Below are 138,077 nucleotides of genomic sequence, written 5' to 3' on the forward strand. Positions count from 1 at the left end.
CTCATCAAAAGCCTGTCTCCATAACCACGTCTTCACCTGTTTTCTAAAAGTCAGGATAGAAGGGGCGGTTCTGATCTCCGGTGGGAGAGAGTTTCAGAGTCGCGGGGCCACCACCGAGAAGGCCCTGTCCCTCATCCCCACCAGACGCGCTAGCGAGGCCGGTGGGACCGAGAGCAGGGACTCTCCAGACGGTCTTAATAATCTTGATGGTTCGTAGGGGAGAATACGTTCGGAGAGGTAAACAGGGCCGGAGTCGTTTAGGGCTTTATAGGTTAACACCAGCACTTTGAATTGTTCCCAGTGTCTCTGCCACAGTTTTTAAGGTTGGCTTTAAGCCCATCTTCCAATCTCTTTTCCTTTCCACCAACATTACATTTCTTGAGTTGGGAGTATAGTAACTGCTTTAGAAGGCGGTGATCTCTGGGCACTCGGACAATGTGACATTCTGTCGAACGCTTCAATGCTGGTGGTCTTTGCTTCTTCCAACACGCTGGCATTTCCCCGCCTGTCTTCCCAAGAGATGACAATTTACTACAAGAGAGGAGATTCCATCTGAACATGAGGAAGAACTTCCTGAGTATGAGAGCCATTCAACAGTGGAACTCTCTGCCTGGAGTGTGGTGGAGGCTCCTTCTTTGGAAGCTTTTAAACAGAGGGTGGATGGCCATCTGTCAGGGGTGATTTGAATGCAATATTCCTGCTTCTTGGCAGAATGGGGTTGGACTGGATGGCCCATGAGGTCTCTTCCAACTCTTTGATTCTAAGATGCACATAATGCATCTTAAGGCCCAACCAGACTGATGGGCTAAGCCTTGTAATGCCACATGTGGACACCAGAGGGCAATGCTCTCTATGTATTTTTCACTTTGACTTGGATCCAGAAGATGCAGGAAAAGAGTTGCCGAAGATGCAGGAAAAAGAATTCTGTTCCTGGTTTGAAAGTGTTATTTCCTGTTTAATTGTGCAGCCCTGATTTTGAAAGTAGTTGTCCTTCTCCAGAAACTTTGTTTTTGTAACTGTCACAAACTATATTGAATTAGTTGAGACTCGATGAGATATTCATTGAAAGACTATAGCAAAATGTTCTGCAAGATGTCCTGCAAGAATCAACCTTTCTCATGTTTTTATGATAGAACTAATTAGGAAATGATATTTGTCACCCAGGAACAAAAATTGTGTTACATGGTGTAATTCTTCCACTGTTTCCAGGGTCACTCCAGTTTCATCACTCATCTGGACTGGGCTTATGACAGCAGCTGTTTGGTGACCAATTCTGGCGACTATGAAATCTTGTACTGTGAGTAAACAACAACAACAACATCGTATTGTCGAAGGCTTCCATGGCTGGAATCACTGGGTTGTTGTAGGTTTTTCGGGCTATATGGCCATGTTCTAGAAGCATTCTCTCCTGACGTTTCGCCTAAATCTATGGCAAGCATCCTCAGAGGTTGAGACCTCACAGCCTCTGAGGATGCTTGCCACAGATGCAGGTGAAACGTCAGGAGAGAATGCTTCTAGAACATGGCCATATACCCCGAAAAACCTACAACCCAACAACAGCATCGCTGGATGGAAGGGTTATGGGAGTTGTAGTCCAAAAGGGTTCCTTTCCGTATGGTCTGGAAGTCCTAGTATTTTAGGGAAAGAGACCCAATTCCCAGGACTCCGTAGCATTGAACAGTCAAAAGTGGTATTAAATCACATTAACTCTATAGTGTAGATGAGCCCTTAAGAGACTGGAGGGGAATAATAATAATAATAATAATAATAATAATAATAATAGTTGTTTGTTTATTTATTTCTGTCCTGCTTTTCTTCTGAATCAGGACTCAAAGCGACAAACAACATGTAAACAAAACATACCATATATAAAAATAAACATAATGAGCAGATCAAAACATATCTGATAAAATTATAATAAGAACACCAATAAATAATAAATAATAATAATCCAGGATATATATCTCATTTGCTGTGACATACTGTGTTTTTGTGTCAGTAAGATAATAATAATAATAATAATAATAATAATAATAATCCAGGATATATATCTCTTTTGCTGTGACATGCTGTGTTTCTGTGTCAGTAAAATAATAATAATAATAATAATAATAATAATAATAATAATAATAATTGTATTGCTTACTTGCCTCTCTTGAATTGCAATTCAAAGCCTCAAACAACATGTAAACAAAACATCCTATACATAAAAATAAACATAGTCAGCAGATCAAAACATACCTGATAAAATTATAACAACAACAATAACCCAGCATATATATCTTGTTTGCTATGACATGCTGTGTTTCTCCGTCTGTAAAATAATAATAATAATAATAATAATAATAATAATAATAACTTTATTACTTACTCGCTTCTCCTGAATCGGAACTCAAAGCCTCAAACAACATGTAAACAAAACATACCATACGTAAAAATAAACATAATCAACAGATCAAAATATATCTGATAAAATTATAATAAGAACAACAATAAATAATAATAATAATAATAATAATAATAATAATAATAATCTAGGATATATAACTCATTTGCTGTGACATGCTGTGTTTTTGTGTCAGAATAATAATAATAATAATAATAATAATTTTATTACTTACTCGCTTCCCCTGAATCAGAACTCAAAGGGGCAAACAACATGTAAACAAAACACAACATACATAAAAATAAATGCAATCAACAGATCAAAATATATCTGATAAAATTATAACAACAACAATAACCCAGCATATATATCTTGTTTGCTATGACATGCTGTGTTTCTGTGTCAGTAAAATAATAATAATAATAACAACAACAATAATAATAATAATAATTATATTACTTACTTGCCTCTCCTGAATCAGAACTCAAAGGGGCAAACAACATGTAAACAAAACATACCATACATAAAAATAAACATAATCAACAAATCAAAACATATCTGATAAAATTACAACAACAACAACAATAACCCAGCATATATATCTCATTTGCTGTGACATGCTGTTTTTTTGTTTCAGTAAAATATTATTATTATTATTATTATTATTATTTACTCGCCTCTCCTCAGTCGAAACTCAAAGCCTCAAACAACATGTAAACAAAGCATCCCATACATAAAATAAACATAATCAACAGATCAAAACATATCTGATAAAATTATAATAAGAACAACAACAACAACAATAACCCAGCATATATATCTCGTTTGCTGTGACATACTGTGTTTTTGTGTCAGTAAGATAATAATAATAATAATAATAATAATAATAATAATAATAATAATAATTTTATTACTTACTCGCCTCTCCTGAATTGGAACTCAAACCCACAAACAATATGTAAACAAAACATACTATACATAAAAATAAACGTAGTCAACAGATCAAAACATATCTGATAAAATTATAATAAGAACAACAATAATAAATAATAATAATCCAGGATATATATCTCATTTGCTGTGACATACTGTGTTTTTGTGTTAGTAAAGTAATAATAATAATATTTATTATTATTATTATTATTATTATTATTACTATTATTATCCAGCATATATATCTCATTTGCTGTGACATACTGTGTTTTTGAGTTAGTAAAGTAACACTTACTTTTTATCACTTACTCGCCTCTCATAGCTTGAATCAGGTTGTAGAATAATACTTCTGGGAACATGGATGTGAAACCGTCGACATTGCATTCATTCATAAAGAGAAGCCGCTCTGCACATTCCTATCAATGGAATCGCATTAGCCTTTTCGGCTGCAGCTAACGGTGATGGCTTTCTTTTGGAAGCCAACCTTGGGAGGACTGAGACATTCCTAGAGAGAAAGTGTCAATCAAGTAAGGAAATCAACAAAAGCCAGGTGTATAGCCTACTGCCCTTGGGAATTGGATGGCGGTCGCCCATCCAATTCCTAACCAGGGCTGACCCTGCTTAGCATTCAAGATCAAATAGAACTGGATATCTTTGGGGTACCTGCTCACTATTAATGCACATTTTCTCTCTTTTTTGAATCTCCCCTTTGCCTAACAGGGGACCCTTCTACCTGCCGGCAGATCACCAGCGCCGAAGCCGTTCGCAACATGGAGTGGGCAACTGCCACTTGTGTCTTAGGCTTTGGGGTCTTTGGTGAGTCTCTTATGGCACAGAGTCTGGATGGCCATCTGTCAGGAGGGCTTTGACTGTGTCTTCCTACACAGAAGAAAGGGGTTGGACTGGATGGCTTTTAGGGATCCCTTCCAACTCCATTGCTAGGGATTTCGGGTGGAATCTTCTTCTCTGGAAGTTTAAACATGGCAGCTGGATTGCCATCTTTCGGGAAAGCTTGGATTGTATCTTCCTGTGTGGAAGAAGGGATTGGACTAGATGGCCTTTAGGGGTCCCATTCAACTCCAGTGAAATATTAACAACCTGAGATTCCAATACTTTCATTCTCTGGAGGTTTTTCAGTGGCAGCTGGATGGCCATCTGCCAGGAGGGCTTTGATGGTGTTGTTCTACATGGAAGAAAGGAGTTGGACTGGATGGCCTTTAGGAGTACCTTCCAACTCCACTGCTAGGGATTTCTGGTGGATTCTTCTTCTCTGGAGGTTCAAAAATGGCAGCTGGATGGCCATCTGTCGGGAAAACTTGGATTGTGTCTTCCTGCGTGGAAGAAGGGTTTGGACTGGATGGCCTTTAGGGGTCCAATTCGACTCCAATGAAATACTAACAACCTGAGAATCCAATACTTCCCTTCTCTGGAAGTTTTTTAATGGTGGCTGGATGGCTATCTGTTGGGAAAGCTTGGATTGTGTCTTCCTGTGTGGAAGAAGGGGTTGGCCTGGATGGCCTTTAGGGTTCCTATTCAACTCCAGTGAAATATTGACTTCCTGGATTTCAATATTTTCCTTTTCTGGAGGTTTTTCAGTGGCAGCTGGATGGCCATCTGCCAGGAGGGCTTTGATGGTGTTGTTCTACATGGAAGAAAGGAGTTGGACTGGATGGCCTTTAGGAGTACCTTCCAACTCCACTGCTAGGGATTTCAGGTGGAGTCTTCTTTTCTGGAGGGTTAAAAATGGCAGCTGGATGGCCATCTGTTGGGAAAGCTTAGATTGTGTCTTCTTGCGTGGAAGAAGGGTTTGGACTGGATGGCCTTTAGGGGTCCCATTCAATTCCAGTGAAGTATTTAGAACCTGAAATTGCAATACTTTCCTTCTCTGGAGGCTTTTTAATGGCGGCTGGATGCCCATCTGTCGGGAGGGCTTTGATTGGGCCTCCCCGACTGGATGGGAGTCCATTCAAGGACTCTCAGATTCCATGATTCGAACCATGCTGGCTCCTGTTTTCCGATGTCTCTCTTGCTTTCCAAGGTAATAATTACCTCCCGAAGCTCTTATCACAAACCCAACGTTTTGTCAACATTCACAAACCGTTGTGTTTTAACGAAAACACCCGCAGGTGGCAACGATATGGCCTTTGCAAGGCTTGGATGGAGTCATATTCTGGATTTAGTCTTACGTAGGAACCTTGAGGGCATCTAGAAGGTCCCCTCGTTTGCAGGGATGGGAGGAAAGAGATGAAGATGGAGCGCTGCATTGCCCCTTTGCAACTCTGTCCTTCCAGGGATCTGGCCGGAAGGCGCGGACGGCACGGACATCAATGCAGTCTGCCGTTCACACGACGGGAAGCTCTTGGCGTCGGCGGACGACTTCGGCAAAGTGCATTTGTTCTCCTATCCCTGCTGCCAGCCACGGGTGAGTTTTGGGCCTGAATCTCTCCTCCAAAGCTCCTTCTGCTTCCTGGGGGTTGGACTGGATGGCCTTTGGGGGTCCCTTTCCAACTCTAAAGGGATATATAAAGTCTCTTCCAGCTCTAGTTGTAGCAGAATCCCCATCTCTGGGGTTTTTTAAGCAGAAACTGGTTGGCCATCTGTCGGGAGGGTTTGGATGGCGTTTTCCTGCCTAACAGAAGGGTTGACTGGATGGCTTTGGGGGATCCCGCTCAACTCTAGTGAAAGATATACTTCTGATGGATGACCATCTGGTCAGAGAAGGGGATTCCAACAGACTTCTGTTGGAATCCCCTTCTCTGACCAGATGGTCATCTGTCAGGAGGGGTCAGATTATGACCAGATGGTCATCTGTCAGGAGGGGTCTTCCAGCTTGGCAAAAAGGGGTTGGGCTGGATGGCCTTTGGGGTCTCTTCCAACTTTAGGTTTCTATGATCCAACAAAGATTGTATGGCAATCTGTCGGGAGGGATTGGATTATGTCTTCTTGCCTGGCAAAAGGGGGTCGGACTAGATGGCTTTTGGGGTCTCTTCCAACTTTAGCATTCTATGATCCAACAAAGATTGTATGACCATCTGTCGGGAGGGATCAGATTGTGTCTTCTTGCCTGGCAAAAGGGGGTCAGACTAGATGGTTTTTGGGGTCTCTTCCAACTTTAGGTTTCTATGATCCAACAAAGATTGTATGGCCATCTGTCGGGAGGGATCGGATTGTGTCTTCCTGCCTGGCAGATTGGGGTGGGACTGGATGGCCCTTGGGATTCTGTGATCCAACAGAGGTTGGATGGCCATCTGTTGGGAGGGCTTGAATGGTGCTTTCCTACATGACAGAGCTGGACTGGATAGCCATTGAGGGTCCCTTCCAAATCTAATGGAATATAGACTGCCTGGGCACTCAATGGAGTCTCCTCCAGGGTTGGAGTAGATGACCTTTGGGGTTCCCTTCCAACCGTGTGGAATATAGACTAACTGGAGGTCCAGTGGAGTCCCCTTAGGGGTTGGGCTGGATGACCCTTGGGGTTCTCTTCCAACTGTAGTGGAATATAGACTGACTGGAGGTCCGGTGGAGTCTCCTTAGGGGTTGGACTGGATGACCTTTGGGGTTCCCTTCCAACTGTAGTGGAATATAGACTAACTGGAGGTCCAGTGGTGTCTCCTTAGGGGTTGGACTAGATGACCATTGGAGTTCCCTTCCAACTGTAGTGGAATATAGACTGACTCGAGATCCATTGGAGTCCCCTTAGGGGTTGGACTGAATGAGCTTTGGGGATCCCTTTCAACTATACTGGAATATAGATGGACTTGGGGGGTCCATTGGAGTTCACTTCGGATTTGGACTACATGACCTTTGGGGTTCCCTTCCAAGTATAGTGGAATATAGACTGACTCAAGGTCCATTGAAGTCCCCTTAGGGGTTGGACTGGATGACCTTTGGGTTCCCTTCCAACTGTAGTGGAATATGGACCGACTCAAGGTCTAGTGGAGTCTCCTTAGAGGTTGGACCGGATGGCCTTTGGGCTTCCTTTCCAACTATAGTGGAATATAGACTGTCTGGAGGTCCATTGGAGTCCCCTTAGGGGTTGGACTGGGTGACCTTTGGGGTTCCCTTCCAACGATAGTGGAATATAGACCTACTGGACGTCCAGTGATGTCTCCTTAGTGGTTGGACTGGATGACCTTTGGGGTTCCCTTCCAACTGTAGTGGAATATGGACTGACTGGAGCTCCATTGGAGTCTCCTTAGGGGTTGGGCTGGATGACCTTTGGGGTTCCCTTCCAACTCTAGTGGAATATAGACTGACTGGAGGTCCAGTGGAGTCTCCTTAGGGGGTGGACTGGATGACCTTTGGGGTTCCCTTCCAACTGTAGCGGAATAAGGACTTACTGGAGGTCCAGTGGAGTCTCCTTAGGGGTTGGACTGGATGACCTTTGGGGTTCCCTTCCAACTATAGAGGAATATGGACTGACTGGAGGTCCAGTGGAGTCTCCTTAGTGGGTGGACTGGATGACCTTTGGGGTTCCCTTCCAACTGTAGTGGAATATAGACTGACTGGAGGTCCATTGGAGTCTCCTTAGGGGTTGGACTGGGTGACCTTTGGGGTTCCCTTCCAATGATAGTGGAATATAGACCTACTGGACGTCCAGTGGAGTCTCCTTAGTGGGTGGACTGGATGACCTTTGGGGTTCCCTTCCAACTGTAGCGGAATATGGACTTACTGGAGGTCCAGTGGAGTCTCCTTAGGGGTTGGACTGGATGACCTTTGGAGGTCCCCTTCAACTCTTCTATCATTTGGTTTCCTTCCAGGCGCCCAGCTACACGTACAGCGGCCACAGCAGCCACGTCACCAACATTGCCTTCCTCCACGACGACAGCCTGCTCCTCTCCACCGGCGGGACGGACACCAGCATCCTCCAGTGGCGCCTCGGATAGAGAAAAAGGGGAAAGTGGGGGGGGGAGGGGAGCAGCGGTGCAATTGGGGGGCGTTGGGGGTCATTGGGGCAGATGGGGTTTGGGACCTATTAAACACATTTTTGGAGGTTTGTGGGATAGGGAAGGGGCACTCGTGGGCAGACGGAAAAGGAAAACGAGTCAGGTGGCGAAGCGAGAGAGGTATATTTTGCAGAGGTCTCTATATGAAGAGCGATCACAATATATATATTATCCAGATCTATCTCTATTAAAAAATATATCTATATTTAAAGGCGGAAGGTTGCACAGGCCGAGAATGTCGAGGAATAAGGCGGGTAGAACGAGGAACGGCAGCTGACCGGGAAATTGCGGGGAAGGGGCCTCCCTTTGCTCTCCTTGCCGTCGGGTAATTTATCTGTCCACATTTGCACTAAAATCCACGTAAACGGGTTCGAGACCCGATTTGGATGACAGTCAGGATCCATCTTTGGAATCCTTTTGATGGAGGTTGGAAGGACCTCTTCTGGGTGGGCTTTGGCAGTGCCTTCCTCCACTGAGGTTGGATGGGCCTCTTTTGGGAGGGCTTTGGCAGAGGGGCTGGTCTAGATGACCTTTGGAGAGCTCTTCTAGGAGTCTGGGATCTCCCTGAAAAGGAATGATCTGGAAGGAGAACTTCCAATTTTGGAATCCCTATCTACAGAGGTTGGATGGGCCTCTTCCTTGCATGGTGGAATGGGGCTGGTCTAGATGACCTTTGGAAAGCCCTTCTAGGAGTCTGGTATCTCCCTGAAAAGGAATGATCTGGAAGCAGAACATCTTCCAATTTTGGAATCCTATCCACAAAGGTTGGATGGGCCTCTTCCAGGAAGGCTTTGGCGGTGCCTTCCTTGCCTGGTGGAATGGGGCTGGTCTAGATGACCTTTGGAGAGCCCTTCTAGGAGTCTGGGATCTCCCTGAAAAGGAATGATCTGGAAGGAGAACATCTTCCAATTTTGGAATCCTATCTACAGAGGTTGGATGGGCTTCTTCCTTGCATGGTGGAATGGGGCTGGTCTAGATGACCTTTGGAGAGCCCTTCTAGGAGTCGGATCCTCCTGAAAACAAATCATCTGGAAGCAGAACATCTTCCAATTTTGGAATCCTATCTACAGAGATTGGATGGGCCTCTTCCAGGAGGCCTTTGGCGGTGCCTTCCTTGCATGGTGGAATGGGGCTGGTCTAGATGACCTTTGGAAAGTCTTTCTAGGAGCCTGGGATCTCCCTGAAAAGGAATATCTGGAAGCAGAACATCTTCAAATCTTGGAATCCTATCTACAGAGGTTGGATGGGCTTCTTCCTTGCATGGTGGAATGGGGCTGGTCTAGATGACCTTTGGAGAGCCCTTCTAGGAGTCTGGGATCTCCCTGAAAACAAATTATCTGGAAGCAGAACATCTTCAAATCTTGGAATCCTATCCATAGAGGTTGGATGGGCCTCTTCCAGGAAAGATTGGCAGTGCCTTCCTTGCATGGCGGAATGGGGCTGGTCTAGATGACCTTTGGAGAGTCCTTCTAGGAGTCTGGGATCTCCCTGAAAACAAATTATCTGGAAGCAGAACATCTTCAAATCTTGGAATCCTATCCATAGAGGTTGGATGGGCCTCTTCCAGGAAGGATTGGCAGTGCCTTCCTTGCATGGTGGAATGGGGCTGGTCTAGATTACCTTTGGAGAGCCCTTCTAGGAGTCTGGGATCTCCCTGAAAACAAATTATCTGGAAGCAGAACATCTTCAAATCTTGGAATCCTATCCATAGAAGTTGGATGGGCCTCTTCCAGGAAAGATTGGCAGTGCCTTCCTTGCATGGCGGAATGGGGCTGGTCTAGATGACCTTTGGAGAGTCCTTCTAGGAGCCTGGGATCTCCCTGAAAAGGAATGATCTGGAAGCAGAACATCTTCCAATCTTGGAATCCTATCCACAGAGGTTGGATGGGCCTCTTTTGGGAGGCCTTTGGCGGTGCCTTCCTTGCATGGTGGAATGGGGCTGGTCTAGATTACCTTTGGAGAGACCTTCTAGAAGTCTGGGATCATCCTGAAAAGGAATGATCTGGAAGCAGAACATGTTCCAATCTTGGAATCCTATCTACAGAGCTTGGTTGGGCCTCTTCCAGGAGGGCTTTGGCAGTGCCTTCCTTGCATGGTGGAATGGGCTGGTCTAGATGACCTTTGGAGAACACTTCTAGGAGTCTGGGATCTCCCTGACAAAGAATGATCTGGAAGCAGAACATCTTCCATCATTTTATATTCTTAGACATTTTCTCTCTCCAGGTTCGTTTTAATCCATGGGGCCCAAATTTCAGAACAGGGCTGGTCTAGATGACCTTTGGAGAGTCCTTCTAGAAGTCTGGGATCTCCCTGAAAAGGAATGATCTGGAAGCAGAACATCTTACATTATTTTATATTATTAGACATTTTCTCTCTCCAGGTTCATTTAATTCATGGGGCCCAAATTTTAGAATGAGGTTGGTCTAGACGACCTTTGGGGGCTCCCTTCCAAGATGTTATGATCCTTAGGGTGACTATCTTGGAAAGGAATATCTGGAAGCAGAACATCTTACACCATTTTGTATTATTAGACCTATGGATACATGGGTTTGTGCCTCCCCTTTCTCTGTTTGGATGCATTTTGATTAGTGGGGGCCGACTATTAGAACAGGGTTGGTCTAGATGACCTTCGGGGTCCCGTGTAGGATTCTATTATCCTTCAAGGCACTATCTTGGAAAGGAATATCTGGAAGGAGAACATCTTGCATCATTTTATATTATTAGACATTTTCTCTCTCCAGGTTCATTTTAATTCATGGGGACCAGATTTTAGAATGGGGTTGGTCTAGACGACCTTTGGGGGCTCCCTTCCAAGATGTTATGATCCTCAGAGTGACTATTTGAAAAGGAATATCTGGAAGCAGAACATCTTACACCATTGGTTTGTGCCTCCCTTTTCGCTGTCCAGGTGCATTTTGATTAGTGGGGGCCGACTATTAGAAGGGGGTTGGTCTAGATGACCTTCGGGGGTCCCGTGTAGGATTCTATTATCCTTCAAGGCACTATCTTGGAAAGGAATACCTGGAAGGAGAACATCTTGCATCATTTTATATTATTAGATATTTTCTCTCTCCAAGTTCGTTTTAATCCATGGGGCCTAAATTTTAGAATGAGGTTGGTCTAGATGACCTTTGGGGGCTCCCTTCCAAGATGTTATGATCCTCAGAGTGACTATTTGAAAAGGAATATCTGGAAGTAGAATATCTTGCATCGTTTTATATTATTAGACATTTTCTCTCTCCAAGTTCATTTTAATTCATGGGGACCAAATTTTAGAATGGGGTTGGTCTAGATGACCTTTTGGGGGTCCCATATAGGATTCTATTATCCTTCAAGGGACTACCTTGGAAAGGAATATCTGGAAGCAGAACATTTTACACCATTGGTTTGTGCCTCCCTTTTCTCTGTTTGGATGCATTTTGATTAGTGGGGACTGACTATTAGAACAGGGTTGGTCTAGATGACCTTTGGGGGTCCCGTGTAGGATTCTATTATCCTTCAAGGCACTATCTTGGAAAGGAATATCTGGAAGGAGAACATCTTGCATCATTTTATATTATTAGACATTTTCTCTCTCCAGGTCCATTTTAATTCATGGGGACCAAATTTTAGAATGGGGTTGGTCTAGATGACCTTTGGGGGATCCCTTCCAAGATGTTATGATCTTTAGAGTGACTATTTCAAAAAGGAATATCTGGAAGCAGAACATCTTACACTATTTTATATTATTAGTCATGAATATACGGGTTTGTGACTCCCTTTTCTCTCTCCGGATCCGTTTTGATTAGTGGAGGCCAAATTTTAGAATGAGGTTGGTCTAGATGACCTTTGGGGGTCCCGTATAGGATTCTGTTATCCTTCAAGGGACTATCTTGGAAAGGAATGCCTGGAAGGAGAACATCTTGCATCATTTTATATTATTAGATATTTTCTCTCTCCAGGTTCGTTTTAATTCATGGGGACCAAATTTTAGAATGGGGTTGGTCTAGATGACCTTTTGGGGGTCCCGTATAGGATTCTGTTATCCTTCAAGGGACTATCTTGGAAAGGAATGCCTGGAAGGAGAACATCTTGCATCATTTTATATTATTAGATATTTTCTCTCTCCAGGTTCGTTTTAATTCATGGGGACCAAATTTTAGAATGGGGTTGGTCTAGATGACCTTTTGGGGGTCCCGTATAGGATTCTATTATCCTTCAAGGGACTACCTTGGAAAGGAATATCTGGAAGCAGAACATCTTACACCATTTTGTATTATTAGACCTCTGGATACATGGTTTTGTGCTTCCCTTTTCTCTCCATATATCTGTTTTAATTCATGGGGGTCAAATTTTAGGATGGGGTTGGTCTAGGTGACCTTTGGAGAGCCCTTAGGAGTCTGGGATTATCCTGAAAAGGAATATCTGCAAGTAGAACATCTTACATCATTTTATATTATTAGACATTTTCTCTCTCCAGGTTCGTTTTAATTCTTGGGGACCAAATTTTAGGATGGGGTTGGTCTAGATGACCTTCAGGGGTCCCGTATATGATTCTATTACCCTTCAAGGGACTATCTTGGAAAGGAATATCTGGAAGGAGAACATCTTGCATCATTTTATATTATTAGATATTTTCTCTCTCCAGGTTCGTTTTAATTCATGGGGACCAAATTTTAGAATGGGGTTGGTGTAGATGACCTTTGGGGGCTCCCCTCCAAGATGTCATGATCCTTAGAGTGACTATCTTAGACAGGAATATCTGGAAGGAGAACATCTTGCATCGTTTTATATTATTAGACCTATGGATACATGAGTTTGTGACTCCCTTTTCTCTGTCTGGATGCATTTTGATTAGTGGGGGCCAACTATTAGAATGGGGTTGGTCTAGATGACCTTTGAGGGTCCCATATAGGATTCTATTATCCTTCAAGGGACTATCTTGGAAAGGAATACCTGGAAGGAGAACATCTTGCACCAGTAGACCTATGGATATACGTCTCGTCTCTCCATTTGAATCCATTGGTCCCCGATAGGATTGTGCAATGCGTAAGGAAAGAGACGCCATTCCCTTTTTGGATCTGACTGTCAATCAAATCACTGCCTGGATGGAAGGAGAGAAAGAGGGTACCCTCTCGTAGGATCCCCAAAATAGCCCTATGGGCTGTTATTCCACTGCCACGGAATCCTGGGATTTATAGTTTGGCTCTCTCGGGCGGTGAACGCGACGTGTTGTGAAACTCAGGCGGTTCAAGCGGAACGAAACTGGTATAACTGTGTAATGCGGAAGGGACTCAAGGTGGTGGGATTTCTAGGATGAGTCACACCGGGCGGAATTTTGCACTGGACGAAAAGGAATGGTTTTAGGGGGTGGGGACCTTTATGAGATTGTGACATTTTCAGGTGTTTTTGTGGTTGGGGGGGGGGGGTGATGTTGGGGAGGGGGCGGGAAGGACGCATGCTTGTCGTTTTTGTATTTTCCAAAGATGGTGCAACGAAAATAAACAATAAAAGACCTAACACACACATGCAGAGAGACATGCGTGCGCCTCCTGGTTTCCCTCCCCGTAAATGTCATTGCCAGGGGCAACTCCGGAGCCTTAAACAAACTTTGGACGGCTTGACTAAACAACACGGTTTTGCAAGGTGAAGCCTGGGAGATCTAGTGCGCAGGCAACGAGATCAGATGTGCTCGGAGCATCAAGTGGAGACCTTGAGCGCAACTACGCTGTCGAATTAACGCAGTTTGGCCCCACTTGAACTTCCCCAGCTTGATACTATGGGATCCTGGGAGTTGTAGTTTGACCAAGGGTGCGTCTGCGCTGTAGAACAAATGCACCTTGCTGCGGCTCGATGCTATGGGACTCCGGGAGTTGTAGTTTGCACTCTTTGATGAGATCAAACTACAAAGACCTTGGGAAACTATAGCTCCCAGGATTCAGTTGTAGTTCTTTCTCTTTTGGGGAGAAAGAACAAAACCTTGGGAAACTACAGCTCCCAGGATTCGCTCGTTGTCATTTGTACTTTTTGATGGAGAAAGACCAAGACCTTGAGAAACTACAGCTCCTGATATTCACTCGTCGTTATTTTTGACGGAGAAAGACCAAGACCTTGGGAAACTACAGTTCCCAATATTCACTTGTCATTATTTTTGACGGAGAAAGACCAAGACCTTGGGAAACTACAGCTCCTGAAATTCACTCGTTATTTTTGATGGAGAAAGACCAAGACCTTGGGAAACTACAGCTCCCAGGATTCACTCGTTATTTTTGACGGAGAAAGACCAAGACCTTGGGAAACTACAGCTCCTGATATTCACTCATCGTTATTTTTGACGGAGAAAGACCAAGACCTTGGGAAACTACAGTTCCCAATATTCATTTGTCATTATTTTTGACGGAGAAAGACCAAGACCTTGGGAAACTACAGCTCCTGAAATTCACTCGTTGTTATTTTTGATGGAGAAAGACCAAGACCTTGGGAAACTACAGCTCCCAGGATTCACTCGTTATTTTTGATGGAGAAAGACCAAGACCTTGGGAAACTACAGCTCCCAGGATTCAGTTGTAGTTCTTTCTCTTTTGGGGAGAAAGAACAAAACCTTGGGAAACTACAGCTCCCAGGATTCGCTCGTTGTCATTTGTACTTTTTGATGGAGAAAGACCAAGACCTTGAGAAACTACAGCTCCTGAAATTCACTCGTTATTTTTGATGGAGAAAGACCAAGACCTTGGGAAACTACAGCTCCCAGGATTCACTCGTTATTTTTGATGGAGAAAGACCAAGACCTTGGGAAACTACAGGTCCTGAAATTCACTCGTTATTTTTGACGGGGAAAAAACCAAGACCTTGGGAAACTACAGCTCCCAGTATTCACTTGTTATTTTTGACGGAGAAAGACCAAGACCTTGGGAAACTACACCTCCCGATATTCACTTGTCATTATTTTTGACAGAGAAAGACCAAGACCTTAGGAAGCTTCAGCTCCCGGGCTTCACTCGTTATTTTTGATGGAGAAAGACCAAGACCTTGGGAAACTACAGCTCCTGAGATTCACTCGTTATTTTTGATGGAGAAAGACCAAGACCTTGGGAAACTACAGCTCCCGATATTCACTTGTCATTATTTTTGATGGAGAAAGACCAAGACCTTGGGAAACTACAGCTCCTGAGATTCACTTGTCATTATTTTTGATGGAGAAAGACCAAGACCTTGGGAACCTACAGCTCCCAAGATTTGGTTGATGTCATTTGCACTCTGGATGAGAAAGACCAAGTCCTTGGGAAACTACAGCTCCCAGGATTCGGTCGTTGTCATTTGCACTCTTTGGATGAGAAAGACCTAGACCTTGAGAAGCTACAACTGCCAGGATTCAATAGCCATGATCCACGGCAAGTTGAAGCGGTGCCAAACTGCATTAATTCCACAGTGCAGATGCATCCTTCGTGTCAACCTCCAGCTCTTCACCTTGAGCTTTCTAGGAAAGTTTCCAAAAGTTTTACGGCTCCTAGAATGGCCCTGTTTTGTGTAATAACATCATTACAACCTTCAAGCAGAGCGAAAGGTAGACTGCTGGGCCAAGGCACAGAAAGGCTTTTCTTGCAAGGAGTCACCCTTTCCGCCTGTGAAAAACAAGAAGTAGGGGCTCTGAGGGGTCATGGGATAATGGGATCTGTAGTTCGGGACAAGAAGGGAGTGGGGAAGAAAGAAAAAGGAGGGAAGGAAAGAAGGAAGGGTAAGCCATGGGAGGAGGAAAAGAAGGGATCAATGAAAGGAAGGAAGAGAAAGGAAATAAAGAAAGAAAAATAAGGTAAAGAAAAGGACGGAGGAAGAAGAAGGAAAGAGCGAAGAAAAGGAAGGAAGGAAAGAAAGAGTAATAAGAGTAAGGAAACGAGAAAGAAGTGGGGAAGAAAGAAAAAGGGAAGGAAGGATAAGGCATGGGAGGAGGAAAAGAAGGGGTCAAGGAAAGGAAGGAAGAGAAAGGGAAGAAAGAAAAGGATGGAGGAAAAAGAAGGAAAGAGCGAAAAAAAGGGAAGGAAGGAAAGAAAGAGAAATAAGAGTAAGGAAACGAGAAAGAATTGGGGAAGAAAGAAAAAGGGAAGGAAGGATAAGGCATGGGAGGAGGGAAAGGGATCAAGGAAAGGACGGAAGAGAAAGGGAACAAAAGAAAAAGGAGGAGGAAGAAAGAAAGAGTGAAAAGCATAGGAGAAAGGGAAGGAAGGAAAAAAAGAAGAGTAAGAGAAAACGAGAAAAGAGTGGGGAAGGAAGGATAAGGCATGGGAGGAGGAAAAGGGATCAAGAAAAGGAAGAGGAGTGGGGAAGAAAGAAAAAGAAGGCAAAGAAATGGACGGAGGAAGAAGAAGGAAAGAGCGAAAAAAGGGAAGGAAGGAAAGAATGAGAAAGAAGAGTAAGGAAATGAGAAAGATGTGGGGAAGAAAAAAAGGGAAGGAAGGATAAGGCATGGGGGAGGAAAAGAAGGGATCAAGTAAAGGAAGGAAGAGAAAGGGAAGAAAGAAAAAGAAGGTAAAGAAAAGGAGGGAGGAAGAAGAAGGAAAGAGCGGAGGGGAAAGGAAGAAGAGGAAAGGAAGTAAAGAAGAGAGAGTAAGAGGAAACGAGAAAGGAGTGGGGAAGAAAGAAAAAGGGAAGGAAGGAAGGATAAGGCATGGGAGGAGGAAAAGAAGGGATCAAGGAAAGGAAGGAAGAGAAAGGGAAGAAAGAAAAGGATGGAGGAAAAAGAAGGAAAGAGCGAAAAAAAGGGAAGGAAGGAAAGAAAGAGAAATAAGAGTAAAGAAACGAGAAAGAAGTGGGGAAGAAAGAAAAAGGGAAGGAAGGATAAGGCATGAGAGGAGGAAAAGAAGGGATCAAGGAAAGGAAGAGAAAGGGAAGAAAGAAAAAGGGTAAAGAAGAGGGAGGAAGAAGAAGGAAAAAGCGAAAAGCATCGGAGAAAAAAGGGGGAAGGAAGGAAAGAAAGAAAAGAAAAAGAAAGAAGAGTAAGAGAAATGAGAAAGGAGTGGGGAAGAAAGAAAAAGGGAAGGAAGGGATGGAAGAGAAAGGGAACAAAAGAAAAAGAAGGGAGGAAGAAGAAGGGAGGAAGGAGAGAAAAACATGGGAGGAGGAAAAGAAGGGATGAAGGAAGGGAAGGAAAGAAACAAAAAGAAGGGTAAGAAAGGAAATTAGAAGGGAGTGGGGAAGAAAGAAAAAGGTGGGAAGGAAGGAAGGATAAGGCTTGAGAGGAAGGGAAAAAGGAAGAAAGAAGGGATCAAATAGAGGACAGAATTGAAAGGAAAGAAAGAATAGGAGAAGGGAGGGAAGAAGAAGGAAGGAAGGAAAAGGAAGTAGGGAAAAGTGTAGGAGGAGTAAAAGAAGGGATGAAGGAAGGGAAAAGGAAGGAAAAGAAGGGGGAAAGGAGAAGGGAGAGAAGGGGAGAAAGAAAAAAGGAAGGAAGGAAAAAGAAGGAATGGCATGGGAGGAGGAAAAGAAGGGATGAAGGAAGGGAAGGGAAGAAAGAAAAAGGAAGGGTAAGGAAGGAAATGAGAAGAGGGGGGGAAGGTGGGAAGGAGGGAAGGATAAGGCATGGGAGGAGGGGGGAAAGGAGGAAAGAAGGTATTAAATGACAGAATTGAAAGGGAAGGAAGAAAAGGAGAAGAGAGGGAAGAAGGAAAGAAGGGAAGAAAAGGAAGGAGGGAAAAGTATAGGAGGAGTAAAAGAAGGAATGAAGGAAGAGAAAAAGAGATCTCAGTGCGAACTGAACTGGTGATAAATCATAGAACTAGCAGTATAGTATGGGGTGAATCTAGGAAGGTAGATTGCGTCATGGAGGAGGGAGGGTGTTCCACTGGTCGGGGAGCCCCCATAGAAGTCGTGGTGGGGATGGGGAGATACGGGAAAAGGAGACCCCGAATTCGGCCTAGGGATCGTTCAAGAACATTAGTAACTCCAAATCGGTCTCCTGATATGGTGAATTGGTGTAACCAGGTTGGCGGTCCCCCCGGATTGAAGGTGGTGCTGTTGAACGCCAGATCTGTCAATGGCAAAACAGCTTTCATCCAGGATTTAATCCTGGATGAACGGGCAGATCTGGCGTGCATCACGGAGACCTGGCTGGACGAAGCTGGAGGTGTGAATTTAACCCAGCTTTGCCCGCCAGGGTTCTCCGTGCAGCACCAACCAAGATCCGGGGGGCGGGGAGGCGGGGTTGCAGTGGTCTATAGAGATTCTATTCTTCTGACCAGGGCTCCCATCCCACAGTCAACAAATTTTGAATGCGTCCACCTGAGGGTGGGTGACCGGGACAGATTAGGGATTCTGTTAGTGTACCGTCCACCTCGCTGCACTACAGACTCCCTGACTGAGCTAGCGGGGGTGATCTCGGACCTGGCATTGGAGTCCCAGCGGCTGCTTGTGCTGGGGGACTTCAATGTCCATGCCGAGACCACCCTATCGGGAGCGGCTCAGGACTTCATGTCTACCATGGCAACCATGGGGCTGTCCCAACAGGTATCTGGCCCCACCCACAGTGCTGGACACACATTGGACTTGGTTTTCTGTCAGGGATGGGAGGAAGGTGGCGGTGTTGAGGAGTTATCTATCTCTCCGTTGCCATGGACCGATCACCACCTGGTCAGCTTTAGATTAACTGCACCCCCTAACCTCTGCAGAGGTGGAGGACCCATTAAGTTGGTCCGCCCCAGGAGGCTTATGGATCCGGATGGATTCCTGACGGCTCTTGGGGATTTTCCCGCCGCCTCGGTTGGTGATCCTGTTGATGCCTTGGTCGCTCTCTGGAATGGGGAGATGACTAGGGCAATAAACACGATCGCTCCAGAACGTCCCCTCTCAAGTAGCCGAGCTAAACCAGCTCCTTGGTTTACTGAGGAGCTGGCAGCGTTGAAGCGAAAGAAGAGGGAACTAGAGAGCGTGTGGCGTTCGAATCCGAGCGAGCCAAATCGGTTTGTGTCCTTTTTAAGGGCATATGCCGCGGCAATAAAAGCCGCAAAGAAGACCTTCTTCGCGGCCACTATTGCGTCTGCAAAGAACCGTCCGGCTGAGCTGTTCCGAGTTGTCAGAGGCCTTTTAAAACCCACCATTCAGGATGGGTGCCCTGATGACTCGGCAGCTCGCCGTGAAGCCTTTGCTCAGTTCTTTGCAGACAAAGTCGCTTTGATCCGCTCTGGTCTGGACACCATATTAACGGCAGTCTCTGAGGATGTAACACGAGCACCTGCTTGTCCGGTTTTGATGGATTCATTTCAATTGGTTCAATCCGAGGATGTGGACAAGGTGCTTGGAGGAATGAGAGCTACCACATGCATCCTAGACCCCTGCCCATCCTGGCTTCTGAAGGAGGCCAGAGGGGGATTGGCCGAGTGGGTGAAGGTGGTGGTTAATGCCTCCCTTCGGGAAGGCATATTTCCAGCCAGCTTAAAGCAAGCTGTGATAAAACCGCTGTTGAAGAAACCATCACTGGACCCCACTCAATTCGTCAACTTTCGGCCTGTTTCCAATCTCCCCTTTTTGGGCAAAGTCCTGGAACGTGTGGTGGCCTCACAACTCCAGGCATTCTTGGTAGACACGGATTATCTGGATCCGGCACAGTCTGGCTTTAGGCCGGGGCATGGTACCGAGACAGCCTTGGTCGCCTTAGTGGATGATCTGCGCCGGGAGCTCGACAGGGGGAGTGTGTCCCTGTTGGTGCTGCTGGACCTCTCAGCGGCCTTCGATACCGTCGACCACGGTATCCTTCTGGGACGCCTCGCGGGAATGGGTCTTGGAGGTACTGTTCTGCAGTGGCTCCGCTCATTCCTCGAGGGTCGGTCTCAGAAGGTGTTACTGGGGGACTCCTGTTCAACCCCACAACCTTTGTCTTGTGGGGTTCCTCAGGGTTCAATATTGTCTCCCATGTTGTTTAACATCTACATGAAGCCGCTGGGTGAGATCATCCGGAGTTTCGGGGTGCGATGTCATCTGTACGCGGATGATGTCCAACTCTGTCACTCCTTTCCACCCGCTACTAAGGAGGCTGTCGAAGTCCTGAACCGGTGCTTGGCCGCTGTGACGGTCTGGATGGGTGCGAACAAATTGAAATTGAATCCAGACAAGACAGAGGTACTCCTGGTCAGTCGTAAGGCCGAACAGGGTATAGGGTTACAGCCTGTGTTGGATGGGGTCGCACTCCCCCTGAAGAAGCAGGTTCGCAGTTTGGGTGTGATCCTGGACTCATCGCTGAGCCTGGAGCCCCAGGTTTCGGCGGTGACCAGGGGAGCATTCGCACAGTTAAAACTCGTGCGCCAACTGCGCCCGTACCTTGGGAAGTCTGACTTGGCCACGGTAGTCCACGCTCTGGTTACATCCCGTTTGGACTACTGCAACGCTCTCTACGTGGGGTTGCCTTTGAAGACGGCTCGGAAGCTCCAACTAGTCCAACGGGCGGCAGTACTAACAGGAGCAGGGCGCAGGGAGCATACAACTCCTCTGCTGTACCAACTCCACTGGCTGCCGATTAGCTACCGAGCCCAATTCAAAGTGCTGGCATTGGCCTTTAAAGCCCTAAACGGTTCTGGCCCAACTTACCTATCCGAACGTATCTCGGCCTATCAGCCCGCCAGGACCCTTAGATCTTCGGGGGAGGCCCTGCTCTCCATCCCGCCTGCTTCACAGGTGCGGCTGGCGGGTACGAGAGACAGGGCCTTTTCTGTGGTGGCCCCGCGGCTATGGAACGCCCTGCCCTTGGAGGTAAGATCAGCCCCTTCATTGATGGCATTCCGAAGAACATTGAAGACCTGGATGTTCAAGCAGGCATTTGGATAACTCAATGCAAGAATGGTAATTGACTAAAGGACTGGCAATATGACGACGAATAGGATCACGTTTTAGTTAAGAGCTGAATTGGATTGGTATTGATGTATAAACTGTGTTTTTATGTTTTTATGCTTTTAATTGTATATTGTTAACTGTTATTTTATGCTGTAAACCGCGTTGAGTCGCCGGCTAGGCTGAGAAACGGCGGTATATAAGTATCTAAAATAAATAAATAAATAAATAAAAAGAAGAAAAGGAGAAGGGAGAGAAGGGGAGAAAGAAAAAAGGAGGGAAGGAAAAAGAAGGAATGGCATGGGAGGAGGAAAAGAAGGGATGAAGAAAGGGAAGGAAGGAAAGAAAAAAGAAGGGTAAGAAAGGAAATGAGAAGGGAATGGGGCAGAAAAAGGAAAGTAAGGAAAGGCATGGGAGGAGTGGAAAAAGGAAGAAAGAAGGGATCAAATAAAGGACAGAATTGAAAGGGAAGGAAGAAAAGAAAGAAAGAGAAAGAAAGAAAGAAAGAAAGAAAGAAAGAGAAAAGGAGAAGGGAGGGAAGAAGAAGGAAGAAAGGAAAAGGAAGGAGGGAAAATTATAGGAGGAGTAAAAGAAGGGATGAAGGAAGAGAAAAGGAAGGAAGAGAAGGGGAGGAAAAAAGGAAGGAAGGAAAAGGAAGAGGGAAAAGTATAGGAGGAGTAAAAGAAAGGATGAAGGAAGAGAAAAGGAAAGAAAGGGAAAGGAGAGGGGAGAGAAGGGGAGAAGAAGGGAAGGAAGGAAGGAAGGAAGGAAGGAAGGAAGGAAGGAAGGAAGGAAAAAGAAGGGGGAAGGCATGGGAAGAGGAAAAGGAAGGATGAAGGGAGGGGAGGAAAGAAAGAAAAAGAAGGGAAAGAAAGGAGAAGAGGGAGGGAAGGGGGAAGAAAGAAGGAAGGAACAAGAAGGGTGGAAAGGCATGGGAGGAGGAAAAGAAGGGATAGAGGGAGGAAAGGAAAAGAGAAGAGGGAGAGAAGGGGGAAGAAAGAAGGAAGGAAAGAACAAAAAGGGGGGAAAGGCATGGGAGGAGGAAAAGAAGGGATAGAGGGAGGAAAGGAAAAGAGAAGAGGGAGAGAAGGGGGAAGAAAGAAGGAAGGAAAGAACAAAAAGGGGGGAAAGGCATGGGAGGAGGAAAAGAAGGGATAGAGGGAGGAAAGGAAAAGAGAAGAGGGAGAGAAGGGGGAAGAAAGAAGGAAGGAAAGAACAAAAAGGGGGGAAAGGCATGGGAGGAGGAAAAGAAGGGATGGAGGGAGGAAAGGAAAAGAGAAGAGGGAGAGAAGGGGGAAGAAAGAAGGAAGGGAGGAAAGAACAAAAAGGGGGGAAAGGCATGGGAGGAGGAAAAGAAGGGATGGAGGGTGGGAAGGAAAAGAGAAGAGGGAGAGAAGGGGGAAGAAAGAAGGAAGGGAGGAAAGAACGAAAAGGGGGGAAAGGCATGGGAGGAGGAAAAGAAGGGATGGAGGGAGGAAAGGAAAAGAGAAGAGGGAGAGAAGGGGGAAGAAAGAAGGAAGGGAGGAAAGAACAAAAAGGGGGGAAAGGCATGGGAGGAGGAAAAGAAGGGATGGAGGGAGGAAAGGAAAAGAGAAGAGGGAGAGAAGGGGGAAGAAATAAGAAAGGAAAGAACAAGAAGGGTGGAAAGGCATGGGAGGAGGAAAAGAAGGGATGGAGGTAGGAAGAGAAGAGAAAGGGAAGGAAGAAAAGAAAGAAAAGAAAGAGGGAAGAAAAGGAAGGAAGGAAAAACAAGGGAGGAAAAAAGGAATGAAGGAAGGGAAGAGAAAGGGAAAGAAAGTAGGAAGACGAGAGAGGAAAGTGTATTTTCCTCCAATGTTTGGAATACCTGCATATACCTAGTGCGATAACTTGGGCCGAAGACTCAATCCAAAATCATGTATGTTTCATATATGTAAAGCGAAGTCCCGTTGTGCCCTCCACAAACCAACCCTTGGGGCCGAAGTTGAGTTACGTAAGGGTGCAAAAAGGATGCTGGCGGAGAGGTAAGGTAAGGCAGAACCGGAGACAGTCCTACTATTGTCCCGACGGCAAAGGAGGAGGCCGTGCCAAAGCCAGGATTAGTGACAGAAGGAAACAGGTTTTTCTGGCCAAGTTGCATCTCAACCACCATCATCCCCTTTATCACAAAAAAGGAGAAGCAGTCAAAACAAGGCTTCGTAGCTGGACCTGCAAACCAGTGCCATTTCCAGACTCTTGTTTGACGTGTGGTGACCTCAAGGATGCATCTGCATTGTCGTATTAATGCGTTTTCGCCCCACTTTTAACCCAATGCAATGGAATAACGAGAGTTGTGGCTCGGTGTGCCGTCGGTAGAGAAACCTAAAGACTTTGTATGACTAAATCTCATTGAGAAATTGCAGTTAAAGCGGTAGAATCTGTGTTAATTCTACAGTGTAGATCAGGCACGCGCAAACTTTGGCCCTCCGGGTGTTTTGGACTTCCAACTCCCACAATTCCTGTTAGGAATTGTGGGAGTTGGAAGTCCAAAACACCTGGAGGGCCAAAGTTTGCCCATGCCTGGTATAGATGCACCCTCTGGTACCATAAGCGCTATACTGGGATGGCACCCAAACAAGTTGGCGTCATCCTTTTTGGCTCCTAAAACCGTGGCTTAATCTATGACGGAATGGAAAGCCGAAGAGGCGTCCGCCTCGCTTGTCCTAGTTGCCAGAAGCGGAGAGGGATGAAATGGGATTTGGCCTCTATAACGAACCGCAGCGAGGCTCACCAAAATATAAAATACGCAGCGAAGAGTAGAAGAGAAGAGTACGATTTTAATTAATTAAATTATTTAGACAGGGAAATATATTTATATATAATCCTAAACGCTCTTGCTGCTCAGCCAAAATTATGAAGCTCACAAAAGGTAAGAGGGAGTATGGTTGCTGAACCAACTGTATATTTAAAAGTTAGGAACTGGGAACCACTCGAACTGAGAGACTTAAAATGATTCTTCAAAAGATTTCCGCTGCCACCATTTCAAAATTAATCAGGCTAAGGTAATATTGAGAGCTTCTTCTGTGTCACACACTGTGCCGCTATAGTTTCTTAAAGGCTGTTGTGAAGCTGACTTTAGTAATGCTTTGACCACAAAGGTATTCACACTGAGGCTGGTATAAGTTGATAAAAATAACAAGAAGGTTTATTGAAAAGGCTTGAATTATTCAGGTACAAATGATTAATGGCTTCCCGCTGAAATTGAACTGTAGAGGAGAGTCTACTGAACAAGCCAGTACCTGCCACATGCTTTGCTTAAGTCCCATTGACCGAAGGTCTGCGCAGGGTTCCATACTTTGCACTTTAACAACACAACCGTTCAACGCTAAGGCTTCCTGCCAAAACGAAACTGTAGAGGAGTCTACTGAACAAGCCAGTACCTGCCACATACATTGCTTAAGTCGCATTGACCAACCGTCTGCACAGGGTTCCATACTTCGCACTTTAACAACACAACCGTTCAATGCTAAGGCTTCCCGCTTAAACAGAACTGTAGAGGAGAATCTACTGAATAGGCCAGTACCTGCTGCATACCAGTACTACCATCTGTTGAGGAGTTACGAAGGAGGAGGCATTACTTTTCATTCAACCCTCGTAAAATGGCAAAACCAAGATTTACTTTGGATTAGTGGCTCAATGGTATGGAACCCTGGGAGTTATGGTTTGCAATGCACTGGCTCTCTTTGACGGAGAAACCTCAAGCCTTGGTCAAACTACAACTCTCAGGATCCCAGCTGCATTGATTCGACACTGTTGATGCATCCAGAGAAGGCCAAAGGCCTCATCTAACTACAACTCCCAGGATTCCATAACATTGAGGCATGGCAGATAAAGTGGCGTCAAACTGCAACCAATCTACAGTGTAGACGCACAATTACAACCCTGACGCTGGAGGCAAACTATAGATCTCTACACTGGAAGATCTTTAGCATAGCCCTGAATTTTCCCAGAATAGTCATTCACCTTTAACTTTGATTCAGAACAACTTGGACTTAACAATAACTTTATACATTTGCAATTTCCTCTTTGTCCCGTTTACTGCTTCCTGTTCTTCCTGGCAGTGACAAGTGAGCTTTTCCATTACAGGTCCAGCCAGTTCCTGTTCCCAACCGGAAGACCTTAAAACTACAATTTCCTGTTTGAATGTGTAAACATTCAAAACAGCATCAAAGCGGATCAAGGAATGGTTGCATCTACACTACAGAATTAATGCACTTTTGGTCACCACTTTAGCTCTCAGGGCTCAATGCAATGGGATCCTGGGAGTTGTAGTTTGGCACCAGCCCTCTAAGGCAGTGTGGGCTCAAGACCTTGGGAAACTACAATTCCCAGGATAGTATTAAGAGTTGTAGTTGTTGGGATGTATCGTTCACCTACAATCAAAGAGCATTCTGGACTCCACCAACGAGGAAATTGAACCAAACTTGGCACACAGAACTCCCATGACATTCCAGAAAATATTGGAAAGGTTTGGTGGGCATTGACCTTGAGTTTGGGAGTTGTAGTTCACCCACATCAATAGAGCACTGTGGACTCAAACAATGATGGATCCGGACCAAACTTAGCACGAATACTCAATATGACCAAATGTGAACAGTGGTGGAGTTTGGGGGAAATAGACATTGACATTTGGGAGTTGTAGTTGTTGGGATGTATAGTTCACCTACAATCAAGAAGCATTCTGGACGCCACCAACAATAGAATTGAACCAAACTTGGCATACAGAACTCCCATGACCAACAGAAAATATTGGAAGGGTTTGGTGGGCATTGACCTTGAATTTGGGAGTTGTAGTTCACCTATGTCCAGAGAGCACTGTGGACTTAAACAATGATGGATCCGGACCAAACTTAACACGAATACACAATATGACCAAATGTGAACAGTGGTGGAGTTTGGGGGAAATAGATGTTGACATTTGGGAGTTGTAGTTGTTGGGATGTATAGTTCACCTACAATCAAGGAGCATTCTGGACTCCACCAACAATGGAATTGAACCAAACTTGGCACACAGAACTCCCATGATCTACAAAAAATACTGGAAAGGTTTGGTGGGCATTGACCTTGTATTTGGGAGTTGTAGCTCACCTACATCCAGAGAGCACTGTGGACTCAAACAATGATGGATCTGGACCAAACTTGGCAGAAATACTCAATATGACCAAATGTGAACACTGGTGGAGTTTGGAGAAAATAGACCTTGACATTTGGGAGTTGTAGCTCCTGAGATTTATTGTTTACCTACAATCAAGGAGTATTCTGGACTCCACCAACAATGGAATTGGGCCAAATGTGGCACACAGAACTCTCATGACTAACACAAAATACTGGAAAGGTTTGGTGGTTATTGACCTTGAGTTTTGGAGTTGTAGTTGACCTACATCCAGAGAGCACTAGGGACTCAAACAATTATGGATCTGGACCAAACTTGGCACAAATATTCAATATGCCCAAATGTGAACACTGGTGGAGTTTGGGTGAAATAGACCTTGACATTTGGGAGTTGTAGTTGCTGGGATTTATAGTTCTCCTACAATCAAAGAGCACTCTGAACCCCACCCATATTTCTCTCCTGCAACTTCACTTTGGGTTTTTAGCTGGTGATGCCGGAGGAATGAAAGAGACGGCTTCCTAATCCTGTTTGGCTGCGACCGGCTTTGGCACCTTAATATTTTAATTCGATAGCAGCAAAGAAGCCTTACCTGGGAGCTATTTTTAAAGGCACGGTCACGGTTCCCGATCTAAGCCCTTCCAAGTCAGCATATTTTTCAAAAGCCAGATGTGCAAACCATGCAAAACATTTCTCCTCTGTTTTTTCCATTGTTGAAACCTATTGGCATTACAGTTTTTGTTATTGTGTGCCTACAAGTCATTCGTGACTAAGGACAGACTACAAACCTTGACTCTACACCAAGGTTTCTCAGCCTGGGGGTTGGGACCCTTTGGGGGTTGTCAGAGGGGTTGTCAAAGATCATCGGAATACACAGTATTTTCTGTTGGTCATGGGGGTCTCTGTGTGCAAAGTTTGGCCCAATTCTATCGTTGGTGGGATTCAGAATGCTCTTTGATTGTAGGTGAACTATAAATCCCAGCAACTACAACTCCCAAATGTCAAGGTCTATTTCCCCCAAACTCCATCTGTGTTCACATTTTGGCATATTGAGTTCTCATGCCAAGTTTGGTCCAGAGCCATCATTGTTTGAATCCACAGTGCTCTCTGGATGTAGGTGAACTACAACTCCCAAACTCAAGGCCAATGCCCACCAAACCCTTCCAGTATTTTCTGTTGGTCATGGGAGTTCTGTGTGCCATGTTTGGTCCAGTTTCATTGCTGGTGGAGTTCAGAATGCTCTTTGATTGTAGGTGAACTATACATCCCAACAGCTACAACTCTTAATAGTATCCTGGGAGTTGTAGTTCAGAATTCTCTTTGATTTTGGGTGAACTATAAATCCCAGTAACTACAACTCCCAAATGTCAAGGTCTATTTTCTCCAAACTCCACCAGTGTTCACATTTGGGCATATTGAGTATTCATGCCAAGTTTGGTCCAGATCCATCGTTGTTTGAGTCCACAGTGCTCTCTGGATGTGAGTGAACTACAACTCCCAAACTCAAGGTCAATGCCCACCAAACCCTTCCAGTATTTGTTGTTGGTCATGGGAGTTCTGTGTGCCAAATTTGGTTCAATTCCATTGTTGGTGGAGTTCTGAATGCTCTTTGATTGTGGGGGAACTATAAATCCCAGCAACGACAACTCCCAAATGGCAAGGTCTGTTTCCCACAAACTCCACCAGTGTTCACATTTGGGCATATTGAGTACTCATGCCAAATTTGGTCCAGAGCCATCATTGTTTGAGTCAGCAGTGCTCTCTGGATGTAGGTGAACTACAGCTCCCAAAACTCAAGGTCAATGCATTGCCCATCAAATCTTTCCAGAATTTTCTGATGGTCATGGGAGTTCTGTGTTCCAAGTTTGGTTCAATTCCATCATTGGTGGAGTTCAGAATGCTCTTTCATTGTGGGTGAACTCTAAATCCCAGCAACTACAATTCCCAAATGACAAACACAACCCCACCAGTATTCAGATTTGAACGTACCAGGTCTTTGTGCCAAATTTGGTCCAGTGATTGAAAATACATCCTGCATATCAGATATTTACATGACGATTCATCACACTAGCAAAATTCCAGTTATGAAGTAGCAATGAAAATAATATAATGGCTAGATGGTCATCTGTCAGGAGGGCTTGCATGGCAAAAGGGAGTGGACTGGATGGCCTTTGGGGGTCCCTTCTAATTCTAGCAAAATTGGGAGTCCAATGTTGGGCTGCGAAGGAAGGAAGAGGCCCATTTCGCTTCCAACAAACTCTCCGCAACTCTGAGCTGTCCATCCCTGGAGAGATGGCCGGAAGTCCTGCCGCACAAACCGGACGTCAATCCGGATTCCCATCATCCTCTCCCAGTTCCTGCCTCACTTAACCTCCTTCCCTTTGGCTTATTATACTCCAGGACTGAATCATCCCATTGGACCAATTTTGGCACAAATACTCAATATGCCCAAATTTGGTGAGGTTGGGGGGAGATTGATTTTGTCATTTGGGAATTATAGTTTCTGGGATTTATGGTTAACCTACAATCAGAACAGCATTCAGAGCTCTACCAACGATGGGATTGAACCAAACTTGGCACACAGTTCTCCCATGGCGTAGAGAAAATACTGGAAAAGCTTGGTGGGCATTGTCCTTAAGTTTGGGAGTTGTAGTTCACCTACATCCAGAGAGCTCTGTGGAATCAAAGAAGGATGGGTCGGGACCAAACATGGCATGGATACTTAATATGCCCAAATGTGAACACTGGTGGAGTTTGGGGAAAATAGACTTTGACATTTGGGAGTTGTGGTTGCTGGGATTTATAGTTCACCCACAATGAAAGAACATTCTGAACCCCACCAATGATGGAATTGAACCAAACTTGGCACACAGAACTCCCATGACTAACACAAAATACTGGAAACGTTTGGTGGGCATTGTCCTTGAGTTTGGGAGTTGTAGTTCACTTACATCCAGAGAGCACTGTGGACTCAAACAATGAGGGATCTGGACCAAACTTGCAACGAATACTCAATATGCCCAAATGCGAACACTGGTGGAGTTTGGGGGAGATAGACCTTGACATTTGGGAATTGTAGTTGCTGGGATTTATAGTTCACCTACAATCAAAGAGCTTTGCACCTTAATCACAACATCACCATGATGATGATGGGGGAAACCCCAATCCCAAGCTCCTGTGTCAGTTTCAAAAGAGCCAAAGGTTTTGTTTACAGAGCTAAAATTATATTTTACAAGTCTTGCCAAGCGTTCTGACCACATTGTCATAGATCAGACAAGGTGACCTCTTACGTTGCAAAGCGGAAATGCACTCTGCACATGCTCAGAGGAACCCTTTCGCTAGTCCCCAGCCCTTTGAAGAAGACGAGAAAGTACTTTGCACATGCTCAGAAGAACCCCTCCAGCCTGTGAAGGAGGGAGGGTGTTCTGCTCATGCTCAGAACTCTCTCCCCAGCTTTGAAAGGGAGAGAAAGCACTTTGCACATGTTCATAGGAACATACTCCCCAGCCTTGGAAAGAGGGCACTCTGTACATGCTCAGAGGAATCCTCTTTCTAATGTCCCCACCTTAAATACTCAGAGGAACAGCCTTCCCAGTCCTCAAGCCTTGGAAAATGATAACGCGCTTTACACACGCTCAGAGGAATCCTATATATACATTATCCTATATATTCCACTACATTATCCTGTGTGTGTGTTTGTGTGTGTGTGTGTATATCCTATATATTCCACATTATCCTATATGCATACACATATTATCCTATATATTATCCTATATATTCCACTACATTATCCTATATATATATATATATATATATATATATATATATATATATATAGGTAAAGGTAGTCCCCTGACATTCAGTCCAGTCATGTCTGACTCTGGGGTGTGGTGCTCATCTCCATTTCTAAGCCGAAGAGCCGGCGTTGTCCGTAGACACCTCCAAGGTCATGTGGCCGGCATGACTGCATGGAGCGCCGTTAACTTCCTGCTGGAGCGGTACCTATTGATCTACTCACATTTGCATGTTTTCGAACTGCTAGGTTGGCAGAAGCTAGGTCTGACAGCGGAAGCTCACGCCGCTCCCCGGAATCGAACCTGCGACCTTTCGATCAACAAGCTCAGCAGCTCAGTGCTTTAAGCCACTTATATACGCTATCCTATACATTGTCCTATATATCCCACTACATATCCTATATATACACTATCCTATACATTATCCTATATATCCTGTGTGTGTGTGTGTGTTGGTGGGCATTGTCCTTGAGTTTGGGAGTTGTAGTTCACCTACATGCAGAGAGCTCTGTGGACTCAAGCAAGGATGGATTGGGACCAAACATGGCATGAATGCACAATATGCCCCAATGTGAACACTGGTGGAGTTTGGGGAAAATAGACCTTGACATTTGGGAGTTGTAGTTGCTGGGATTTATAGTCCACCAACAATCAAAGAACCCAACCAACGATAGAATTGGGCTCAACTTACCACACAGGACCCCAACAACGAACAGAAAATGCTATGTTTTGAGATGGGTTTTGACGACACCTCTGACACCCCCTTGCGACCCCCCGAGGTGTCGCGACCCCCAGGCTGAGAAACGCTGCCGTAGAGTGAATGCAGTTTGAATGGCCATGGCTCAATGCTAGGATGCAATAGCATTGAGCCAGAGCAATTAAAGTGGTATCAAACTGCATTAATCCTACAGTATAGATCAGACATGGGCAAACTTCGTCCCTCCAGGTGTTTTGGACTTCGACTCCCACAATTCCTGTTAGGAATTGTGGGAGTCGAAGTCCAAAATACCTGGAGGGATGAAGTTTGCCCGTACCTGGCTACATCGACCATGTTATTACCCCAACCTTATTTTCCATCTTCATCGTTATGATACTTCATCTTGTTGATGGGAAGCTTCCCATGGGAGTGGAAATCATCTATTGGACAGATAGCAAGCTACTGAACCTCAGCAGACTGAAAACTAAGGTCACAACAGCATCTGGGTTGTTGTAGGTTTTTTCGGGCTATGTGGCCATGGTCTAGAGGCATTCTCTCCTGACGTTTCGCCTGCATCTATGGCAAGCATCCTCAGAGGTTGTGAGGTCTGTTGGAACTGGGAAAATTGGGTTTATATATCTGTGGAATGAGCAGGGTGGGACAAAGGACTCTTGTCTGCTGGAGCTAGGTGTGGATGTTTCAGCTGACCACCTTGATTAGCATATAATACCTGACATCCGCCGGGAAGTAGCAGGAAATAGTGAAAGGACCAAGGCAGAGACATCTCCAGCTCATCCCCTGTTTGGGTATCAGCCAGCACGTCAACGACTGAAATTTAGAAATAGTTTCCTAAGAGACACTTGCTGGAACACCTCAGCAAGCGAGAGTCCAAAAGTGGCAGGCTCAAACCCAGAACCTCAACCAATGGCTGACACCCAATGAGAGACTCCCCCCTGGGCACACAGAGGACTGGGCAACTTGGAAGGCGCTGAACAGACTGCGCTCTGGCACCACGACATGCGGAGCCAACCTTCAGAAATGGGGCCACAAAGTGGAATCCATGACATGTGAGTGTGGAGAAGAGCAAACCACTGACCACCTGCTGCAATGCACCCTGAGCCCTGCCACATGATGCACAAGGGAGGACCTTCTTGCGGCAACACCAGAGGCACTCCAAGGGGCCAGATACTGGTCAAAGGACATCTAATCAACTACCAAACTCACAATTTTTGTATTTTGTCTGGGTTTTTGTTTTCTTTTTTTGCTTTGTTCTGTTAGAAATGTAATATAGTCGACTGGTTGCACTGACACGATAAATAAATAAATAAATTAGCATATAATGGCCTGACAGTGCCTGGAGCTAACTTTTGTTGAGAGGTGATTAGAAGTCCTTGTTTGTTTCCTCTCTGTTGTTGTGCTGTTGCAATTTTTGAGGTTTTTTTTAATACTGGTAGCCAGATTGTGTTCATTTTCATGGTCTCCTCCTTTTTGTGGAAATTGTCCACCTGCTTCTTGTGGATTTCAGTGGCTTCTCTGTGTAGCCTGACATGGTGGTTGTGAGAGTGGTCCAGCATTTCTGTGTTCTCAAATAATATGCTGTGTCCAGGCTGGTTCCTCAGGTGCTCTGCTATGGCTGACTTCTCTGGCTGAAGGAGTCTGCAGTGCCTTTCATGTTCCTTGATTCGTGTTTGGGCAATGCTGCTGCGTTTGGTGGTCCCTCTGTAGACTTCTTGTCCACAGCTGCATGGTACACGGTAGACTCCTGCAGAGGTGAGAGGATCCCTCTTGTCCTTTGCTGAATGGAGCATTGGTTGGATTTTCTTGGTGGGTCTGTGGATAGTTTGTATGTTGTGTTTCCTCATCAGCTTCCCTCTGCGGTCAGTGGTTCCCTTGATGTCTGGCAAGAACACTTTCCCTCTGGGTGGATCTTCATCTTGACTCTCGTGGCTTGTTCTTGGTTGTCTTGGAGCTCTTCTGATGTCTGAGGTGGAGTCTCCCTTGGCCTGGAGAGCCCAGTTGAGGTGGTCACGTTCATCTTGGAGGAGGTGGGCTTCCCAGATTCTTTTTGCACGCTCTGCCAAGGCTTTGATGGGGCTTCTTTCTTGACTTGGGTGATGGTTGGAGTTTTGATGTAGATATTAGGGCTGGGTAACCACGGAAAAATTTGTTTCTAAACTCGATTCGCTTCCAGGGGGCGCTAGCATTTCCAAATTCTAAATACTTCCGAAATTTTGAGATTTCAAAATTTCGTTATTTACGAAATTTCGTTAATTTCGAATCGATTCGTTAATGGGATTGTGGCTCAGCACCGGGATTGTGGCTCAGCTGGCTGAGTGTCAGCTGTATTAAGATCACTCTGACCAAAAGGTCATGAGTTCGAGGCCAGCCCGGGCTGGAGTGGGTGTCCAGCCATTGTGTAGCCCATTGTCGACCTTTGCAACCCGAAAGACAGTTGCATCTGTCAAGTAGGAAAATAAGGTACCACCTTAAAGTGTGGGAGGCTGAATTTAACTAATTTATGAGGCCATAAAGAAAGAAGACTCCGGGGAATGTGGAATGCGGAAGAACTTCATCGGTGTCGTTGATGGACGATGAAAAGCAGCAGCTCCCCTGGCGGCCAGAAAAAAGTTAAATAGCCTTGGTGTATTTGTCTGTATTTGTTGTCTGTCAAACTGGCATTGAATGTTTGCCATATATGTGTTTACTGTAATCCGCCCTGAGTCCCCTGCGGGGTGAGAAGGGCGGAATATAAGAACGGTAAATAAATAAATAAATAAATAATGGCGGACGCGATTGCGCAATATGCTGAAAAAACCTCCAAATGGGACAGGGGGAACTTCTGAAGCTTCCCTCTCCCTCTGTTGTTGACTGTTGGTGTGATAAAACAAACAACAACTATATTATATTATATTATATTATATTATATTATATTATATTATATTATATTATATTATATTATATAATAATATATAATATAATATATATAATATATATATTATATATTATTATATTATATTTTTATTATATTATTATATTATATATTATTATATTATTATATTATATTATATATATTATATTATATATAATATAATAATATATAATATAATAATATTATAATAATATAATATATAATAATATAATATATATAATATATATAATATATATTATATATATTATATTATATATTATTATATTATATTATTATTATATTATTATATTATATTATTGTATATTACATTATTATAATATATTGTATTACATATTATATATTATTATATTACAAAAATAATTACAAAATAATTCCGAAAATTGGAAAAATTGTTTCGATTCTTAATTACTCCTCACACTATTCCAAAATGGCTCAATATCGGATCGTAAGCTAATTTAAATACGAATTAATAACGAATTACGAAATTAACGAACGAAACCGCCCAGCCCTAGTAGATATCTATCTGTGTGTGGGGGTTTTCTGTAAACGGATTGCATTTCTACTCAACTGTGTGGTGTTTAAAGTCAGAGGGCTTTTCCTGGTCTGGAATGCAACGCTCTCTGCTGGCTCCTGCACAGCTTAAGCCTAGAAATGTAACTGTTGCCAAGATTCCCAGGCTCAGCTAGTGTCTCCCTAACAATTGATAAAACAGGAACAAAAATCGTGTTACATGGTGCAATGTAACTCAATGCAGTTAAACTACATTATAAAAGTCTACCATTCAGGTAGGCTGTTAGGAATTGTCGGAATTGAAGTCCAAAACACTTGGAGGGCCTGAGTTTGCCCATTCCTTGCTTAAAGAAATATAAGCCCGTATATCTCTTGGCAGAAGGATGCATTTCCCATTTTGACATTTCCAGACTTGATTGTGTGTGTGTATGTGTAGTTATATATGTGTATGGATATGTGTGTGTATGTGTATTTTTATATATGTTTATGTGTATATGTACGTGTATTTCTGTATGTATATGTATCTTTGTCTATGTGTATTTGTCTATGTTTATGTATATGTGTGTCTATGTGTATTTATAAATGTGTATGTATACATGTGTATATGTATATGTCTGTGTGTATATATGTGTATATATGTATATACGTCTGTCTATGTATTTGTATATGTGTATATATATATGTATGTACATGTGAATATATATGTGTGTATACATTTATATATGTGTATCTTTACATGTGTATGTATATGTCTATGTGTATTTCTGTATGTGTATATGTGTATGTGTCTATATGTGTGTATGTATATATGCCTATGGCTATTGTGTATTTGTATATGTGTACATGTGCATGTATATATGTGTGTATATATGTATATTTATATATGTGTATGGATATGTGTGTGATTAGCTGTATTTATATATGTGTATGTATATATGTGTATGTGTATATGTGTATATATGTGTGTATGTATATATGTCTATGGCTATTATGTATTTTATGTGTACATGTGCATGTATATATGTGTGTGGAATCAGGGATAGAGCAAGATAGAAGGGGAAATGTGAGTTTCTGTGCCAAAAAAAAGGGGGGGGGGGCTTGATACTTATTTTGGAGTGCTTTCAAGTGCCTCCTTCCTTCCCTGCTGGACAGAGGCTTTTGGGGCGTTCACCGACCGATAGGTCAGGCTCAGCTCTTGTGCAGTCTGGAGATAAGAAGCTCTTTCTTATCACAACAGGAGGCTTTTATCCCGAGGCTGCAGGCCGGCCCGTCCTACGCATTTGGGGCCGGATTCGGGGGGCATCTTCACTTTGGCGCCATGCACGCAAAGTTCGAACCAAAGTAAAATTTTGGTACATCTACAATGGTGCATGAATGTGGTTTTGCGCCACTTGTGCTGCCAAGGCTCATCGCTGGGATTTGTAGTTTACCATGCAAAACTACAAGTCCCAAGATCCCATAGTACTGAGCCATGGTTGCTAAAGTGGCCCCAAACTGCATTCATTCTTCAGTGTAGATGCACCCAAAGTATAGAAATAAGAGTAAAATTTTGGTGCATCTGTATTGCTGAATGAACACAGTTTTGCACCCTTTGTGTTGCCAAGGCTCGTTGCTAGGCTTTGGGTGCATCTACACTGTTGAATGAATGTGGTTTTGCACCACTTGCATTGCCAAGGCTCCTGCTGGGATTTGTAGTTTGGCAGAGATACCGTTTATATTTAATATTGTTTTAGTGTTTGCATGTTTGTATGTTTTAAATTGTACTCTTGAGTTCCCTTTGGGAGAGATAACGCAGAGTATAAATAAATATAATAATAATATATACATACACATACACACATATCCATACACATATATAAATACACATAGACACACACGTATAGACGTACACATATGCAAATACACATAGACATGTACACATACACACATATATACACATACAGAAATACACATATACACATACACATGTATACATACACACATATAAACACATAATCATACACATATCCATACACAGATATAAATCTACATAGACACACACATATATACATGCACATATATACATATACAAATACACAATAGCCATAGACATATATACATACACACATATATACGCATACACATATACACATACAGAAATACACATATACATATATGCATACACATGTATAAATACAGATAATCACACACATATCCATACACATATATAAATACATGCACATATATACATATACAAATACACAATAGCCATAGACAAATATACATACACACATATAGACACATACACATATACACATACAGAAATACACATAGACATAGATATATACACATATATATAAATACATATATACATATATATAAATGCACATACACACATATATACATTCACATGTACACATATATACATACACATATACAAATACACATAGACAAACATATATACATACACATACCTATATACATATACACATACACATGTATACATACACATATATAAATACACATAGACGCACACATATATACATACACATAGACAAATACACATATAGATATATACACATACAGAAATACACATACACATATACACATACACATGTATACATAAACATATATAAATACACATGCAAACACATATCCATACACATATATAACTACACATAGACACACACACATATACATACACATGTACATATATATACATACCCATATACAAATAAACCTAGACATATACAAATACACACATATATACACCATCACATATACACATACAGAAGTACACATAAACATATACATATAACAATAACTTCAGTGACTCATATATATGCCTATGTTTCTATGTGCATATGCATATGTATAGGTGTATAGGTGTATCTATGAGTATTTATATATGTGTATGTATATATAATACTCATAGATACACCTATACATAAGCATATGCACATGCACATAGAAACATAGACATATATATGAGTCACTGAAGATATTGTTATTATTATAATAATATAATAATATTGTTATTGTTATTGTTATTAACTTATTGTTAATAAGTTATTGTTATTATTATAATAATATAATATAAATATAATAATAATATATTTATTTATACCCTGCTTGATCTCCCCAAAGGGGACTCAAAGCGGGCAGTTAAAAGCGGTGCCAAACTGCATTAATTCCACAATGTAGACGTACGTTGGGATCGAATGGAAACCGAGATCGATCCATATTAATGTCAATCCCCATTGATTTGAATGGGCCCATTCGCTACGCTTCACCGCTCCTGCAAGGAATCAATATTTTACTTTGCAGGATATATTTTATTTAAAAGAGGGGAAAGCTCATTTCTGGCTCTTCATATGATTAGAACAATATTGAGACGAAAAATATTATTCGGCCGAGAAAAGGACCTCGTCTTTGGAGAAAAGGAAACAGAAACGTCCAGTGTTGACCCGGGAAGTTTGGAAAAATTCCCTTTTTTCAGAAAAGGTCCAAACAAGGGACTTTTCCAAGAAATACTTTCTTTTGAGGCGGGACATTCAGCCCCTCGTTCCCAAGGAAAAGATGTATTTGGTTTAAAAAAATTATATTTCCGGCCGAGAACAATTCCTTATTGTTGAGGAGCTTCGTTTATAGATCCTGCCAGGATGAGCCAAGGCTTAATGTGACCTTAATGGGTTTTGGTTTGGCAAAGATTAGACCAGAGAGGCCTTTGTTACCTTCTGAGGCTGAGAGAGTGTGACTCACCCAAAGTAATGAATTTGCATTGATCCCTAACCCATCTAAAACACGGACATGTGCCTTTCATCTCAAGAACAGACAAGCATCCCGAGCTCTGAGGATTATTACCTGGGGAGGAATCCCACGGGAGCATTGCAGCGCACCCAAATCTTCGGGAGTCACTCTGGACCGTGATCTTACCTACAAGAAGCACTGCCTGAACATCAAGCAAAAAGTGGGCGCTAGAAACAATATCATACGAAAGCTGACTGGCACAACCTGGGGATCACAACCAGACACAGTGAAGGCATCTGCCCTTGCGCTATGCTACTCTGCTGCTGAGTACGCATGCCCAGCGTGGAAGATATCACGCTAAAACAGTGGATGTGGCTCTTAATGAGACATGCCGCATTATCACGGGGTGTCTGCGCCCTACACCACTGGAGAAATTGCACTGTTTAGCCGGTATTGCACCACCTGACATCTGCCGGGAAGTAGCAGCCAATAGTGAAAGGACCAAGGCAGAGACATCCCCAGCTCATCCCCTGTTTGGGTATCAGCCAGCACGTCAACGACTTAAATCTAGAAATAGTTTTCTAAGATCTACAGAGACACTCGCTGGAACACCCCAGCAAGCAAGAGTCCAAAAGTAGCAGGCTCAAACCCAGCACCTCAATCCGTGGGTGATACCAGGTGAGAGACTCCCTCCTGGGCACACAGAAGACGGGGCGACTTGGAAGGCGCTGAACAGACTGCGCTCTGGCACCACGAGATGCAGAGCCAACCTTCAGAAATGGGGCTACAGGGTGGAATCCTCGACATGCGAGTGTGGAGAAGAGGAAACCACTGACCACCTGCTGCAATGCAACCTGAGCCCTGCCACATGCACAAGGGAGGACCTTCTTGCGGCAACACCAGAGGCACTCCAAGGGGCCAGATACTGGTCAAAGGACATTTAATCAACTACCAAGTTTGCAAAATTTGTGGTTTTTTAATCTGTTTGTTTGTTTTGTTCTGTTAGAAATGTAATACAATGTTCTGGTTGCGGATGACACGATAAATAAATGAATTTGCATGGCTGGGATTTGAACCCGAGTCTTCTGGAAAGCAACATTCACGCCATTACACCAGGTTGGCCCCTGAATGGTTTTTAACCCTGAGTCTCGGCCCCTTTAAATATAATCTAATTACATTTATTGACCCAAGTCGGTTTAATTCTAATTTAATTAATTTAATTAATTAAATTTAGTTCTTAATTAATTTAATTCTAGCCTGGCAGCAAAACCAATGGCAAAGGTTAACCAGGCAGGCAGCTGTAATGTATGCAAATGTATGTATATTAACATGCGTATATTAATGAGCACATATTAGTAGATGGGTTTGTATATCTGTGGCTTAAAAATATTCTCTCCAAATTCCTGGATTATACAAATAATAATAATAATAATAATAATAATAATAATAATAATATAACAAAATAGATAAGTAATAATAGTAATACAATAAAATAGATAATTAATAATAATAATAACAAAATAGGTAAGTAATAATAGTCATACAATAAAATAGATAATCAATAACAATAGAACAAAATAGATAAGTAGTAAGAGTCATACAATAAAATAGATAATCAATAATAATAGAACAAAATAGATAAGTAATAATAGTCATACAATAAAATAGATAATCAATAATAATAGAACAAAATAGATAAGTAATAATAGTCATACAATAAAATGGATAATCAATAATAATAATAATAATATAAAATAGATAAGTAATAATAGTCATACAATAAAATGGATAATCAATAATAATAATAGAACAAAATAGATAAGTAATAAGAGTCATGCAATAAAATAGATAATCAATAATAATAATAATGTAACAAAATAGATAAGTAATAATAGTCATACAATAAAATGGATAATCAATAATAATAATATAACAAAATAGATAAGTAATAAGAGTCATACAATATAATAGATAATCAATAATAATAATAATATAACAAAATAGTGAAGTAATAATAGTCATACAATAAAATAGATAATAATAATATAACAAAATAGATAAATAAAAATAGAAATACAATAAAGTGGATAATCAATAATAATATAACAAAATAGATAAATAATAGTCATATAATAAAATAGATAATCAATAATAATAATATAACAAAATAGATAAGTAAAAATAGACGTACAATTAAATAGATATTCAATAATAATAATAATTGAACAAAATAGATAAGTAATAATAGTCTTACAATAAAATAGATAATCAATAATAATATAACAAAATAGATAAGTAATAATAGTCATATAATAAAACAGATAATCATTAATAATAATAATATAAAATAGATAAGTAATAATGGTCATATAATAAAATAGATAATCAATAATAATAATATAACAAAATAGATAAGTAATAATAGTCATACAATAAAATAGATAATCAATAATAATAATATAACAAAATAGATAAGTAATAAGAGTCATGCAATAAAATAGATAATCAATAATAATAATAATATAACAAAATAGTGAAGTAATAATAGTCATACAATAAAATAGATAATAATAATATAACAAAATAGATAAATAAAAATAGAAATACAATAAAGTGGATAATCAATAATAATATAACAAAATAGATAAATAATAGTCATTTAATAAAATAGATAATCAATAATAATAATATAACAAAATAGATAAGTAAAAATAGACGTACAATTAAATAGATATTCAATAATAATAATAATTGAACAAAATAGATAAGTAATAATAGTCTTACAATAAAATAGATAATCAATAATAATATAACAAAATAGATAAGTAATAATAGTCATATAATAAAATAGATAATCAATAATAATAATATAACAAAATAGATAAGTAATAAGTCATACAATCAAATAGATAATCAATAATCAATAATAATAATGTAACAAAATAGATAATAGTCATATAATAAAACAGATAATAAATAATAATAATAATATAACAAAGCAGATAAGTAATAATAATCATACAATAAAATAGATAATCAATGATAATAATATAACAAAATAGATAAGTAGTAATAGTCATACAATAAAATAGATAATAATAATAATAATAATAATAATAATAATGAAATAATAATTGATTTTTATAATAAAGAAAAAATAATTGATTTTTTTCGTGTCAGGAGCGATTTGAGAAACTGTAAGGTTAACCAGGCAGGCAGTTGTAATGTATGCAAATATATGTATATTAACATGCGTATATTAATGAGCATATATTAGTAGTTGGATTTGTATATCTGTGGCTTAAAAATATTCTCTCCAAATTCCTGGATTTTGGCATCATATACAAATAATAATAATAATATAACAAAATAGATAAGTAATTATATTCATACAATAAAATAGATAATCAATAATAATAATAATAATAAAGATATAATTGTGGTTTTTTTTGTGTCAGGAGCAATTTGAGAAACTGCAAGTCGCTTGTGTTGTGAGAGAATTGGCTGTCTGCAAGGATATTGCCCATGCGTAGTATGTATGTCTGTATGTATGTATAGGGTAATGTGGAATATATAGGATATATACGCGCACACATAGGATAATGTAGTGGAATATATAGGATAATGTATATATAGGATAAGGTAGTGGAATATATAGGATAATGTATAAGATAATGTATATGTGTGTGTATATATAGGATAATGTAGTAGAATATATAGGGTATGTGTGTGTGTATATATATATATATATGATAATGTAGTGGAATATTTAGGATAATATATAGGATAATATATGTGTGTATGTATAGGATAATGTGGAATATATTGGATATATACACACACATAGGATAATACAGTGGGATATATAGGATAATGTATATATAGATAATGTAGTGGAATATATAGAACAATGTATAAGATAATGTATATATAGGATAATGTAGTAGAATATATATATATATATATATATATATATGATAACATAGTAGAATATATATATATATGTGATAATGTGTGCGTATAGGATAATATGGAATATATAGGCTATATATATACACACAGGATAATGTAGTGGGATATATAGAATAATGTATATATAGGATAATGTATTGGAATATATAGGATAATGTATAGGATAATGTATATATAGGATAATGTAGTAGAATATATATATGGGATAATGTAGTGTAATATATAGTATAATATGTAGGATAATATGTGTATGTGTGTATAGGACAATGTGGAACACACACTCACAGGATAATGTAGTGGAATATATAGGATAATGTTTATATAGGATAATGTAGTGGAATATATAGGACAATGTACAGGATAATGTATATATGGGATAATGTAGTGGAATATATAGGATAATATATAATATATGTGTGTGTATATATAGGATAATGTGGAATATATAGGATATATATATATATACACACACACAAGATGATGTAGTGGAACATATAGGATGTTTATATAGGATAATGTAGTGGAATATATAGGACAATGTACAGGATAATGTATATATGGGATAATGTAGTGGAATATATAGGAATAATATATAATATATGTGTGCATATATATAGGATAATGTGGAATATATAGGATATATATATATATATACACACACACAAGATGATGTAGTGGAATATATAGGATGTTTATATAGGATAATGTAGTGGAATATATAGGACAATGTACAGGATAATGTATATATGGGATAATGTAGTGGAATATATAGGATAATATATAATATATGTGTGTGTATATATAGGATAATGTGGAATATATAGGATATATATATATACACACACACACACACACAAGATGATGTAGTGGAACATATAGGATAATGTATATAGGATAATGTAGTAGTGTGTATGTGTGTGTGTATATATATATATATATATGGGATAATGTAGTGTAATATATAGGATAATATGTGTGTGTATATAGGATAATGTGGGATATATAGGATATAGATATATTGTATATATACACACAGGGTGATGTAGTGGAATATATAGGATAATGTATATACAGGGCAATGTAGTGGAAATGCATCCTTTTAATATCAAATGGCAAAACGAAGGTTTACTTTTGGGGATTTGTTTCTCTTTTAAACTGAATGTTGTCAAGCCATGGATGGATGATGGAATCCGTAGATTCAGAGGGCCAAACCTCCCCATCATCAGCATCATCATCTACATATAATGAGTCTGGCATATCCGCGGATTCGGGGGTCCAACGGGGAATGCTGGGACCCCCCAACTGGGTCTGAGAAAGGCTGCTGCTTGCTGATCCCTTTCCTTCTCTCCGGGAGCGAAGGGGTTAATGGGACTCCTCCGCCCAAAGGAGGGATCCAGGCGAAGGAAGGCAGAAAGAGAGAGAGAGAGAAGGAGAAAGAGAGGAAGAGAGGAAGAGAGAGAGAGAGAGAGAGAGACCGGGCGCAGACCCAGCCTGGGCTGAGACAGTGAGCACCCCACCGGCTCTCTGCCAGGAGACCCAGCAGCCAAATCCGTGAGTAGGGTCTGGGGAGGGGGTGGTGGTCCTCTGAACATGTGCAAAGTGCCTTCTCATCTCCCAAGGGCTGTGGGCAGGGAAGGGGTTCCTCTGAGCATGGGCAGAGTGCTTCCTCTCCTTTCAAAGTTAGGGAAAGGGTTGCTCTGAGCATGTGCAGAGTGCTTTCTCCTCTTCCAAGAGCTGAGAACTGGGAAATGGGGTTCCTCTGGGCATGGGCAGAGTGCTATATATGCTTCGTGGCTGGAAGAGCTCCTCTGAGCATGGGCAGAGTGCTTTCTTGCCTTTGAGACTGGGGGATTGTAAAGGGGATTCCTCTGAGCATGGGCAGAGTGCTTTCTCATTTGGAAGGCTTTCCCTGAGCATGTGCAGAGTGCTTGCTCTCCTTTCAAAGTTAGGGAGGGGGTTCCTCTGAGCATGTGCAGAGTGCTTCCTCTCCTTTGAGACTAGGGGATTGCAATGGGGATTCCTCTGAGCATGGGCAGAGTGCTTTCTTGTCTTCCAAGGGTTGAGGACTGGGAAGGCTGTTGCTCTGAGTATGTGCAGAGTGCATCACCTTCTTCGTGGCTGGAATGCTTTCTCTGAGCATGGGCAGAGTGCTTTCTCGTCTTCCAAGGGTTAAGGACTGGAAAGGCTGTTCCTCTGAGCATGTGCAGAGTGCATCACCTTCTTCGTGGCTGGAAAGTTGTCCCTGAGCATGTGCAGAGTGCTTTCAAAGTTAAGGAGAGAGTTCCTCTGAGCATGTGCAGAGTACATTACCTTCTTCGTGGCTGGAAGGCTTTCCCTGAGCATGTGCAGAGTGCTTTCTCTCCTTTCAGAGTTAGGGAGAGGGTTCCTCTGAGCATGGGCAGAGTGCTTTCTCGTGTTCGAAAGGTTGAGGACTGGGAAGGCTGTTCCTCTGAGCATGTGCAGAGTGCACCACCTTCGTGGCTGGAAAGTTGTCCCTGAGCATGTGCAGAGTGCTTTCAAAGTTAGGGAGAGAGTTCCGCTGAGCATGTGCAGAGTACATTACCTTCTTCGTGGCTGGAAGGCTTTCCCTGAGCATGTGCAGAGTGCTTTCTTTCCTTTCAAAGTTAGGGAGGGGGTTCCTCTGAGCATGTGCAGAGTGCTTTCTCACCGTTGAGACTGGGGGATTGCAATGGGGATTCCTCTGAGCATGGGCAGAGTGCTTTCTCGTCTTCAAAAGGTTGAGGACTGGGAAGGCTGTTCCTCTGAGCATGTGCAGAGTGCATCGCCTTCTTTGTGGCTGGAAGATTTTCCCAAAACATGTGCAGAGTGCTTTATCTCCTTTCAAAGTTAGGGAGGGGGTTCCTCTGGGCATGTGCAGAGCGCTATATATGCTTCATGGCAGGAAGGGTTCCTCTGAGCATGGGCAGAGAGCTTTCTCGCCTTTGAGACTGGGGGATTGTAAAGGGGATTCCTCTGAGCATGGGCAGAGTGCTTTCTCATCTTCAAAAGGTTGAGGACTGGGAAGGCTGTTCCTCTGAGAATGTGCAGAGTGCATCACCTTCTTTGTGGCTGGAAGACTTTCCCAGAACATGTGCAGTTCTTTTTCTCCTTTCAGAGTTAGGGAGAGGGTTGCTCTGAGCATGTGCAGAGTGGTTTCTCCTCTTCCAAGGGCTGAGAACTGGGAAGGGGTTCCTCTGGGCATGTGCAGAGTGCTATATATGCTTCATGGCTGGAAGGGTTCCTCTGAGCATGGGCAGAGTGCTTTATCTCCTTTCAAAGTTAGGGAGGGGGTTCCTCTGGGCATGTGCAGAGCGCTATATATGCTTCATGGCAGGAAGGGTTCCTCTGAGCATGGGCAGAGAGCTTTCTCGCCTTTGAGACTGGGGGATTGTAAAGGGGATTCCTCTGAGCATGGGCAGAGTGCTTTCTCATCTTCAAAAGGTTGAGGACTGGGAAGGCTGTTCCTCTGAGAATGTGCAGAGTGCATCACCTTCTTTGTGGCTGGAAGACTTTCCCAGAACATGTGCAGTTCTTTTTCTCCTTTCAGAGTTAGGGAGAGGGTTGCTCTGAGCATGTGCAGAGTGGTTTCTCCTCTTCCAAGGGCTGAGAACTGGGAAGGGGTTCCTCTGGGCATGTGCAGAGTGCTATATATGCTTCATGGCTGGAAGGGTTCCTCTGAGCATGGGCAGAGTGCTTTATCTCCTTTCAAAGTTAGGGAGGGGGTTCCTCTGAGCATGTAAAGAGTGCTTTCTCGCCTTTCAAAGTTAGGAAAAGCTTCCCCTGAACATGCGCAAAGTGTTTTCTCGTCTTCCAAGGGCTGAGAACTGGGAAAGAGGGTTCTTCTGAGCATGTGCAGAGTGCTATATATGCTTCATGGCTGGAAGGGTTCCTCTGAGCACAGGCAGAGTGCTTTCTCTCCTTTCAAAGTTAGGGAGAGGGTTGCTCTGAACATGTGCAGAGTACATTACCTTCTTCATGGCTGGAAGGCTTTCCTTGAGCACGTGCAGAGTGCTTTATCTCCTTTCAAAGTTAGGGAGGGGGTTCCTCTGAGCATGTAAAGAGTGCTTTCTCGCCTTTCAAAGTTAGGAAAAGCTTCCCCTGAACATGCGCAAAGTGGTTTCTCCTCTTCCAAGGGCTGAGAACTGGGAAGGGGGTTCCTCTGGGCATGTGCAGAGTGCTCTCTCTCTCTCTCTCTCTATATATATATATATATATATGCTTCATGGCTAGAAAGGTTCCTCTGAGCATGGGCAGAGTCCTTCCTCTTCTTTTGAGACAGGGGGACTGTAAAGGGGATTCCTCTGAGCATGGGCAGAGTGCTTTCTCTGCTTTCAAAGCTAGGGAGAGGGTTTTTTTGAACATGTGAAGAGTGATTTCCCTCCTTTGAGACTGCGGGGTTGTAAAGGGGATTCCTCTGAGCATGGGCAGAGTGCTTTCTCATCTTCCAAGGGTGTGGGCAGGGAAAGGGTTCCTCTGAGCATGGGCAGAGTGCTTTTTCTTCAGGACTCAGAAGGGCCGGGTAAAGAGTTCCTCTGGACATGAGCAGAGTGTGTTCTTTCCTTTCAAAACTGGGGAAAGGATTCCTCTGAACATGTGCAAAGCGCTTTCGCATCTTCCAAAGGTTGAGGATGGGGAAGACTCTTCCTCTGGGCATGTGCAGAGTGCATTTTTTTATTCGTGCTGGAAGGCTTCTCCTGAGCATGTGCAGAGTGCTTTCTCCCTTTTCAAAGTTAGGGAGAGGGTTCTTCTGAGCATGCGCAGCGTGCTTTCTCTTCTTTGAGACTGGGGGTTTGTAAAGGGGATTCCTCTGAGCATGTGCAGAGTGCTTTCCCTCCTTTCAAAGCTAGGGAAAATGTTACCCTGAGCACGTGCAAAGTGCTTTCTCTCCTTTCAAAGCTATGGAAAGGATAATGTGGAATATATAGGATATATATATATAGATAGATATATACACACACACACACACACACACATACAGGATAATGTAGTGGTATATATAGAGGATAATGTATATATATGATAATATAGTGGAATATATAGGATAATGTATAGGATAATGTATATATGGGATAACGTAGTAAAATATATAGGATATATATATCGGATAATGTAGTGGAATATTTAGGATAATATATAGGATATGTGTGTATATAGGATAATGTGGAATATATAGGATATATATACACACACACGGGATAATGTAGTGGGATATATAGGACAATGTATAGGATAGTGTATATATAGGATAATGTACTGGAATATATATATATGGGATAATGTAGTGGAATATATGGGATAATATATAGGATGTGTGTGTATATAGGATAATGTGGAATATATAGGATATATATATACACACACACAGGATAATGCAGTGGGATATATAGGGCAATGTATAGGATAATGTATATATAGGATAATGTAGTGAAATATATAGGATAATATGTGTGCGCATATAGGATAATGTGGAATATATAGGATAAATATATATATATACACACACAGGATAATGTAGTAGGATATATAGGACAATGTATAGGATAGCGTATATATAGGATAATGTAGTGGGATAATGTAATGGAATATATAGGATAATATATAGGATAATATGTGTGTGCATATAGGATAATGTGGAATATATAGGATATATATACACACACACACAGGATAATGTAGTGGAATATATAGGATAATGTATATATAGGATTCCTCTGAGCGTGTGTAAAGCGCGTTATCATTTTCCAAGGCTTGAGGACTGGGAAGGCTGTTCCCTTGAGTATTTAAGGTGGGGACATTAGAAAGAGGATTCCTCTGAGCATGTACAGAGTGCCCTCTTTCCAAGGTTGGGGAGTATGTTCCTATGAACATGTGCAAAGTGCTTTCTCTCCCTTTCAAAGCTGGGGAGAGGGTTCTTCTGAGCATGGGCAGAACTCTTTCCCTCCTTCACAGGCTGGAGGGGTTCCTCTGAGCATGTGCAAAGTACTTTCTCGTCTTCTCCAAAGGGCTGGGGACTAGAGAAAGGGTTCCTCTGAGCATGTGCAGAGTGCATTTCCGCTTTGCAACGTAAGAGGTCACCTTGTCTGATCTATGACAATGTGGTCAGAACGCTTGGAAAGACTTGTAAAAATATAATTTTAGCTCTGTAAACAAAACCTTTGGCTCTTTTGAAACTAACACAGGAGCTTGGGATTGGGGTTTCCCCATCATCATCATCATGATGTTGTGATTAAGGTGCAAAGCTGTTTGATTGTAGGTGAACTATATATCCCAGCAACTACAACTCCCAAATGTTGAGGTCTATTTTCCCCAAACAATACTAGTGTTCGCATTTGGGCACACTGAGTATTCGTTCCAAGTTTGGTCCAGATCTATCATTGTTTGAGTCCACAGTGCTCTCTGGATGTAGGTGAACTACAACTCCCAAACTCAAGATCAATGCTCACTAAACCCTTCCAGTATTTTCAGTTGGTTTTGGGAGTTCTGTGTGCCAACTTTGGTTCAATTCCATCCTTGGTGGAGTTCAGAATACTCTTTGATTGTGGGTGAACTATAAATCCCAGCAACTACAACTCCCAAATGTCAAGGTCTATTTTCCCCAAACTCCACCAGTATTCACATTTGGGCATATTGAATATTCTTGCCAAGTTTGGTCCAGATCCATCACTGTTTGTGTCCACAGTGCTCTCTGGATGTAAGTGAACTACAACTCCCACACTCAAGGTCAATGCAATCAAACCCTCCCAGTATTTTCCGTTGGTCCTGGGAATTCTCTGTGCCAAATTCGGTTCAATTCCATCTTTGAAGGAATTCAGAATGCTGATTGTGGTTGAACTATAAATCCCAGCAACTACAACTTCCAAATGTTGAGGTCTATTTCCCCCAAACTCCACCGGTTTTCACATTTGGGCATATTGAGTATTCATGCCAAGTTTCGTCCATATCCTTTATTATTTGAGTCCACTGTGCTCTCTGGATATAGGTGAACTACAACTTCCAAATTGAAGCTCAATGCGCACCAAACCCTTCCAGTATTTTCCGTTCATCATGGGAGTTCTGTGTGCCAACTTTGGTTCAATTCCATCGTTGGTAGAGTTCAGGATACTTTTTGATTGTGGGTGATCTATAAATCCCAGCAACTACAACTTCCAAATGTCGAGGTCTATTTTCCCCAAATAACACCAGTGTTCCCATTTAGGCATATTGAGTATTGGTGCCAAGTTTGGTCCAGATCCATCATTGCTTGAGTCCACAGTACTCTCTGGATGTAGGTGAACTACAACTCCTAAACTCAAGGTCAATGCTATCAAACCCTCACAGTATTTTCCGTTGGTCCTGGGAATTCTCTGTGCCAAATTCGGTTCAATTCCATCTTTGAAGGAATTCAGAATGCTGATTGTGGTTGAACTATAAATCCCAGCAACTACAACTTCCAAATGTCGAGGTCTATTTCCCCCAAACTCCACCGGTTTTCACATTTGGGCATATTGAGTATTTATGCCAAGTTTCGTCCATATCCTTTATTATTTGAGTCCACTGTGCTCTCTGGATGTAGGTGAACTACAACTTCCAAATTGAAGCTCAATGCACACCAAACCCTTCCAGTATTTTCCGTTCATCATGGGAGTTCTGTGTGCCAACTTTGGTTCAATTCCATCGTTGGTAGAGTTCAGGATACTTTTTGATTGTGGGTGAACTATAAATCCCAGCAACTACAACTCCCAAATGTCGAGGTCTATTTTCCCCAAATAACACCAGTGTTCCCATTTAGGCATATTGAGTATTGGTGCCAAGTTTGGTCCAGATCCATCATTGCTTGAGTCCCCAGTGCTCTCTGGATGTAGGTGAACTACAACTCCCAAACTCAAGGTCAATGCACACCAAACCCTTCCAGTATTTTCTGCTCATCATGGGAGTTCTGTGTGCCAACTTTGGTTCAATTCCATCATTGGTGGAGTTCAGAATACTCTTTGATTGTGGGTGAACTATGAATCCCAGCAACTACAACTCTCAAAACACAAAACCAATCCCTGCCCTAAGGTTTTAATCGTGGTGGTAGGAGGAGAAAATGATAAACATTAAGGCCTTAATTGGACGCCCTTCAATCTATCCAAATGATTATTATCCTATTGCTATTAATTACTATTATTATTTGCAAGAGAAGGAAATGCCGAGGAAGGTTGGGAAAGCGACCTTGATTCGGACGCAATTTCCTCACTTAATGCACTTTAATGCTTTCTTAAGTGGACTCCTGTCTGCAAGAACGAGACCTGGGCCATTTTGCATGGTTTGCACCCCAGAAAGGAATGGAGCCCCATTGTTGTCGTTGTTGTTGTTTTATTTACATGTCCATAACAACACAGCACACATTATTATTATTATTGTAGTACTAGTATCTGTAGTATTTACATGTGCATAATGACACAGCACGCATTCACATTATTATTGTTGTATTTATATGTACATAACATCACAACACACATGCACGTTATTGTTGTTGTTGATTTACATGTGCGTAATAACACAGCACACATTCTCATTATTGTTGTTGTATTTATATGTACATGACATCACAGCACACATTCATATTATTATTGTTGTATGTATATGTACATAACATCACAGCACACATGCACTTTATTGTTGTTGTTGTGTTTACATGTACATAATAACACAGCACACATGCACATTGTTGTTGTTGTATTTACATGTGCATTATAACAGCACACGTTCACATTATTATTGTTGTATTTATATGTACATGACATCACAACACACATGCACATTATTGTTATTGTTGTTGTGTTTACATGTACATAATAACACAGCACACATTCACATTATTGTTGTTGTATTTATATGTACATAACATCACAGCGCACATGCACATTATTGTTATTGTTGTTGTGTTTACATGTGCATAAGAACACAGCACACATTCATATTATTATTACTGTTGTATTTACACAGTAATAATATTCACATTATTATACTGTTGTATGACATCACAGCACACATTCACATTATTATTGTTGTTGTGTTTACATGTACATAATAACACAGTACATATGCACATTGCTGTTGTTGTATTTACATGTGCATAATAACACAGCACACATTCACATTATTATTGTTGTTGTATTAAATGTACATAACATCACAGCACACATGCACATTATTGTTATTGTTGTTGTCGTGTTTACATGTACATAATAACACAGCACATATGCACATTGTTGTAAAATTTACATGTGCATAATAACACAGCACACATGCACATTATTATTGTTGTTGTATTTATATGTAAATAATATCACAGCACATGCACATTATTGTTATTGTTGTTGTGTTTACACGTACATAATAACACAACACATATACAAGTTGTTGTATTTACATGTGCATTATAACACAGCACACATTCACATTATTATTGTTGTATTTATATGTACATAATATCACAACACATGCACATTATTGTTATTGTTGTTGTGTTTACACGTACATAACACAGCACATATGCACATTGTTGTAGTTGTTGTATTTACACGTGCATAACAACACAGTACACACGCACATTATTATTATTATTATTATTCCCTGCTTTTCTCTCTTCATTGAGACCCAAAGTAGCTCACAACCTTACCAATAATATGTGCATAACAACACCGCACACATGCACATTGTTGTTGTTTTTGTATTATTTACATGTGCATAACAACACAGCAGACATGCACATTATTGTTGTTATTGTTGTATTTACATGTGTATGATAACACAGCTCACATGCTCATTATTGCTGTGTTGCATCACATGCACATTGTTGTAGTAGTAGTATTTACATGTGCATGATGACACAGTACACATGCACATTGTTGTTGTTGTTTTGTATTATTTACATGTGCATAAAACACAGCAGACATGCACACTATTGTTGTTATTGTTGTATTTACATGTGTATGATAACACAGCTCACATGCACATTATTATTGTTATTGTTGTATTTACATGTGTATGATAACACAGCTCACATGCTCATTATTGCTGTGTTGCATCACATGCACATTGTTGTAGTAGTAGTATTTACATGTGCATGATGACACAGTACACATGCACATTGTTGTTGTTGTTTTGTATTATTTACATGTGCATAAAACACAGCAGACATGCACACTATTGTTGTTGTTATTGTTGTATTTACATGTGTATGATAACACAGCTCACATGCACATTATTATTGTTATTGTTGTATTTACATGTGTATGATAACACAGCTCACATGCTCATTATTGCTGTGTTGCATCACATGCACATTGTTGTAGTAGTAGTATTTACATGTGCATGATGACACAGTACACATGCACATTGTTGTTGTTGTTTTGTATTATTTACATGTGCATAAAACACAGCAGACATGCACACTATTGTTGTTGTTATTGTTGTATTTACATGTGTATGATAACACAGCTCACATGCACATTATTATTGTTATTGTTGTATTTACATGTGTATGATAACACAGCTCACATGCTCATTATTGCTGTGTTGCATCACATGCACATTGTTGTAGTAGTAGTATTTACATGTGCATGATGACACAGTACACATGCACATTGTTGTTGTTGTTTTGTATTATTTACATGTGCATAACAACACAGCAGACATGCACACTATTGTTGTTGTTATTGTTGTATTTACATGTGTATGATAACACAGCTCACATGCACATTATTGTTGTTGTTGCATCATATGCACATTGTTGTAGTAGTAGTGTTTACATGTGCATAATGACACACTATACATGCACATTGTTGTTGTGTTTACATGTGCATAACAACACAGTACACGTGCAAATTATTATTATTATTATTACTACTATTACTATTACTATTCCCTGCTTTTCTCTCGTCATCGAAACCCAAAGTGGCTCATGACCTTACTAATAACCCAATTGCATCAAATATAAATATTTAAATAGAATTAAATGTGCAATGACAGAATCATAGAATCATAGAATCAAAGAGTTGGAAGAGACCTCGTGGGCCATCCAGTCCAACCCCATTCGGCCAAGAAGCAGGAATATTGCATTCAAATCACCCCTGACAGATGGCCATCCAGCCTCTGCTTAAAAGCTTCCAAAGAAGGAGCCTCCACCACACTCCAGGGCAGAGAGTTCCACTGCTGAACGGCTCTCACAGTCAGGAAATTCTTCCTTATGTTCAGGTGGAATCTCCTCTCTTGTAGTTTGAAGCCATTGTTCCGCATCCTAGTCTCCAAGGAAGCAGAAAACAAGTTCGCTCCCTCCTCCCTGTGGCTTCCTCTCACATATTTATACATGGCTATCATATCTCCTCTCAGCCTTCTCTTCTTCAGGCTAAACATGCCCAGCTCCTTAAGCCGCTCCTCATAGGGCTTGAAGTCAGCTAAAATCCACTTTAAAAGGAGTATGTACAAAAGGATTGAAAGTGGGCACAGCAAAAGCCAAACTTCAACTCGCAGGATCCTCTAGCATTGCGGCATGGCAGACAAAAGCGGTTTCAAACTGCATTCATTCAACAGTGTGGATGCGCTCAAAGATATCTCGATATATAGGGGAAAGCATGGGGTTCAAACGAGGTGAGGGAGAAGAGAGGGAGGAAGAGAGGCAGACAACAAAAGCATTACGTGCATCCCGTAATATTCCTCCACTTTGGTACAAAATTGAGCAAGGAATCAACAGAAATTTGGGGCGAAAAGGTTCAAGTCTATTACAAGCAATTTGCAAAGCTTTGCTGAATTGGAATAGAATATTATTTCCCCCATTTTGGTGTCTATTGCGTACATTGGAGGCTGGGAGGGAAAAAATCAGGATATTTTCTTGTTACGGTGCATCAAAATGCGAAAGAATGACATTTCTGGTTTGAAAATGGCCATAGACCAGGGATGGGCAAACTTTCTTAATTTGGGGCCCACGTGCTAGCACTCTCTCCTGGAAAGAAGAGAAGGAGGAAGGAAAAAATGGAAGGAAGAATGAAAGGGAGGAAGGGAAGGATGGAAGGAGAAAGAGGGAGAGAGGGAAGGAGGGAGGAAAAGAGGGAAGGAAAGACCAAAGTGGAAGAAGGAAGGATAACAGGTTGGAAAGGAAGGATGGAAGAAAGAAAGGGAAGAAGGAAAGAGAGAAGGGAGGGAGGGAGGGAGGAAGAGAAGGATGGAAGGAAGGTAGGAAGGGAAGGATAAAGCGAAGAGAGAAGGAAGGAATGACAAAAGGGAAGGGAGGGAGGGAGGAGAAAGAGGGAGAGAGAGAGGAAAGAGGGAAGGAAGGAAGAGTGGTAGGGAAGGATGGAAGAAAAAAGAGGGAGGGAAGGAGGAAGGAAAGAGAAGGAAGGAAAGACAAACGGGAAGGAAGGAAAGACAAAAGGGTGGAAGGGAAGGAGGAAGGAAAAAGAGAAGGAAGGAAGAAAGGGAGGAAGAGAAGGATGGATGGTAGTGTTAGGAAGGGAAGGATAAAGGAAAGGGAAAAGGAAGGAAACACAAAAGGGAAGGAAAGAAGGAAGGAAGGAAGGAAGGAAGGAAGGAAGGAAGGAAGGAAGGAGAAAGAGAGGGGGGAGGAAAGAGGGAAGGAAGGCTGAAATGATGGAAGGTGAAAGAGGGAGGGAAGGGAGGGAAGGAAGGAGAGAGAGAAGGAAGAAAAAACAAAAAGAAAGAAAGACAAAAGGGTGGAAGGGAAGGAGGAAGGAAAAGGAGAAGGCAGGAAGAAAGGGAGGAAGAGAAAGATGGATGGTAGTGTTAGGAAGGGAAGGATAAAGGAAAGGGAGGAGACACAAAAGGGTAGGAAGGAAGGAGAAAGAGGGAGAGAGGAAGGAAAGAGGGAAGGAAGGAAGGATGAAATGATGGAAGGAGAAAGAGGGAGGGAAGGAAGGAAAGAGAGAAGGAAGAAAAACAAAAAGGAAGGAAAGAAAGACAAAAGGGTGGAAGGGAAGGAGGAAGGAAAAAGAGAAGGCAGGAAGAAAGGGAGGAAGAGAAGGATGGATGGTAGTGTTAAGAAGGGAAGGTACAGGAAAGGGAGAAGGAAAGAAATAAAAAGGGAAGGAGAAGGAGAGAGAGAGGAAGGAGAGAATGACAGATGAAAGGGTGGAAGGGAAGGATGGAAAGAGAAAGAGGGAGGGAAGGAGGAAGGAAAGAGAGAAGGAAGGAAAGACAAAAGGATGGAAGGGTAGAAGGAAGGAAAAAGAGAAGGAAAGAAGAAAGGTGGAAGAGAAAGATGGATGGAAGAGAAGGATAAAAGAAAGAGAGAAGAAAAGAAAGACAAAAGTAAAGAAGGAAGGAAGGTGAAGGAGAGAGGGAGGAAAGAGGGAAGGAAGGATGGAAGGAGAAAGTGGGAGGGAAGTAGGAAGGAAAAAGAGAAGGCAGGAAGAAAGGGAGGAAGAGAAGGATGGATGGAAGGAAGGGAAGGATAAAGGAAAGAGAGAAGGAAAGAAAGACAAAAGTGAATGAAGGAGGGAAGGCGAAAGAGGGAGAGAGGGAAGAAAGAGGGAAGGAAGGATGGAAGGAGAAAGGGGGAGGGAAGAGAGAAGGAAGGCAAGAGAAAAGGAAGGGAATGGGGGGAGGGAGAAAGTCATTGGGAAGGAGGAAGAAAAGACAAAAGAGAGGGATGGAGGGAAGAAGGAAAAAGAAGAGAGGGAGGAAAAGGGGAAGGAAGGGAGGAAGAGAAGGATGGAAGGAAGGGAAGGATAAAGGAAAGAGAGAAGAAAGGAAAGACAAAAGGGAAAGAAGGAAGGAAGGTGAAAGAGGGAGAGAGGGAGGAAAGGGAAGGATGGAAGGAGAAAGAGGGAGGAAAGACAGGGAGGGAAGAGAGAAGGAAGGCAAGAGAAAAGGAAGGGAAGGAGGAAAGGATGGAAGGGAATGGAGGGAGGGAGAAAGAGAGAAGGAAGGAGAAAGGAAAGAAAGAAGGAAGGAAAGACAAGAGGGAGGGAAGGAGAAAGAGGGAGAGAGCGAAGGAAGGAAAAACGAAAGGGTGGAAGGGAAGAAAGGAGGGAGAAAGAGGGAGGTAAGGAAGGGAGGGAGGGAGGGAGGAAGGAAGGAAGGAAGGAAGGAAGGAAGGAAGGAAGGAAGGAAAGAGAAGAATAGGATGGCGAGAGAGAGGAGGGCCTGAGAAAAAGAGTCCAAGGGGCCACATCCTGGATTTGCCCCATTCTTCCGTAGATGCTCCCCACCCCCAGCAGCTTCCTGTTTGCGCCTAAAATACTGTTTCCTAAAATGTATTTATTTCGTGATTGTGTTGTGTTTTGCTTTACCGGCCTCCGGCACAGGAATAACCGAATCCCGGTCATCAAAGAGCCGATAATGCAATTGGAACCCAGTAATGAAATCAAGCTAAATGCGATTTGAGAGTTGCCGAACGCATGCCAGCAGTTGGACCACGCTCTCCATTTCCAGACTTGGTTTGGAATGGGAAATATATATATATATATTCCATTTGCAGGTTTGATTTAGCCATGCCTGGATGATGGGAGTTGTAGAGTTGTAGCGTTCCCCAATGCAAATGGCTCTGAGATGAGACCTTTCCGCATTACGCAGTTGTTGCACAATGATTCCACTTTAACTGCACCCTATGGAATATTTGGAGCTGTAGGTCTGCATCGTCTTTCTCTTTCTCTGCCCAAGAGGGCAAACTACAAATCCCATCATTGCATAGCATTGAATCATGGTGGCAGACTGGTCTCAAACTACATTAATTCTACAGTGTAAGATGCAATTTCAGTCTTGGACGGAATCCAGCACCAATTCCCTAAAATTAAGTGTATAGAATAGATAGAATAAATTGTTGTTGTTGTTGTTGTTGTTGTTATCCTGGTTTACCCCTCCCAAAGGAGACTTTATTGTCGAAAGCCAACAAAACACCCATCGTTCCGCATGAAAGCGGGTGGATAAGATACATGAGATCTGATAATTTTGGATGATTTCTCCCAAAAATCTCTGGCCTCAACGGGGACTAGTATTATATCTAATTTGTGTGCCAAATTTGGTCCAGATCCATCTTTGGTGGAGTTCAGAGTGCTCTTTGATTGCAGGTGAACTATACATCCCAGTACCTACAACTCCAAAATGTCCAGGCCAATTCTCCCCCAAACCCACCAGTATTCAATTTTGGGTATATCAGGCATGCATGCCAAGTTTGGCCCAGATCCATCCTTGTTCGGGTTCGTAGTGCGCTCTGGATGTAGGTGAACTACAACTCCCCCAAATCAAGGTGAATTTCCCCCAAAGACCTCCAGTATTTTTTTTCTCTGGGGGCTCTGTGTGCCAAGTTTGGTCCAATTCCCACTTTGGGTGCTCTTTGATTGCAGGTGAACTATACATCCCAGCAACTACAACTCCAAAATGTCCAGGCCAATCTACAAATATATAAACCATAAAAGAGGATTAAATATCACTGGGATTTTTTTTTTAAAAATAGTTAAAATCCCTAAAAGAATATTATATACACTATACTGTATATCAATGTCGATCCAGCCTTGGATGCAAGGAACAGGTGGAACGAGCAGGATTTGGCCAGGTGTGATGGCTAAAGGAAGACAGAAATGAAAGGACTGGAACTGAACTGAAGATCCAAAAGGAGAGGAATTAAATTCTTGGAATAATAATAATAATAATAATAATAATAATAATAATAATAATAATGGCAATCAAGAACTAACACTGATGGACATCAATAGTAGAAAACTGCTTCAAGTGCAAAAGGCAAAGAGGGAATACCGTAAAAACACAATCCGGAGCAGAAGAGAAAACTGGCCAAAGAAGGCTTTCTCTCAATGGACAGTTCCTGGGAGAAATTTGAGAGCCAAATTGACAAGGAAAAAACATGGCTGTGGCTCACAAATGGGACTCTGAAAAAGGAGACAAAGGAAATGTCTGATTCTGGCAGCTCAAGAACAAGCCATTCGAACCAAGGCCATCCGAGCCAGAATGGAAAAGTCAACAACAGATCCCAAGTGTTGACTCTCCAAGGAAGCAGGTGAAACAATAGAATCATAGAATCAAAGAGTTGGAAGAGACCTCCTGGGCCATCCAGTCCAACCCCCTGCCAAGAAGCAGGAATATTGCATTCAAATCACCCCTGACAGATGGCCATCCAGCCTCTGTTTAAAAGCTTCCAAAGAAGGAGCCTCCACCACACTCCGGGGCAGAGAGTTCCACTGCTGAACGGCTCTCACAGTCAGGAAGTTCTTCCTAATGTTCAGATGGAATCTCCTCTCTTGTAGTTTGAAGCCATTGTTCCATTGCATCCTAGTCTCCAGGGAAGCAGAAAACAGGCTTGCTCCCTCCTCCCTGTGACTTCCTCTCACATATTTATACATGGCTATCATGTGTCCTCTCAACCTTCTCTTCTTCAGGCTAAACATGCCCAGCTCCTTAAGCCACTCCTCATAGGGTTTGTTCTCCAGACCTTTTATCATTTTAGTCACCCTCCTCTGGACACATTCCAGCTTGTCAATATCTCTCTTGAATTGTGGTGCCCAGAATTGGACACAATATTCCAGGTGTGGTCTCACCAAAGCGGAATAGAGCATGGGGAGCATGAGTTCCCTGCATCTAGACACTAGGCTCCTCTTGATGCAGGACAAAATCCCATTGGCTTTTTTTTGCCGCCACATCACTTTCCTGGCTCATGTTTAACTTGCTGTCCACGAGGACTCCAAGATCTTTTCACACGTATTGCTCTCAAGCGAGGCGTCCCCCATTTTGTATCTTTGCATTTCCCATCCTCAGCTGCTGCAAGAAGATTGTGGTCAGACTCCAAGCAGAGGCACAACACCCTTGCTCAGGTGATTCATTGGAACTTGTGCCACAAACACCATCTGCCTGCGATAAAGAACTGGTGGGATCACAAGCCGGAAAAAGTTACAGAAAATGAACATGTTAAACTCCTCTGGGACTTCCGGATTTGGACAGACAGAGTTTGGGAGCACAACACTCCTGACCTCACAATTGTGTTAAAAAGCAAAATATGGATAGTTGATGTTGCCATCCCAGGTGACAGCAGAATTGCAGAGAAACAACTGGAAAAGTTGGACATGATATGAGGATGTAAGGATCGAACTGCAAAGACACCGGCACAAGCCAGTCAAGGTGGTCCCAGTGGTGATCGGCACACTGGGCACAGTGCCTAAAGACCTTGGCCTGCACTTAAACACAATCAGTGCTGACAAGATTACCACCTGCCAGCTGCAGAAGGCCACCTTACTGGGATCTGCACACATTATTCACCGATACATGACAGTCCTAGACACTTGGGAAGTGTCCAATGTGTGATCCAATGCAACAGCCAGCAGAGTGATCTTAGAATCATAGAATCAAAGAGTTGGAAGAGACCTCCTGGGCCAGCTAGTCTAACCCCATTCTGCCAAGAAGCAGGAAAATTGCATGCAAAGCACCCTCTATAGATGGCCATCCAGCCTCTGTTTAAAAGCTTCCAAAGAAGGAGTCTCCACCACACTCCAAGGCAGAGAGTTCCACTGCTGAACAGCTCTCACAGTCAAGAAGTTCTTCCTCATGTTCAGATGGAATCTCCTTTCTTGTAGATTGTATTCCTGTTTGCTGTGGACTCATCTTGTTGTGATAATAATAATAATAATAATAATAATAATAATAATAATAATAATAATATCTGATTCAGCATCATACTGGAGGTCAGGAAACGTCAAATTTAGACCAGAAATGGTTCTCAATGCAGGCAGTGGTGCGTGAAGAAGTTATTCAAAGTCGTTTTCAGGGAGCAAGTTTGGGCAGGAGCAACGGCCAAGGTGTCCAAGCAAAACATTTATTGGAAGCGGAAGTGACACCAAGGGACTTTTCCCAAAAGCAAAGGGCAAGTTGCCAAATGCCAGAATGCTTGGACCTTTCCTCTACATCTTGCCGAACCATGAAGATCCAAACCTGGGTGCATCTACACTGCGGAATGAATGCTCAATGCAACAGATCCTGGGAGTTGCAGTTCTACAAAGGTCTCGAGCCTTCCCTGCCAATGAGTGAAAAACTACAACTCCCAGGATCCCATAGCATTAAGTCCATGGCTGTTCAAGTAACTACGTCTGCCCTATCTCCCAAGATCTGATCCAAGACGATCTGCTTTGAACTGTATTATATGAGTCTACACCAGGCATGAGCAAAGAGAAAGTTTCCCAGTAATGGCAGGAAGGAAAGGAGGAAGGAAAGAGGAAGGAAGAGAAGGAAGGAGGAAAGAGGGGAGGAAGGAATGACGAAATGGAGGAAAGGAAGGATGGAAGGAGAAAGAGAAGGAAGGAGGAAAGAGGGAAGGAAGGAATGATGATATGGAGGAAAGGAAGGATGGAAGGAGAAAAAGGGAGAGAAAGAAGAAGGGAGGAAAGAGGGAAGGAAGAAATGATGACATGAAGGAAAGGATGGAAGGAGAAAGTTGTAGAAAGAAGGAAGGAGGAAAGAATGAAGGAATGAATGACGAAATGGAGGAAAGGAAGGATGGAAGGAGAAAGAGGGAGTAAGAGAAGGAAGGAGGAAAGAGGGAAGGAGGGAAAGAGAAAAGGAAAGGAAGGAAGGATGGAAGGAGAAAGAGGGAGAAAGAGAAGGAAGGAGGAAAGAGGGAAGGAAGGAAAGACAAAAGGAAAGGAAGAAAGGATGAAAGGGAAGAAAGGAAGGTGAAAGAGGGAGAGAGGGAGGAAAAAGAGAAAGGAGGAAGGATGAAAGGGAGGAAGGGGAGGATGGAAGGAGAAAGAGGGAGAGGGTGGAAAGAGAAGGAAGAAGAGGAAGGATAGAAGGAGAGAGGGAGGAAAGAGAAGGAAGGAAGGACGAAAGAAAGAAAAGAAGGGAAGGAGAGAAAGAGAAAGATGGAGAGAGGGTGGAAAGAGAAGGAAGGAAGGATGAAAGGGAGGAAGGATAGAAAGAGAGAGGGGGGGAAGAAAGAGAAGAAAGGAAGGGTACAAGGGAGGAAGGGAAGGAGAGAAAGAAGGAGAGAGGGAAGGAAGGAGGAAAGAGGGAAGGAAGGAAAGACAAAAGGGAAGGAAGGATGAAAGGGTGGAAGGAAGGATAGATGGAAGGAAGGGAAGGATTAAGGAAAGAGAGAAGGAAGGAAAGACAAAAAGGAAGGAAGGGTGGAAGAAAAGGAAGGCAGGAGGGAGAAAGAGGGAGGGAAGGAGGAGGGAAGGAAAGAGAAGGAAGAAGAAAGGGACAAAAGGGTGGAAGGGAAAGAGAAAGAGAGAGGGAATGTGGAAGGAAAGAGAAAAGAAAGCAAGGATAACAATGGTGAGAGAGATGGGCCTGAGAAAAAAGTCCAAGGGACCGCATCCGGCCCACGGCCCTGGCTTTGCCCATGCCTGGTCTACACTAACACATAATCTGGGATAAGCATCAGATCATCTGGGATCAGATCCTGGGATTATAGTGTGGTGTAGATCCAAACGTAGAGTCATGCTGCAAGTCATGTTATGATGAAGATATCCAGATGTTCTACAATGGAAAGAATGTTGCTTATAGAGTTGGGGGGAAATATACTGACATATGTATATATCCACGCAGTCTTGTAAAGAAGGCCTGCTTTATAGCATTTTAAATGACTGTTTTAAAGTTGTTTTAATTCTATTTTAATATGTATGTTGCAATGTTTTGTAATGTTGTGAGCCACCTTGCACCTATCTCAGCCAAGAGATAAAAGAGGGAAGTGCTTAAATACAACAACAACAACAACACAATAATAAAAGTAATAATAATAGTAATACTGTGTAACAAAATTTGGAAAATGCTCTGTGCCTGGTTTGAAAGTGTTGTATCTGCTTAATTACGCGGAAGGAAGAAGGTAGGTAAAAAGGAAGGGAAGAGAGAGAAGGGGGAAGAAAGAAGAAGAGAGGGAAGCAGGGGAGAAAGAAAGAAAGAAAAGAGAGAGAGAGAGAAAAGAAGAAAGGGAAGGAGGGAGAATTGGGAGAAAGGAAGGCAGGCAGGCAGGCAGGCAGGCAGGCAGGCAGGGAGGGAGGGAGGAAGGAAGGAAGGAAGGAAGGAAGGAAGGAAGGAAGGAAGGAAGGAAGAAGGCGGGGGAAAGAAAAAGCAACCAAGAAAGGGAGGTAGGAAAAAAAGAGGGAAAGAAGGAGGGAAGGAAAAGAGAAGGAAGTAGAAAAGGGAGGGAGGGAGGGAAGGAAGGAGAGGGAAGGAAAGAAAAAAGGGAATAAGGGAAGGAGGAAAAAGAGGGAAGAAAAGGGGAGGGGAAGAAGGAAGGGAGGAAGGTAGGAAGGTAAAAGAGGGAAGGAGGAAGGAAGAAAAGGAAAGAAGGAAAAAGAGGGAAAGAAGGAAGGAAGGAAGGAAGGAAAAGAAAGAAAAGAGAGAGAGAAAAAAGGGAAAAAGGAGAGGGGAGGAAAGAAAGAAGAGAAGAAGGGAAGGAGGATAAAGAGGGTAAGAGAGAGAGGAAAAGGGAAGGGAGGAAGGTAGGAAGGCAAAAGAGGGAAGGAAGAAAAGGAAAGCAGGAAAAAGAGGGAAAAAAGGAGGGAAGGAAAAGAGAAGTAGAAAAGGGAAGGAAGGAGAGGGAAGGAAAGAAAGAAAAAGGAAAGGAGGAAAAAAAGGGGGAAAGGGAGAGGAAGAGGGAAGGAAGGGAGGTAGGAAGGTAAAAGAGGGAAGGAGGAAGGAAGAAAAGGGAGGCAGGAAAAAGAGAGGGAAAGAAGAAGGGAAAAAGAAGGAAGTAGAAAAGGGAGGGAGGGAAGGAAAGAAGATGTGGAGGAAATGGAAGAAAAGGAGAGGGGAAGAAGGAAAGAAGAAAGGTAAAAGAGGGAAGGAGGAAGGAAGAAAGGGGAGGCAGGAAAAAGAGGGGGAAAGGAGGGGAGGGAAAAAGAAGGAAGTAGAAAAGAGAGGGCAGGGCGGAAGGAAGGAAAAAGAAGGAAGCAGGGAGAGAGAAAAGAAAGGAAGGAAGGAAACAGACAGGGGAGGAATTCAGAAAGTGTAGCGAAGTGGTTTGAACCTCAAATTGTGTTTTGGACTCCAACCGGCTGTTAGAAATCGTGGGAGTGGAAGTCCAAAACACCTGGAGTGCTGAAGTTGGCCCGTGCCTGTTCTTTACTGTAGAAGGAATGCAACCTGACGCCACTTTCATTGCTGCTCTGGCTTCATGGGAGGTATAGTTTTGCACCATTTTGGGGGGGAAAGAGGGCAATGAATTCAGAACGCGGCGATGATCCTTGGAAGCCTTGCAAGGCCCTTTGCTGGAAGAAGCCACAATCCCTGGCTAGCTTTATGTCTGGGCTTTGCATCTCCTGGGTGTGTTTGGGTGTGTCTGGCAACCACCTGCCCCGTTAATCCAAGGCCTGAGTAAATAACCACGTCTAGGGCTTGGTGCAGGTCTGGGCTTGAGAGCCGTGTCCAAGCCCCTCTTTACTGAACGGCCTCCATCCCACAGAAAGAAAGAAAGCAAGCAAGCCAAGAGGGGATCTGACTGAAAACTGGCCTGGTTCTATTTCAGCAATTGGACATCTTTCCGTGCTTTGAAGTATTGCCTCTGAACATGTGCCGAGTGTCACCCTCCTCGTGCATTCATTCCATCCATATACACTGCTGGGATAGTTGGGGGAAAGGCCAAAGGATGCACAATGTTTGCATAGTTTTATGTGAAGCTGCTTTGAGTCCCCTTTGGGGAGATAAACTGTATAAATACACAACAACAACAACAATAGGGTTGTTGTATTTTTTTTTCCGGGCTATATGGCCATCTAGAGGCACTCTCTCCTATACATGGCCATATAGCCCGAAAAAACTTACAACAACCCAGTGATTCTGGCCATGAAAGCCTTCGACAATACAAACAACAACACAATTTTGTTCCTGGGTTATAAATATCATTTTCTAATTTGTTCATGGGGAAGTTTAGTAAAGTGTCAAAACTTCGGGTTGCTGTAAGCTTTTCGGCCTGTCAAAACTTGGTTTTTTGCAGCACATTTTGCTATAGTTTTGCAATGAATATCTCAACCAACACAACATAGTTTGTAGCAGCCACAAAAACAAAGTGTCTGGAGTAGAACAACTACTTTCAAAGTAAGGACTGCACAATTCAATAGAAATAACACTTTCAAACCAGGGACAGATTTTTTCCCCCAAATTGTGTTACATTGTGATATATGCACTAAAGAAGAAAAAGTCTGTGAAAATGAATGGCCCCAAATTCTGCATTACATGGGCAAATTATTGTTATTATTACTGTTGTTATTATTGTTGTTGTTGTTGTTGTTGTTATTATTATTTGATGCACAACAAGGTTAGTACACAGCAAACAAGATCACTATGATGGCTTTTTTATTCGTAAGTCGGCGAATAATGGGTACAGCTGACATGTGGTAATTTTGTTGGCGCTGATTGTTTTTAAGTGCAGGCCAAGGTCTTTAGGCACTGCACCCAGTGTACCCATCACCACTGGGACCCCCTTGACTAGTTTGTTCCAGAGTTTTGCAGTTCGATCTTTAAATTCTCATATCATATCCGCTTGTTGTTGTTGTTGTTGTTATTTGATGCACAACATTAGTACACAGCAAACAAGATCACTCTGCTGGCTTTTGTATTGGATCTCACATGTCGGATGCTTCCCAAGTGTGATGTATCGGCAAATAAAATGTGCACATCCGAGTAGGGTGGCCTTTTGCAGCTGACAGATGGTAATTTTGTCAGCACTGATTGTCTTTAAGTGCAGGCCAAGGTCTTTAGGCACTGCACCCAGTGTACCCATCACCACTGGGACCCCCTTGACTAGTTTGTTCCAGAGTCTTTGCAGTTTGATCTTTAAATCCTCATATCTTGTCCACTTTTTGTTGTTGTTATTTGATGCACAACAAGGTTAGTACACAGCAAACAATGTCACTCTGTAGGCTTTTTATTGGATCTCACATGTCAGACACTTCCCAAGTGTTTAGGACTGTGTGATGTATCTGCAAATAACGTGCACATCCAAGTAGGGTGGCCTTTTGCAGCTGACAGTTGGTAATTTTTTCAGTGCGGATTGTTTTTAAGTGCAGGCCAATGTTTTTAGGCACTACACCCAGTGTGCCCATCACCACTGGGACCACCTTGTCTGGCTACTCCTTCTTCTTCTTCTTCTTTGATGCACAACAAGATTAGTACACAGCAAACAAGATTCCTATGTTGGCTTTTGTATTTGATCATACGCCGAACACTTCCCAAGTGTCTACGAATGTGTGATGTATGTATTATTATTACTTGATACACAACAAGATGAGTCCACAGCAAACAAGGTCACTCTGCTGGCTGTTGTATTGGATCACACGTCGGACACTTCCCAAGTGTCTAGGACTGTGTAATGTATCGGCAAATAATGCGTGCAGATCCCAGTAGGGTGGCCTTTTGCAGCTGACAAGTGGTCATTTTGTCAGCACCGGTTGTTTTTAAGTGCAGGCCAAGGTCTTTAGGCTCTGCACCCAGTGTGCTGATCACCACCTTTACTGGTTTATTATTATTACTATTATTATTATTATTATTATTATTATTACAATTTATACCCCACGTTATCTCCCCCTAAAGGGACTCAAAACGGCTTAACGTAAAAACCATTAGCACACAATTTAAAATATGCAACTATACAAACATCGAAGCAGAATTAAATATAAACAATATTTTATAATCATAATTCAAGTGTAGTCAGTGCATATCCAGAGCATAAAATGCACCACTCCATCTGTCCATCCATCTACTTGGCAGGTCATTATGGTCACTTTCTTGCCTAGCCAACAACAACAACCACCACAACCACAACCACAACAACATGATGTAAAAACATTTGTAAAATGTTCTGTTCCTGGTTTGAAAGTGTTGTTTCCTGTTTTATTGTGCGGTCCTCACTTTAAAAGCAGTTGTTCTACTCCACAAACTTCATTTTTGTGTTGAATAGTTTGTGCCACATTGAAAAACCATCGCAAAATGTGCTATTGCAGGATTGTATCACATAAACAAACTTTGTGCAGTTCAATAAACTTTCCCCAAGTTTTTTTTATGATTGAACCAATTAGGAAATGACCTTTAAGGCCCAGGAACAAAAAATGTGTTACATAGTACCACAACAACAACAACAACAAGAAGAAGTTGTGGGAGATGCAACCCAAAAGCAATCCTAAAGTGCAGATGTATTCCCAGCAGCTTCTTCTAGCTCAGGCATGGGCAAACTTTGGCCCTCCAGGTGTTTTGGACTCCAACTCCCACAATTCCTAACAGCCTACCGGCTGTTAGGAATTGTGGGAGTTGGAGTCCAAAACACTTGGAGGGCCAAAGTTTGCCCATACCTGTCCTAACTTGAGCATCCTTCATCCATAAGGATGCTTGGCTGCACATATTTTCTTATCTTGTTGGAGTGCATGGCATCCATCTGAACCTAATCTGATGTCTGCGCACAACACACCCCATTACCTGGATGTTAGTGGAAAATTTTGGGCTCTTGTAACCCAATCTGCGCCTGCTGCACAACAGCTGGCTTGCAAAACTCTGCACCTAAGCTAGAAAGTGTGTTACTTCTGGGATATAAATAGGTTGCGGGCGGGATAATGAAATTGAGGGATGGAGCACAGGTGCGTCCCTGGGGAGAAAAGGCGCAAAAGGACCCGGAAATTCAGGGAAGGAGGTGAGCGCCACCACCGTATGCTTAGCCGTGTTCTCATAATCCTTTGCTCTCTGTGACAACAATGTTCAGAAGGTTAGGTTAGATAGACAAGGGCCCCTTCCACACTGCCATATAATCCAGATTATCCAAGCAGATGACCCACATTATCTGCTTTGAACTGGATTATGTGGCTGTGTAGACAAGGGCCCCTTCCACACTGCCATATAATCCAGATTATCCAAGCAGATGACCCACATTATCTGCTTTGAACTGGATTATGTGGCTGTGTAGACAAGGGCCCCTTCCACACTGCCATATAATCCAGATTATCCAAGCAGATGACCCACATTATCTGCTTTGAACTGGATTATATGGCAGTACAGACTAGGGCCCCTTCTACACTCCTTCCATGGCTCCATGTGATGGGACCTTAGGAGTTGTAGTTTTACTAAGGATGCAGTTGTATACCCATGGCTCAATGCTATGAGATCCTGGGAGTAGTAGTTTTATGAAGGCCACATCCACACTGTCAGATGAATGCAGTTTGATACCCATGGCTCAATGGTATGGGATCCTGGGGAGTTGTAGTTTGACTGTCAGGTGAATGCAGTTGGATACCAATGGCTCGATGGCATGAGATCCTGAGAGTTGTAGTTTGACTAAGGGTGCATCTACACTGTCAGATGAATGCAATTTGTTACCCATGGTTTGGGATCCCAAGAGTTGTAGTTTGACTAAGGGTGCATCTACACTGTCAGATGAATGCAGTTTGATACCCATGGCTCAATAGTATGGGATCCCGGGAGTTGTAGTTTGACTGTCAGATGAATGCAGTTTGATACCCATGGCTCAATAGTATGGGATCCCGGGAGTTGTAGTTTGACTGTCAGATGAATGCAGTTTGATACCCATGGCTCAATAGTATGGGATCCCAGGAGTTGTAGTTTGACTGTCAGATGAATGCAGTTTAATACCCATGGCTCAATAGTATGGGATCCCAGGAGTTGTAGTTTGACTGTCAGATGAATGCAGTTTGATACCCATGGCTCAATAGTATGGGATCCTGGGAGTTGTAGTTTGACTGTCAGATGAATGCAGTTTAATACCCATGGCTCAATAGTATGGGATCCCAGGAGTTGTAGTTTGACTGTCAGATGAATGCAGTTTAATACCCATGGCTCAATAGTATGGGATCCCAGGAGTTGTAGTTTGACTGTCAGATGAATGCAGTTTGATACCCATGGCTCAATAGTATGGGATCCTGGGAGTTGTAGTTTGACTGTCAGATGAATGCAGTTTAATACCCATGGCTCAATAGTATGGGATCCCGGGAGTTGTAGTTTGACTGTCAGATGAATGCAGTTTGATACCCATGGCTCAATAGTATGGGATCCCAGGAGTTGTAGTTTGACTGTCAGATGAATGCAGTTTGATACCCATGGCTCAATAGTATGGGATCCTGGGAGTTGTAGTTTGACTGTCAGATGAATGCAGTTTAATACCCATGGCTCTATGCTATGGAACCCTGGGAGTTGTAATTTGACTAAGGTTGCATCTACACTGTCAGATGAATGCAATTTGTTACCCATGGTTTGGAATCCCGAGAGTTGTAGTTTGACTAAGGGTGCATCTACACTGTCAGATGAATGCCGTTTGATACCCATGGCTCAAAATATGGTGGGAGCCTGGGAGTTTTAGTTTGACTAAGGGTGCATCTACACTGTCAGATGAATGAAGTTTGATACCCATGGCTCAATGGCATGGGTTCCTGGGAGTTATAGTTTGGCTAAGGGTGCATCTGCATTGTCAGATGAATGCAGTTGGACACCATTTCCATGGCTCCATGTGATGGAACCCTGGGAGTTGTAGTTCCCCTAGCTCTTTAGCATTCTCCGCTAGCATAACACCAAATTACAGATCTTAGGGCTCCATAACATTAAGCCACAGCAGTTGAAGTGGTGCCAAAGTGCATTAATTCTCCAGTGTACGCAAGGAACACATGCCAGGTGCTGTTCTCCAACCTGTGTTCTTCGGAGCAGGTGGGCACCATACTCTCGGCTAGCTTGATCTCATTTTGGCCGGTAATAAGGAAAGAAGCCAATGTCCTTGCAAATGGGGGGGGGGGGGGGGGAAGGGAAGGGAAGGTAGCGTAATGGAAGGACGCGGCTCCTTTTTGCACCCGCTCCATCTCTTTTTCTCGTTCCATCTCCAGGTCCTAAAGATCTCCTCTTTGAGGGACCTCATCTCTCATTTAATTGCATCGACTCAATGCTATGCCACCCTGGGATTTGTAGTTTGGTGAGGCATTGGCCTACAAGGAAGGAGATTCCACCTGAACATGAGGAAGAACTTCCTGACTGTGAGAGCCGTTCAGCAGTGGAACTCTCTGCCCTGGAGTGTGGTGGAGGCTCCTTCTTTGGAGGCTTTTAAACAGAGGCTGGATGACCATCTGTCAGGGGTGCTTTGAATCAGATTTTCCTGCTTCTTGGCAGAATGGGGTTGGACTGGATGGCCCATGAGGTCTCTTCCAATTCTAGGATTCTATGAGGGTCAACCTTCCTAATGCCGCGACCCCTGAGTACAGTTCCTCATGTTGTGGTGACCCCCAACCATAACATTATTTTTGTTGCTACTTCACAACTGTAATTTTGCTACTGTTAGGAATCGTAATGTAAATATCTGATATGCAGAATGTATGTTCATTCACTGGACCAAATTAGGCACAAATACCTGATACAGCCAAATTTAAATACTGGTGGGGTTCGGGGGATTGATTTTGTCATTTGGGAGTTGTAGTTGCAGGGATTTATAGTTCCCCTACAGTTAAAGAGCATTTCGGACCCCACCAAGGATGGAATTGAACCAAACTTGGTACACAGAACTCCCATGACCAACAGAAAATACTGGAAGGGTTTGATGGGCATTGAGCTTGAGTTTGGGAGTTGTAGTTCGCCTACATCCAGAGAGCACAGTGGACTCAAACCATGATGGATGGGAACCAAACTTGGCACGGATACTCAATATGTCCAAATGTGAACACTGGTGGAGTTTGGGGAAAATAGACCTTAACATTTGAGAGTTGTAGTTGCTGGGATTTGTAGTTCCGCGTACAATCAAAGAGCATTCTGAACTTCACCAAAAATGGAATTGAACCAAATTTGGCAAACAAAACTCCCATGATCAACAACAAATACTGGCAGGGTTCGATGGACATTGACCTTGAGTTTGGGAGTTGTAGTTCACCAATATCCAGAGAGCACTGTGGACTCAAACACTTTATGTACTTACGTACTTACTTAGGTGATCCCTTGTAGCTCGAGGATGATGGTCTTCCAGATGTGGTGTCCTGGTGGTGGATCCGTAGGTGACTGTGGAGCCCTATTCTTGATCCGCATGTTCTCCGGCAGTGAGGACATTGGTTTCTGGTGTGAGAGAATTGGCTGCCTGCAAGGATGTTTCCCAGGATGTTTAGATGTTTTGTATTTGTATGTATACATTGAATTTCTATGTGTTTGGATACTTTTGCATCACTGCAATGAGTGGATACTGGTCTTTCTAGACTGCTATCAAACTGCAAGTCTCTTCTGGTGTGAGAGAATTGGCTGTCTGCAAGGACGTTGCCCAGTGGACATTGCACGGATGTTTAGATGTTTTCTATTTGTATGTATACATTGACTTTCTATGTGTTTAGATACTTTTTGCATCACTGCAATGAGTATTGACTAGTCTTTCTAGCGTGGTATCAAACTGCAAGTTGCTTCTGGTGTGAGAGAATTTACTGTCTGCAAGGACATTGCCCAGGGGACATTGCCTGGATGTTTAAATGTTTTGTATATGTATGTATACATTGAATTTCTATGTGTTTAGATACTTTTGCGTCACTGCAACGAGTGGATACTGGTCTTTCTAGACTGCTATCAAACTGCAAGTTGCTTCTGGTGTGAGAGAATTGGCTGTCTGCAAGGACGTTGCCCAGGGGACATTGCCTGGATGTTTAGATGTTTTGTATTTGTATGTATACATTGAATTTCTATGTGTTGGGATACTTTTGCTTCACTGCAATGAGTGGATACTGGTCTTTCTAGAGTGCTAACAAACTGCAAGTTGCATCTGGTGTGAGAGAATTGGCTGTCTGCAAGGACGTTGCTCAGAGGACATTCGAATTCTGCAGCACTGCTGGTCACAGCTGTCCTCCAGTTAGAGCACTCAAGGGTCAGGGTCTCCCAGTTCTCGGTGTCTATGCCAGAGTTGAGATGTTTTGTATTTGTATTTGTATATATACATTGAATTTCTATGTGTTAGGATACTTTTGCATCACTGCAATGAGTGGATGGATACTGGTCTTTCCAGTCATCGAGTGCTATCAGACTGAGTTAATTCCTCAGTGTAGATGCACCCTTCACCTTGGGTCTCCGGTGCACATTTTGATGTGCATTCAGGTGCAACACTTAATGTCTTGCAAACATCCTGAGCTTTCCTATATTTTGCTTTTTCTTGTGCATGAAAATCAGGCCACATTGCTTTATTGCGCATTGTGTCTTTGGCCCACATTGGCCGGGTTATACAGTAACGACGTCCTTCCCTTTTGTTTGAGGCTGGAAATCCCTAACAACACCAGGACAATTATTAACACCTTTACTATGCAAGCCGGGCCAGGAATATGAATATACACACATGGATATAGAATAGAGAATCTAATGGTGTAACATTAGAAAACGTTGACCCTTTCTGCTCCCTTGGCAGCCACCTCTACACAAAAGTCAACATTGACACTAAAATACAACACCGCCTGAGCTCTGCAAGTGCAGCATTTTTCTGAATGAAGCAGAGAGTGTTTGAAGACCGGGACATCCGTAGGGAGACCAAGGTGTTTGCTTATAAAGCTATTGTCCTCCCAATCCTACTATATACCTGCGAGACATGGACTGTCTACAGACATCACATGCAACTCCTGGAACGATTCCATCAGCGCTGCCTCTGGAAAATCCTGCAAATCTCTTGGGAAGACAAGCTGACAAATGTCAGCGTGCTGGAAGAAGCAAAGACCACCAGCACTGAAGCGATGGTCCATCAACTCCACTGGACCGGCTACATTGTCCAGATGCCCGACCACCGTCTCCCAAAGCAGTTGCTCTACTCTGAACTCAAGAACAGAAAATGAAATGTTGGAGGGCAGGAAAAGAGATTGAAAGACGGGCTCAAAGCCTATCTTAAAAACTCTGGCATAGACACTGGGAAGCCCTGGCCCTTGAGCGCTCCAGCTGGATGTCAGCTGTGACCAGCAGTGCTGCAGAATTTGAAGAGGCACGAATGGAGGGCGAAAGAGAGAAGCGTGCCAAGAGGAAGGCGCATCAAGCCAACCGACCAGGACCGCCTTCCACCTGGAAACCGATGCCCTCACTGCGGGAGAAGATGTGGGTCAAGAAGAGGGCTCGATAGTCCCCTACGGACTCATAGAATCATAGAATCAAAGAGTTGGAAGAGACCTCCTGGGCCATCATCCAGTCCAACCCCATTCTGCCAAGAAGCAGGAATATTGCATTCAAATCACCCCTGACAGATGGCCATCCAGCCTCTGCTTAAAAGCTTCCAAAGAAGGAGCCTCCACCACACTCCTGGGCAGAGAGTTCCACTGCTGAACAGCTCTCACAGTCAGGAAGTTCTTCCTAATGTTCAGATGGAATCTCCTCTCTTGTAGTTTGAAGCCATTCTTCCATTGCGTCCTAGTCTCCAAGGAAGCAGAAAACAAGCTTGCTCCCTCCTCCCTGTGGCTTCCTCTCACATATTTATACATGGCTCTCATATCTCCTCTCAGCCTTCTCTTCTTCAGGCTAAACATGCCCAGTTCCCTAAGCCGCTCCTCATAGGGCTTGTTCTCCAGACCCTTGATCATTTTAGTCGCCCTCCTCTGGACACATTCCAGCTTGTCAATATCTCTCTTATACTGATTCTGGAAGACTATCCTACTCGGCCAACGAGGGATTGCCTAAGTAAGTAAGTAAATAAATAAATAAGTAAGCCTTATAAACAAGCCTCTTGGTCTCCCTACGGATGTCCCGGTCCTCAAACACTCTCTGCTTCATTTGGAAAAATGCTGCACTTGCAGATCTCTGGCAGTGTTGCATTTCAGTGTCAGTGTTGACTTTGGTGGAGAGATGGCTGCCAAGGGAACAGAATTGGTAAACATTTTCTAATGTTACACCATTAAGCTGTATCTCTGGCATTGGAGAGGGATTGGCTGGTGAGTGCTGGAAGAACACTTTGGTTTTCTCAATGTTCAATGACAGGCCGAGCTTTGTCCACCTGTCTTGCCAAGAGATTTGCAGGATACTTTGGAGGCAGCGCTTATGGAATCGTTCCAGGAGTTGTGTATGACGTCTGTAGACATGTTTCGTAGGTGTACTAGCTGTCTCCTGCCACGCGTTGCTGTGGCCCAGTCTGTTGACATGGAAAACAAAGTATTTAGAAAGTGTTGGTTTCTAATCTATGTAATGTCTTTCTGCTTGTGGGTAAACAGTATTTCTTGCTGTTTCTTTGTCAGTGTTGATGTGGAGAGTGTCTGGTTTGCCTACTCTGGAACATGCAAGATATCATTGTCCTTCTTCAGCGGTCCCTTTCAAATCTATGTGTGTTTGAATCATATTTATCTCTCTATATCTATGGCTGGATGACTCTCTGTCAGGAGGGCTTTGATTACGTCTTCTTGCCCTGGTGAAGGGAGTTGGACTGGATGGCCTTGAATATTTTCTGTTGGTCGTGGGGGTTCTGTGTGGGAAGTTTGCCCCAATTCTGTCATTTGTGGGGTTCAGAACACTCTTTGATTGTAGGTGAACTATAAATCCCAGTAACTACAAATCCCAAATGTTAAAGTCTATTTCCCCCCAAACTCCATCTGTGTTCACATTTGGCCATATTGAGTGTTTGTGCCAAGTTTGGTCCAGATCCATCATTGTTTGAGTCCACACTGCTCTCTGGATGTAGGTGAGCTACAACTCCCAAACTCAAGGTCAATGCCCACCAAACCCTTCCAATATTTTCTGTTGGTCAAGGGAGTTCTGTGTGTGCCAAGTCTGGTTCAGTTCCATCGTTGGTGGAGTTCAGAATGCTCTTTGATTGTAGGTGAACTATAAATCCCAGCAACTACAACTCCCAAATGACAAAATCATCATTTTTGAGTGATGGTCACTCCTTGTGTTGTGAGACGTCTTGTTGACAAATTTGGTGTGATTTCGTTCATTGGTTCTTTTGTTTTTAAGGTACTCATGATGCACAGAGCATTTTTATATAGAGAGATAGCAGGGTTGATGTCATGGTCCTCAAACACTCTCTGCTTCATTCGGAAGAATTCCAATGTTACACCATTCAGCTGTATCTCTGACATTGGAGAGGGATTGGCTGGTGATTGTTGGAAGAGCACTTTGGTTTTCTCGATGTTCAATGACAGGCCGAGCTTCTTGTATGCTTCTGCGAAGAAGTTTAGAGTGGCTTGTAGGTCTTCTTCTGAATGTGCACAGATGGCGTTGTCATCAGCATACTGGAGTTCTATAACAGATGTTGTTGTAACCTTGGTTTTGGCTTTCAGTCTTTAAACTACTGTGTCTCAATGTTGTCCGGTTGCGGGACTTGACTTTCTATACCAAATAGGATTGGTGCCTCAGCAAACTACAAATCTCAAGGTAACCGCTTTGCCCCGTCTTCCCCCTTTCCTCCTCCCCAGATCCTTGGGGCAATTATGTCTCATTTCTTCCCACAACCATGCGCCACGTTCTCTTCCTCGCTTCACGTCTCTAAATAATGAGGGCAATCTGAACATCTTCCCTAAATCATCTGACATCTTCCAGCCTCAAATGGCAGTGTTGATTTTTTCCGAGCATTCTCTTATGTAAATTCGTACCATGTCTTACAGCGATGCATTGTCCTTCCAAATCTCTAGCTGCATCTACAACAGGCATGGGCAAACTTTGGCCTTCCTCCAGGTGTTTTGGACTCCAACTCCCACAATTCCTAACAGCCGGTAGGCTGTTAGGAATTGTGGGAGTTGGAGTCCAAAACACCTGGAGGAAGGCCAAAGTTTGCCCATGCCTGGCATGGGGTCATGCATGGTTGGGGTTTGGTGGTCCATGCCTGGTGGTCCTGCCCCCTTTGTGGGTGTCCTGCTCATGCCTGATCTTCACTGTAGAATGAAGGCAGTTTGACACCAGTTTAAATCCCTTTAAACTCTTAAATTATGGCCCGCAAGCCAGATACGGCCCATCAAAGTCAGATACTTGGCCCTTGCTCGAAACTTTTAGACTCGCCACTAATGCCATCATGCATGCCTAGGTTGGAAGAAAGGAAGAAGTTGTGTAAAAAGGAAGGAAAGAGAGAGAATGGAGAAGAAAGAAAAAGAGAAGGAAGTAGGCGAGAAAGAAAGAAAGAAAGGAAAAAGGGAAGGAAGAAAGGGAAGGGGAGAGAGAGATGGGGAGAAAGGAGGAAGGAAGGAAGGAAGGAAGGAGGAAGGAAAAAGAGAGGAAGGGAGCAATTGAGGAGGGGGAAAGAAAGAAAAAGCAACAAAGAAAGAGAGGTGGGAAAAAGAGAGGGAAAGAATGAGGAAGGGAGAAAAGGAAGGAGGGAGGGAGGAAGGAAGGAATGAAGGAAGGAAAAAGAGGGAACAAAGTTGGAAGGAAAGGAAGGAAGTGAGGGAGGGAGGGAGGAAAAAGAGAGGACAAGAAGGAGGGAGGGAGAAAAGGAAGGGAGGAAGGTTGGAAGGGAAGGAGGGAGGGAAGGAGGAAGGAGTGAAGGGAAGGGAAGGAGGAAGTGAGGGAGGGGGGAAGAAAGGAAAAAGAAGGAACAAAGTTGGAAGGAAGGAAGTGAGGGAGGGAGGAAAAAGAGAGGACAAGAAGGAGGGAGGGAGAAAAGGAAGGGAGGAAGGTTCGAAGGGAAGGAGGGAGGGAGGGAGGAAGGAGTGAAGGGAAGGAGGAAGTGAGGGAGGGGGAAAGAAAGGAAAAAGAAGGAACAAAGTTGGAAGGAAGGAAGGAGGGAAGGGAAAGAGGAAGGAAGGAAGGAAGGAAGGAAGGAAGGAAGGAAGGAAAAAGAGAGAACAAAGTTGGAAGAAAAGGAAGGAAGGAAGTGAGAGGGGAGGGAGGAAAAAGAGAGGACAAGAAGGGAGAGGGAGAAAGGGAAGGAAGAAAGGAAGGAGGGAAGGGAAAGAGGAAAGAAGGAGGGAAGGAAGGAAGGAAAAAGAGAGAACAAAGTTGGAAGAAAAGGAAGGAAGGAAGTGAGTGAGGGAGGAAAAAGAGAGGATAAGAAGGAGGGAGGGCGAAAAGGAAGGACGGAAGGAGTGAAGGGAAGGAGGGAGGGAGGAAGAAAGGAAAATGAAGGAACAAAGTTGGAAGGAAGGTAGGAAGGAAAAAGAGAGGGAAAGAGGGAGGGAGGGAGAAAAGGAAGGAAAAGAAAAGGAAGAAGAGAGGGAGGGAGGGAGGGAGGGAGGGAAAGAAGGAAAAAGAAAGAAGGCAGGAGGAGAGAGAAAAGGAAGAAAAAAGATGGAAGGGAGGAAGGAGGGAGAAAAGGAAGGAAGAAAAGTAGGTAAGAAACAGAGAGGGGCGGAATTCAGAAAGTGAAGTGGTGGCTCTGAACCCATTGGGTGCCCACTCTCAGACTCAGCGGAAGACAAGGGCCAGTCCCCTTGGATTGAACCTTGCCAAGAAAACCCAGTGAGAGGGTTACCTTTGGGTCACCTGAAATTACTTGAAATCACACAACAACAACAACAACAACCCATAGTCCAGTCTGAGGGACCCTGAATTAGCCTCTGTTTCAAAGGTTTGAGGAGCCCTGCTTGATCCCTCCCATCTGGATCCCGTTTCCGAGCTGGCGGGAGTCTTTCCCTGCTTTGTTCGTTGCCCTTTCCAACCTAGCGGGAGAATTGTGTTCGGATGGGAAGGGGGTCCCCGTGACCTTCATTCCCAGCCAAAGGGATTAAGGACCCGAAAAGGTCAGCATTAAAATTTCAGGAGGGCTTTTGGGGGGAAGGGGTTCCGCACTTTGAGAATTTTTAATTACAGAATTAACACTCGATGGGTTATTATAATTCAGCGTTGCAGTGGTTTGGGCATTGGACTACAAATGTGCCCAGGGCTGCAGAATGAATGCGGCGTGATCCCACTTGCAACCGTCAGGACTCCATGCAATGGGATGCTGGAAACCAAACCACCTAATTTAAGCCTTCTAAGGCACCCATGACATCATGTCTGATGCACCTGGACTTCAGAGTCTTATCTTGGAACCTCTGAGAATATCTAGTTTTCTAACTATTCACTCTCTGCGTTCTCTGGTCTGGTCTATTCTCCCTGGAAAACTCCCCATCTTCCCACGACCTTTTCTCAAGGGAACTGGAACTTTCACTTTCCCTCTGTTGCCTGGGAATGCGCAAAAGAATCCCAAACATCAGCCTCGTCTGCCTGCAATTCTCTCAGATCACTCACAGACTCCTCAGTTTGAAAACCATCATCCCCCTCATCCTCTGAACATTCAGAAAAATCCTCTAATGCTTGCCAGACTACAACAGGTATAAATAAGTGTTATTATTACTTACTTACTTACCCCAGTGGTACAGTGGGTTAAACCCCTGTGCCTGCAGGACTGAAGACTGACAGGTCGCAGGTTCGAATCCAGGGAGAGGCGGATGAGCTCCCTCTATCAGCTCCAGCTCCTCATGTGGGGATATGAGAGAAGCCTCCCACAAGGATGATAAAAACATCAAATCATCCGGGCGTCCCCTATGCAACATCCTTGCAGACAGCCAATTCTCTCACACCAGAAGTGACTTGCAGTTTCTCAAGTCACTCCTGACATGACAAAAAAAACTTACTTACTTACTTAGGTGATCCCTTGTAGTCCGAGGATGATGGTCCTCCAAGTTCAGTGTCCTAGCGGTGGGTTCGTAGGTGACTGTGGAGCCCTATTCTTGATCTGCATCTTCTCCCACAGTGAGGGCATTGGTTTCCAGGTGGAAGGTGGTCCCGGTCGGGGTTGGCTTGACGCGCCTTCCTCTTAGCACATATCTCTCTTTCGCCCTCCATTCATGCCTCTTCAAATTCTACAGCACTGCTGGTCACAGCTGACCACCAACTGGAGCGCTCAAGGGCCAGGGCTTCCCAGTTCTCAGTGTCTATGCCAGAATTTTTAAGGTTGGCTTTGAGCCCATCTTTAAATCTCTTTTCCTGCCCATCAACATTCCGTTTTCTGTTCTTGAGTTCGGAGTAGAGCAACTGCTTTGGGAGACGGTGGTCAGGCATCCGGACAACGTGGCCAGTCCAGCGGAGTTGATGGCGGAGGACCATCGCTTCAGTGCTGGTGGTCTTTGCTTCTTCCAGCACGCTGACATTTGTCCACTTGTCTTCCCAAGAGATTTGCAGGATTTTTCGGAGGCAGCGCTGATGGAATCATTCTAGGAGTTGCATGTGACATCTGTACACAGTCCATGTTTCACAGGCATATAACAGGGTTGGGAGGACAATGGTTTTATAAACAAGCATCCCTACGGATGTCCCGGTCCTCAAACACTCTCTGCTTCATTCAGAAAAATGCTGCATTCGCAGAGCTCAGACGATGTTGTATTTCAGTGTTAATGTTGACTTTTCTTGTGGTTGCCAAGGGAGTGGAAACGGTCAACATTTCCTAATGTGACACCATTAAGCTGTATTTCTGGCATTGGCTGGTGACTCCTGGAAGAGCACTTTGGTTTTCTTGATGTTCAATGACAGGCCAAGCTGCTCGTATGCTTCTGCAAAGGTGTTTAGAGTGGCTTGTAGGTCTTCTTCTGAATGTGCACAGATGACGTTGTCATCAGCATACTGGAGTTCTATAACAGATGTTGTTGCAACCTTAGTTTTGGCTTCCAGTCTGCTGAGGTTGAATAGCTTGCCATCTGTCCGATAGATTATTTCCACTCCGCTGGGAAGCTTCCCATCAACAAGATGAAATATCATAGCGATGAAGATGTTATTATATATACACACAAAACACATATACACAGACTGGGCCACAGCAATGCATGGCAGGGGACAGGTAGTGTGTGTGTATGTATATACCACATATATATGTATGCACATACATACGTATACACATACACACACTGTACATGGTTCTCAGTGGGATGACACCAACACAGGACCGAGAAAATGAAAATTATATTCTTAACACCGGCCATAAACAATAAGCACAATCAGGGAATAAGAGAAGATAAGGCTCCGTTATCCAATCAAAGTGTCGGCTCAGATTTTTTTTATTATGTCTTCTCAAGTAATAAAACAATAAAAAAATGTTTGTATTATCGAATTGGATCAAACATCCTCGAGATCTCCAAAGTCACACTCTGCCTCCTTCCTTTGGAGATGGAAAGGGTGCATCCGCACCGTCTGACTAATGCAGTTCAATTGCCGTAGCTCAAGGCTTGGGAGTTGTTGTTTACATCCGATGCAAAGCTTTCCAGCCCAGGTAATAGCCACTACCTTCTATTTCCCTTTTAGAGAGTACTAGCCAACCCCTGCCACGCGTTGCTGTGGCCCAGTCTGTTGATCTGGAAAATAAAGTAATGAGAAAGTGTTGGTTTCTAATATTTGTAATGTCTTTCTGTTTGTGGCTAAACAGTATTTCTTGCTGTTTCTTTGTCAGTGTTGATGTGGAGAGTGTCTGGTTTGCCCACCCTGGACCAGGCAACATATCATTGTCCTTCTTTAGGGGTCCCTTTCAAATCTATGATACTATATCTCTCTGTGTGAGAAAATCATCTCTCTCTCTCTCTCTCTCTCTCTCTCTCTCTATCTCTATCTCTATCTCTATCTATGGCTGGATGGCTCTCTGTCAGGAGGGCTTTGATTACGTTTTCTTGCCCTGATGAAAGGAGTTGGATTGGATGGCCTTAAGTATTTGCTGTTGGTCATGGGGGTTCAGTGTGGGAAGTTTGCCCCAATTCTGTCATTCGTGGGGTTCAGAATGCTCTTTGATTGTAGGTGAACTATGAATCCCAATAACTACAACTCCCAAATGTCAAGGTCTATTTCCCCCAAACTCCATCTGTGTTCATATTTGGGCGTATTGAGTATTTGTGCCAAGTTTGGTCCAGATTCACCATTGTTTGAGTCCACAGTGCTCTCTGGATGTAGGTGAACTACAACTCCCAAATTCAAGGTCAATGCCCACCAAATCCTTCCAATATTTTTCTATTGGTCCTGGGAGTTCTGTGTGCCAAGTTTGGTTCAATTCCATCATTGGTGGAGTTCAGAATGCTCTTTGATTGTAGGCGAACTATAAATCCCAGCAACTACAACTCCCAAATGACAAAGTCATAATTTTTTGAGTGATGGTCATTCCTTGTGTTGTGAGACGTTTTGTTGCCAAATTTGGTGTGATTTCGTTCATTGGTTGTTTTGTTTTTAAGGTACTCGTTATGCACAGAGCATTTATAGATAGATAGATAGATAGATAGATAGATAGATAGATAGATAGGTTAGCAGTTCGAAAACATGCAAATGTGAGTAGATGAATAGGTACTGTTCCGGCAGGAAGGTAACGGCGCTCCATGCAGTCATGCTGGCCACATGACCTTGGAGGTGTCTACGGACAACGCTGGCTCTTCGGCTTAGAAATGGAGATGAGCACCACACCCCAGAGTCAGGCATGACTGGACTTAATGTCAGGGGACTACCTTTACCTTTAGATAGATAGATAGATAGATAGATAGATAGATAGATAGTTTGCATGCAGATGAATGTCGGAGAGCATGGAAACTAGAGCTCTCCCCCAAGTTCAGCAAAAAAATGAAAAAGAGAAAGCAAGAAGATGATGATGATAATGACAAATTAGAAGGAAGATTCCCAGGCAAAGCAAGGGAAGAAAACATGTCTTCGTCTGCAGGTTTTACGATGCGGCCGAGGTGTTGCAGAGACGTAATGAGGTTGTAATGTCCTGGGTGTGACACAGATCTCAGGTTGCACTAAAAGGCTTTTCTAGGAGAAGGACCAGGAGGAAACCATGAAAATGAACAAAATCTGGCTACCAGTATTAAAAAACACAAAAATTACAACAGCAAAACTACAGAGAGTAAACGATCAGGCACATCAAATCACCTCTCAACAAAAGATTCCCCCAGGCACTTCCAAGCCATTAAATGCTAATCAAGGTGGTCAGTTGAAACATTCACACCTAGCTGCAGCAGACAAGAGTCCTTTGTCCCACCCTGGTCATTCCACAGATATATAAACCCATTTTCCTACTTCTAACAGACCTCACTACCTCTGAGGATGCTTGCCATAGATGCAGGCGAAACGTCAGGAGAGAATGCCTCTAGAACATGGCCATATAGCCCGGAAAAACCTACAACAACCCAGTGATTTCAGCCATAAAAGCCTTCAACAATACATCAGAAAACAGTATTTTCTTTTGGTCGTGGGGGTCCTGTGTGGGAAGTTTGGCCCAATTCTATTGTTGACGGGGTTCAGAATGCTGTTTGATTGTGGGTGAACTATAAATCCCAGCAAATACAACTCCCAAATGTCAAGGTCTATTTTCCCCAAACTCCAAGAGTTCACACTTGAGCATATTGAGTATCCATGCCAAGTTTGGTCCAGATCCATCATTGTTTGAGTCTGCAGTGCTCTCTGGATGTAGGTGAACTACAACTCCCAAACTCAAGGTCAATACCCACCAAACCCTTCCAGTATTTTCTGTGTCCCATGTTTGGTTCAATTCCATTGTTGATGGGGTTCAGAATGCTCTTTGATTGTAGGTGAACTATAAATCCAAGCAGTCACAACTCCCAAATGACAAAAGGTGTTTGTTTACAAAGCTATTGTCCTCCCAACCCTGCTATTCGCTTGCCTAACGTGGACTGTCTACAGACGTCACTCTCAACTCCTGGAACGATTCCATCAGCCCTGCCTCTGGAAAATCCTGGAAATCTCTTGGGAAGACAGGTGGACACATGTCAGCATGCTGGAAGAAGCAAAGACCACCAGAACTGAAGCGATGGTCTTCCGCTATCAACTCTGCTGGACCGGCCACATTGTCCAGATGCCCGATCACGGTCTCCCAAAGCAGTTACTCTACTCTGAACTCAAGAATGGAAAATGTAACGTTGGTGGACAGGAAAAGAGATGGAAAGATGGGCTTGAAGACAATCTTAAAAACAGACACCGAGAACTGGGAAGCCCTGGCCCTTGAGTGGTCCAGCTGGAGGTCAGCTGTGACCAGCAGTGCTGTAGAATTTAAAGCGGCACAAATGGAGGGCAAAAGAGAAAAATGTGCCAAGGGGAAGGTGCATCAAGTGGAACTCTCTGCCCTGGAGTGTGGTGGAGGCTCCTTCTTTGGAAGCTTTTCAACAGAGGCTGGATGGCCATCTGTCTGGTGTGATTTGAATGCAATATTCCTGTTTCTTGGCAGAATGGGGTTGGACTGGATGGCCCAGGAGGTCTCTTCCAACTCTTTGATTCTATGATTCTATGAAGCCAACCCTGACTGGGACCACCTTCTACCTGGAAACCGATGCCCTCACTGCGGGAGAAGATGTGGGTCAAGAACAGGGCTCCACAGTCATCTATGGACCCACCACCAGGACACTGAACTTGGAGGTCAATCTTACTAGGATGACGAGGGATCGCCTAACACACAGAAAGGTGGAAAGGAGGAATAGAAAGATTGCATTGCATTGGATGCGTGGAGTGTAGTGGAATCTCCTTCCTAGGAAGTGTCAAACAGAGGTTGGAGGGCCATCTGTTGGGGTGGCTTTGATTGTGCTTTTCTGGCATGGCAGTGGGTTGGACTAGATGGCTCATGTGGTCTCTTCCAACTCTATGATTCTGTGATTAAATAAAGGGAGCCAGGTAGAGGCGGCCCTAGTTAATTTTCAATGGTAAGCAAACAGAGAGAGAGCCCCTCCGTCTGGAGGTATCTCCCACCTCCGCTCCCTCCTTTGTTTTTGCATTCAGAACTCCACCAATGATGAAATTGAACCAAATATGGCATACAGAACTCCCACGATGAACAGAAAATATATATCAATGATTGGTTGGCACACCCTCCCCCCCCCCCAACCAATCATTGATATATATTTTCTGTTTGTCGTGGGAGTTCTGTGTGCCATATTTGGTTCAATTCCATCATTGGTGGAGTTCAGAATGCTCTTTGATTGTAGGTGAACTATACATCCCAGTAGCTACACTTGCCGCACTTGCTCCATTGGGTCCGGAGGCGTGCCTGAAGACCCCGGCATGTGCACCAAAAGTCACCTCTTCTCCTGACTTTCTCCTCAGCCATTGGGACCAAGAGAGAGAGAGAGAGAGAGAGGTGGAGATGCCCACCTTTCCTGAAGGTAGGCGCAAAAACAAAGGAGGGAGCGGAGGTGGGAGATACCTCCAGCCGGAGGGGCTCTCTCTCTCTCTCTTGGTCCCAATGGCTGAAGAGAAAGTCAGGAGAAGAGGTGACTTTTGGTGCGCACGCTGGGGTCTTCAGACACGCCTCCAGACCCAAAGCGGGCCAGGCGCGGCGGCTCCGCCCCTTGGCCCACCTGTGGATTGGGGAGAAGAGAGGAGAGGAGGCAGGTAGAGCGCTGGGGGATCGGGAAAGGGAGCCGGTCATGGGGAAGGGATCGAACGCGGAGAACGATTGAGCGCCGGCTCTGCTCGCGCACCTGGTGGCCAGGTGGAGGAGGAACGAGAGGGGCTAGGCGAGGCTCAAGGGCCCGGCCCCTTTGGGAAGAGGAGGCAAGAAAGCCAAGGCTCCCCCCGGACTGCTAGGGCTGTTGTGAGCTGAGGGGGCGCTCCACAAGTGGCGGTCGAGGGGAATTTACAGAGGCGCATCTGCACCCTTGGCAAAAAAAAAAGTGTTCTGCGACCGCTTACTTCGCGTAATGGATGAGCCGCCCTTGGAGCCAGGGATGCTGCCTTGGCTTTGCAAGCCTTGCGAATAACCTAAGATGTGCTTCCTTCGTGGAGTCACCTGAGGTCAAAGCAGGCTTGAAGTCCATCGCAAGGACAGCGTGCAAACAGCATGCAAACACAAACCGGTTTCCTTTCCAGGACTAATAAGCTGCAAGTCAGAGGCCAGTCATTTATCATGGGAGCCGTGACACGCAAGTGTTTGCGCTCTTGCGCTTTTGCATTCATGGACCACGGATCATTTGTTTGTCTGCGGACCTGTCACAAGCCCGGCTTTGCAGAGTGCTTTTTGGCCACGGTCCCGATCTTTAGAGCGCTCTGGTTGCTCTACGTATCCCCTCCGATTGCATTTTACACACAAAACCTCTCCGAAAAAAGTCACTGCTTCCCAGAACTATTAGGCGGAGAGGTCGAAGTTTAAGGATGTTTTGGCTGCCGGCCGGGATAAGAAGTCAGCTTTCGTTTAATTCCTGGCCAAGGCATGGCTCCAAGTAGCGGATCTTGATGGGAAAGCGGACCAAACAGGGAAGATTTGAGGACTACAAATCCCAGACCTCCCCCCTGCCCCAAAATCAGGGGATTCTAGGAATTGTACTTTATAAAAAGTTACTTTTTTCCAAATTCTAGAAAGACAGTTTCCTTTCAAACATAAGACACAGAATATAAGAGCAAAATATAAAAGGATTCCTATCAGGCCTTAAAGATCAGGATACATTTGTTTTGACGTAAGTTTGGCGAAAATAAAACCCTTGGAGAATATATATATATATATATATATATATATATATATATATGGTAAAGGTTTTCCCCTGACATTAAGTCCAGTCGTGTACAACTCTGGAGAGTGTTCATTTCCATTTCTAAGCCGAGGAGCTGGCGTTGTCCATAGACACCTCCAAGGTCATGTGGCCTGCATGACTGCATGGAGTGTCGTTACCTTCCCGCCTGAGCGGTACCTATTGATCTACTCACATTTCCATGTTTTCGAACTGCTAGGTTGGCAGAAGCTGGGGTGATAGCTCACACTGCTCCCCGGATTCGAATCTGTGACCTTTCAGTCACCAAGTTTAGCAGCTCAGTGGTTTGACTAACTGCGCCACCAGGGGCTCCATACACACACACACACACATACATATACATATACATACACACACACACACACACATACAGCTCAATGGGTTGACTAACTGCGCCACCAGGGGCTAGCTATATATATATATATATATATATATATATATATATATATATATATATACACACACACACACACACACACACACACATACATACAGCTCAATGGTTTGACTAACTGCACCACTAGGGGCTCCATATGTGTGTGTGTGTGTGTGTATACATACATACATACATACACATACACACACACACACATACAGTTCAGTAGTTTGACAAACTGCGCCACCAGGGGCTCCATATATGTATATACACACACACATATATACACACACATACATACACACATATATATACATATACATACACACACACACACACATACAGCTCAATGGGTTGACTAACTGCGCCACCAGGGGCTAGCTATATATATATATATATATATATATATATATATATATATATATACACACACACACACACACACACATACATACAGCTCAATGGTTTGACTAACTGCACCACTAGGGGCTCCATATGTGTGTGTGTGTGTGTGTATACATACATACATACATACATACACATACACACACACACACATACAGTTCAGTAGTTTGACAAACTGCGCCACCAGGGGCTCCATATATGTATATACACACACACATATATACACACACATACATACACACATATATATACATATACATACATACACACACACACACACACATACAGCTCAATGGTTTGACTAACTGTGCCACCAGGGACTCCATATATATATATATATATATATATATATATATATATATAGGTATAGGTATAGGTATAGGTATAGGTATAGGTATATGTATATGTATATGTATGTATATGTATACACACACGCGCACGCACACACACATATACATACATACACACACACATTTGAAGCCACTTTGATCTTGTGAAATATTCCTAAATCTTCTTCTTATGAGCGTGATATCCAGCATGACCCCCATATCCACTATCGCTGGTTTTGCTTATCCACGTCTGCCAAACTATGTCATCTCTCAGCATTTTCTAGATCCTGCAGTCCAACTCCATACTATTCCTGGGTCAGAATCCTTCCTTCCAATATGGTTTGCTATTTTCCATGATTTTACGTATCAATACCAAAATGCCATAAATGTATCCGTCACAGATAAAGGGTCCGGATTGTACTTTGCTTCCTTCCAGCACTGCATTTTGCATTTTGCACTTTGTATTCTCAAATCAGCACATTTCTGTGCACACTTGGTTCAATCGATTCTGCTTCCCTCCATCAACCAAATTGGGTTTGTATGGATTCCCAATTACGTGCTATTTCAGCCGCGTCTTTCTCCGGAACGCTCCTCGTAAATGGTGCCGCCGCTCGAGGCGAAGTGCGCGCCTTCCCATAGTAAACCAAGAAGGCTGCTTTGATCAAGTCTCAAGGAAGGCAGACGGGATGTCTTCTCATCTTCAGCCAGAGGAATTGCATTGGGCTTTCAAGGTGTCCCGAACCTCAAGGCTGTTCCTTATCGTTCCAGGTGGATCCACCACCAGTGCCAACCAGTTGCCTCACCAACGCTTTTGGCACTTCGATGCTGTTGCCACATTTTCCTGGCATTGCCTTCAGAGCCATTGCCATTAATTGCTCTTCTTTGCATGTCTGATGAGCTTGTTCCGGCTCAGACTTCTCCATTAGATCTCCAGCATTTCACAATTGCAAACTAGGAGATGCATAGCCAAAAAGGCAAGGGGCGGGCGGGTAATAAATATATTATTATTATTATTATTATTATTATTATTATTATTATTATTGCTGCTGCAATGGTATTATTATTATTATTATTATTATTATTACAGTCAAAGCTAGGTAATCTTGCTTCAGTGGGTTGTTGTAGGTTTTTTCGAGCTATATGGTCATGTTCTAGAGGCATTCTCTCCTGACGTTTTGCCTGCATTTATGGCAAGCATCCTTAGAGGGGGGTTAACCCACTGCGCCACCGGAGGCTCATAATAATAATAATAATAATAATAATAATAATAATAATAATGGAGCCCCCGGTGGCGCAGTGGGTTAAGCCACTGAGTTGCTGAGCTTGTTGATAGAAAAGTCGCAGGTTCGGCTCCGGGGGGCGGCGTGAGCTTCTGCTGTCAGCCCCAGCTTTTGCCAACCTAGCAGTTTGAAAACATGGAAATGTGAGTAGATCAATAGGTACCGCTCCGGTGGGAAGGTAACGGCGCTCCATGCAGTCATGCTGGCCACGTGACCTTGGAGGTGTCTATGAACAACGCCGGCTCTTCAGCTTAGAAATGGAGACGAGCACCAACCCCCAGAGTCGGGGAGACGGTAGTGGGGTATAAATAAAGTTATTATTATTATTATTATTATTATTATTATTATTATTATTTTACTAGCTGTCCCCTGCCGTGCGTTGCTGTGGCCCAGTCTGGTGATCTTGAAAATAAAGTAATGAGAAAGTGTTGGTTTCTAATATATGTAATGTCTTTCTGCTTGTGAGTAAACAGTATTTCTTGTTGTTTTTTTGTCAGTAGAAATTGTCTGGTTTGCCTACTCTGGAACATGCAACATATTATTGTCCTTGTTTAGGGGTCCCTTTCAAATATATCATACTATATATGTGTGTATGTGTGAATCATATCTATCTATATCTCTGGTTGGATGGCTCTTTGTCAGGAGGGCTTTGTTTGCATTTTCTTGCCCTGATGAAAGGAGTTGGACTGGATGGCCTTAAGTATTTTCTGTTGGTCATGGGGGTTCTGGGTAGGAATTTTAGCCCAGTTCCATCATTGGTGGAGTTAAGAATGCTCTTTGATTGTAGGTGAACTATAAATCCCAGTAACTACAACTCCCAGATATCAAGGTCTCTTTCCCCCAAACTCAATCTGTGTTCATATTTGGGCATATGGAATATTCGCGCCAAATTTGGTCCATATCCATCATTGTTTCAGTCCACAGTGCTCTCTGGATGTAGGTGAACTACAACTCCCAAATTCAAGGTCAATGCCAACCAAACCCTTCTGGTGTTTTCTGTTGGTCATGGGAGTCCTTTGAGCTACGTTTGGCCCAATTTCATCATTGGTGGAGTTTAGAATGCTCTTTGATTGTAGGTGAACTATAAATCCTAGCAACTACAACTCCCAAATGACAAAATCAATTTTTAGGAGTGAAGGACATACATTGGGTTGTTAGGTGTCTTGTGTCCAAATTTGGTGTCAATTTGTCCAGTGGTTTTTGAGTTATGCTAATCCCACAAACGAACATTTTTATTTATATAGATGATGATGATGATGATGATGATTATTATTATTATTATTATTAGCCATATTTATACCCTGCCCTTCTCACTTCAAAGGGGACTTTCTACTTTCTCCATTAATTTTCAACAATTGAAGCAAGTTGAGGAAAAAAGGTGGAAGGTGGAGCAAGAAACTGGGACACTTTAAAAGTAGCTGGAAAAATGGGAAGGCAGAGGATTAATCCAGATTGTCCCAGCTAAATTGGGATAGTTGGAATCTCTGCAGAACTGGGAGGAACATGGAAAATTGCTTCTCTATTGCCTTTCTCCCATTGGTCACGGGTTTTCCAGATCTTATCTGTTCCGGATATGAACTGGATGGTGCGGATCGAGCATGACATCTTGTGCACACAATGTACAAACCCAAGAGTCTTCCTCCCAGAGGCTCCAGGCAAGATTGGGAATGGGTGTGTGTGTGTGGACCATGCTGTAATTTTATAAGCATACGGGCTGGAAACTTTGCCCTTCAAAGACAACAAAGTGCTAGGTTTCACACCCAGTGCCACAACCCATGTTTTTCTGGTTGGAGAAGGGCTCCTCCTGCACAACGCTTCCTTCAACGCAGTGGATAGGGCACAAAAGAAGACAGGAAAGAAGGGAAAGGGGGAAGAAGGTGGCCAGTATCTTCCTAAAGTACTTAGAGATGCAGTGGTAGGCTTCCTCAAAATCAGTGGTTCTCAACCTTCCAAATGCCACGACCCCTGAATACAGTCCCTCATGTTGTGGTGACCCCCAACCATAACATTATTGGGTTGTTGTAGGTTTTTTCGGGCTATATGGCCATGGTCTAGAGGCATTCTCTCGTGACGTTTCGCCTGCATCTATGACAAGCATCCTCAGAGGTAGTGAGGATGCTTGCCATAGCTCACCTCACTATCTCTGAGGATGCTTGCCATAGATGCAGGCGAAATGTCAGGAGAGAATGCCTCTAGACCATGGCCATATAGCCAAAAAAAACCTACAACAACCCAGTGATTCCGGCCATGAAAGCCTTCGACATAACATTATTTTTGTCGCTACTTCATGGCTGTAGATTTGCTACTGTTATGAATCATAATGTAAATATCTGGTGATGTTTGGGGGGGGGGGGCAGATTGGTTTTGTAATTTGATAGTTATAGTTTCTGGGATTTATAGTTCACCTACAGTCAAAGAGCATTCTGAACTCCACCAACGATGGAAAGGAACCAAACTCTGCACACAGGACTCCCATGACCAACAGAAAATACTGGAAGGGTTTGGTGGGCATTGACCTTGAGTTTTGGAGTTGTAGTTCACCTACATCCAGAGAGCACTGAGGACTCAAACAATAATAGATCTGGACCAAACCTGGCATGAATACGTAATATGACTAAATGTGAACACTGGTGGAGTTTGGGGAAAATAGATCCTGACATTTGGGTGTTGTATTTGCTGGGATTTATAGTTCACCAACAATCAAAAAGCATTCTGAACTCCACTAATGATGGAATTGAACCAAACTTGACACACAGAACTCCCTTGACGAACAGAAAATACAGGAAGGGTTTAGTGGGCATTGACCTTGAGTTTTGGAGTTGTAGCTCACCTACATCCAGAAAGCACTGTGGACTCTAATAATGATGGATCTGGACCAAACTTGGCACGAATACTCAGTATGTTCAAATATGAACACTAATAGAGTTTGGGGGAAATAGACCTTGACATTTGAGAGTTGTAGTTGCTGGGATTTATAGTTCACCAACAATCAAAGAGCATTCTGAACTCCACCAATGATGGAAAGGAACCAAACTCGGCACACAGAACTCCCATGACCAACAGAAAATACAGGAAGGGTTTGGTGGGCATTGACCTCAAGTTTTGGAGTTGTAGTTCACCTACAACCAGAGAGCACTGTGGACTCAAACAATGATAGATCTGGACCAAACTTGGCACGAATACTCAATATGTTCAAATATGAACACTAATGGAGTTTGGGGGAAATAGACCTTGACATTTGAGAGTTGTATTTGCTGGGATTTATAGTTCACTTACAATCAAAGCACATTCTGAACCCCACCAATGAGAGATATGGGCCAAACTTCCCACACAGAAAATACTATTTTCTGATGGTCTTTGGTGACCCCTCTGACACCCCTCACAACCCCCAGAGGAGTCCCGACCCCCAGGTTGAGAAACACTGCTCTAAATCCCAGCCCTCCTGAAACTACACAAAGAAGGGGAGGAAATCACTCCAAATGCTCAATGTGCTGTAATGCTTATCTCTCCAGCTCACCGCATGTTTCCTCTTCTCTTTTCAGGTCTGAAAAGGCAGGATGTTCCACTGTATGACATCTTTGGTGTCCACGAAGCCAATCAGAAAGTCTGTTCTAAGAGACACCTTAGATGCTGCCCACGTGGAAGCCAACTTGTAGACATTGATGAGATGGAAGCCAACTTCTAGACATTGATGAGATGGAAGCCAACTTCTAGATCCTGGCTAGTTGGAAACCAACTTCTAGACATTGACCAGATGGAAGCCAACTTCTAGACATTGACCAGATGAAAGCCACCTTCTACACATTGACCAGATGGAAGCCATCTTCTACACATTGACCAGGTGCAAGCCAACTTCTACACATTGACCAGGTGCAAGCCACCTTCTAGACGTTGATGAGATGGAAGCCACCTTCTAGATGTTGTTGAGATGGAAGTCAACTTCTAGATCTTGACCATTTGGAAGCCAACTTTGACTGGATGGAAGCTAGCTTCTAGGCACTAGACCAGGTGGAAGCCGTCTTTAAGACACAGCTGATGGAGATCTTGCTGCGTGCCAGAGACTTCCCCATGATGGGCTATGTGGTCCTGTGGACGTATCACCCGCGGCCCCACAGACTTCCGTGTTGAGTTGGGATCTGGTGCCCCCTCCCTGTTGGCTCCATCCTTCTTCCACCCGAGGATGTGCAACGCAACCCTGGCCAGCTGGAGCTGCCAGGTGGACTCGAAGGTGGACCACCTCTTCCCACCAACGCTCTACATCATCGTCATCGCCATGGGCCTGCCCACCAACTGCATGGCGCTCTGGGCTGCCTACCTGCAGGTCCGGCAGAAGAACGAGCTGGGCGTCTACCTGATGAACCTCTCCATTGCAGACTTGCTCTACATTGCCACCTTGCCCCTCTGGATCGACTACTTCCTCCACTATGACAACTGGATCCATGGGCAGGAGTCCTGCAAGCTCTTTGGCTTTGTCTTCTACACCAACATCTACATCAGCATCGCCTTCCTGTGTTGCATCTCCGTGGATCGCTACCTGGCCGTGGCGCACCCTTTACGCTTCGCCAAGTTCCGGCGGGTCAAGACGGCCGTGGTCATCAGCCTGGTGGTGTGGGCCATCGAGATTGGAGCCAACTCGGCCCCTCTCTTCCACGACGAGCTCTTCCACGACCGCTACAACCACACCTTCTGCTTTGAGAAGTACCCCATGGAGGAGTGGGTGGCCTGGATGAACCTCTACCGGGTCTTCCTGGGCTTCCTCTTCCCATGGGTCCTGATGCTCTTCTCCTATCGGGGGATCCTGCGGGCCGTGCGGGGCAACGTCTCCACCGAGAAGCAGGAGAAGGCCAAGATCAAGCGCCTCTCGCTCAGCCTGATCGCCATCCTGCTCTTCTGCTTCGCCCCGTACCACGTCATCCTCCTCTCCCGCAGCGCCGTCTACCTGAGCAAGCCCTGCGACTGCGGCTTCGAGGAGAAGGTCTTTGTGGCCTACCACGCTGCCCTGGCCTTCACCAGCCTCAATTGTGTGGCCGACCCCATCCTCTACTGCTTCGCCAACGAAGGGGCCCGCGGGGATGTGGTCAAGGCCCTGGCCACCTTGGTCCGCTTCCTGGCCAGCTCCAAGCCCCAGGAGATGGCCAGCGCCTCCCTCACCTTGGACACCCCACTCTCCTCCAAGAAGAACAGCTTCGCCCGGCAACCCTCCGCCCTACAGCTGCCCTTGGAGTCGCTTGATGCGATGGGGAACAGGGAGGAGGAACTCCAGATGAAGATCTTGACTTTGAACTTGTGAAGGAGCCCTTGGCTTTACGTTCCCGGACAATGCACCATTCCACGGGCGGCCCCGCCGGGACAGACAGCCCGTAAATATAGTGTTGAAAAAAAAGTAAAGTTATTATATTATTAATATTACAACAACTTGAGGAATAAAATTCCTGTGTGTCAGTATGTTTCCACTGTAGAAGAATCCTAATACAATATGGTCCCCATCACTGTGGTTTTATTTATTGACACCTGACAAAGTTTATCCTTTTCTAGGCATTCTTCTCCAGCGCTATTCTTGGGCCGGAGGTCCTTCATTGCAATAGCTCTGACAGTGTTCCCTCACTTATACGTTCCAGGATCAGCCGCGATAAGTAAATATCCGCGAAGTAGGGATGCTTACAGTATATAAATATAAATGGATGTCCACCATCTGTCCTTCCTCTGTGTCACGTTGCCAGGGCTCTGCCTTATTCAGGCAGAGATGAACCAAACAAATACCCAGTTTGTATCTAGCAGTTTAATGAAAATATCACCTACATAAAGATTACATTCAGCCACAGAATATGAAACAAAAACACAAACAGTGTACATACATACATGTATGTCCCCCATCCTCCGTCCCTCTGTGTCACGTTGCCAGGGCTCTGCCTTATTCAGGCAGAGATGAACTAAACAAATACCCAGTTTGTATCAAGCAGTTTAATGAAAACAGCACTTACATAAAGATTACACTCAGCCACAGAATATGAAACAAAACCAGCAAACAGTATACATACATAAATGTATATCTCCCATCCATCCTCCCTCTGTGTCACGTTGCCAGGGCTCTGCCATATTCAGGCAGAGATGAACCAAACAAATATTCAGTTTGTATCAAGCAGTTTAATGAAAACAGCACTTACATAAAGATTACACTCAGCCACAGAATATGAAACAAAACCAGCAAACAGTATACATACATAAATGTATATCTCCCATCCATCCTCCCTCTGTGTCACGTTGCCAGGGCTCTGCCATATTCAGGCAGAGATGAACCAAACAAATATTCAGTTTGTATCAAGCAGTTTAATGAAAACAGCACTTACATAAAGATTACACTCAGCCACAGAATATGAAACAAAAACAGCAAACAGTATACATACATAAATGTATATCCCTCATCCGCCTTCCCTTTGAGTCACGTTGCCAGGGCTCTGCCATATTCAGGTAGAGATGAACCAAGCAAATACCCAGTTTGTATCAAGCAGTTTAATTAAAACAGCACTTACTTTCTGGCTGTTTTCATAGTTCAAAACATAAAACATAAAGATTGCACTCGGCCACAGAATATGAAACAAAAATAGCAAATAGTATGCATACATAAGTGTATGTCCCTCATCCGCCCTCCCTCTGTGTCACGTTGCCAGGGCTCTGCCTTATTCAGGTAGAGACGAACCAAACAAATACCCAGTTTGTATCAAGCAGTTTAATGAAAACAGCACTTACTTTCTGGCCGTTTTAATAGTCCAAAATATAAAACATAAAGATTGCACTCAGCCACAGAATATGAAACAAAAACAGCAAACAGTATACATACATAAGTGTATGTCCCCCATCCGCCCTCCCTCTGTGTCACGTTGCCAGGGCTCTACTTTATTCAGACAGAGATGAACCAAACAAATACCCAGTTTGTATCAAGCAGTTTAATGAAAACATCACTTACATAAAGATTACACTCAGCCACAGAATATGAAACAAAAACACAAACAGTGTACATACATAAATGTATGTCCCCCATCCTTCCTCCCTCTGTGTCACGTTGCCAGGGCTCTGCCTTATTCAGGTAGAGAGGAACCAAACAAATACCCAGTTTGTATCAAGCAGTTTAATGTTTCCACTGTAGAAGAATCCTAATACAATATGGTCCCCATATTTGTGGTTTTATTTATTGACATTTGACGAAGTTTCTCCTTTTCTAGGCATTCTTCTCCAGCGCTATTCTTAGGCCGGAGGTCCTTAATTGCAATAGCTCTGACAGTGTTCCCTCACTTATTGCGGGGGTTACGTTCCAGGACCACCCACGATAAGTAAATATCTGCGAAGTAGGGACGCTTACAGTATATGTACAGTATACATACATAAATGTATGTCCCCCATCTGTCCTTCCTCTGTGTCATGTTGCCAGGGCTCTGCCTTATTCAGGCAGAGATGAACCAAACAAATACCCAGTTTGTATCAAGCAGTTTAATGAAAATATCACTTACATAAAGATTACACTCAGCCACAGAATATGAAACAAAACCAGCAAACAGTATACATACATAAATGTATATCTCCCATCCATCCTCCCTCTGTGTCACGTTGCCAGGGCTCTGCCATATTCAGGCAGAGATGAACCAAACAAATATTCAGTTTGTATCAAGCAGTTTAATGAAAACAGCACTTACATAAAGATTACACTCAGCCACAGAATATGAAACAAAAACAGCAAACAGTATACATACATAAATGTATATCCCTCATCCGCCTTCCCTTTGAGTCACGTTGCCAGGGCTCTGCCATATTCAGGTAGAGATGAACCAAGCAAATACCCAGTTTGTATCAAGCAGTTTAATTAAAACAGCACTTACTTTCTGGCTGTTTTCATAGTTCAAAACATAAAACATAAAGATTGCACTCGGCCACAGAATATGAAACAAAAATAGCAAATAGTATGCATACATAAGTGTATGTCCCTCATCCGCCCTCCCTCTGTGTCACGTTGCCAGGGCTCTGCCTTATTCAGGTAGAGACGAACCAAACAAATACCCAGTTTGTATCAAGCAGTTTAATGAAAACAGCACTTACTTTCTGGCTGTTTTAATAGTCCAAAATATAAAACATAAAGATTGCACTCAGCCACAGAATATGAAACAAAAACAGCAAACAGTATACATACATAAGTGTATGTCCCCCATCCGCCCTCCCTCTGTGTCACGTTGCCAGGGCTCTACTTTATTCAGGCAGAGATGAACCAAACAAATACCCAGTTTGTATCAAGCAGTTTAATGAAAACATCACTTACATAAAGATTACACTCAGCCACAGAATATGAAACAAAAACACAAACAGTGTACATACATAAATGTATGTCCCCCATCCTCCCTCCCTCTGTGTCACGTTGCTAGGGCTCTGCCTTATTCAGGTAGAGAGGAACCAAACAAATACCCAGTTTGTATCAAGCAGTTTAATGTTTCCACTGTAGAAGAATCCTAATACAATATGGTCCCCATATTTGTGGTTTTATTTATTGACATTTGACGAAGTTTCTCCTTTTCTAGGCATTCTTCTCCAGCGCTATTCTTAGGCCGGAGGTCCTTAATTGCAATAGCTCTGACAGTGTTCCCTCGCTTATTGCGGGGGTTACGTTCCAGGACCACCCACGATAAGTAAATATCTGCGAAGTAGGGACGCTTACAGTATATGTACAGTATACATACATAAATGTATGTCCCCCATCTGTCCTTCCTCTGTGTCATGTTGCCAGGGCTCTGCCTTATTCAGGCAGAGATGAACCAAACAAATACCCAGTTTGTATCAAGCAGTTTAATGAAAATATCACTTACATAAAGATTACACTCAGCCACAGAATATGAAACAAAAACAGCAAACAGTATACATACATAAATGTATGTCCCCCATCCGTCCTTCCTCTGTGTCACGTTGCCAGGGCTCTGCCTTATTCAGGCAGAGATGAACCAAACAAATACCCAGTGTGTATCAAGCAGTTTAATGAAAACAGCACTTACTTTCTGGCCGTTTTAATAGTCCAAAACATAAAACATAAAGATTGCACTCAGCCACAGAATATGAAACAAAAACAGCAAACAGTATACATACATACATAAATGGATGTCCCCCATCCGTCCTCCCTCTGTGTCACGTTGCCAGGGCTCTGCCTTATTCAGGCAGAGATGAACCAAACAAATGCCCAGTTTGTATCAAGCAGTTTAATTAAAACAGCACTTACTTTCTGGTTGTTTTAGTAGTCCAAAATATAAAACATAAAGATTGCACTCAGCCACAGAATAGGAAACAAAAACAGCAAACAGTATACATACATACATAAATGTATGTCCCCCATCTGCCCTCCCTCTGTGTCACGTTGCCAGGGCTCTGCCTTATTCAGGCAGAGATGAACCAAACAAATACCCAGTGTGTATCAAGCAGTTTAATGAAAACAGCACTTACTTTCTGGCCGTTTTAATAGTCCAAAACATAAAACATAAAGATTGCACTCAGCCACAGAATATGAAACAAAAACAGCAAACAGTATACATACATACATAAATGGATGTCCCCCATCCGTCCTCCCTCTGTGTCACGTTGCCAGGGCTCTGCCTTATTCAGGCAGAGATGAACCAAACAAATGCCCAGTTTGTATCAAGCAGTTTAATTAAAACAGCACTTACTTTCTGGTTGTTTTAGTAGTCCAAAATATAAAACATAAAGATTGCACTCAGCCACAGAATAGGAAACAAAAACAGCAAACAGTATACATACATACATAAATGTATGTCCCCCATCTGCCCTCCCTCTGTGTCACGTTGCCAGGGCTCTGCCTTATTCAGGCAGAGATGAACCAAAGAAATACCCAGTTTGTATCAAGCAGTTTAATGAAAACAACACTTACTTTCTGGCTGTTGTAATATTCCAAAACATAAAACATAAAGATTGCACTCAGCCACAGAATATGAAACAAAAACAGTATACAAACATAAGTGTATGTCCTACATCCGCCCGCCCTCTGTGTCATGTTGCCAAGGCTCTGCCATATTCAGGTAGAGATTAACCAAACGAATACCCAGTTTGTATCAAGCAGTTTAATGAAAACATCACTTACATAAAGATTACACTCAGCCACAGAATATGAAACAAAAACAGCAAACAGTATACATACATAAATATATGTCCCCCATCCGTCATTCCTCTGTGTCACGTTGCCAGGGCTCTGCCTTATTCAGGTAGAGACGAACCAATCAAATACCCAGTTTGTATCAAGCAGTTTAATTAAAACAGCACTTACTTTCTGGGCATTTTAATAGTTCAAAACATAAAACATAAAGATTGCACTCAGCCACAGAATATGAAACAAAAACAGCAAACAGTATACATACATAAGTGTATGTCCCCCATCTGCCCTCCCTCTGAGTCATGTTGCCAGGGCTCTGCCATATTCAGGTAGAGATGAACCAAACGAATACCCAGTTTGTATCAAGCAGTTTAATGAAAACAACACTTACTTTCTGGCTGTTTTAATAGTCCAAAATGTAAAACATAAAGATTGCAGTCAGCCACAGAATATAAAACAAAAACAGCAAACACTGTTGCAGGTAGTCAAAAGGTCCAGTCCAGTGGTCAAATGCCCAGAGTCCAATGAGCCAAGTCCAGGGATCAAGAGTCTATACCGTAGTCAAAAGCCAGTCTAAAGATTCAAGGTTTCAAGGGTTCAGAAGACAGGTCAGGACACCGAAATCCACAAACCTGGGGGAAGACAAGCAGCATCTACCACCAAAATAACACAAATACTTTTCTCCCAAAGATCAGTCCCAAGGCTGGCTCCTTATATCTAGAAACACCCAGCTGCAACCTATTTCTTGCATACCTCCACCCATAATAATAATAATAATAATAATAATAATAATAATAATAATAATAATAATAATCTTTATTTGTACCCCGCCACCATCTCCCCGATGGGTGAAATCATAGATTCTACAGCCTCAAAAAACCCTTCTTTGTTTTTTTTTCCTTCCTAATTACACTCCCTCCCCTTCCTCATGTCTTCCTCCCAAGTTGCACTTGCTTTGAAACATTAGGGGAAAATATGCAACATTGAACAAAGAGACAAAAACACTCTTTGTTTTGGTTTTCTTTTTGTCCCTTTCTATTCCTAGTCCTCATTGTATTTTTTAGGAGCCCCCAGTGGTGCAGTGGGTTAAATCCCTGTGCTGGCAGGACTGAAGACCGACAGGTCACAGGTTCGAATCCAGGGAGAGCGTGGATGAGCTCCCTCTCTTAGCTCCAGCTCTTCATGTGGGGACATGAGAGAAGCATCCCACAAGGATGATAAAACATCAAAACATCCGGGTATCCCCTGGGCAACATCCTTGCAGACAGCCAATTTTCTCACACCAGAAGCAACTTGCAGTTTCTCTTTTTTTAAAAAATATATTTTTTATTGGCGTTTTCAATTAAATATATACATACAATAGGGTATTGAGGGGTTACGGGACTTGGAGAGGAGGGGGGAGGCAAGGGAGGGGGGTGTGGGTGAGAGGTCACCAGGAATTGGGGAATAGAGGGATCCCAGGGGGGTTGAGAGGGGGGTAAGTGCGACTGTTTAAAAAAAAAGCTTGACTTCCAAAATAGTTGGCGGAAGATGTTCCTCCGTTTGTAATTACTTCTCATTTTTCTTTCTTGTTTTGTTTCCACTACCTTATGGTCCGTATTCTTGTAGGATTTTTTTCTTTTCTTTTAGGTATGACCTCATCGGTTCCCAGTCCGTCCTTCTTTTCTTATTTTTGTCATGTAATAGATTGGCGAGGGAGTCCATCTCCATTAGGTCTCTGACTTTTAAAAGCCAGTCTTCTATCGTGGGTAAGTCTTTTTGTTTCCACTTGCTCGCCAATACGGTTCTCGCTGCAGCTGTTAGATGGAAGAGAATTCTATCTTTATTGGTATCAAGGTCGAAATCTAGTAAGTGCAGTAAATAATATTCCGGCTTTAAAACAAATTTTGTTTGGATAATTAGTTGGATCTGTTTGTGGATCTCAGCCCAGAATCTCTTCACTTTCTTGCACTGCCACCAGGTGTGCAGGTATGTGCCTAGTTGGGAGCCACATTTCCAGCAATTACTGTTAATTCCTTTATAAAACCTCGATATTTTTTGTGGAGTAAGGTGCCACCTGTAAGCCATCTTATACCAATTTTCTGTTATGGCTGCCGAACTGGCGTATCTGATCTTTTTCCTCCAGATGTCTTCCCATTCTTGGAGAAGGATGGTATGTTCAAAATCTTTAGCCCACACAATCATGCAATCTTTGACTAAGTCCTTTTCAGTGTCCCATTCTAATAGCTTACTATAAATAATTTTTATAAGTTTTTTCTCCTTCACCATGACTGAATCCCAGAAGTTGTCTGTCGACGCGAAATCCGCTTTCTTATCCTCTTTGAATGCGTTTGCCACTTGATGGTAATGAAACCATGACAGATTTTCGTCAATCCTTCTGAGCGATTCGATAGATTTTAGTCTCCACTGATTATCCTTCTTTTCGATCAGGGTTTTGTAGGTGTGCCATTGACTGCTAGGAAACTCTCTTTTATGATTGGCTTCGATGGGTGATAGCCATAAAGGTGTTTTGCTGTAAAAATTTCTCTTATATTTGTCCCAAACTTTGAGGAGCGCAGCTCTCACGAAGTGATTTGTAAAGCTTTTTTCAATTTTGGCTTTGTCATGCCATAAATAGGCATGCCAGCCTCGCCTCAAGTCGAAGCCTTCTAGATTGAGACGTACAAAGAACTCACAAAAAATGATAAAAGAATAATTAAGCGGAGAACACAACTGGCCTTAAAAAGAAAAAAAATATGAAAAGTAGAGGGGGGAAATTTCAAAAAAAGGAAGCTTAAGTTTGACAAAGGAAATATGCAAACTCCGTAGGTCACGTGGTTAATGAAAAATGAATTGATTGCAATTAAACGGTGATTGGAATTAGTTACTTCCCAACTAGGAAGTAGTGGCGCAGTGGGATAAACCCCTGTGCCGTCAAGACTGAAGACCGACAGGTCACAGGTTCGAATCCGGGGAGAGGCAGATGAGCTCCCTCTATCAGCTCCAGCTCCTCATGCGAGGACATGAGAGAAGCCTCCCACAAGGATGATAAAAAAACATCAAATCATCCAGGTATCTGCTGGGCAACGTCCTTGCAGACGGCCAATTCTCTCACACCAGAAGCGACTTGCAGTTTCTCAAGTCACTCCTGACACGACAAAAAAAAAAAAGTCACGTGGTGACTGTGGAGTTTTCTAATTCCAAATAAAAATTGAGTGAAAAACCAAAAGAAAAAAAAAGAAATTGAGATGAGCGCCAGAGTTGGACACGACTGGACTTAATGTCAGGGGAAAACCATTTCCTTTACCTATTGATGGGTGAATCCATGGTTTCATGTCCACACCTGGCAAAGCAAGTATGTCCTTCTTAGGCATTTTGGAGGTCCTCCAGCACAACCCACTGTTATTATTTGGGCCGGAAGTCTTTCATTTCAGTAGGGTTTGCTATTATTTATTTATTTATTTATTTACTTTGCTTGTATACCGCAGTTTCTCAGCCCGTAGGCGACTCAACGCGGTTCACAACAAGAGCAAAAAAGTCAATCCAACAGGCATAAAAAATTAAAAAAACCATTAAACAACATAATATACAGGGTAGTAACACATCAATATCAACACATTGTCTCGTAACTAGAATCATGATCCAATTCGTCGTCCAAATTCCGTATCCTATATTCATCATGTACAATGCACCGTTTATCCGAACGCCTGTTCAAACAGCCAGGTTTTTAGTTTCCTTCGAAATACCATTAACGAAGGGGCTGATCTGATGTCCAAGGGAAGGGCGTTCCACAGCCAAGGGGCCACCACAGAGAAGGCCCTGTCTCTGGTCCCCGCCAGCCGTGCTTGAGACGCAGGCGGGATCGAAAGCAGGACCTCCCCAGAAGATCTTAGAGTCCTGGTGGGTTCATAGACAGAGATACGTTCGGATAGGTAGCTTGGGCCAGAACCGTTTAGGGCTTTATAGGCCAACGCCAGCACTTTGAATTGAGCCCGGTAGCAAATCGGCAGCCAGTGGAGCTGGTGCAGCAGAGGAGTTGTATGCTCCCTGCGCTCCGCTCCTGTTAGAATCATGGCTGCCGAGCGTTGGACTAGTTGGAGCTTCCGGGCTGTCTTCAAAGGCAACCCCACGTAGAGAGCGTTGCAGTAGTCTAAACGGGATGTAACCAGAGTGTGGACCACCGTAGCCAAGTCAGACTTCCCAAAGTACGGGTGCAGCTGGCGCACAAGCTTTAACTGTGCAAATGCTCCCCTGGTCACCGCCGAAACCTGGGGTTCCAGGCTCAGCGGTGAATCCAGGATCACACCCAAGCTGCGAACCTGCGTCTTCAGGGGGAGTGTGACCCAACACAGGTTGTAACCCTTTGCCCTGTTCGGCCTTGCGACTGACCAGGAGTACCTCTGTCTTGTCTGGATTCAATTTCAATTTGTTCGCCCTCATCCAGACCGTCACAGCGGCCAAGCACCGGTTCAGGACCTGGACAGCCTCCTTAGTGATATGGCATTAACTCACTGATATTGATGTTCATACTGTAGCAATGATAATGGGAATGTTCTTCCAATAGGCTTGGGTAACCACGGAAAAATTTGGTTCTAAACTCGTTTTGTTTTTAGGGGGCCCTTGCGTTTCGTTTTTTTTAATAATTCCGAAATTTTCCTTTTAAAAATTTCAAAATATACAAAATTTCGTAAAATTACGAATTGATTCGTTAATGGTGGACGCGATTGCGCAATATGCTGAAAAAACCTCCAAATGGGACAGGGGGAACTTCTGAAGCTTCCCTCTCCCTCTGTTGTTGACTGTTGGTGTGATAAAACAAACAACAACTATAAAACTTGCACCAGACATGCGAAAATAATTACGAAATAATTACGAAATAAATTGAAAAAATTGTTTCGAATCTAATTTACTCCTCACACTATTCCTGCATGGCTCAATCTCGGATCGTAAGCTAATTTAAATACGAATTAATAACGAATTACGAAATTAACAAACGAAACTGCCCAAGCCCATCTTCCAAGCATTAAAAATGCTCCTGCTCCTGTCTTGTGGACCAAGGCTTGCAAAAACTTTGCTTGGTCACAAAACCTCGGAGGAGCCACATTCGGCATGACTCCTCGTTCCGGGAATGCGTGAAGCAGAGCGAATGGCATCCCGAGATGAAAACAGTTCTAATCTGCGCGCTTAACGAGAGCCTGGCCTTTCCTGGGAATAAACAGGAAGAGGGCAAAGTTGGGACCTGGAGGCACGAAGGGAAAGAGGGCCCATGATTTCCCAGCAGACCTAAGCCATCTTTCCTCTCTGACTGCCTCCCAAAATATGCCCAATCCCTCTGAGTCTTAACAAGGAGGCATCTCTAAGTAGGATCTTCCAAGGGATCTGCGGCCCTGTTGCTTCAGAGAAGTTTCTGGCTTGATTGGATGGCCAGATTCCTTCCCTGCTTCTGTTTATTTGGGTTTCTTTCCTTTCAACTCAATCCTCTTGATCCCCTTCCCACTTGAGCAGCTGCCATTCATCTCTGCTGGGACCTCCAAAGCCGCCAAGGGACGCGGCCTCTTTCTTAATCCCTTCCAAAGCCCGTCCTTCTAAAACCCTTTTGAGTTCCTTATATGTCCACACGAGAAAGTGTTATGGATTGATTCCCCACCCCCACCCCCAACACACACACAAAAGTAAGTTGTCAAGATTTCAAAAATTGGCTTGGAATTTGCAGTCTCCAGATAGAGAGGAATCTCAGGGCAAGGGCATTTCCTTGAAAAAGGATATTTACGAGGGTTGAATGAAAAGTAATGCCTCCACCTTCGTTACTTGGGTTTGGATGGGAATATTGTAATAAATCAAATGCAGAAATAATCCTTAGAATAGGTTGCTGTAGGTTTTTCTGGGCTATATGGCCATGTTCTGGAGGCAATCTTTCTCCTGACGTTTTGCCTGCATCTATGGCAAGCATCCTCAGAGGTCCAATTTTCCATGACGGCTTCAGAAAACCTGTTCATCGTTGGCAGAAATGTATCCGATTGTCTGGTGATTATGTGGGAAAGTGAATTGTGGTAGTTAAAGAGCACATTCTAAGGATTTGTATTGTCGAAGGCTTTCATGACCGGGATCACTGGGTTGTTGTAGGTTTTTCCGGGCTATATGGCCATGTTCTGGAGGCAATTTTTCTCCTGACGTTTCGCCTGCATCTATCAGAGGTAGTGAGGTCATAGGATGCTTGCCATAGATGTAGGCGAAACGTCAGGAGAAAAATTGCCTCCAGAACATGGCCATATAGCCCGGAAAATCCTACAACAACCCAGTGATCCCGGCCATGAAAGCCTTCGACAATACAAATCCTTAGAATGTGCTCTTTAACTACCACAATTCACTTTCCCACATAATCACCAGACAATTGGATACATTTCTGCCAACGATGAACAGGTTTTCTGAAGCCGTCATGGAAAATTGGACCTCTGAAGATGCTTGCCATAAATGCAGGCGAAATGTCAGGAGAGAATGCCTCTAGAACATGGCCATATAGCCCGAAAAAACCTACAACAACCCAGTGATTCCAGCCATGAAAGCCTTTGACAATACATTGAACATCTCTACGGGGAGAAACTGTTCCAAGACACACGAAAATTGGAGCTCTGAGGATGCTTGCCATAAATGCAGGCGAAATGTCAGGAGAGAATGCCTCTAGAACATGGCCATATAGCCCGAAAAAACCTACAACAACCCAGTGATTCCAGCCATGAAAGCCTTTGACAATACATTGAACATCTCTACGGGGAGAAACTGTTCCAAGACACACGAAAATTGGACCTCTGAGGATGCTTGCCATAGATGCAGGCGAAACGTCAGGAGAGAATGCCTCTAGAACATGGCCATATAGCCCAAAAAAATCTACAACAACCCTGTGATTTCGGCCATGAAAGCCTTCAACAATCCATTGAACATCTCTACAGGGAGAAACTGTTCCAAGACACACGAAAATTGGAGCTCTGAGGATGCTTGCCATAGATGCAGGCGAAACGTCAGGAGAGAATGCCTCTAGAACATGGCCATATAGCCCAAAAAAACCTACAACAACCCAGTGATTTTGGCCATGAAAGCCTTCAACAATACATTGAACATCTCTACAGGGAGAAACTGTTCCAAGACACACGAAAATTGGAGCTCTGAGGATGCTTGCCATAGATGCAGGCGAAACGTCAGGAGAGAATGCCTCTAGAACATGGCCATATAGCCCAAAAAAACCTACAACAACCCAGTGATTTTGGCCATGAAAGCCTTCAACAATACATTGAACATCTCTACAGGGAGAAACTGTTCCAAGACACACGAAAATTGGAGCTCTGAGGATGCTTGCCATAGATGCAGGCGAAACGTCAGGAGAGAATGCCTCTAGACCATGGCCATATAGCCCGAAAAAACCTACAACAACCCAGTCGACACTCTGTTTCCGCAATCCATCGTGCACAGATCTTCTGATAGCAAAGCCATAATGTGACCCACACGTTCTTGTGAAATGCCATTATGCTTGAAATTTCTTTCTGAGTGATATGACGATTCTCCTGAATCAATCTGTCAACCTTTTTCTTGGGTTTTTGTTGTTGTTGTTGTTGTTGTTGTTGTTGTGCCGAGAGTGACTTGAGAAACTGCAAGTCGCTTCTGGTGTGAGAGAATTGGCCGTCTGTAAGAACATTGCCCAGGGGACACTCGGATGTTTTTGATGTTTTTACCATTTGCTTGAAACTGATGCAGACAAAATGTCAGGAGAGAATGCTTCTAGAATATGGCCATACAGACCGAAAAACCTACAACAACCCAGTGATTCCGTCCATGAAAAGCCTTCGACAACCCAAGCTTCCATTTGTTATCTCCCTCACTAAGGAAGTCTTTCTACCTATATATATATATATATATATATATATATATATATATATATATATGGAGCCCCCGGTGGCGCAGTGGGTTAAAGCACTGAGCTGCTGAGCTTATTGATCGAAAGGTCGCAGGTTCGATTCCAGGGAGCGGCGTGAGCTTCCGCTGTCAGCCCTAGCTTCTGCCAACCTAGCAGTTCGAAAACATGCAAATGTGAGTAGATCAATAGGTACCGCTCCGGCGGGAAGGTAACGGCGCTCCATGCAGTCATGCTGGCCACATGACCTTGGAGGTGTCTATGGACAACGCTGGCTCTTCGGCTTAGAAATGGAGATGAGCACCACACTCCAGAGTCAGACATGACTGGACTTAATGTCAGGGGAAAACCTTTACCTTTACTATATATATATATATATATATATATATATATATATATAGCCCTCTAGTGGATGCATCTGAGCACTGCATATGTCCTATTTATTCATTTTTGAGGCCGTATTCCCAGGTGGTGTGGATTTTTTTTAGTTGAAACCATGCTAGCAATTTAAGTTGGAGATTAAAGAGCAAATGTTCTAATTTTGGTCCAGATCCACGACACCGCATAGGAGCCTTTGGGGTACAAACATATATACATATCTTCACTTTCATTGTATGGCATAAGGAAGATTTAACCTTTTTGCTTCTGGCCATAAAGCAGATGCAAAGCTGAGTGGAGGGTAAGCCCTGAGCACAAAGACTGGGAAGGAAAGAGGAAGCTGAAAAAAAAATCAGATTGGAAATGGGAGATTCCATAGAATTCTGAAAATGGAAGAGACCCCTCAAGGCGCATCCAGTCCAGCCCTTTTTACTCTGCCAGACAGGAAGACACAATCAAAGCCCTCCAAACAGATGGCCATCTAGCGATCTGGATGTCTAGCAAAACTGGATAACAACCACCATGTCAGACTACATAGAATTATAGAATCAAAGAGTTGGAAGAGACCTCATGGGCCATCCAGTCCAACCCCATTCTGCCAAGAGGCAGGAATATTGCATTCAAATCACCCCTGACAGATGCCCACCCAGCCTCTGTTTAAAAGCTTCCAAAGAAGGAGCCTCCAACACACTCCGGGGCAGAGAGTTCCACTGCTGAACAGCTCTCACAATCAGGAAGTTCTTCCTCATGTTCAGATGGAATCTGAAGCCATTGAAATCCACAAGCATGTGGACAATTTCAACAGACAGGAGGAAACCATGAAAATGAACAAAATCTGGCTACCAGTATTAAAAAGAACCTCTAAAATTACAACAGCAAAACAACAGAGGGGAAACAATCAAAGACATCTAATCACCTCTCAACAAAAGACTGCCCCAGGCGCTGCCAGGCCATCCAATGCTAATCAAGGTGGTCAGTTGAAACAGTCACACCTTGCTCCAGCAGACAAGAGTTCTTTGTCCCACCCTGGTCATTCCACAGATATATAAACCCTTTTTCCTAGTTCCAACAGACTTTACTACCTCTGAGGATGCTTGCCATAGATGCAGGCGAAACATCAGGAGAGAATGCCTCTAGAACATGGCCATATAACCCCAAAAAAACCCTACAGCAACTCAAAACTGGATAATTTGCATCATTTCCTAGCTGGAGATGACTGCCAAAAAGTGATGACGAGGCCAAGACGTCAGACTATCCTCAACGTTAGGTTGTCGTCTTGTTTATTAGAGTGGGTTGTTTTTCATTTGCACTTGACCAGCTGTGACTCAAGTGGCCGGGGAAAGTGAGTGGCCATCGATTCGGGGAAATCCCTTCCTCTCTGACCTTCTGGGGAAAACCGGTCACTCTGCTCCCTCTGCAAAGGCCACCTCTTGCTGACTTTTCTGGGAACCACAAAAGGTGGCCTCGGGGCTAGAAGTGCTCCTTCCATTCCTGCACTGACCTTGTGTCCTCCTTCAGCCGCCATCAGATGAATGTCTGATGCCATCATTGCGTTCACACGGTCCGGGTGACCCTGCGGGAAGGAATGAGTTTGGGGGTCAGAGGAAGCACAACAAACATTTCACTAATGGGATGGAAGCATGTCATAAGGAACCTAGGAACTACTTTTTTTTTTTTTTTTTGCAGGGAGAAGGAACAGGGAATTCTGAATTAGTGAATCCCACAAGCTTCCAACAATTATAAGGGACTCTCACGGGAGGGAGGTTGATAAAAATGGGAAATATATATATATATATATATATATATATATATATATATATGTTTGAATTACGGTTTTTAAAAGGCTTCTTCAATTGGGTATGCTGCCACCTTACGGTTTAATATCCAGGCTGAATTATATGTGAGGAGAGGATACCTAGTAACACCCTTCTGTGTTACTGTAGTGTTTATTTTTCTTCAGCGGGTTTAGATCCCAATGAGGTTCTTACTTACTTACTTAGGCGATCCCTCGTTGGACGAGTAAGATGGTCTTCCATCATGGGTTTCCTTGTGGGTCCGTATGTGGCTGTGGAGCCCTATTCTTGCTCTGCATCTTCTTCCGCAGTGAGGGCATTGGTTTCCAGGTGGAAGGCGGTCCCGGTCGGGGTTGGCTTGATGCGCCTTCCTCCTGGCATGTTTTTCTCTTTCACCCTCCACTCGTGCCTCCTCGAATTCTGCAGCACTGCTGGTCACAGCTGACCTCCAGCTGGAGCGCTCAAGGGCCAGGGCCTCCCAGTTCTCAGTGTCTATGCCAGAGTTTTTGAGGTTGGCTTTGAGCCCATCTTTCAATCTCTTTTCCTGCCCACCAACATTCCGTTTTCCGTTCTTGAGTTCGGAGTAGAGCGACTGCTTTGGGAGACGGTGGTCAGGCATCTGGATAACGTGGCCTGTCCAGCGGAGTTGATGTTGGAGAACCATCGCTTCAATGCTGGTGGTCTTTGCTTCTTCCAGCACGCTGACGTTTGTCTGCTTGTCTTCCCAGGAGATTTGCAGGATTTTCCAGAGGCAGCGCTGATGGAATCATTCCAGGAGTTGCATGTGACGTCTGTAGACAGTCCACGTCTCACAGGCATAGAGCAGGGTTGGGAGGACAATAGCTTTATAAACAAGCACCTTAGTATCCCTACGGATGTCCCGGTCCTCAAACACTCTCTGCTTCATTCGGGAAAATGCTGCACTTGCAGAGCTCAGGCGGTTGTTGTAAGGTTGTTGTAAAGTGTTAACTATAATAAAACGTTTATTTAACAGGCTTAAACTCTTCTGGTACAAATGCGTAATGGTTTCTGTATGTTAATAGCACAAGAGCTTTTGGTTACTGTGAGGAAGCATAAAATTACTGCTACCAATTTGTAACCGTTAGTAAAGGAGCCACCACTTTGTGAGGGTTTGTTTAATTGATAGCTAATAATATTGATTTGGTCTTTCTTCTGTGTAGCGTGACTTAACTTGGAAAGGAAATGTAACAGGGACAAGGCTTTAGGAAAAACAGTAACAAGTTTATTGAAATGTAGAAGAAGCGTGATGGATTCAATGTTTCCTTACTCTTAGAGGCACATATCTTCAAAGGTTACATTTATAACTTTTCTTAAACAACTCTGGAAAGGACTCTTCCTTCCACTAAACAGGTTTCAAACTGATTTTTCTTCAAACTGTGTTTCTTTATTTAATAAAGTACTTCAGTTACAATGGGTTTCTCTCTCCCTTTCTCTCAACACTAACTATTAATATCAATAAGCCAACTCAACTTATTTAAACTACTCAGGCTAAAAGTCCAAACCTCCCTGATTCTTACTACAGTAGAATCAGTCCTTTCCCTGTAGTTTTTAAACTACAGATCCCTTCTGATTCTCTCTACTCAACAGAACCAGCCTCTCCTACAGACTGTAGACTATTTCCCTGATTCTTCTCCTAGAGCCCTGATGGCGAACCTATGACACGTGTGTCAGCACTGACACGCGTAGCTACTTTCAATGACACGCGGCAGCATGCGGCCGCATACAGAGAAGTGTGGGGCTGCATGCCAGGTGCAGTAGCCGAGGATGAAACATTTGCTGTACTGTATTGTAGTCACTCTGTACCGGAGGTGTGTAGGCCAATACAACAGAACTCTGGCACAGAGCATCTAGTTCTGGGACTTCCAGTTAGGCTGTCAGAGAATCTTTGACCTCACTTCGGCTGGTGGAGCAGGGAGAAGCACAATGCCGCGGGGGATGCATCTCTGGGGGCCCTGTGATCGCCATTACCAGCAACCACATAACCACAGCAACCATCATCCAATCTACTGTTCTAGGGTGTCGTGGATTTCTAATTGACCATCATTACTGAGATAAGTGAGGGGGAAGCTAGAAGAGGCAAGGGCCTGTGCTATGGGTTCCATTTCCCACCATTTGAAATAGCAGCAGCCAGCTTAATTTACATAAACAACGCCATCTTGCAGCATAGTACAGACTCCATTTCACCACTATTACTGTTGTGCATCCTTATGAACCCCTATGGCCATCTGTTGGGAGGGATCAGATTGTGTCTTTATGGCAGAGGAGGTTTGGATTCGATGGTCCTTGGGGGTCCCTTCCAACTCTAGTGTATAGATCGCCTTGAAGTCTGGTGGAGTCTCTTTAAGAGTTCTTTAAGGAGATTCCATCTGAACATGAGGAAGAACATCCTGACTGTGAGAGCCGTTCAGCAGTGGAACTCTCTGCCCTGGAGTGTAATGGAGGCTCCTTCTTTGGAAGCTTTTAAACAGAGGCTAGATGGCCATTTGTCAGGGATGCTTTGAATGCAACATTCCTGCTTCTTGGTAGATTGGGGTTAGACTGGATGGCCCATGAGGTCTCTTCCAACTCTATGATTCTAATCTGATGACCATCTGTAGGGAGGGATTGGATGGTGTCTTCCTTTCTGTGGGAAGGGGGTATGACTGGATGACCTTTGGGGTGCCTTCCAACTCTATACACACAAAAGGAGCTTCACTTCCGAGATCTGCCTGGATCCAAAACACTGGACATGACGATATATCCTCTCACCTCATTAATATCTTGTCGGTTCGTTAACACCTCACTGGATTTTCTCTCAAGTCATTAAACCCTCGTCCGGGAACTGGAGAGAGGTAAAAAGGTGAGCAAATACATTAGAGGGAGGCTTCTATTCAGACAAGACCGGTGTGTACATACACACGGAGTACTAATTGCAGACACTGTTCTCAATTTAAAAGGTGAACAAACTAACTAGTTCAGTCTGGGCCAACTTGGGCCATCCGGGTGTTTTGGACTAGAACTCCCACATTTCCTAACATCCGGTGTGACGTTACATCCCTTGCTGTGGCCATTTGGAGACATAGTATGGTGTGCTCATTTTAAAAACAAAGCTTCAAATGTAACATGAAAGCGGGACAGAGGTAACGAACATAAGCATAAGCAGAGAAAACCTCTTCCTATATTTGTCCCTCGCTGTTTGACATGGATTCATTTGCATATTCATTTGCATATTCAAATGGATTCATTTGCATACCGCTGTGAGTCGCCTTCGGGCTTGAGATACAGCGGTATATAAGCAAAATAAATAAATAAATAAATAATAAATATTCATGAAGTTCTATTTACTTACTTACTTACTTAGGCGATCCCTCGTAGTCCAAGGATGATGGTCCTCCAAGTGTAGTATCCTGGCGGTGGGTCCATAGGTGACTGTGGAGTCCTATTCTTGACCTGCATCTTCTCCAGCAGTGAGGGCATCTGTTTCCAGGTGGAAGGCGGCCCTGGTCGGGGTTGGCTTGACGCACCTTCCTCTTGGCACGTTTTTCTCTTTTGCCCTCCATTCGTGCCTCTTCAAATTCTGAAGCACTGCTGGTCACAGCTGACCTCCAGCTGGAGTGCTCAAGGGCCAGGCCTTCCTGGAACGATTCCATCAGTGCCGCCTCCAGAAAATTCTGCAAATCTCTCGGGAAGACAAGCGGACAAATGTCAGCGTGCTGGAAGAAGCAAAGACCACCAGCATTGAAGCGATGGTCCTCCGCCACCAACTCCGCTGGACCGGCCATGTTGTCCGGATGCCCGACCACCGTCTCCCAAAGCAGCTGCTCTACTCCAAACTCAAGAATAGAAAATGGAATTTGGAGGACAGGAAAAGAGATTTAAAGATGGGTTTAAAGGCAACCTTAAAAATTCTGACATAGACACCGAGAACTGGGAAGCCCTGGTCCTTGAGTGCTCCAGCTGGAGGTCAGCTGTGACCAGCAGTGCTACAGAATTTGAGAAGGCACGAATAGAGGGCGAAAGAGGGAAACATGACAAGAGGAAGGCGTGTCAAGCCAACACCGACCGGGATCGCCTTCCGTCTGGAAACCGATGCCCTCACTGCGGGAGAAGATGCAGGTCAAGAAGAAGCCTCCACAGTCACCTACGGACTCACTGACAGAACACTGACCTTGGAGGACCATCATCCTCAGACTACGAAATATCGCCTAAGTTTTTGGTTTTTTTTGTCGTGTCAGGAGCGACTTGAGAAACTGCAAGTGGCTTTTGGTGTGGGAGAATTGGCCGTCTGCAAGGACGTTGCCCAAGGGACGCCCAGATGATTTGATGCTTTTATCAGCCTTTGTGGGAGGCTTCTCTCATGTCCCCGCATGAGGAGCTGGAGCTGATAGAGGGAGCTCATCCGCCTCTCCCCGGATTTGAACCTGCAACCTAAGTAAGTAACACTTTCAAAGCAGGAACAGAATTTTTTCAAATTCAAATTTTGTTCCATAGTGTCATGCTTAGAAAGCTCTTTAACCTCAGCAGACTGAAAGCCAAAACCAAGGTCACAACATCTGTTATAGAACTCCAATATGCTGATTTTTATTTATTTATCATGTCATCCGCAACCAGAACATTGTATTACATTTCTAACAGAACAAAACAAAGAAACAGATACAAAAAACACAAATTTTGCAAACTTGGTAGTTGATTAAATGCCCTTTGACCAGTATCTGTCCACTTGGAGTGCCTCTGGTGTTGCCGCAAGAAGGTCCTCCGTTGTGCATGTGGCAGGGCTCAGGTTGCATTGCAGCAGGTGGTCTGTGGTTTGCTCCTCTCCGCACTCGCATGTCGTGGATTCCACTTTGTGGCCCCATTTCTTAAAGTTGGCTCTGCATCTCGTGGTGCCAGAGCGCAGTCTGTTCAGCACATTTCCAAGTCGCCCAGTTTTCTGTGTGCCCAGGGGGGAGTCTCTCATTTGGTATCAGCTATTGGTTGAGGTTCTGGGTTTGAGCCTGCCACTTTTGGACTCTCGCTTGCTGAGGTGTTCCAGCGAGTGTCTCTGTAGATCTTAGAAAACTATGTCTGGATGTAAGTCGTTGATGTGCTGGCTGATACCCAAACAGAGGATGAGCTGGAGATGTCTCTGCCTTGGTCCTTTCACTATTGGCTGCCACTTCCCGGCGGATGTCAGGTGGTGTAATACCGGCTAAGCAGTGTAATTTTTCCAGTGGTGTAGGGCACAGGCACCTCGTGATAAGGCGACATGTCTCATTGAGAGCCACATCCACTGTTTTAGTGTGGTGAGATGTGTTCCACACTGGGCATGCATACTGTGCAGCAGAGTAGCACAGCGCAAGGGCAGATGTCTTCACTGTATCTGGTTGTGATCCCCAGGTTGTGCCAGTCAGCTTTCGTATGATATTATTTCTAGCGCCCACTATTTGCTTGATGTTCAGGCAGTGCTTCTTGTAGGTCAGAGCACGGTCCAGAGCGACTCCCAGGGATTTGGGTGTGCTGCAATGCTCCCGTGGGATTCCTTCCCAGGTCATAATCCTCAGAGCTCGGGATGCTTGTCTGTTCTTGAGGTGAAAGGCACATGTCTGTGTTTTAGGTGGATTAGGGATCAGTTGCTTTTCCCTGTAATAGGCAGTTAGAGCACCTAGAGCTTTGGAGAGCTTCTGTTCAACCATCTCAAAGCTCCCTGCTTGAGCGGTGATGGCACGATCATCAGCATAGACGAAACTCTTTGTCCCTTCTGGCAGTGCCTGGCCATTTGTGTAGATGTTGAACATGGATGGAGCAAGCACGCTCCCCTGAGGCAGGCCGTTCTTTTGTTTCCGCCATCTGCTTCTCTGGCCCTGGAACTCAACAAAAAAGCTGCAATATGCTGATGATAACGTTGTCTGTGCGCATTCATCTCCCCTCATCCTTTGTCTACTCCATGTTGCTGAGGTTCTCCCTATTTCCTGTCTGTCAGCATTTTCCCCCTTCTTTTCCCCATCATAAGGGATTTATTTTGCATACCTATGAGGCACTGTTAGCTAATTATTAATTCATGAGGGGAGAGGGAAAGCGTATTTTCCCCTTTAAGACAGAAAACAGACGCATTTGCATATTCATGAGGCGCGCTGACGTCACGAAAAGCCTCGGCGAGTCCCTTATGTGGGACTAAAGCAGAGCGGGCGTCGTGCGCGCTGACGTCAGACGCCGACGCGGAGGCGTTGACGCGCGGCTCGGCGCAGCGTGCGCAGTGACGTCACCGAAGCCGGAAAACCCCGAAGGGAGGGGGAGGAGGAGGAGGATGGTGGCCGGCGCGTTCCCGATCGCCAAGCTCCTCTACTTGGGCGTGCGGCAGATCTCGAAGCCCCTGGCGGCGCGCATCAAGGACGGGGCCCGCGCCAGCCCCTTCTTCCGCCAGTACATCTGCGGGCCGCCCGCGCAAAGTGAGTCCCGAGCCGCCATTCAGGGAACGCTCCCCTCACCCCATTGGAGGAGCCTCCTGTCAATCATTTCCGCCGGGCCAATGGGAGTGGCGAGTGGGTGGGGTACGCCGCTAACCAATGGGAGCTCACCCAGGGGAGGTTGGTAGGCCAATCCGAGGGCTCCGAACGTCCAAGGGGGTGACCTTGGCGCGTCACGTGGGCCAAGGCGGAAGCTTCGTGATGAGGGGATGCTGGGAAGTGTAGTCCACGTTTCTTTTCCCCCTACTATATACTTCTATAGAATATAATATAATTTAGGCGATAATCCAGTATATTGTACTATAAATATATTATATATATAATACAGATATTATATATATAATATTTGTGTTATATGTATATTGTGGTATAATAATATAGTAAAAATAAGAATATATAATAATAATATAAATATATTATATATATAATACAGATATGATAATATATCTGTATTATATATATAATATTTGTGTTATATATATTGTGGTGTAATAATAATAATATATAATAATATAACAATTGTATATTATAGATTACATCCTGAATTTAAAGACCTCCATAGAATTCTCGAGTGGGAAGGGACCCCAAAGTTCATCCAGCCCAACCACCTTCTGACATCATCAGAACACCATCCAAGCCCTCCTGACACATGGCCATCTATCCTCATGAAAGACACCATCCAAGCCCTCCCAACAGATGCCCATCCAACCTCCTAGACAAGTAGCAGGTTCATGCAGAAATAGGGCTATAGAAACAAACAATCCTAAGAGACCCCAAAGGTCATCCAGTAGACTATCTCCCCTTCTGTCACCTCCTGAAAGATGGCCATCCAACCTCTTTTGAGTCACAGGATCCTAGAGTTGGAAGGGAACACAAAAGATCTCTCCCAACAGATAGGAGATAGGTGCGGTATAAAGACAATCTTAAATCTCTAGTAAAGTGCATTTGGGACATGATGCTTGGAGTTTCCTATTCTGGGAGGGCACGCTGGAACAGCCACGTCTTCAAGCTCTTCCTGATGTCTGATGTCCTTGGCAAAAGAGTTCCAGAGTCGGGGGGCCACCACAGAGAAGGCCCTGTCCCTCGTCCCCACCAATCGCGCTTGCAACGCGTACCTTAGGAAGTCTGACCTGGCCACGGTGGTCCACGCTCTTGTTACATCCCAAATAGACTACTGCAACGCACTCTACATGGGGCTGCCTTTGAAGACTGCCCGGAAGCTTCAACTAGTCCAATGGTCGGCAGCCAGGTTGCTCACTGGAGCAACATACAGGGAACATACAACTCCTTTGTTACGCCAACTCCACTGGCTGCCAAACAGTTTCCGAGCACAATTCAAAGTGCTGGTTTTAACGTTTAAAGCCCTAAACCAGGGGCCCACAAACATTTTAAACAGAGGGCCAGGTCACAGTTCCTCAAACTGTTGGAGGGCCGGATTATAATTTGAAGAAAACATGAATGAATGGGTTGTTTTAGGTTTTTTCGGGCTATATGGCCATGGTCTAGACTAGAGGCATTCTCTCCTGACGTTTCGCCTGCATCTATGGCAAGCATCCTCAGAGGTAGTGAGGTCTGTTGGAACTAGGAAAAAGGTTTATATATCTGTGGAATGACCAGGGTGGGACAAAGGACTCTTGTCTGCTGGAGCTAGGTGTGAATGTTTCAACTGACCACCTTGATTAGCATATAATGGCGACCTCTGAGGATGCTTGCCATAGATGCAGGCAAAACGTCAGGAGAGAATGCCTCTAGACTATGGCCATATAGCCCGAAAAAAACCTATAACAACCCACTTTAAAACAATACAATAATTAAAATGAATAACAATTTTGACAAATATAAACTTATTACTATTTCAGTGGGAAGTGTCAGCCTGCTTTTGGCTGATGAGATAGGATTGTTGTTGTTGTTGTTGTTGTGCTTTTAAGTCATTTCAAACTTAGGTTGACCCTCTGCGAGGGCTGGGTAAATGACCTTGGAGGGCCGTATCCGGCCCTCGGGTCTTAGTTTGAGGACCCCTGCCCTAAATAGTTCTGGCCCAGACTACCTTTCCGAACGTATCTCCTGCCACAAACCATCATGAAGTTTAAGATCTTCAGGAGAGGCCCTGCTCTCGATCCCACCACTATCGCAAACACGGTTGATGGGGACAAGAGACATGGCTTTCTCAGCAGTGGCCCCCCACCTATGGAACGCCCTCCCTAGAGATATCAGATTGGCCACTTCCCTCTTGTCTTTTAGAAGGAAAATCAAGACCTGGTGATGGGACCAAGCATTTGATCAGTGAACAGCAAGCGGAAGACGATCACACAACTTATGGCAATGAATTGACCCGGACTGGTTTTTGGATTTCGATTTTAATGGATGTGTCTTAATTAATTGTTTTAATTTTTAATATTTTGATTTTACTGTGGTTGTTTTTGTGATACTAGCATCGTGGGATGCTTTTGTTAGGATGCCCTGAGTCCCCTTTCAGAGGGAGAAGGGCGGGGCATAAATATAGGAAATAAATAAATAAAATAATGTCTATGAGATTGGGTGGTCATCTGTCAGGAGGGGTTATTTTATTTATCGTGTCATGAGCAACCATACCATTGTATTACAATTCTGACAGAGCAAAACAAACACACAGATTAAAAAGAAAAAGAAAAATACCCACAGATTTTGCAAATTTGGTAGTTGGTTAAATGTCCTTTGACCAGTATCTGGCCCCTTGGAGTGCCTCTGGTGTTGCCGCAAGAAGATCCTCCATTGTGCATGTGGCGGGGCTCAGGGTGCATTGCAGCAGGTGGTCAGTGGTTTGTTCTTCTCCGCACTCACATGCCATGGATTCCACCCTGTAGCCCCATTTCTTAAGATTGGCTCTGCATCTCGTGGTGCCTGAGCACAGTCTGTTCAGCGCCTTCCAAGTCGCCCAGTCTTCTGTGTGCCCAGGAGGGAGTCTCTCATTTGGTATCACCCATGGATTGAGGTGCTGGGTTTGGGCCTGCCACTTTCGGACTCTCGCTTGCTGGGGTGTTCCAGCGAGTGTCTCTGTAGATCTAAGAAAATGATGTCTTGATTTAAGTCGTTGACGTGCTGGCTGATACCCAAACAGGGGATGGGCTGGAGATGTCTCTGCCTTGGTCCTTTCACTATTGGCTGCTACTTCCTGGCGGATGTCAGGTGGTGCAATACCGGCTAAGCAGTGTAATTTCTCCACTGGTGTAGGGCACAGACACCCCGTGATAATGCGGCATGTCTCATTAAGAGCCACATTATTATTATTATATTATTATTAACTTTATTTGTACCCCGCTAGCATCTCCCGAAGGACTCGATGCGGCTTACACAGGCCGAAGCCTCAAAACACAATACAATAGAGAACATAACACAACAATAACAAAAGCAAATCAAACAATAAGCAAAATAACAACAATGGCAGAACATCAAGACATTATTAAAAACTGGTTCGGCCGGCGCACTGGGGTACAAGGGTTAAAAGTGCTGAAATGGCAGGAGGCACGTAGGATTAAAAGTGCGGTGTGCAGCGGTGTGCATCTACTGTTTTAGTGTGGTGAGATGTGTTCCACACTGGGCATGCATACTCAGCAGCAGAGTATCATAGCGCAAGGGCAGATGTCTTCACTGTGTCTGGTTGTGATCCCCAGGTTGTGCCAGCTTTCGTATGATGTTGTTTCTAGCGCCCACTTTTTGCTTGATGTTCAGGCAGTGCTTCTTGTAGGTCAGAGCACAGTCCAAAGTGACTCCCAGGTATTTGGGTGCGCTGCAATGCTCCAGTGGGATTCCTTCCCAGGTAATCGGGAGGGGTTGAATGGTGTCCTGCCTGACAGAAGCGGGATTGGACTGGATGACATTTGGGGTCTCTTCCAGCTCCTCCTGACGCCCTCGCTCTCTTCCTTTCCTCCCACAGTCTATCACTGGGTGGAGATGCGTGCCAAGATGCGCATCATGGGCTTCCGTGGGGCGGCCATCAAGCCCTTGAACGAGGAGGCGGCGGCCGAGCTGGGCGCGGAGCTGCTGGGGGAAGCCATCGTCTTTGTGGTGGGCGGCCTGTGCATCTTCCTGGAGTATTCCCGCCAGTCCACCAACAGCAAGAAGAAGGAGGACGAGCTGAGCAGCACCCTCCTCAGCCTGCAGGAGCAGATCGCGGAGCTCAACTTGACTGTGGAAACCCTGGACGCCCGCCTGCGGGAAGTCAACCGCATCGTGGTGGAGCTCCCGGCCCCTTCTGCGGCCAAGAAGTGACCCAGACTTATTATATATGGTGGACGTCGCTTTTGGGACATCCCACTAATGGAGGAGGAGAAGCAAGGATGCAATGCGTAGAGGCAACACTTTGCAATCGGATTTGGGGCCTGAGGTCCTTTGCCTCGTACCGATCCTCGCCTACTGAATACAGTTTAACCAGGACTGGGCAAACTTTGTCCCTCCAGGTGTTTTGGACTTCAACTCCCACAATTCCTAACAGCCAGTAGGCTGTTAGGAATTGTGGGAGTTGAAGTCCAAAACACCTGGAGGGACGAAGTTTGCCCAGTCCTGGCTTAACCTCTCCCTAAAAATGTAAATACTTGAACTCATTAAAACAAAAGGGCAAAAAAAAGAAGCCAAGCAGCTTTGTTTTGGTTGGATAACATCAGTAGATATAATTTGAGTCTACTGCACCATCTAATACCTCATTTTGGCAAGGTCATAGGGGTTCTGTGTGGGAAGTTTGGCCCAATTCCATCATTGGTGGGGTTCAGAATGCTCTTTGATTGTAGGTGAACTATAAATCCCAACAACTACAACTCCCAAATGTCAAGGTCTATTTTCCCACAAAGTCCACCAGTGCTAACATTTGGGCATATTGAATATTTGCATAAAGTTTGGTCCAGATCCATCATTTTTTAGTCCACAGTAGTCTCTGGATGTAGGTGAACTACAACTCCCAAACTCAAGGTCAATGCCCACCAAACCCTTCCAGTATTTTCTATTGCTCATTGGAGTTCTGTGTGCCAAGTTTGGTCCAATTCCATCATTGGTGTTCAAGGTGCTCTGAACTATAAATCCCAGCAACTACAACTCCCAAATGTCAAGGTCTGTTTTCCCCCCAACTCCACCAGTGTTCACATTTGGGCATATCGAGTATTCCAGATCCATTATTGTATAAGTTCTCTCTGGATGGAGGTGAACTACAACTCCCAAACTCAAGGTCAATACCCACCAAACCTTTCCAGTATTTTCTGTTGATCATGGGAATTCTGTGTGCCAAGTTTGGGTCAATTCCATCATTACTAGAGTTCAGAATGCTCTTTGATTTTAGGTGAACTATAAATCCCAACAACCACAACTCCCAAATGTCAGGGTCTGTTTCCCGCCAAATTCCACCAGTGTTCACATTTGGGCATATTGAGTATCCGTGCCAAGTTTGGTCCAGATCCATCATTGTATAAGTCCTCTCTAGATGTAGATGAACTACAACTCCCAAACTCAAGGTCAGTACCCACCAAACACTTCCAGTATTTTCTGTTGGTCATGGGAGTTCTGTGTGCCAAGTTTGGCTCAATTCCATCATTGGTGTTCAGAATGCTCTTTGATTGTTGGTGAACTAGAAATCCCAACAACCACAACTCCCCAATGTCAGGGTCTATCTTCCCCAAACTCCACCAGTGTTCACATTTGGGCATATTGAGTATTCGTACCAAGTTTGGTCCAGATCGATCATTGTATAAGCCCTCTCTAGATGAACAAGCCCTATGAGGAGTGGCTTAAGAAGCTGGGCATGTTTAGCCTGAAGAAGAGAAGGCTGAGAGGAGACATGATAGCCATGTATAAATATGTGAGAGGAAACCACAGGGAGCAGGAGGGAGCAAGGTTGTTTTCTGCTGCCCTGGAGAATAGGACACGGAACAATGGCTTCAAACTACAAGAAAGGAGATTCCATCTGAAGATGAGGAAGAACTTCCTGACTGTGAGAGCCGTTCAGCAGTGGAACTCTCTGCCCCGGAGTGTGGTGGAGGCTCCTTTGGAAGCTTTTAAACAGAGGCTGGATGGCCATCTGTCGGGTGATTTGAATGCAATATTCCTCCTGCTTCTTGGCAGAATGGGGTTGGACTGGATGGCCCAGGAGGTCTCTTCCAACTCTTTGATTCTAGGATTCTATGTGGGTGAACTACAACTCCCAAACTCAAGGTCAATGCCCACCAAACCCTTCCAGTATTTTCTGTTAGTCATGGGAGAACTGTGTGCCAAGTTTGATTCAATTCCATCGTTGGTGGAGTTCAGAATGCTCGTTGATTGTAGGAGAACTATAAATCCCAGCAGCAACGAAAACAATGTTATGGTTGGAGGTCAGAGGTCATCACTGTATTAAGGGATCGCGGTGTTAGGAAGGTTGAGAAACATTGGACTATGCAATCTTCCTAGTTACTCACAAGCTATCGAGCGGATCCCACTCAAACACTTGCAAATCAAGCTTGCTAATTACAACCTTCACACTTGGTTAAGAGTCATTGGCTCTTTCTCCCACACTGGACGTTATTCCACAAGTTCGAGGGTTGAATGAAAAGTAATGCCTCCACCTTCGTTACTTGGGTTTGGATAGGAATATTTTAATAAATCAATTAATAAATAAATCCTCTTTAACTGCCACTATTCATATGCTAATGAAGGTGGTCAGTTGAAACATTCACACCTAGCTCCAGAAGACAAGAGTCCTTTGTCCCACCCTGGTCATTCCACAGATATCTAAACCCTTTTTCCTAGTTCCAACAGACCTCACTACCTCTGAGGATGCTTGCCATAGATGCAGGCGAAACGTCAGGAGAGAATGCCTCTAGACCAGGCATGGGGAACCTTCGGCTCTCCAGGTGTGGTGGACTTCAACTCCCACAATTCCTTGTGCTGTCTTTAGCCTACAAAGCCTCAAGGAATTGTGGGAGTTGAAGTCCACCACACCTGGAGAGGCGAAGGTTCCTGACCCCTGCTCTAGACCATGGCCATACAGCCCAAAAAAACCCTACAACAACCCAGTGATTCCAGCCATGAAAGCCTTTGACAATACATTGCCACTATTCACGTTCCCACACAATCACCAGACAATTGGATACATTTCTGCCAACGATGAACAAGTTTTCTGAAGCCGTCACGGAAGAAGTCAACACTCTGTTTCTGCAACCAGCGTCTCACAGTTCTCTCATCCTGGGTACCCATCGTGCACAGAACTTCCAGTATTTTCTTCCAGCCAAGCAAAGCAATAATGTGACCCACACGTTCTTGTGAAGTGGCAATTATGCTTGGAATTTCTCTCTGAGTGATACGACAATTGTCCTGAATAAATCTGTCAACCTTTTGCTTGTGAAACTCTGGTTGCTGTCACAGGACATCCAACTCTTTGTTTGTCACGCAAGTCAGATGTTCTCACCTCAACATCATTAAACTTACTCCCCAACGACGCACAGTACTCACATCAACACAGTCACCATAAACAGCTTGCATTCCCTGATGAGTCTCCTTTGGGGTGACACCTTCCGCTGTCAAGAATTCAATGACTGCACGTTGCTTAAGTCGCATTGACCGACCGTCTGCACAGGGTTCCAGACTTCGCACTTTAACAACACAGCCGTTCAATGCTAAGGCTTCCCGCCAAAATGGAACTGTAGAGGAGAGTCTACTGAACAAGCCAGTACCTGCCGCATACGTTGCTTAAGTCCCATTGACCGACTGTCTGCACAGGGTTCCATACTTTGCACTTTAACAACACAACCGTTCAATGCTAAGGTTTTCCGCCAAAACGGAACTGTAGAGGAGACTCTACTGAACAAGCCAGTACCTTCTGCATATGTTGCTAAAGTCCTATTGACCGACCGTTAGCGCAGGGTTCCATACTTCGCACTTTAACAACACAGCTGTTCAATGCTAAGGCTTCCCACCAAAACGGAACTGTAGAGGAGAGCCTACTAAACAAGCCAGTACCTGCCGCATATGTTGCTTAAGTCCCATTGACCGACCGTCTGCGTAGGCTTCCATACTTTGCACTTTAACAACACAACTGTTCAATGCTAAGGCGTCCCATCAAAACGGAACTGTAGAGGAGAGTCTACTGAACAAGCCAGTACCTGCCGCATACCAGTACTGCCATCTGTAGAGGAGTTACGAAGGTGGAGGCATTACTTTTCACTTTAACCACACAACCATTCAATGCTAAGGCGTCCCATCAAAACGGAACTGTAGAGGAGAGTCTGCTGAACAAGCCAGTACCTGCCGCATACCAGTACTGCCATCTGTAGAGGAGTTACGAAGGTGGAGGCATTACTTTTCACTTTAACAACATGACCATTCAATGCTAAGGCGTCCCATCAAAACGGAACTGTAGAGGAGAGTCTGCTGAACAAGCCAGTACCTGCCGCATACCAGTACTGCCATCTGTAGAGGAGTTATGTAGGTGGAGGCATTACTTTTCACTTTAACAACACAACCATTCAATGCTAAGGCGTCCCATCAAAACTGAACTGTAGAAGAGAGTCTACTGAACAAGCCAGTACCTGCCACATACTAGTACTGCCATCTGTTGAGGGGTTACGAAGGTGGAGGCATTACTTTTCATTCAAAACTATATATATATATATATACACACACACACACACACACACACACACACGGCGGCAGAAGGGATGGCACGGCGCGTACCGGAAAAATTTGGACGAGCTGCGTCTTAAGGGGCAGACAAATAGCCCAAGTTCATTGCTGGTGCTTATATATATATATATATATATAAAAAACATAGAACTCCAGTATGCTGATGACAATGTCGTCTGTGCGCATTCAGACCTACAAACCACTCTAAACATCTTCGCAGAAGCATACGAGAATATATATATATATATATATATATATATATATATAAGCACCAGCAATGAACTTGGGCTATTTGTCTGCCCCTTAAGGCGCAGCTCGTCCAAATTTTTCCAGTACGTGCCGTGCCATCCCTTCTGCCGCCGTTTTTCGACAAGATACTTAAATATTAACTCTGTTAAAAGCCCTGGTATTGATTTCCTCGTCCTGGAAGCGGCCAAGACAGAAGGAGAAAAGGGAAATACTGAAGGGGAAAATGGCTTTTTGAAAGGGGAACAACACAAGAGAAGGAATCAAAGGATTTCGAAGCGGCGTTGCTTGATCTTCTCCAAACTCCCTATTTTTAGAATAGGATGATTGGCGTGAAAGGGATCCTAAAAGAAGGCTCGGAACATCCTTTTAGGCTTTTTAAGTGTCTTACTTTCCCATTTCTGACCTTGAGGCTCCTTTTCGAGGGCAAACGGAAGGAGGAGGAACATCAAAAATATAATTATCTGAAAGCCTAAGCGTTCGTTCCAGATTTTTGCCAACTAAAGCAGACTGGATCGATGGGTCTGCAAGTAAATGCTTTGTATTGATTCGCAAGGGTCTGCTTTAGGTCAGACGAAGAATACGTCTGGAATGCGGTCTTGCTTTTTTGTCTCCAGCTTCCAATCTCGTCAAGGATTATCATCTTTTCTATTGAGTCCTGCTTTCTCCAAAGTTTAGCCTCGGTTTAGTCTCCTTGGCTTCTAAAGTTGAGTCTTCCTTGTTTAAGGTGGAATCAGGTGTCAAACAGGGATGATGTGTTATTGCCCCAACCTTATTTTCCATCTTCATCGCTATGATACTTCATCTTGTTGATGGGAAGCTTTCCACCGGTGTGGAAGTCATCTATCGGACAGATGAAGCTCTTGAACATCAGCAGACTGAAAGCCAAAACCAAGGTTACAACAACATCTGTTATAGAACTTCGGTATGCTGATGACAACGTCATCTGTGCACATTCAGAAGAAGAGGGTGGAAATGGTTACAACAATATCTGTTATAGAACTCCAGTATGCTGATGATAACGTCGTCTGTGCACATTCAGAAGAAGAAGGTGGAAATAATCTATGGGACAGATCGCAAGCTCTTTAACCTCAGCAGACTGAAAGCCAAAACCAAGGTTACAACAACATCTGTTATAGGACTCCAGTATGCTGATGATAACGTCGTCTGTGCACATTCAGAAGAAGAAGGTGGAAATAATCTATGGGACAGATCGCAAGCTCTTTAACCTCAGCAGACTGAAAGCCAAAACCAAGGTTACAACAACATCTGTTATAGAACTCCAGTATGCTGATGACAACGTCGTCTGTGCGCATTCAGAAGAAGAGGGTGGAAATAATCTATCAGACAGATTGGAAGCTATTGAACCTTAACAGATGGAAAGCCAAAACCAAGGTTACAACAACATGTTATAGAACTCCAGTATGCTGATGACAACGTCGTCTGTGCACATTCAGAAGAAGAGGGTGGAAATAATCTATGTGACAAATGGTAAGCTCTTTAACCTCAGCAAACTGAAAGCCAAAACCAAGGTTACAACAACATCTGTTATAGAACTCCAGTATGCTGATGACACCGTCGTCTGTGCGCATTCAGAAGAAGAGGGTGGAAATAATCTATCGGACAGATTGGAAGCTATTGAACCTTAACAGACTGAAAGCCAAAACCAAGGTTACAACAACATGTTATAGAACTCCAGTATGCTGATGACAACGTGCGATACTGGCTAGACAGTGTAATTTCTCCAGTGGTGTAGGGCACAGACACCCCGTGATAATGCGGCATGTCTCATTACGAGCCACATCCACTGTTTGAGCATGGTGAGATGTGTTCCACACTGGGCATGTCTCATTAAGCAGAGTAGCATAGCACAAGGGCAGATGTCTTCACTGTATCTGGTTGTGATCCCCAGGTTGTGCCAGTCAGCTTTCGTATGATATTGTTTCTAGCACCCACTTTTTGCTTGATATTCAGGCAGTGCTTCTTGTAGGTCAGAGCACGGTCCAGGGTAATCTTATAAAGCACACCTATGTACTTCTGTGCATATGTACATATACACAAACCTACTAATCTTATAAAATATGTCTATGTGCATATGTACATATACATATAAACCCTGCCAATCATATAAAACGTGCCTGTGTACCTCTGTGCGTATTACATATACATAGGAACCTTGGGAATTCTATACAATGTGCCTATATATGTGTGTATGCATATATGCATGCAAACCCTGATAATCCTATAAAATGTGTCTATGAATCCCTGTATGTACAGAAACATGCAAACCCTGCTAATCCCACAAAACATGCCTGTTTGCTTCTGTGTGTATGCACACATACATACGAACCCTGATAATCCCATAAAATGTGCCTCTGTGCATATGTACTTATATGTACGAATCCTGCTAATCCTATAAAACGTGCCTGTGTATCTATGAACACATGTACATATGCATACAAACCCTGGTAATCCTACAAGACATGCCTATGTATCTATGAGCATATCATGCAAAACCTGCTAATCCTATAAAATGTGCCTATGTATCTATGAGCACATGTACATATGCATACAAATCCTGGTAATCCTACAAGACATGCCTATGTATCTATGAGCATATCATGCAAAACCTGCTAATCCTATAAAACGTGCCTGTGTATCTATGAGCACATGTACATATGCATACAAATCCTGGTAATCCTACAAGACATGCCTATGTATCTATGAGCATATCATACAAACCCTCCTAATCCTATAAAACGTGCCTGTGTATCTATGAGCATATGTACATATGCATACAAACCCTGGTAATCCTACAAGACATGCCTATGTGCCCCTGTGCATATGTACATATGCATACAAACCCTTCTAATCCTATTAAATGTGCCTCTATGCATATGCATATCTACATGCAAACCCTGGGAAGCCTATAAAATGTGCCTATGTATCTATGTGCATATGTACATATGCATACAAACCCTCCTAATCCTATAAAATGTTCCTCTATGCAAATGTATATATACATGCAAACCATGGGAAGCGTATAAAATGTGCCTATGTGCCCCTGTGCATGTGTACATATGCATACAAACTCTTCTAATCCTATAAAATGTGCCTCTATGCATATGTATATATACATGCAAACCCTGGGAAGCCTATAAAATGTGCCTATGTACCTTTCTGCATATGTACATATACATACAAAACCTGCTAATCCTATAAAATTGCCTCTCTGGATATATACATATGTATACAAACCCTGGGAATCCTATAAAATGTGCCAACGTATCTATGTGCATATGCACATATGCATGCAAACCCTGGGAATGTACCTCTGTGCGTATGTACATATACATACAAACCCTGCAAATCCTATAAAACTTGCTCATGTACCTCTGTGCATATGCACAGAAACATATGAACCCTGGAAATTCTATAAAATGTGTGTATATATCTATGTGCGTATGCAAACCCTGCTAATCCTACAAAATGTGACTGTGTGTATATGTACATACGCATACAAACCCTGGGAATCCTAGAAAAGGTGCTTATGTGCCATATGAATACAAGCCCTGCAGGTCACACTCTCTCAGCCTCAGAAGGAAGCCAATATCTCCATTCTTGAACAAATACTGTATTGCCAAATCCCTCCCAATGATAGATTTGTATTAGTGTCTGGAAATGGCTTAAAGATATAGACAATGTGTGATGATGAAGACCGCCAGCAGATGGAGCTGTTGCCTTGAGAAGAAACATCCTTTGGAATCCTGCTAATTGTGGTCAAGAATTCTCAGCCAGAGAGTTCTAGTTTCCCCCAAAACTAAAAGTTCCCAAAGTTCCATTGTTGCAGCCATGGATTCAAAGTATACGTAATAACTGAAGAAACATCTTATGGCATCCTGCTAATTGCAGTTAGGGAATTTTAGCCAGAGAGTTCTAGTTTCCCCCAAAACTACAAATCCCAAAGTTGCATCCACCTATAACTGAAGAAGCTGGCAACATGACCTTGGAGGTGTCTATGGACAACGCCGGCTCTTTGGCTTTGAACATCAAACAAACCGGAGTGGAAATCATCTCTCGGACAGATGGCAAGCTGTTTAACCTCAGCAGACTGAAAGCCAAAACCAAGGTTACAACAACATCTGTTATAGAACTCCAGTATGCTGATGACAACATTGCCTGTGCGCATTCAGAAGAAGACCTACCAGCCACTCTAAACATCTTTATTTGCTATATTTTATTTATTTGCTATATTTATATACCGCCGTTTCTCAGCCTAGCCGGCGACTCAACGCGGTTTACAACATAATATAACAATCAACAATGTACAGTTAAAAGGATAAAAAAACATAAAAAACATAAAAACACAATTCATACATCAATACCAATCCAGTTCGACTCTTAACTAAAAACGTGATCCAGTTCGTCATCCATATTGCCAGTCCTTTAGTCAGTTACCATTCGTTGCATTGGGTTAACCAAATGCCTGCTTAAACATCCAGGTCTTCAATCTTCTTCGGAATATCATCAATGAAGGGGCTGATCTTACCTCCAAGGGCAGGGCGTTCCATAGCCGCGGGGCCACCACAGAAAAGGCCCTGTCTCTCGTACCCGCCAGCCGCACCTGTGAAGCAGGCGGGATAGAGAGCAGGGCCTCCCCAGAAGATCTTAGGGTCCTGGCGGGCTGATAGGCCGAGATACGTTCGGATAGGTAAGTTGGGCCAGAACCGTTTAGGGCTTTAAAGGCCAACGCCAGCACTTTGAATTGAGCCCGGTAGCAGATCGGCAGCCAGTGGAGCTGGTGCAGCAGAGGAGTTGTATGCTCCCTGCGCTCCGCTCCCGTTAGTATCATGGCTGCCGAACGTTGGACTAGTTGGAGCTTCCGGGCCATCTTCAAAGGCAACCCCACGTAGAGAGCGTTGCAGTAGTCCAAACGGGATGTAACCAGAGCGTGGACTACCGTGGCCAAGTCAGACTTCCCAAGGTACGGGCGCAGTTGGCGCACGAGTTTTAGCTGTGCGAATGCTCCCCTGGTCACCGCCGAAACCTGGGGCTCCAGGCTCAGCGATGAGTCCAGGATCACACCCAAACTGCGAACCTGCGTCTTCAGGGGGAGTGCGACCCCATCCAACACAGGCTGTAACCCTATACCCTGTTCGGCCTTGCGACTGACCAGGAGTACCTCTGTCTTGTCTGGATTCAATTTCAATTTGTTCGCCCCCATCCAGACCGTCACAGCGGCCAAGCACCGGTTCAGGACTTCGACAGCCTCCTTAGTAGCAGGTGGAAAGGAGTGACAGAGTTGGACATCATCCGCGTACAGATGACATCGCACTCCGAAACTCCGGATGATCTCACCCAGCGGCTTCATGTAGATGTTAAACAACATGGGAGACAATATTGAGCCCTGAGGAACCCCACAAGACAAAGGTTGTGGGGTTGAACAGGAGTCTCCCAGTAACACCTTCTGAGACCGACCCTCGAGGAATGAGCGGAGCCACTGTAAAACAGTTCCTCCAAGACCCATTCCCGCGAGGCGTCCCAGAAGGATACCGTGGTCGACGGTATCGAAGGCCGCTGAGAGGTCCAGAAGCACCAACAGGGACACACTCCCCCTGTCGAGCTCCCGGCGCAGATCATCCACTAAGGCGACCAAGGCTGTCTCAGTACCATGCCCCGGCCTGAAGCCAGACTGTGCCGGATCCAGATAATCCGTGTCTACCAAGAATGCCTGGAGTTGTGAGGCCACCACACGTTCCAGGACTTTGCCCAAAAAGGGGAGATTGGAAACAGGCCGGAAGTTGACGAATTGAGTGGGGTCCAGTGATGGTTTTTTCAACAGCGGTTTTATTACAGCTTGCTTTAAGCTGGCTGGAAAGATGCCTTCCCGGAGGGAGGCATTAACCACCACCTTCACCCACTCGGCCAATCCCCCTCTGGCCTCCTTCAGAAGCCAGGATGGGCAGGGGTCTAGGATGCATGTGGTAGCTCTCATTCCTCCAAGCACCTTGTCCACATCCTCGGATTGAACCAATTGAAATGAATCCATCAAAACCGGACAAGCAGATGCTCGTGTTACATCCTCAGAGACTGCCGTTAATATGGTGTCCAGACCAGAGCGGATCAAAGCGACTTTGTCTGCAAAGAACTGAGCAAAGGCTTCACAGCGAGCTGCCGAGTCATCAGGGCACCCATCCTGAATGGTGGGTTTTAACAGGCCTCTGACAACTCGAAACAGTTCAGCCGGACGGTTCTTTGCAGACGCAATAGTGGCCGCAAAGAAAGTCTTCTTTGCGGCTTTTATTGCCGCGGCATATGCCCTTAAGAAGGACATAAACCGTGTTCGATTTGGCTCGCTCGGATTCGAACGCCACACGCTCTCTAGTTCCCTCTTCTTTCGCTTCAACGCTGCCAGCTCCTCAGTGAACCAAGGAGCTGGTTTAGCTCGGCTACTTGAGAGGGGACGTTCTGGAGCGATCGTGTTTATTGCCCTAGTCATCTCCCCATTCCAGAGAGCGACCAGGGCATCAACAGGATCACCAACCGAGGCGGCGGGAAATTCCCCAAGAGCCGTCAGGAATCCATCCGGATCCATAAGCCTCCTGGGGCGGACCAACTTAATGGGTCCTCCACCTCTGCAGAGGTTAGGGGGTGCAGTTAATCTAAAGCTGACCAGGTGGTGGTCGGTCCATGGCAACGGAGAGATGGATAACTCCTCAACACCGCCACCTTCCTCCCATCCCTGGCAGAAAACCAAGTCCAATGTATGTCCAGCACTGTGGGTGGGGCCAGATACCTGTTGGGACAGCCCCATGGTTGCCATGGTAGACATGAAGTCCTGAGCCGCTCCCGATAGGGTGGTCTCGGCGTGGACACTGAAGTCCCCCAGCACAAGCAGCCGCTGGGACTCCAATGCCAGGTCCGAGATCACCCCCGCTAGCTCAGTCAGGGAGTCTGTAGTGCAGCGAGGTGGACGGTACACTAACAGAATCCCTAATCTGTCCCGGTCACCCACCCTCAGGTGGACGCATTCAAAATTTGTTGACTGCGGGATGGGGGCCCTGGTCAGAAGAATGGAGTCTCTATAGATCACTGCAACCCCGCCTCCCCGCCCCCCGGATCTTGGTTGGTGCTGCACGGAGAAACCTGGCGGGCAAAGCTGGGTCAAATTCACACCTCCAGCTTCGTCCAGCCAGGTCTCCGTGATGCACGCCAGATCTGCCCGTTCATCCAGGATTAAATCCTGGATGAAAGCTGTTTTGCCATTGACAGATCTGGCGTTCAACAGCACCACCTTCAATCCGGGGGGACCGCCGACCTGGTTACACCAATTCACCATATCAGGAGACCGAGTTGGAGTTACTAATGTTATTGTACGATCCCTAGGCCGAATTCGAGGTCTCCTTTTCCCGTATCTCCCCATCCCCACCACGACTTCTATGGGGGCTCCCCGACCAATGGAACACCCTCCCTCCTCCATGACGCAGTCTACCTTCCTATTTTCACCCCATGCTTCACTGCTGGTTATATAATTTATCACCGGTTTAACTTGCACTGAGATCTCCAATTCACTCCCCTCCTTACCTCTCCCGCAGGCAGCTAACAGCAGTGTTACAAGATACCAGGAGATCGGAACTAGCATGGGTGGTAGATGTTAGCAGTCTCAATAAAGCTACCAAAGTTCGTAAAGTGCAGCTTGTGGTTGTATAAATCTTACAGTTCTTAAAGTGCAAAGGAGGATAGTAACACTCACACTAAAGCTACCAAAGTTCTTAAAGTGCAGCCAGTGGTTGTAGCAACCTCCCAGGTCTTAAAGTGTAAAAGGTTATTGAGATTGTTCTAAAGTGCTAAAATAAGGTGCGTCATGGAGGAACCCCAATTTCAGAAGCTAGGGACTAGCACCTGGATAGTAACCAATACAGTACAGGATAACAATCTTTGCAGAAGCATACGAGACACTCGGCCTGTCATTGAACATTGAGAAAACCAAAGCGCTCTTCCAGCAGACACCAGCCAATCCCTCTCCAATGCCAGAGATACAGCTTAATGGCGTAACATTGGAAAATGTGGACCATTTCTACTCCCTTGGCAGCCACCTCTCCACCAAAGTCAACATTGACACCGAAATACAACACCGCCTGAGTTCTGTGAGTGCAACATTCTTCTGAATGAAGCAGAGAGTGTTTGAGGATTGGGACATCCATAGGGAGACCTTGTTTATAAAGCTATTGTCCTCCCATCCCTGCTATTTGCCTGCGAAACGTGGACTGTCTACAGATGGTAGACAGCTAAATGGTGTAACATTAGAAAACATTGACTATTTCTGCTCCCTTGGCAGCCACCTCTCCACCAAAGTCACCATTGACACCAAAATACAACACCGCCTGAGCTCTGCAAGTGCAGCATTCTTCCGAATGAAGCAGAGAGTGTTTGAGGACCGGGACATCAGCAGGGAGACCAAGGTGCTTGTTTATAAAGCTATTGTCCTCCCAACCTTGCTAGTCGCCTGTGAAACGTGGACTGTCTACAGATGGTAGACAGCTTAATGGTGTAGCATTAGAAAATGTTGACCATTTTCACTCCCTTGGCAGCCACCTCTCCACAAAATACACTAAATACAACACCGCCTGAGTTCTGCGAGTGCAGCTTTTTTCCAAATACAGCAGAGAGTGTTTGAGGACTGGGACATCCATAGGGAGACCAAGGGGCTTGTTTATAAAGCTATTGTCCTCCCAATCCTGCTATACGCCTGTGAGACGTGGACTGTCTACAGATGTCAACAATGAGACAGAAATGCAACACCGTCTGAGCTCTGCGAGTGCAGCTTTTTTCTGAATGAAGCAGAGAGTGTTTGAAGACCGGGACATCCATAGGGAGACCAAAGGGCTTGTCTATAAAGCTATTTTTCCTCCCAACCCTGCTATATGCATGTGAAACGTGGACTGTCTACAGATGTCACATGCAACTCCTGGAACGATTCCATCAGTGCTGCCTCCGGAAAATCCTGCAAATCTCTTGGGAAGACAGGCGGACAAATGTCAGCGTGCTGGAAGAAGCAAAGACCACCAGCATTGAAGCGATGCTCCTCCGCCATCAACTCCACTGGACTGGCCACGTTGTCTGGATGCCTGACCACCGTCTCCCAAAGCAGTTACTCTACTCCGAACTCAAGAACGGAAAGCGGCATGTTGGTGGGTAGGAAAAGAGATTGAAAGATGGGCTCAAAGCCAACCTTAAAAACTCTGGCATAGATACTGAGAACTGGGAAGCCCTGGCCCCTGAGCGCTCCAGCTGGAGGCCAGCTGTGACCAGCAGTGCTGCAGAATTCGAAGAGGCACGAATGGAGGGCGAAAGAGAGAATTGGAGATGAGCACCAACCCCCAGAGTGGGACACAACTGGACTTAATGTCAAGGCAAAACCTTTACCTATTCCAAGATTACAGGTATTTGTGTTGCAAGGAGTTTTCGCCGCAATAAAAGAAGACACAACACACACATCTTGGATTATTATTAATTTTTTTTGCAATTTTACAAAAAAGGAAGGAAGGAAAAAAAACCACAATTTCATTCCTAGAGAAGTTTGGTGCGTGCGCTCAGCGAGCCGGTGCGGTGTGTGTGTGTGTTTGTGTGTGTTTTTGTGTGTCTATCTCGAAAGGAAGGAAAGTGAGTAGAAATTCGAGGCTAGAAACGCCCAGCAAATCGGTCATAATAATAATAATAATAATAATTTCTTTTTTTAAAAAAAACAATCAAAATATAATATTCCATCTCCAGCTCAAGAACAACGAACGAAAAAAATAATAATCCTAAAATAAAAATCCAAAAAAGGAAATAATTATTACAGCTCAAGTAGAAAAGCCAAGGGCCCTGCTCAAGAAACGGGCAGAAAAAGGACCCAGAGATTCGGGGCATCGGATAAAATATTCCAAGGACGGCCCCGTCTTTGTATGTAAAAGGAAAAGAATAAAAACATTACAAAAACCGAGAGAAAACAGCAGTATTTGTGTGTGACGTGAGGTCAGGAGAGGGTCCCTTTGGGAGGGAGGGGAGGCATCTATGGGGAGCAAAGGGGGCTTCTATTGGCAGCCGGAAAGTTGTGGGTTTCTAATTTTTGGCCCCATTTCTTGTGGGTTCACAGCGAAGAGGTCTCTCCTTTGGTCTCTTAATAATACCAGGAAATCCATAGGACGCCTTTCCTTTTGAGTCCGAAGCCCAGCTACACTGCCATCTAATGCAGTTTGTGTTGACCCATATAATGCATCTTATGGTCAGTGCAGAACCATATAATGTATGGTCACTATAGACAAATATGAAGCATAGTGTGGTCAGTGAAGATCCATACAATGTATCGGCCAGCATTGACCCATAGAATGTATCACAGGGTCAGTGAAGACCCATACAGTGCATCATATGATTGGTGAAGACCCATATAATGTATCATATGGCCAGTGTAAATCCATATAATGTATTCTATGGATCTGAACATCATATTCATGTACACATGGTTGGTGTACATGGATATGATGCATCATATGGTCAGTGTAGATCCATACAATGATTAGTATACATGTATATAGTGCATCATATGGTCAGTGCAGACCCATATAATGTACTATATGGTCAACGTCAACGCATACGATGCATCATATAGTCAATGTAGATCCATATAATGCATCATACAGTCAGTGCAGGCCCATATGATGTACTATATGGTCAACGTCAACACATATGATGCATCATATAGTCAATGTAGAGCCATATAATGTATCATAACTTCAATGCAGACCCATATAATGTACTATATGGTCAACGTCAACGCATATGATGCATCATATAGTCAATGTAGACCCATATAATGTATCATATAGTCAGTGCAGACCCATATAATGTACTATATGGTCAACATCAACACATATGATGCATCATATGGTCAATGTAGAGCCATATAATGCATCATAGAGTCAGTGCAGACCGATATGATGTACTATATGGTCAACGTCAATGCATATAATGCATTATATTGTCAATGTAGAACCATATAATGCATCATATAGTCAGTGCAGACCCATATAATGTACTATATCGTCAATGTTGATGCATATGATGCATCATATGGTCAATGTAGACCCATATAATGCATCATACAGTCAGTGCAGACCCATATAATGTACTATATGGTCAACGTTGATGCATATGATGCATCATATGGTCAATGTAGACCCATATAATGCATCATACAGTCAGTGCAGACCCTTATAATGTACTATATGGTCAATATCAACGCATATGATGCATCGTAAGGTCAATGTAGACCTATATAATATATCATATAGTCAGTGCAGACCCATATGATGTACTATATGGTCAATGTCGAGGCATATGATGCATCATATGATTAATGTAGACCCATATGATTCATCCTATGGTCAGTACAAACTCATATAATGCATCATGTTGTTAGTGTAGGCCCATATCATGTATTATATAGTTGGTGCAGACCCATATAATGTTTTTATGGTCAATGTTGATGCATACGATGCAACATACCATCAGTGTAGACGCATATAATGCATCATATAGTCAATGCAGACCCAAATAATGTACTATATGGTCAACATCAACGCATATGAAGCATCATATAGTCAATGTAGACCCATATAATGCATCATACAGTCAGTGCAGACCCATATAATGTACTATATGGTCAACGTCAACGCATATGATGCATCATATAGTCAATGTAGACCCATATAATGTATCATATAGTCAACGCAGACTCATATAATGTACTATATGGTCAACATCAACACATATGATGCATCATATGGTCAATGTAGAGCCATATAATGCATCATAGAGTCAGTGCAGACCGATATGATGTACTATATGGTCAATATCAACGCATATGATGCATCGTAAGGTCAATGTAGAACCATATAATATATCATATAGTCAGTGCAGACCCATATGGTGTACTATATGGTCAATGTCGAGGCATATGATGCATCATATGGTTAATGTAGACCCATATGATGAATCATATGGTCAGTACAAACCCATATAATGCATCATGTCATCAGTGTAGACCCATATCATGTATTATATAGTTGGTGCAGACCCATATCATGTATTATATGGTCAATGTTGATGCATCTGATGCAACATACCATCAGTGTAGACGCATACAATGCATCATATAGTCAGTGTAGACCCATATAATGTATTATGATCATTGGAGCCCCATAAATTGCATCATATGGTCAGCAAAGACCCACATAATAGCTGCAAACTGCTTTATATGGCAGTGTGGGTCCGGCCATAAAGGAAGACAAGAAACCCTATGGCCAGCAGGATTTCCAACTCTTCGGTTAGGAAATAAATTTCCCTTTTGATTGGAGGCAGTGCATCCGCACTGTGGGGTTAACACAGTTTGACGCCACTTGAGTTGCCTTTGCTTCTTGCTATGGAATCATGGGAGTTGCAGTTTGACCGAGGCACCGGCACTCGTTGCAAAGCAGAGCTGAACCCAAACTTTGGATGAATTGAGAACATTAAGAAAGGACTTTACAGCGGATATGAAAGAGATACGTAACTCTTTGGGTAAGCGAACTCAGGCGAACTGGAATCATGGGAGTTGTAGTTCAGAATGTTACAGCAATACTGGTACTTGACCGAACTATAAATCCCACCATCCCATAAGATTGAGCCAGGGACAAACTGCATTCCTTTGACAGTGTAGATGCAGATAAAGAAGATGAAAGACCTTGGGAAACTATATATCCCAGTATTCCATCACATGGCAGTGAAAGCGGTGCTGAACTGCATTTCCTTTGGCTGTGTAGATACAGATGGAGAAAAAAGAAAAGAAAAAGTAAAGAAAGATCTTGGAAAACTACAACTTTCAGTATTTCATCGCATTGAGTCCTTGTAGCAAAAGCGGTGCCACATTGCATTCCTCCAGCAGCGTAGATGCAGATGGAGGAAGAAAAACATGGAACACCTTGGGAAACTACAACTCCCAGCATCCCACTGCATGAGCCATGGCAATGAAAGCAGTGCAACAACTGCATTCCTTTGGCAGTGTAGATGTAGGTGGGGATGAGTGAGAGAGAAAGACCTTGGGAAACTACAGCTCCCAGCATTCGATTGCATTGAGCCATGGTAGTAAAAGCAGTGCCAAACTTCAATCATTTGACAGTGTAGATGGAGCCAAAGAGAAAAAAGACTTCGGGAAACTACAACTCCCAGCACTTCATTGCATCGACTCATGGCAGTGAAAGTGGTGCCGAACTGCATTCTTTTGGCAGTATAGATGCAGATGGAGGAAAAAAAGACCCTGGAAAACTACAACTCCCAGCATTCAGATGCATTGAGCCATGGCATTGAAAGCTGTGCCAAAACTGCATTCCTTCAACAGTGTAGGTACAGATAGAAAGAAGGGAAAAAAGAAAGACTTTGAGAAACTACAGCTCCCAGAATTCAATTGCATTGAGCCATGGCAGTGCAAGTGGTGCTAAACTGCAATCAGTTGACATTGGCAGCCGAGGGGGGGGGGGTAGAGAGACCTTGGGAAACTACAGGTACAAATGGATAGGAAAAAAAGAAAGGAAGACCTTGGGAAACTACAACTCCCAGCATTTCAATTGCATTGAGCCATGGGCAATGAAAGCGGCGCCAGAATCCTCAGCCATGGCAGTGCAAGTGGTGCCGACTGCATTCCTTTGGCAGTGTAGATGCAGATGCTGGGGGGAAAAAACCTTGGAAAACTACGACTCCCGGTATTCAATTGCATGGAGCCATGGCAATGAAAGAAGTGCCAAAACTGCATTCCTTTGGCAGTGTAGATGCAGATGGAGGGGGGAAAAAAGACCTTGGGAAACTACAACTCCCAGCATTCCAACATATTGACCCATGGCAGTGAAAACAGTGCCAAACTGCATTCTTCGACTGTGTAGATGCAGATCGAAGGGGAGGGGGAGGAGAAAGACCTTGGGAAACTACATTGAGCCATGGTAATGCAAGTGGTGCCAAACTGCAATCGATTGACAGTGCTGATGCAGCCAGAAGGGACGAAAGACCTTGGGAAACTACAGGTACAGATGGAGAGAGAGAGAAAAAGTAAAGACCTTGGGAAACTACAACTCCCAGTACTCAATTTCATTGAGCCATGGCAGTGCAAGTGGTGCCAAACTGCAATCAGTTGATAGTATTGATGCAGCCAGAGGGGGAAAGACCTTGGGAAACTACAGGTACAGATGGAGAGAGGAAAAATAGACCTTGGGAAACTACAACTCCCAGCATTTCAATTGCATTGAGCCATGGCAATGCAAGTGGTGACAAACTGTAATCAATTGACAGTGTTGTTGCAGCGGCGGGAGGCGGGGAGACCTTGGGAAACTACAGGTACAGATGGAGAGAGAAAAAATACCTTGGGAAACTACAACTCCCAGTATTACAATTGCATTGAGCCATGGCAGTGCAAGTGGTGCCAAACTCCAATCTATTGACAGTGTTGATGCAGCCAGAAAGGGCGAAAGACCTTGGGAAACTACAGGTACAGATGGAGAGAAAAAATACCTTGGGGAACTACAACTCCCATTATTACAATTGCATTGAGCCATGGGCAATGAAAGCGGCGCCAGAATCCTGAAGTGCGGATGCAACCAAAGCCTCCAAAAACAAGGGCTCCTCCTCCGAAGACCCCTTTGCTAGCCTACAAATCTCTCCTCCAGGGAAATAGTAATGATGACGATGATGATGAAGATACTGTTGACGGGGAAAGGCGCCCTCCCTGGGAATGGCACAGTGTCTTGATCCGGGGTTCGGAACTGGGAGGATTGGGGGGAAGAACCAGTTCCTCCAGGGAAGTGGCCCCCTCCGGAAGGGGGAAAAAGAAGGGGAAAACGAGGGGGGGGGCGTTATTCCAGGGAAGCGGCTATTGCTTTTGGGTAAGGCACAGGCGGGGGACCTGCCCTTCCTGGGAAAAAGGGGGAAAAGTGGGGGGAACGCCATGGATTGCAGCCCCTCTCCCCAAAATTGCACGGGGAGGATGCCGGGGGGGGGGGGGGAGATCCAAGGCTTGGAAGGGGTGCAATGGAGCTCATTTGGTGCATTTGGGGGAAGGGGCGTGAGCGGGGGGGGGGGGGGGGGTGGGAGGGGAAGTGGCATTTCTTTTGCCTCTGTTTTGTTTTTCTCTGATTTTTATTCTCTTTTTTTTTCTCTTTTTTGCTGCGTTCCAAGGGGGGAAATGGCGGCGAGGCTAAGGAGTCCCCCGTTTCCGTAGCTCCGTGACGAACGCTGGGAAGAAAAAGAGATTCCTCATAAATGCCTATACATTCATTCCTTTTCTCCCCCCCCCCCCCCCCCCCCGCTCCAATAGAAGTAGCATTACACAATTGGTAAAGACAAGCATTTTCCAATACATGCCTTATACCACATGTAGGATTGGATATGCGCATATATGTATGGGTATGTATTTGTGTATTTATTTATTTGTCATGTCAGGTGTGTATATGTGTGTATGTATATGTATATTTGTGTATATATGTATATGTACATATGTATGTATATGTGTGTGTATATGTATATATGTGTGTGTACATGTGTGTGCATGTTCGTGTGTGTATATCTATCTGTATGTATGTGTGTGTGTGTGTGTGTGTGTGTGTGTGTGGAACAGACTTTACATTGAGTTTCCTCTGTACCAAGTTTGGAAACTCCCAATTAGTTCAAAGCATTTGTGTACCTATGTATATGTACATATGTATGCATCTCTATGTGTGTGTATATGTATATATGTGTGTGCATATGTGTGTATGTGTGTATATGTGTGTATGTTTATGTATATATATATACCATATATATACACACACACCATATATATATACCATATATATACATACACCATATATATATATATGTATGGATGTATGTGTGTGTGTGTGTGTGTGTGTATATATATATATATATATTCACACACAACCATATATATATGTATGGATGTATGTGTGTGTGTGTGTGTATATATATATATACACACACACACACCACACACACACCATATATATGGAATGTACTTTACATTGAGTTTC

General features: G+C 43.8%; 4 protein-coding genes and 1 long non-coding RNA gene across 10 annotated transcripts in view; 3 read left to right on the plus strand and 2 right to left on the minus strand.

Annotated features, from left to right (window-relative positions):
* The window catches only part of LOC132780806 (echinoderm microtubule-associated protein-like 2), an 89,396-nt gene extending 81,174 nt beyond the window's left edge, over positions 1-8,222 (plus strand). For all 6 annotated transcript variants that reach the window (XM_067461805.1, XM_067461804.1, XM_067461806.1 and 3 more), the window contains 4 exons: positions 1,210-1,297; positions 4,040-4,135; positions 5,611-5,741; positions 8,080-8,222. In XM_067461805.1, the coding sequence (XP_067317906.1) occupies positions 1,210-1,297; positions 4,040-4,135; positions 5,611-5,741; positions 8,080-8,205 (441 nt within the window). In that variant the 3' untranslated portion in view covers positions 8,206-8,222. The remainder of the gene's footprint in view (positions 1-1,209; positions 1,298-4,039; positions 4,136-5,610; positions 5,742-8,079) is intronic.
* Positions 8,223-43,258: 35,036 nt separating this feature from the next.
* LOC132780803 (G-protein coupled receptor 4) lies at positions 43,259-91,979 on the plus strand. The gene is made up of 2 exons (XM_067462508.1): positions 43,259-43,364; positions 90,036-91,979. Exon 2 carries the CDS (start codon positions 90,572-90,574, stop codon positions 91,781-91,783), a length of 1,212 nt encoding a protein of 403 aa, XP_067318609.1. The 5' UTR covers positions 43,259-43,364; positions 90,036-90,571; the 3' UTR covers positions 91,784-91,979.
* A 4,571-nt stretch (positions 91,980-96,550) lies between these two features.
* Positions 96,551-110,116, minus strand: LOC137095067 (uncharacterized). Its single transcript, XR_010908778.1, has 3 exons — positions 109,448-110,116; positions 106,387-106,458; positions 96,551-97,257 (listed from the first exon to the last, which is right to left on the minus strand). It is a non-coding gene; the product is annotated as an uncharacterized lncRNA (long non-coding RNA).
* Positions 110,117-112,870: 2,754 nt separating this feature from the next.
* On the plus strand, positions 112,871-117,597 carry LOC132780801 (optic atrophy 3 protein homolog). The gene is made up of 2 exons (XM_067462302.1): positions 112,871-113,103; positions 117,035-117,597. Exons 1-2 carry the CDS (start codon positions 112,962-112,964, stop codon positions 117,367-117,369), a joined length of 477 nt encoding a protein of 158 aa, XP_067318403.1. The 5' UTR covers positions 112,871-112,961; the 3' UTR covers positions 117,370-117,597.
* Positions 117,598-131,485: 13,888 nt separating this feature from the next.
* The window catches only part of LOC132780800 (vasodilator-stimulated phosphoprotein), a 93,311-nt gene continuing 86,719 nt past the window's right edge, over positions 131,486-138,077 (minus strand). The window contains exon 13 of the mRNA XM_067461586.1: positions 131,486-137,283. Within this exon, the coding sequence (XP_067317687.1) occupies positions 137,246-137,283 (38 nt within the window). The 3' untranslated portion in view covers positions 131,486-137,245. The remainder of the gene's footprint in view (positions 137,284-138,077) is intronic.

This window comes from Anolis sagrei, chromosome Y (genome assembly GCF_037176765.1).
Source record: "Anolis sagrei isolate rAnoSag1 chromosome Y, rAnoSag1.mat, whole genome shotgun sequence".
NCBI classification, from domain to species: domain Eukaryota; kingdom Metazoa; phylum Chordata; class Lepidosauria; order Squamata; family Dactyloidae; genus Anolis; species Anolis sagrei.

Excerpts from the sequence above, each read along its gene's own strand:
- LOC132780801 (XM_067462302.1), top strand. The coding sequence starts at position 112,962 with ATGGTGGCCGGCGCGTTCCCGATCGCCAAGCTCCTCTACTTGGGCGTG. Across the intron at positions 113,104-117,034 it reads CTGCGGGCCGCCCGCGCAAA|TCTATCACTGGGTGGAGATG; the intron begins GTGAGTCCCGAG and ends TTCCTCCCACAG.
- LOC132780803 (XM_067462508.1), top strand. The coding sequence starts at position 90,572 with ATGTGGTCCTGTGGACGTATCACCCGCGGCCCCACAGACTTCCGTGTT.